We start from the raw sequence: 110,496 nt of genomic DNA, 5'->3' as shown, positions 1-110,496 counted from the left end.
ATCTGGTACTTAGATCCATAGCTATCCCTATCCTCTTTACTAGCCACCATTTCTAGGCAATAAAATAAATAATTTTATATAGATTAATAGAGTAAGACACCCAATGGTTGAGGTAAGTTAATATTTGTTTTGTTGATGATGCAAATTGAATATACTTGTTCTTGTATTTGTTTCAAAGGGTGGAAAGGTCTATGACTTTCTCATAATGTATTTTATTGTCATAGCATCCTTCAAATGATCCTTTACATATATTTTTTTTATATTAACATCTAAATATTATATTTATCATGATTTATTGTAATAAATATTAGCTAGTTTGATTTAAATTTAAGGTCTCTATATTTTGATGTATTGTTGTGGCACCTTCAAATGGGTGGTTGAGATATAAGAAAGGAAGGATGGACGGTTGTGATGGGAGAGTAATCAAAATAAATTAGAGCGCGTCGCCTGTCATCTCTCCCTTCCTTCCGATCTCTTCCGGTCTCCGTTGCTGCTTCTTTGGGCGCGTGATCGTCTCTGCTTCAGCTACAACCAGCGCAACTGGAGACGCATCTCGCTCTTCTAGTTGGGTAAATTCTCCCCCTCTACCCTCCTCTTCTGCCACTTGTTGTGCGCGTTGGATTCCGCTGTTTTGACGCCTGTCGGATCTTAGCCTGGCAGCAGCGCAACTCAGTAGAGCCAGCTTGCCTCGTTTAATCGTTCTTAGCGTGGTACTCTACTCGGAAAGAAGCGACACTGTTTTCGAAATTACGTTCTTTGGCTTGTTATGCTATCGCGAGGGTTTTGCCTCCGCTGGCCGAGCATTGAAACGGTACAACTACGTCCTGATAGCACGCTAATTCTACTGATTGTCTTATAATTGTCGCTATTTGTATTTAGATCAACAAAACAACGAAGGATAGAAGACAGTGCTTGATATGTTGTTCCTCTTCTTTTTCTTTCTTTCTCTCTGATTTTTTTCCCCCCTTTACTTCCATCTTTTTATCATTTTACATCTTTTGACAAAATTTTCCTGATCGGGTTTCTCTCCAGATTTCTCAAAAAAAGAACCTAACCTTCCTCTTCATGCTCTGAGCTTTGTACATTTGTAATCAATTGTTGACAATGAGCAAGCTTCAATTTAAGTACGTGTCTTTGTTAAGAACAAATAAATGAATGTCTCGACTTCCTTCTATTTTTTGCATGATCTAAAGCATAAAATGTCTTAGATGAGATTCCTTGGAGTTAATTGACTGGAAAATAGTTAGTCAGCTTTGAATTTTTGTCTATTTTACTTGATTCACAGTTACATATCAATGCATAAATATGGTGATTCAGTGTTTTTTTCCTTTTGATCCTACAAATATATGTAGCATCTTGACTACTTCAGTTTCTTTCTCAATCTATTTCAAATGATAATTTGAAGAAGAACCTAGATGTCTAGTGTTTATATGCATAAATATGTCAACACAATTTTGAATACTTAATCAGAAGAGTAGTAGGATTAACATGAGCAACTACTGCTTGGATCAATGATAAATGAACTAAATTGAGCTGCATTATCTAGGCTTGAGCTATGCCTATCTTGCTTGATTTCAGCTAGTTCAACTACTTAGTGCAAGCACATCAATTGAAAGACAAATTATTGTGCTAAGAACATTGATCTAGATGCCGTAGCATATTGGTCATAACGATTTGATATTGTACCAATATGTTGTATCAGTCATATAGATAAGGATGGCCTGTGCACAGGCTTCTATCAATACGAGGTTAGCTAGAATTGCTCAAGTTATAAGGCACACAAGCGACACCTGCCCTCGAAGGGTCAGCCTAGTTGCTCCCTTGTGTGATGTTAGATAAAGTGTTTTTGTCGATCCACAAGATGCACGAAACAAGCAATTGAACATGATGGGAACTATTTTAGCTTCAAAAGGCAGCGGCAGTTCCAAACAACATCAGAGTCCCAGTGTTGAAAAGCTTGATGGAGACTCACACTTGCGCCACATGCAGCTCATGGTCTCACAGGTTGTCAAAGCTCCCCAACTACTTATCTCAAAGCCCTATCCAGACCAGTGCCACCTATGGGTTCTGGAGTTCTGAGATGTCTGGCATTTCATACTGCTAGGTCTATGGCCCGGAAACATTGCTGCAACTTACAAGAAAAGGGTTGATCAGAAAAAAGTTGTTTTGGCTTGTTTCAGTTCAAAAATGCTGAAGGTTGGCAAAACAACCTGCGGCCTGCTTGTACAATGGAGAACAAGCAAAATACATGCAAAATGAGTTTGTCGGACTGTCACACGCCTCAATATTTACATTTTATTGGCCATGAAAGGGTGAGGACAAAGAAAAAAAGGGCCCGTGCGAGCTTGTTGCAACTGTCCATGTCAACATGCAACTTTGCTTCCATGAGCAGAGATTGTTTCCACTACTTAACCCTTTGTGAAATACAAGCAACCTTACCATGATACCAAGGCTTATCCTCTATCAATCATACTGATAGATATTAACATTTTAAACATCTGTAAATAATTTTTAGTGGTATACGAAGGTACAGCATACCACTTTGACTACAGTTTAGCACAAGTGCCAACACCGTATTCGAGTCCATGATTAAGAAGTAGTTAAAAGCCATAACTTGCCAAGTTCTTAGGGTCTAAAGATCATTACTTTAGCAGCAGGAATTCTTTTACATCATCTTAAGTTAGTGTCATGAAAATAAGACATTCTAATTGTAGGATTTTACACTGCTGATGCACAGTTTGAATTAATTTGAAGTCTCACTAAACTATTAGGCAAGGATTTGTATAAAAAAGAGAACACCATCAAATGTGGATGAATCAAACTAGCTTCGGTGGCTTTGGCAAGACTGGATATCTGTCATCAGAAAGAAAATGTCTTTGGCCCATATGTATACTGTTCCATGAGCTATGCAGGCAGTTCAAATGAACTATTCGATGTTATTGACTGGACAAGTTAGTACTGTATTTTTTGTGCCAGGCTGCTAATTAGTCTGAACATTTTCGATGCTTTACTCAAGGAGTTTGATTGAGTGTTTCAATAATTGCATACATTAACCTTCATGTTTCTTTTCTCAGCATGTTCAAGAAAGAAAATTGAGCAACTAGATTCATGCTTATTATTTCATTAACTTGCAGTAATTGAGAGCATGGGGTATGCATAAGAAGAACCATTACGTCTGTGAATCATTGACCACTGAAAGGTCAGTATATGAATTAGATACTTAATGATGACATTGAACATCTTGTTCATACATGATCTTATCTATCTGAAGAAACATGGAACTGTTAATTATTTCAACCTCATTTTATATGTTTAATGTGTATATAATTACCTTTTGTGTGTGAATTCTGATTATTTTTTGATCCATCTCTGCTGGTTTATATAATCAAGTTGTCTTCTGGTTTCATGCAAAGCCTAGTTTACTGCTTACTGGCATATCTCTGCAGTGTGGAGTCCTGGAACCGAATTGCTTGTCTACACCTTACATTAAGAACAGCCCAAAATGGAGGTTGACTTTCTACCCCTGTTAACTTAAACGTTGTCATTGGAGCCAGCAAATTTATTTCTTTAGCTCAAGGTACAAACCAAACTAACGTAATGAGGAAGTAAACATTATGTTTGTGCTTGCATCTAGTTTACCTTAACTAATCCGTGACAGTCTTGAAACTATTCAATTCAAAAATGCATCTTATCTCATGAACAATTATTCACAAATCTACTTCTTTAACCCAAATATATAAAAAATGAATAGTTGATGTTGTCCATACTACATCAATATATTATTGTCTGAACATGGTTGCATGGTGAAAGAATGTCTTCCAATGCTGTGGAAAGTCCAAGCAGAAAACATTGTCAACTGTAGACAATTCAGCCTGTTCACATTACACCTCGATCATTTTCTGGTTTAAAGTAAAATATCTCCGCCTTTCTTTCTCTACAAAATCTGCATCTAGGAACTTAGCAATAAAAGTCCAAAGTCTGTAAGCATCCTCAAAGTTAGTAAGGAAACTGAAGGATGCATTTAGAACATCTATTCCCATATCACTCCTTCCTTTCCTTTTGTTACTTGCAACTGTTACTTCACAGGCTCTTCTCTCCAAGACTTTGTCCTTCTCAGCTTCATATTTGTCTGGGAACCAGATATTATTTAGAAACCCACGACTAAGAGAAATGTTGCTTCTATCTGCAAGCTTTTGTACCAGTTCAGGCTCGATCTTCTCTCCCCTCCAGTCAAAGACATTGAATGCTAGCGCAGGTCCCCTGTCAAATTTTATTCGTGGACCATAGATCCTGACGAGGTAATGGCCACTCTCTGAGTGAGGATGCTGCAGCTTCATCAAAGCAATCACCAACCAATTTACGATGCATCGTAATCTGCTGTTTATGTGTAGCAAACCTAGAGAGTCTGCATGGTCCAATCCTCTGCACACGATCTCCATGCTCTTGTCTGCTTCTGTAAGAGTCGTGCTCTTCTCTTCTTGAATGGAATGGCCACATTTTGATAATACAATATCTGATGATATTTCTTTGTTTTCATCATTTTCTTTGGAACTCTCACCCTGCTCAGATCTCTTGACTTGCTTTTGTTTTTGTGTAGAGGCAGATTCTCCAAGCATATTATCCATACCAGCAGAGTCATTACAGATATGTGTCGATATTGGACCAGAGAACGATTTGGTGGTCTCAGTATCATCTTCGTCAAATTGGTTTCTAGAGGAATGAACATCCAAACCTGTTCCTGAATAATCATCAGTCAGTTGTGACAGCCTTCTTGCTGGGATGATGCTCACAATTCCGATGCTCCTAGCAATTGTCGATGACTCCAATGCTGCAATGCTGGACTTTTTGATGAAAAGGCCTGCAAAACCCGATGGATTCTCTCCAAACACTTTGAAGAAGGAGCAGATGATGAAGTCTGGTTGGATCAGTGAGAGGCCAAGGGTGTCCAGGTCCTTCGGCCCTAGAGCACATGCGTCGAGTACCACGTGCCATCCATGTTCTTTGGCCACAGTCATCCATAGATAAGGGTACCTGGCCCCTGAGATCCTGGACTGGAGTGGAAACACAAACAGTCCTCTGCTTTTCTTCTTTCTCTTGCTCAGCTTCTCCATCAATTTTCCAGAATGAATCCTGAGGCTTGGCCACGAGAAGCTAGCAGACATGACTTTGGCTCCTCTCCTTTGGGCGCTCTCAATTATCGCATTCACGGCCTCGCTCTCATAATCATATACACTTAGCAAACCCTTGTTGGCATGGAATGGATAGGATTCTGCCAACAGCCTGAAAGCAGTAGTCCTATTGGCAGTACAGACCATGCTGTATTCACCATCCAGTATGTTGAGGAATTGCATGATCCTTTTTCTGATTGCTGCTTCTAGAAGAGTATCTTGGTTGCCATACTGCACTTGAGATTTCAAGCTTGCCGACTTGTAAGTGATGCTGAAGAATGGAGGCTGCAGGAGGCCCCAAGGCAGCTGATCAGTAGATGAGGACGCTATGGAGGAATGCATTTGTGCATGGGAAAAGAGGCTAAATCCACAGTAATCAAGGCAGACATGATCTGCCAGGTGATAATATTCGTTGTTCCTGATGCGATCTGCTTCTTGCGTCTCACCATACTGTGGATAAATTGTGATGAAGCTGGAGAAGGCATCAGGGAGATCAGGCAGGGACTCATGGTTGGTGAAGTGGGTGTTCGGGAAGACAAAATCCTTCGTCAGCTTAGCAAAATTCGATCGTGAGATCCTCGTAGTGGTGGTTCTCGTGTGGTGCTTAGTGTTGCTGGGCTCGACGAGGTTGAATAAAGACACCGGACAGCAGCCACGGGTGCTTCCCTCTGAACCATCCATGGTGCGAGGAGATTGCCTACCTATCTGGTCTTTCCCTCCCTGTTCTTCCTTGTGACTTTCTTTGTCTCCTCCGGTAGCCTTTGGTGGCCTTCTGAGGTACCTGCGGATGAAGAAGAGCATGGCATTTCACAGGTAGGAGGGAAGGGGCTGTCAGGGAACTCATGAGATTACTCAAGAAGAAGCATCTTTTTTGCTTCTGATATCTTCTAAGCAGGAGTTGTTGATCCTGGGACATCTGATGATGCTCCTATGCCCTTATAGCACACCAAAAATGTCAGAGTTAGACCAACTGCTGATTTAGTCAACAACTTCTGATACCTTGACCGGAAGATGGTAATCATACATAATTATGACTGGTTCTTTGATGGATGATTTCCTCACTTGGTAGCCATTCGATCTTTTGGTTATGGTCCACCTCCATCCTTCAAATTATTGGTGCCTACAGGAACCATTTCAGTCTTCAGAGAGATTGGGCCTGCTTTCTGCCGTATGCAATAAGATTTTTGCACTCCTACAGGGGAAATTTTTTTGCAAGTTGTTCTTGTCAAGATTTTGGATTATAAATGCCAACCGATGTAAGATTACAAATACAAGTGGACAAGGTGGTCATTGTAATGGACAGCTACAAGCAAGCCTTGATGGCGGCCGCTAGCCTACCACGGCAAATGACTTGTAGCTGATTTGTTCGACATCTACTCAACCGTAATTGTTGACCCGATCTATCAGCTCAAACATCCTTGCTAATTAATAGGATGCTTTTTTAGGTAACCATGTCCTGCTTCATATTTTGATTCCAGATTGTAGTAGTATCTCAGAAATGTTGTGCTTCTGCTTCTTCTGGCTAATGGTCAACTTGAAAACAGGTAGTCCCTGTTGTGAAGAGCAAAACCAATCTCTTTTGAATATGTTTTTGTTATCTGTTTATTCCTGATGACATAACCAGGGTTCCTTTCCTATCTTCATGCAGGTCACATGAACCAGGCACCTTTCACCTTATGTTCAGCCTCACTCTTCCCTGTGACTACTTTTTGAGAGAGAGCCAAAGGATCATTTGCTAGACGGTGGAAAGATAGAGTTGAGAGAATCTTTCAGAGCAGGTGTCCCATCCCATGTCTCACAGTCTGCTCTTTTCCTGTGGCTACAGGCTGCTGTGGACTCCGGTGAGCAGCCATGGAAGCAAGCCTGTTCACCGTGCAGTGGAGCAGATCAGCTATGGGTCAATGGGCTGACTCAAGGAGGATCAAGGGACCCACCACGCATAATTTGTTTCCACCTCTCACAGCCTATGCGTTGATCGGAGAAACAACACGGGGTCCACACGGGTAACAGTGTCTTCACAAAGTGTTTGTCCCGATACCTATGAATCATTGAGGTGTTGGACGTGTTGACTTTTCCAGGACCGCTGACCACGCCCGCCCTTGTTCTTATCCGAGTCTCCGATGGCCCCCACACACAAAGGAAGAGTGTCCGGTGAGTACTCTTAAAATCATATTCTTTCAAGGATTTATTCTTCTTTTAAGATTAAATAGTTTAAGATAAAATCATGTCTCTATTTATGATCTTACCATCTTGCATTCGAGGTTCTTACTAAACATCAATCAAAATCTGTACCATCATCAATCACCTAAACTAAGGGTTTTTAGATTAATCGATTTAGATGATGCGGCATCCATTGTTGTGATCACAGCATAATGGGCTGGACTCAGATCGGGCCGGGTCGTTTCATCTTGGACCCGATTGTAACTGGATCGGGTTGGATCTCTTATTTGGATTGAAAGCAATTAGTAGCTCAACATGACTTTCGACACAATTTATTAAAGCAAAACCACGCCTATTAATTCCAGTATTATTGTATGAATCTAATTAATAACCTAACATGATGAAAGGCTGTAAAGTTGTGATGATAGATTCGTGTACTCTCTCCAACTTCTTATATCGAAGCAATCATGACCTAGAAATCATACGCCTTGCCTTGTCACAAGCTACGCCACTCAAAGGTGTGCGTTCATGAAGCCTCCAGCGTGTCCCCGCGTCATGATCCCCACCGCCCACATCGAACGCACGTACGTGTTCCATGATTGGTCTCCGAGTGGGCCATGACGATGGGTTCCGAGGCCGACGCTCCGTGCGCGCGTGCAGGTCAACCGTCGTTCAACTTTGACCACTAAGAAGAATCTACCGATTTGAAAGAATTCCCCCGTGGGGGCAGGCGACAAGAAGACATTGGTATCGATCGACTCATCTGGTGACACGTGAGCGACTCATTTCGACAGAGGTTACGTGGCGGCTGGACAGTGGGTCGATGGGCCAACCATGCTCGTCTTCGAACATGCGATCTGTGCTGAGGATATTTTGGTGGGTGTAGGGTAGCTTGGAATTTTGCAGTTCAAATATCCATTATCCACCTTTTAATGTCCCCTAAAAAAGGAAAACACACAGACACATTGTCAAGTTCATGTTATTTAGGTCAGAAAGGGGACACCTCAATTACTGAGTGGACAAAAAAGAAAAAAGATATATCTTATCAATTTTTATATTTATTTTTTTTTAATTCACATATATATGTATATATAAAGAATCTTAATATTTGGAAGAATATATCTGTTATATTAAAATTCAAAATGATAAATATATTATTTTCATATTTAACAACTATATATATGCAAGATTTCCTGAGAAAAGAAACAACAAAATCTTTTTTTTTATGATAGGATTATTTACTACAAGTAGATTATTATGAATACTAATATTCTTTAGCACTACTACTACTATTCATCCTTGATTTCATTTATGGCTATAATCATTTGAGGTTTCTATACGATTGATTCCATGATCAAACAATGCAATCTATGGCTTGGATGCAAACACCAGTAGCCATCAGCACAACCATTGCAAATTTGGATCACTTGTTCATGTTCCCATTGATAGAATGAGATAATGAAGAATGAAATTATAAGGATAAAGCAAAAGGCACCCTTCAAGTAGTATAATGTGAAGTCTATTTATACATAGTGAAAGAGGATATTTCTTTAACTGAGCAGAGAGATTTCCTCATGCAGTTGAGGAAATCTCATCTGCTATGCAGTTGAGGATATCTCTCTTTTATCAGAGAAAATCTCTCTGTTATCATGCCCCCGCAAGATCGAGCTCCTGTCAAGGATACCGATCTTGGATCGATGAAACAAAAATAGTTTGCGGGCTAGAGGCTTCGTGAGTGAGTCTGCAAGTTGATCAGCCGCATGGACATGAGAGACACGAAGTTGATGTCTGACAACTTGATCTCGCACGAAGTGAAAGTCGATGGCGATGTGTTTCATGCGCGAGTGGAACACTGGATTGGCACATAAGTAGGTAGCTCCAACATTGTCACAATATATTGTGGGAGTATGAGTAAAGCTAACTTTGAGTTCCTTGAGAAGATTTGTGATCCAGTTGAGTTCAGCAGCAGTGGTAGCAATAGCACGATATTCAGCTTCAGTTGTAGACCGAGCTACTGTCTTTTGCTTCTTAGAACTCCAGCTGATTGGATTAGACCCAAGAAAGATGACATACCCTGACGTGGAGGTTCTATCATCAAAGTTTCCCGCCCAATCAGCATCAGCAAAGGCATGGAGATGAAGTTGAGTGGTTTTGCGGAGAAAGAGACCATGATTAAGGGTCCCTTTAAGATATCGCAAAATTCGTTTAACCGCAGACCAATGTATAGCAGAAGGTTGGTGCATGTATTGAGACAATTTATTGACTGCAAATGAGATATCTGGACGGGTGAGAGCCAAGTATTGTAAGGAGCCTAGTACTTGCCGGTATTGAGTTGAGTCCGTGGTAGGGCTGCCATCACATAATTTGAGTGATTCACCAGTAGAGAGAGGAGTAGCAACTACTTTCGCATCCTGCATATTTGTCTTTGATAATAAGTCTTGAATATACTTTCTTTGAGAGAGGAAGAGACCGGAAGATGTAAATGTTGCTTCCATTCCCAGAAAGTAGCTCAATGGTCCTAAGTCTTTGAGGGAGAATCGATCAGCCAATTGATTTAAAAATGTCTGAACCTCCAAGGGATCATTGCCGGTAACAATAATATCATCTACATAAACTAGAAGATATATTGTATTGCCATGATGTTGTCGGAGGAATAGAGAGGTGTCAGACTTGGAGTTGATGAAGCCAATTGATAGCAGAAACGATCCAAGTTCAGTATACCAAGCTCTGGGAGCTTGACGGAGACCATAAATGGCTTTTTGTAATTTACAAACATGTCTCGGATACTGGTGATGAACAAAGCCAGGGGGTTGCTGCATAAAGACATCTTCAGTTAGAGTCCCCTGTAAAAAAGCATTGTTAACGTCCAGTTGTCGTAAGTTCCAACCTCTGGAGATGGCCAAACTTAGAATAAGCCGAATTGTTGTGGGTTTAACTACAGGACTAAAAGTCTCTGTAAAATCAACTCCAGGTCGTTGATGAAACCCTTTGGCTACTAATCGTGCTTTATATCGAGCAACGGACCCGTCGGGGTTTCGCTTAATTCGGAATACCCATTTACACCCGATGATATTTTGTGCAGGATGAGAAGGTACAAGAGTCCATGTGGAGTTATGTAGAAGAGCATCATATTCTTCACACATAGCTTGACGCCAATGTGAAGATTTTTATGCTTGAGTAATTGTGGTGGGTTCACTAGTCTCAAGAGAAGAATTGGTGATAGTATGGAGGTCGAGAACCTGACGTGGTTTAAAGATACCACTTTTTGAGCGTGTTGTCATTGGATGGCTAGGAACTGCAGGTTGTGTTATTGGTAAGAATGGTGGAGAGACATCGACAGGATGCAAGAGAGGTTGAGATACATCGATGGCACTAGGTAAAGAAAGTTGTTGTGTTTCTGAGGAGACGACTTCAGTGGTAGGGGAGACTTGTGAAGAAGGAAGGGGAGAAGGAATGGGGGGAGTGGAGAGTTGTTGAACTGGGATAACAAAAGAGTGTGGATCTTCAACAATAGGACTGGATGGTGTGGGAGGAGGTTCGTTTGAGGGGATCGAATGTATACTCCAAGAATGAATATTTGTCGGAGTGGTGTGAAATGGAAAGGCAGATTCAACAAAAACAACATGTCGTGAAATAAAGACTTTTTGAGATTGTGGTTCGTAGCACCGAAAGGCATTATGCTCAAGAGAATATCCTATGAAGATGCAAGCTTTAGATCTTGGCGCTAACTTGTGTGGGGCATAGGGACGTAGCCACGGATAACATAAACAACCAAATATTCTGAGTTTTTGAATGTTTGGGGATTTGGAAAATAGTTTTTCAAATGGAGACTGGTATTGAAGAACTGGAGTGAGCAAACGATTAATAAGGTAGACAGCAGTTTGAAAGGCGGCAGACCAAAAAGTTGGTGGCATGGAGGCTTGATGTAGAAGTGTGAGACCAGTTTCTACAATATGTTGATGTTTACGTTCAGCAGAGCCAACTAGTTGAGGAGTGTGTGGGGGTGACTTAAGGTGTTGGATGCCACAGGTTGAGAGGTAGGATGTGAGGGCTTGAAATTCACCTCCACCATCAGAGTAGACTGTTTTAATTGTAGACTGAAAGAAGTTTTCAACCAGCTTTTTAAAGTTGGTAAAGACTTTTGAAACTTCTGATTTATGACGAAGAGGATAGAGCCATGTGTATTTAGTAAAATAGTCGACAAAAATAACATAAAAGCTAAATTTGTCAAAAGAAGTGACAGGAGCAGGGAGAAAGAAGTGTTGGTATAGATCAATGTCACCTGAGGTGGTGGCAAATAAGATCTGTGTTGAAAGAATAAGGTCTTCGTTGAAGGAAAAGACCTAAGCAAGATGGTGTAAAGCTGTAGATTTCTATGCAGCAGCAGTTCTATAGGAAGGACTCTGGGCAGTGATGCAGCTAGTGGCGTGATCAGCTTTGTGCAAGACAGCTGCAGATCTGTGTGCAATAGATCAGCAGTGAGGAATCTTGGCAACGAGGCAGCAACGTGGAAAGTTACCGAAGGCTGTTTGTCTCTGCGAAGGCAGAGCAGGATGCTGGCTGCTGGGAGGCCTACACCCAGAAGGTCCTCTCGGAAGCAGTGAGGATAATGTTGCCGGAGTCGAGGACAGCGGTGGCAGAGGCGTTGGAGGAAGAAGGCCAGGAGCTGGTCGATGGACCAGCGCGCGGAAGCAGAGCAGATCTGGAGTAGAGGGTTAGTGACGGGGCGCTGGCGGCGATGAAAGGTGGGAAGTGAGAGGTGGATGACTGCGGTGGTTTGATGATGATGCAGCAACAGCTTCCATGGCTTGCCGTGAAGCTGATGGGTGAGGTTGAAAGACTCAAGGAGGAGAACGCCGCTCTGATACCATGATAGAATGAGATAATGAAGAATGAAATTATAAGGATAAAGCAAAAGGCACCCTTCAAGTAGTATAATGTGAAGTCTATTTATACATAGTGAAAGAGGATATTTCTTTAACTGAGCAGAGAGATTTCCTCATGCAGTTGAGGAAATCTCATCTGCTATGCAGTTGAGGATATCTCTCTTTTATCAGAGAAAATCTCTCTGTTATCACCCATCACTGTCCATGGAGCAAATGGATTCAGCAAGAAGCTCTTAATGGAGCATTGCACTCAAAGTAGTTAGGGAATCTCAATCAACGCAAGCTTTTAATTCGTTATAATTAATGCTCTCAATGAGAGATCATGATCATCTCTTCATACTACAAATCTTACAATAAATCATTATATATATATATATATATATATATATATATATATATATATATATATTCTTTAGAACAATGAGAAAAAAATCTTTTTTATCTCTTCCAAAAATAAACATAAAATGTCAAAATTGAAGTGAAAGAACAAATGAGAAAGGGTGATGATATATAAATCAATAAAGAACTCCCCCCACCTACTTATATATATACAAGCTAATTACCTTAGCTATATTTAACATTTCGATTCTTATATTTTTTTTAAAAAAATTATATTAACATCCCTATAGTTACGAGTATAAAACATCTATATTTATTTATCCTAATATTATTGATTTTATCAATAAAAATAAAAGATAAAAAGATAGTTTTAATGTTTCAATTAGTGGTGAAGGACGGCACCAGTGGTGATAGAGATTAGCGTCGCTTGGGGCTATATGTTGCTTTATTGATGAGAAGAGTAGCAACAAGAGGTGAGGGTTGTTTTGTATTTGTATTAAACCCGATGTAATTGTTGAGCGACGAAAGAATTATCGATGCAAATACGGAGTGGTGTCACTTTACAACTACGTTGACGTCGATGGAGATGTAAATTAATACCACTTAGCATCTATATTGATGGTTTTTTTTATCGTTCGACGACTATATCAACATCAACGTAGATGCATAGTAATCTTTATCTTTATCGTTATTCTTTTTATCCATAACAATTGAAACGTTAATATTATTTTTTTATTTATTATTTTTATATTTTAGTTAATAAAATGGTAGGATAAATAGAGATATTTTATTTTTATAATTATAAGGATATTAATGTAACAATTTAAAGAATAAGGAGTAAGATGCTATATATATATATATATATATCCTATTCCGCTCCCACAGCAGGAGTTCAAATAGACTTCTCGCCACCGGAAAAGCCGTGGAGTCTCGGCTTCCGCTCCTCTCGGTGGCGAAGGCGACGCGTCCCTGATGAGCCCTGGTGGATCGCCCCGGCCCCTCGTCCTTGTCCTCTACACCGTTCGAGGTCATCTTTCTCCGTCGATTTCCCTCTCCGTTATTGCTTTCCTTCGTCTTGCTTGATGTCGTATCGGAGCTTCTTTTGTTGGAACCATGAATCTGAAGTGGTCTCTTGTTTTTCCTCGCTATTCGGTGCGATTTCCTTGTTTAGGCACTTGCCCTGCGGTTGATCTAGGTTTCCCGGGCCGATTTTGGTTGGTCGGGCGGCGTGATCTGCTAGGGTTTCTGGGATCGATGTGATTTCACTTTGGGGTTAGGTTAAGTCGTTTATTTCGGTTCGACTAGCTGGAGGCTTTGGGAAAAATGTGGTTCTGGGACTCTGCTTTTGCAAAAACTTCGTCTTTCTCCCTTCCCCCGCCGGATCTCGAAGCTTCCATCATTTGTATTTGTTGTACTTGGAGTCGAAATTGAGCTATTAAGCCTAGATTGCAACGGTGAAATGTGTGAAAAAGTTGCAATTTTTCCGTTGAACTTTTCCCAAAGTTGGTAGTTTTCGTTTTCTTTCCCGCTTATTTCTCTTGTCTTTTAACCTGTTCCTTTTTCTTCTACTTTTATGAGTAAAATTGAGCTTTGGTCTCGGTTATTCAGGTTAATTACTAAGAAAAAAAATTGTGATACGCAGTATTTTACTTAAGATTTGATTTTTCTTCTTTGCATCTTCAGATCTATCGCAGTGTTGATGGTGGGTGTAGTAGTTTTCAGTGCCACATCGAAGGTGTAACAATTTCTTATCTTGCAAACACTTTCCACGAGGGAGCCTTGAGCTCCTTGTTATGGCTGTTGCCAAGGGCAACAGCAGAGATCCACCTTACAACTGCTACAAGGTCCCTGGCCTCAGTAATCCCATCCTAGAAACCCCCCATATATCATACCTTGAGGACCGATATGTTTTACTGGAAGAATTGGGTTGGGGACAATTCGGAGTTATCAGGGCTTGCTCTGACATGCTTACCGGAGAGTCGGTCGCCTGCAAGTCTATTGCCAAGGATCGTCTTGTCACGCCTGAGGATATCCGGAGCATCAAGCTTGAGATCGAGGTCATGGCACGGCTCTCAGGCCACCCCAACGTTGTCGACCTCAAGGCTGTATATGAGGATAATGACTATGTGCATCTTGTGATGGAGCTCTGTGCTGGTGGCGAGCTTTTTCACCGGCTTGAGAAGCATGGTTGCTTCTCTGAACATGAGGCTGCTGTTCTCTTCCGGCATCTCATGGAAGTCGTGATGTACTGCCATGACAAAGGTGTGGTTCACAGGGACCTGAAGCCGGAGAACATTTTGCTGGCTACAAAGTCTTTATCTTCACCAATCAAACTGGCAGACTTTGGACTAGCTACTTATATCAAGCCAGGTAATTTTCTTGTTCGCTATCTCTTATCACAATTAAGTCTGTTCATTATGTATTTTATTTGCCTCTCAAATTGCATCATAAATTAACAGGGCAGAACTTGTCTGGGACTGTTGGAAGTCCATTTTACATTGCACCAGAGGTATTGTCTGGGGGATACAATGAAGCAGCTGATGTATGGAGTTCTGGAGTGATTCTTTACATTCTTCTTAGTGGAATGCCACCCTTTTGGGGGAAGACCAAATCAAGGATATTTGAATCAGTTAGGTCTGCAGAGCTACGATTTCCATCTGATCCATGGCAAAGCATATCTGACTCTGCAAAGGACTTAATTGGAGGAATGTTATGTAGAGATCCTACTCAGAGACTCACAGCTAAACAGGTTTTAGGTAAACTTTGAGCAAGAATTCACTTGACAGACAAATTTTAAATGATATCATCTGAACAACACTATTGCATTTGCATACAGATTTTATGCTTAAATATCTCTTATCTATTCTTATAAAAAATAAAAGAAAGAGAGCCACATGTATCTGCTTCATGGTTTATGTGCTGTTTGATTGTAGTTACCATTGAGCATCTAATACATGGACGTGGCTAGAACCACTGGAACCTTCTCGTATATTTCCCCTTGGCTTATGAATTCCAATGACAAGCATAGTGCTGACAAGACAGAAATTTTATGATTAACAATTATCTTTTCCTAATTAGGTGTTTCTGTTCTCCATATGGTATTGCAGTCTTAGAATTATCGTACAAGCCCATCTGGAAGTCCCTTAGATCATGACCCGTATTTCTTTTGCATGATTGTGTGTGTCTAACCTGTCTCTTGTTTTAGCAAGTCTTGAGCTGGCTTCTTGTTTTGCAGATCATTCCTGGATAACAGAACACACACAGCAACCAGAAGTCTCATGCGGGCAATGCCATGAAGTCAGTTTTACACCGGGAGACCTGGGAAACTCTTCATTCTCTACCCCTCTTGTGTCTGCAAGCCGTGATGTCAGCTTCAGTACTAGTTCCCTCATTCCCTGCCAGAGAGTTGAAGACCATTCTTTGCCTGCATTCACATGCAGATCATCATGCTCCTCATTTATTGTTGATGTTCCATTCTCTTCTACTATCAGCTTCTCTTTCCAGAATGGCTGTGAATCGGATGGCATGAGATTCTGCTCACAAATGCCGGTGGTGCCAAGTTTTGCTTTCTTCATGCCTGAGCAACAAAAACCATTCAGTTTTACGAGTGAAGAATTAAAGATCAAGGCATCTCAGACTGGTAACTATTGCTTCAGTTTGCTCTTTATGTCTTCAGTGCTCTTTAAAATGATCAACTTCCATTCATTCTGCTGTGTGATGTGCAGACTCAAGCTTGAGGAAGCTCTCTGTGTTACCCTACTCGGCTGCATGCTCTAGTCGAGACTTAAGAGAATTGGATCATAAAGGGCTTGAAGCTAGAAGAGGACTTGGAACTAATTCCAGAGCCATTGGCATCCACAGCAGAAGGAACCACACCATCGGGCTTGGTGAGCGTGACCAGCTTGATCTTGTGGTTTCGGAGTCGGTCATACGTTGGGCATCATGCACGCACCTCTCAAGTGCACCGTCCCTTAGGTCCTCCCTTGTATGTTGACATCCTGCAGACCTCAAATCGACGAACCCGTTTGAGATCCTACTTCATGTTGTGTTTGTCAGCATAACTCGCATATGGTCACAAGCCGGCACCTTTGATGAACATTCATCTCTTTGTCCAAGTTGTTGTGGGTAGAGTAGAGCCCCGCAATGTATGTGCTGTGTTCTGCTCCATGCATCAGTGGTAAATCACTTGTGTAAGAATCACATTTGGCGATTTGTGTGGGACCATCAACCTCCTTTGTGCAGGCTGTTTGCTTGATGACATGGTAAAAATATGCCAAAATTTGGGTTCTTTGCTGGTCCAGTGTTGGCTGGTCTAAATTTGTTTAGCCAGCTTGATGCTTCTCATGATATGAACGTTGCTTGCCAGGTGCTGGCTTTCATCAACAAAAATGGTGGTTTGACGAGGTTTTTCTTGCTCAGCCAAGGAAGAAGATAGCTATGTCATTGTTATCAAGCAGCTAAACATTTTTTGTGAGGATCCCTTGTGGCAATATTGAGTTGCTTTCTTGTCAATATGTTGAGAAGTGTTATGTTATTGTTGCTCTAAGGTGTAGTCTCGACATTGTTGGTGCTACTCTACATAGTGAATGTAAACCTGTGTGAAGATGGAAGAGCATTTATTACCAAAGAAACAAAAGGTGTTATTTGGAGAGGTCACCAACATTTTGTGACACATTATGTGTATAACCCATCTTAAACTTTTGTTTGATGTAATATGACTCTTTTATTTTATAAAAATTATAAAATGAGATTTAGAACTCTCAAGTAAATGATGGTTGAAGAGAAATCATATGGTATGACCATAAGATAATCTTATATCAGTATGTTGCTGTTACAGAAATAACGTAACCACATTTAGAGGTTAGAAGACTAAGACTATGTACATTGATATGTAGACATCAAACCAATAACACTTATTAAATCCAAAGTAATAATGAGTAAGGTTCAAACCATGAAAACAATCTCTCAATATAATTCTTCATGAACAGAATTATTTCCTTTCCATGAGTCATGGAGAAGATTATGCCATCTATGTTGGCAATATACTCTCTCCAGCTTAGTCAACCTAGAGAACAGTACCTACAAGGTTATGCAGACAACCAGCAGTGTAGTTTACGTTGAGTTGAACCGAGCCATTGATTTCAAAGAGAGCAGCAGTAAAGGAAGGCAGGCACTCCACCACCATAGTGTACATATTCTCACTAGAAACAAATTGGGAACATTAGTAGAATCTACTGTTCTTCAGACTAATGAATTCCTCTCTTCATCTTGCCCAATGTGATCCTCATGGTGTTGCTGTTTCCGCTTTTGTTTCTGTGGATTTGAATCTTTGTAGTCTGGAAGCAGCTTCAGAACAATTCCCATCGCGATCAACAGAAGCCCGCTGCAATGCTGCTCGGTTAAAGGTTTTGTAAATATCAGATATGATAGTAGAAGTGTGACTGCCTTCCTCGCTGTAGTTACCTACAAAGAACAGGAACAAGCAATTCTTATTTATGGCATCATGAATCTGTACCAGCTAAATCATAATAGGAGATCCGATATCGTACCAAGGCGGTGGTTGCTGCACCAAATATCGCAACGAGCGACAGCACCGATACTTGTCCAACATAGGTAGCCATTGCTTCAAACACTAGAACAGCATACACATACAGATGCTACATTTGAAGATGGAAAAATGTCTGTTAATTGAAATCCAACTTTTCACCTCTGTTTTGTTGGAAGTAATTTGATGGAAACATGTTTACAAAAAAATAGTATCAAGTAATATATTTTAGAAGAAATTATGATGACAAGCATTACAAGCGAATTCTATTTTGCCACAATTATTTATAAAGAGTGCAGCTTTACAGTTCAAGACTTCAAATTTATTAGCCTAAGCAAAATTCACAAAACGGATCTTCCGAGAAGAAATTCTCATGGTAACATGTTTTACTTTGAATAATGATTCTTGCAATATAATGAGATTTTTCTTGATTTCAACTGTTAACAACTTACATTTGCAATTTTCTTAAACTAAACAAGGGAAGAAGGACAAGAAGGATCAATTGTGTCACCTCTTTGCATGAGTTCCATGCCGTGAAGAGCTCCCCTGTCAAAAGCATAGGCGGGATCAACAAAGGTAGCCCCACGACAGTCGAACAAAAGAGCATCTCCATCTGTGACACCATCAATCATGCCTTACATATGTTCCAGGTGAGAAAGGATAAGAAATGTAGTTCCCACAACAGATGGGAGCCAAGAAGATCTTTAGTGGAACATGGTGGACACAGAACTTGAGTTACCTGAGTGGTCTCCGGATTCATAGTAAATATAGCCTCCTGCAAATTACCAACAAAGGAGTCCATGACGAGGGCACTCGATACCATGACCACACCTATCACGCTAAAATTGGGCGATGTTTGGGCGTCGGCCAAGGTGAAGAGGATGAGACCCACAACGAGAAGCACTGCAGAGATGTATTCATGCAATGGGTACTTGCGTCGAAGACCCGGGATGAAGGCTCCCATTATCATCACTGGCAACACCTGACGTGCACAAGAAGGATCCAAAACCACACAATTCACAGAGAATCCATGGTGAGTGTGTTTCCTGAATGCAAACCTCTTCTTTCCCAAAATAAAAAATGCATCACACAATACATTAGGAAAGAACAGACGTGCAACACTGTCATGTGAAGCAAACTAGCACATGGTTCAAAAGAGCTAATCTAGATTTGAGTGATTGACTTGAGAAGTAAGCACATGGTGAGTATCTTGAGAACCACAAATTGGATTCCATGCATGTTGACACCTGACAACTGAGTTGAGGTATGAATTAAACTATGAAAGCATTAAACACCACAATGCACCATCAATTTGACGTTTGCAACATTCAAGAACAAATGCAGCATGAACCAAGAAAAACCGGAAGATGTTAATGGAGATCAGAAGAACATGTGAAGCCAGACCTTGGTAGATTTAAACATCAACTGTGCCGGGTAGTTCAAGAAGGCCAGAGATCCTTTGGTCAGTCCATGTGATCCCATAAGAACACCAGACAGTTTAACATACGTGTTCCATGGATTCACCATCTGCTTTGTGGTGAAGCCCTGCAGGTGTATGAGCCCCAGATACACAAATCCTTGCACAAAGGTGAAGTACCAGCCGTAGCTGCAAAGAAACATGATCACTACTGAGATCAAAACTAGAGATTGAACAACATATAGAGTAGATTAAGATAGAAAGCACTGAGAATATAACCTGAATTGCAAACGATTGTACACATATTCCTGAAACAAAAAGTGAAAAAAGAGGAAATCGAGCACAATTAGATATGCTGAAAAGATTACAGGGTGAATGCATGCATGCATGCAGCAAAGGAAACCCTCAGAAGAATATGTACTAATACCTAAAGACCAAACTCTTGAAGTCGCAAAAGAAAACTGAGATCGAACGTTTCCACACATTCGTGAATAAACAAGAAAAAGTTTGGCAAGGGAAGCATAGAGGAAGAAAGAATCTCTCCAAGTTCACATGACTGCATCAAAAAGCGAAGCATGGTGCAATTTTTGCGTAGTCACCGCGAGAAACAAGAACAAGATTGGAATTTTCGCACTGTGAATGTAGGAAGAAGACGAAATTTTGATCCTTTGTGCATGATTAACATATGCAACAACAAATTCAGAAAGCAACAGCAGTAAACTACCTCACAAATGCCATTGATGAGGTAGCCAAAGAAGAACCCGGAGGAACACAAGAGAAACTGCTGCCATTTGGGCCTCTCTGTCAATGGTATCCCAAACAGAGACCTCGACTGCCCCTCTCCTTTCATCCCTCTCTCTCTCTCTCTCTCTCTCTCTCTCAAACACACACACAAAACAAATGGATTGGATTTTACCACAGAAGAACTAACTCATGGTCCCAAACACTAAAAGGAGAGAGCAGGAGGCAAGAAAAGAATCACGCTATTGATTCAACCGAAATAAGGATGGAGACAGTGATACAAAACGAACACCAATCCGGAAACCTCTCTCCTCTCCTCCTCGTTATCACGACATGTCTCCCTCTATATCTCGATCGGTTTCCTCTTCCTATTGTCTCGTCCTCGCTTCCTCTTCTTCCCGTCCTTCCCCTGTCGTCTGCTTTTAAGGAAGGCGAGCTTCTTATGGAAGGGAAGGAAAGAATTAATAGCGACGCGGAACGATATTTCGCTGTTATGTTCTCCGCAAAATAAAAGCGCTTTATATATCGTCCGATACGTGTGAACGGCTATGATCAGGGCAGCGAGGAAGATGGACGGCTAGAAACGCCACGCGGGGGGAACACGGAGACAACACACCACGTCTTATCGTGCGATCTTGTCCGTTCATACTGATGATCCAACGGTTGCGGAGGGCTCCCGTTCCATAACGGCGACCGGTTTTGGAAGCGTTGCCGCGTGGGGAGTCGGGTGGGAAGCGCACGGACGCGTGTTGATCTGCGCGGCGTCTCATGAGGGAAATTGTTTCCTTACAGTTCTTTTCTTACTCGACTTATTACCCGTTCTGTGATTGGACAACTCTACGGGATTTTGCCCGTCCGTTTCCGATGATAAGAAAGGTAATTAAGGTGAGTAACTTTAGACGAGTGAAATCTCTGTTGCTCTTTTTTCCATGGCGTCTGCTGGTTTTATTGTCTTTGGAAGTCGTGCAATCGAAAGATTAAATGCTTTGATTAAGAGAGGTTAATACGACACTATTATTATTATTATTATTATTGAATTGAAAGTTAAGAGAGGTTTAACGATTAAAAATTAGTATGAATTTGTTGGACGATGATAATAACTCGATGTATAAAAAAAAATCAAAAATTAATTATAAAAATTATAAAATAATATTTACATATTTTGATTTTTTAATATATGTCCATGGATAAAAATAAAAAAATTTGAACATAAAAAAATAACTCACATTCATTCTTTCGACAATGTATTATACTAGTCGAAATCTTTAGATACATAATAAGGTATTTGTTGAGCAAACCCAACATTGATTAGCAAATATTTCCTTCCATTTTTGAAATTGTTGTCCTCTTAGTAACATTGTTATGCTGTTATGATTTACACTTGTCAATCAATTCATCCAAAAGATAATTTAAGGTTACCAAAATATAGTTTATGTGAGTTTGATTGATATAAATATTCAAAAAAAAAAATCTAATAGTTGTATGAAGTTTAATTTTTTTTCTTATAAATATTATATATTAATTGAGTAAATGATAAGTGATTGATAGGAAATTTATCATTAATTGACATGCGATTGTCAATTTAAGTCATTTTTCATCTAGAATTTGACAAGAAAGATAATTACAAACTTCCTTTGCTTCTTTTATGATAAGGAGGACAATTCTAAACCTCATTCTTAACCTTTATGGCAAACTTCATTCAAAAATATAAAAATATATTTTAAATATGAAAATAAAAATGTAACTCGTTTCTTTTGAATTATTCGAACTCATACTTTGGAACATCAGATTCCTTACTTGATCGTTGGAAGGATCGGTTCAGGAAACTCCTCTCGACCTCAGTCTTCGTGCAAGTAATATCTCAGGAGTATGATACATCAAAATTGAAAGCTTCATATTTTCATATTGGGAATACAATCTTTTTGCCTTTAATTGAGTAAATGATAAGTCTGGACCATATCGAACCGATGAGGATGTCAATAACATTTTTTCCGAACAACAATAAAGATTTATTTTAGTTGGTAAACAAATATATATATATATATATATATATATATAATTAATTAATCATGTGACATGTGATCTCTTGTGTGGTATAAAAAGTTAGAGGTTGACTAATAATATTAAAACAGAAAAGTCAAAAGTTGACTAACAATCAAGATTTATGGCGTCAAGAACGACGTGCACAATAAAAGTCTTGATGGCCACGATTAATGAGATTTAGTAAGAGTTGGTATGATGATATTTATCCGAAGCAATACAAAATTACAACTGCAACCAACCATTGAAGGGGTTTGAAGATATGTGAAGGGAAATAATGGTCATATCATGTTGATGTTGATGAAAGCAAACATGATTAGTACTTTGCACATGGTTAGTAAAAAATAGAAATAATAAGACAATCCAGATGTAGTTCGAAGATCATGATCTCAAGACCAACATTTATAATAGGGACATGAGATATGTATGCATCGATCCCTATGTTTTGGTTTACATATATATGATTAGGGTTAACCTATGAGTAAGTTTGAAGTCTTTTAGGAGGTTGATGTTGTTGCCTTTGGGAAGAAGGGTGTTGACTTTTTTTGTGCCGTTGATAGGACACAAAGTGGCCATGGGAATGAGTGCACATGTTTGTTTCACTTGAGATGATCATGTGCATGTCTTATTCGTCCTATTTGTATTGATAAAATCATTTAGAGTCACGTTAATTAGGAAGTATAAAAACTAAAGATTTATAAATTCGTTGGATCTTCCTTACCCTTAAATATGTCTATTGAAGTTTACATGTTTTGAAAGAATAAAATTGTGCAGATATGTTCGTTGTCCAAAATGAACAATTCCTCGTGAACCTACGAGCCACACTAATGAACCTATGGGTTCATAAGTCCGCCATATCTTCCTTACCCTTAAAGGCTCCTTTTGGAGTTCATATGCTTCAAAAAAATAAAATCGTACTCGTCTATCGCCCAAAATGATGAAGGGGAAGAGCGTACCGAGGGAGGAGGAGATATGAAGGTAAGATAGAAACCTTTAGAGTCACTTAGTGGAGTATTGTTAATCTGTTTTAAGTTTCTATTTTGAGTTTATGGCCAAAATATTATTATTATTTATCTTTTTATTTTTTGAATTGTGCGATACTTTAACTCGAATCATAGAGTAAACCTAATTCAGATCCTAAGTCTATCATAAGATTTTGTATTAAAGAAGTTACGTAGCCACTCAATCAATTTGTTTGACTTAATTTGAGTAAATATGAGCTGCACTAATGATCGATCGATCAAATGATTACTTATCATGTACCACTGAAGAGTTCTTATTGGTAATGAAGGGGAAGAGCATACCAAATGATCTCTTATCATGTATTACTATAGAGTTCGTATCAATGACGAAGGGGAAGAACGTACCAAGGGCTCCGGAGTATTGTCAATTGTTTTAAGTTTCTATTTTAAGTTTATGGCTAAAATATTATTATTAGTTATCTTTTTATTTTTTGAATACTTTAACTCAAATCATAAGTAAACCTGATTCAGATCCAAGTCTATCATAAGATATGATATGACATTCTTGGATATTTTCATGTCAATCATTATTTTGTCTAAACAATGTTGGTTAACATAATTTACAGAACCAAATTTACTTTGTTCATCAGTCCAATATGATAGGAGCGGCTGTAGTCTGCAACCAAAACTATTTCCTTTTGTTATTCATCTGTTAAAGGCTAGACTACATTTCGGTGGTTTCATCAATCATCATTTCCAATACAGAAGAACAGATATCACAGCCTTCTCCAATGATATAGCTGAAAGCTCATGTTTTGTTTGATTCAACTCCTGAATCAAGAAAGCTCATGATAGATTCTTTTAAGAACTTTTTGTTCCCAAGTTGATGATACAAGTCCATCGATCGTTTACAACCCATGACATACTATAACCAAGTGGATTTGAGGCATAACAAGATTAAGATCGGATGATCACACGTCCAAAATACTTAAGCTCAAGTTAACGGTCTTCGAGGAGTGATATTTTAAGCATAAACCTAATTTACTGGGCTAGTGATTTGGTTTCTGTATCACATAAACAACCTCTCGACAGGAAACAAAAACCTTTTGCTACTGTTGATCTCTTCGGCCAACTTCCACAATCCAATCATTTGGAAGATGAAAAAGAGATGGTGGTGGTGGTGGTCGATATAGGGGGAATGTTCAAAAATTCCATGACATATCAACTGGTACGAAATCAGTAGTCTGCATTATATGCCTTCATAACAAGAGAAATGATTCAAGTGCTCGGATAAAAGAAGACGGAAGAAAGAGAAGAAATGGTCAAAAGGTGGGTGGAAGCAGCTCACATCCAAGATATGGTGTGGCTGATGGCTGAACTGGATTCAACCCGGTCGCAGGTGGATACAAAACATGTCCTGCTGTCTTCCAGAAAAAAAGTTGTTTGGATTCATTGAAATCTATCACATCACCAGCTTTCATAGAGTACGGCTGTTTCCATCGATGTTGAGCCTGGAGAACAACAGTAGCACCATGCAAGATTCAATCTAACCAGTAGATCATGTGACCCTGCTTTGACCACTTGTAGATCATGAGATCACTGTGATTGCAGTGTACGTCAGATCGTTCGTGGTCTTTATTGGCAAGAAAGGCATCGAGACAAAGCCAACTCATGTTCTTGAGTCTTACTTTTACCATGCTCGAATAAAGAAATGCAAATGATGAGCATATAATAAGACCATTAACTCGCCACTTCTATTTCTTCAATGCATCTGCAATCATTTTGCTTGCTAGCTTTTGGAGCTTAGAAAACAAAAAAAGGGGAAAAAGGAAAAGATTTGATGCTGCACATACATACCGTGAACAAAAATTCTCTGACATAAAAAGAGTATGTATCTTGAAATGGTTGATACAACATATTGACATGAATCCATTTATTCTTATGTAGTTGGAGGTATGCACACAAAAGAATAGTAGCGACGGAGAGCAAGCGAGCGAGCGAGGACGTACTGCTGTTGATTCTGCTGAGTTGCTCGTGGCGGAGACATCAGAACAGCTCCCAGTCGAACCTTGTGGTGGGGGTGGATGACGCGGTGGAGGTGGCGGTGGTGGCCGGCGTGGAGGTGGATGGCATGAACAAGGAATCAAATGTGTCCCAGTTCGCGGTGGTCACCACCACCGATTGCGGTGGCTGCTGCCTCTGCTGGTGTTGCTGCTGCTGTTGAGGATGATGGACATGCCCATTGGCTCTCGGCGTTGCATTCTTGATCTTGATCAGATCGAGCGTTTCCACATACTTCTGGACCCTCCTAACCTGCACCGGAAGTGCTCGTTTACTTCCACCAGTTGAGATCCAAACCGCAGAAGCTCACCTAAAGAACACGTTTAGTCCACCTGTAATCTCCTCTGTTGCTTCACGTCCCCGTCGGCGACGACGCCGTCCAACTTGAGCAGCTCGTTCATCAACAACTCGATCAGCCGAACCACGTCCTGGTCCACCACTCTCCCGCCTTTGTTCACGATCGCCTCCAACGCCGACACCTGCGAATCCATGCTTGCATCACCAACATAGCCGAGAGATTCTTGCTGCGGGGTTGCGGGTGGAGATGTGTGTAGTACCTTGGACGCCAGCTTGTCGACCTCCATGCTGATGGCGGAGATGGACTTGGCTGCCTTCTCCATCTTGTCGGTCTTGCGCGTCTCCAGCAGCCGCTTCGCCTTCGCCGTCGGGTCCTCCACCAGCACTACCTTCGACCGGTCCTTCACGCCGGCGGTGTCGAGGAATGCGGCGGAGTCCCGCTCCTTGTCCTTGTAGATCAGCTTCTGGTCGAGCGGATGCATCCCGATACGCGCCGACAGCATCTTCTTCAGCTCCCCTGCCAAGCCATCATCATCAGCTTGTAAGGCCGGAGAAGAAGGAAAAGGCAACACGGAACACTGCGATCATCATCGGTATCACGAGTCTCATCGTTACCGAAGGTGGCCTGAGAGCCGATGTAGATCTCGTGGTAGACGGAGCCATGCTTGACCTTGACACGGATGGTCGGGACGACGGCAGCGGGTGGCCCGGACTCGGGATCGCGCTTCTGTACCACCATTCCGCCGGGAGTCACCTCCCATTCGGCACCCTTCTCCTCCACCACCACTTGCTTCGCAGCTCCATATCCTGTCCTCGACGGCATTCTGCTACCCTCCCCGGAAGATGCACAGCAGCGCAAACTACGATGCGATCAAAAGCTACTGCAAACAGAATCCATTGCGGCTGCTCTGCGCTTCTGCCAAAGATTTCCGCAACGTTTTGGACTCGGATAGATCTACTTCAGAAGAGCAGCAGCCACGAAAAAGAAGACGACTACCAGCAATAAAAAAATTGCTAAGCAAGAAGAAGCCAATATATAAAGAATGGAGAGGATAGAGAGATTAACTTGGCTTCAATCTTAACCTCACCACCACCACCACCACCAGCACCACCAAGCAGAGCAACAGGTCACAGAAAGCGAAAGCAATCACCCACCAAACTCTTACCACACCCGAAGCTTCCATCCAACAACACTTCACGATGCGTGACCCGACGCTTCCTGTTCTGCTTTGCCACAACAAGCCATCATTCGCGCTCTGATCTCACCGGTGCATCATGAGCTCGCAAGCATCGGCAGCAAGAACAAAGTGGCCACATCGTAACGTGCGTGTCGGTCGTCGCCCAAGGTAAAAGAAAAATAAAGATCAACCCGGTCCGGTCTTTTCCTTTCCATCGGGGGGCGAACCGGGCCCCGAGGTCAGCCACCGACAGCGGGAGGAGGTTCTTCGCTGGCAGTGCCACGTGGGTCATCCGGAGCCGTCAATCTCCCTCTCGACCACGCCATCCGAAAGAGACGGTCCACCACCATAAAAACCGACGGTGGGGCCCCCCCACACCGTCCGATTTGGCGACCGCGTACCGACCTCGCGATTGATTTTAACGACAAATCACGATATATAATAAACAGAAAACAATTGCAAAATAATCAGCCGCTTAAGAGTTCAGTAAGCTGTCATAGTACATTCGTACTATGAAAACAATGTATCGAACACATCTACTCAAAAAGTAAGATCATCATAATAACCTGGTGATGGAGAAGAGAGGTAGGTAGACTTCACGTTTCGAATGCATGTATGTATTTCTTCATGTGGTGGAAAACAAACAATGCGGTATACATCGTGTCTTCCTTCTTGCGGTGGAAGAAAGTGATTTAATAGTAGAGTTAGGTCATCTTAATTAATGACCATTTAAATTAGTGGGGGCAATGGGTGACCTAAAGTTGTCGTCTTCTTCTTCGTCTTCAACAAACAACTTGGAACAGTATTCATACCAATTCATTATATATTAAGCCAGTTCAATCATACACAAATAATCTGATTGAAGACACAGAGAGAGTACTCTTCACCCACTACTTGTGCAAGGTTTACTTTAACTACAATATTCTTCGATTAATATTTATATTTGCACAAACCCAAATGAATAATACATTAGAGACACCTAGTAGCCTTCAATCATTGATAGCAGTCTTTTGATTATTAGTACCGATGGTCCTTCTAAATTTCACATGAAGATCACCAAGGTTTCATCTAAAACAAAAGTCAGATTTTGTTCCTCCATAACATAATAAACATTTATTTTTAATACTTCAAATTACAAATGGGTTTTTGGATTATCCCCCATATGGTGCATTTACCTTTAGGGTTCAAGGGATTATAATTGTAGCCTAAGGCTTAGGGAGATAAAGCAAAATTGACATTGATGATAAGTTGGAACTCTAGACATCCACAAGACAAGTATAATAAATTGACCAGATGTAGAGAACTTGTAGATAACAATTTATCAAGGTTTGATGAAATTGAACTGCACACTCCTCTAATTAAGCCTCATAAATTTGCAGTATGCTTTCATGTTTCACTAAAATAACTTGTAGCTTTATCAAACATTAGGACATGCATTGTTATATGTTATACAAGCTGTAGGGATATTTTCTCACCTTTATATATTGCTTGGTTTCTCTTTGTAAACCCAAAGCAAGTATGTATTATTCTTTACTGGTGATCTTAAGATGTCTTGTGACCTTTTATTAAAGGGTCTAATATTCCTGAGAGTACTACTACTACTACTACTTCCACCACATGGAGGACAACTAATATGGTTACATAGGACAACAATGCATCTTTTCTTTACTGCTAGTTGGCCCCATTAACTTTTATTCTGATGAAGCCACAGCAAGAAAGGACTATTATATGAGGCGCCCATAAAACATGTGTTATTGGAGGGTCAAATTCATAGACTCTCTTGCTCCTATAATCCACTCCATGAAAATCTAAAAGCTAATGTTACTTGTTACAGGTTCTTTCAACAGAAAACCAAGGAAAATCAACTGCTGTTTCATGTATTTTTGGGTGGAAAAAGAACAGGAAACCCAAATGTGGAACCTCTAATATGAATATCACATTTGGGTGGGTGCTGAGATCTCAAACATTGTCGAGCAGTCTCCATCTCCAATCAAGCCATGGAGCATGATGTTGCTGGGGATGAAGACCACACTCACAATTGTAGGCCAGTGGTCCAGATTATCGAGGCCATCCACTATAGCTTGAACCGACTAACTGATAAAGTTAGTGTATCACATTGGTTCCATCTACATCTGATGCCGACACACATACTAATATCACAGCAAGGAGTTTCAATTGAATCAGTGTAAGCTAGACACTGGAATCTATTGAGTGGAAGGCAGTAGTGGTTGACATGTCTGTCCGAAAGGGAAATTTGATCTTACATTCATTGAATGCCATAGGTATGTGATGAGGAATTCTTGATGAGAATGAAGGAGACAACCTAGCTGTTACAATGATACTTGATTACAAAGCAACATACACAAGAACAAACATTGAAAACAGTTGGTTACTGTTACCTAATTCCAACTAAGATAAAACAATGATGATTAGTTAACACAACAATTATGTCCTTATGCTAGATAGGTAGCACATGCATGAATATTTGTTGGTCCATAGGCTAATTCATTTTCTGATCACAGAGGATACTAGCAAATGAGTCTATTTGATTGTTGAAGTCATCTCATAGTAATTTATTAAGTCAGACAAAAGATATTGATGAACTGTAAGGAAATAAATATTTAAACAGAGAGAAAGGCCTAAGTTTTGAGTTTAAATAATGACATCATTCTAGAGATTAGAACAAGTAAAATATCACCCAAACATGTCAAATTGCTTCAATCAGTGACAATTCTGAACTATACTTTCCTAAGTGTAAATTGTTTGTTTATTACAAATATGCTGAGCATACATAAATGTAATGTCGACATGGTATCAGCACTTTGAACAACAACTAAGGATGTAGTTTCTAATTTGGTTGGTAAGTTACTGGCCATCCGTAGCTTGTTTAAGAAGATTATTTCATTGCACTAAGAATTTTGTTTTAAGCTGATCATCATGTTCAAATTAATATTTTTCCATTATGTAGTGTTACAGTTTTCTTTCCAGGTGATGTTTGAATACTCTAATACACAACTTCTATTGAAACCTTCATGACACTAGTTTAGATTCTTGAGATTAGACTGGCAATCACACTAATGAAAAAAAACGATGTCATAACAAAAAGATCAAGAAACAACCCAGCATTCATGGAAACCCTGAGAATATTTAAAATATAGACCAAATCATTATAAATGCAATTAACCGTTGTCCCCATGTGCACATGCAAGGTCATTCTTTAAGAAAATGAGAAAATGGTTGCCCACAATTGCCAACCAATCAAATTTTGGAAAAAAAAAGTCTCTATAGTCTAAAATTAATGCCTATGACCTACCAAAACTTGTAGTCAACATCATCAAAATGCAATGACAGCTAGATTTTGTTGGCCACCAAGTCAGCCAAAAAATATGCCTCTTGAAGATTAAAACCAGCAATACAAATGACTCTGCATAAAAGAGAGAACATTTTATCCCTTAAAATAACTGCACTACCACTTTCCACCACCACGTAGAACGTCATAAAGATTTAGACCAACCATAACGATTAGACACATTAGGGTTTTGGTTGGATCGGGTTGTAGCCTAGAACATGAATATTCCAGCATGCCACACTGGACTGAACTGCAAAGTAATTTTTGCATTTTTGATGCATGCAACATAGATTGAAGAGTTCTGCAGCTGCCCCGGTGAAATTATTGGTTAAACTTGAAATAGCAGCAAGCTTCATGCATGTTGACTCCGGTAGAAAGCTGTCCTCAAAATTCACTATCAGCAGTCAAGATTAATCATAATCAGCAAGCCACATATATCCCGTCCCCTGAATCTCTCAATCTTATCTTACTTTGCCTCTCAGGAACTCATCAGACCCCTGGGTGTAATAAAACCATGTCGGTCATTGTGATATACCACCATAAACACACTAAAATATTTGGGGACCAGAATGCTATTTCTGAGAATGCAGGGTTCAGATTATAACATTGCAAGCATTTGAAATATATTGCTTTTCAATTTGCCTTAAAAAATTTACTACGTATGCCACCAAAAATTAGCATACAAGCATGATCAAGGATATATGAGCTACATCACTGCATGCAAAACACATTGTCTAGCCCTGGGCTAGCACAGTATGTGTTGCGAGCCAGACATTATTCTTGAAGACAGCAGGTAGGCAAAGCCCAGACATTGAACTCATGTACCATGTTGCGGTGTAACCATCTTTAATCTCATTTTGTTCTATTATGGGAGATAAGAATTTGTTTTCTTCTCTCCAAGACCTCACATATCTGTGCACTCTGACATGCTTACTTCAAGCACTATGGAAGAATAAAGATATCACATTTCTATTTGATATTCATATTGGGGTTGTTAAGTATTTTTGGATTTCTAGTGCCAATGCCGTTAGAGAATAAGAAATCCAAGTATGAAAAGACCACTTCGTGAAGGGAGAAAATCTTGAAAATTAAGATTATATTATTTTATATATATCTATGTTTCTCCAGGTATTGGTAGGTGTGAGAAGACACTTTTGATTCATGTGTATAAGGAGATTTGTGTCTGATATGGGATTAACTCAAATGAACTTGAACTTGGTTTCATGTGATGAATTTTTTGATTTACTCCATGGGTATAGGTAAGGAGCGTTGAATTACATAAATCTTGTGCCAACTTTTCTGATTTGTACTTTGTTGTTGATTTTTGAATTTCTAATTTGGCATCAGAGTGTTCTCCCCCAGTATCATGTAGAATCAGCATCGAGAAATTATTCAGGTTCACTGAAGGCATTCAACCCTATGCTGTAAAATCTAAATGTCATCCATCCTAGAACCTACACTGACGAGGAGTTTTAACATCACTAAGTATACATCGAACACCATATTTTGGACTATGCAAAAAATCTCAAGTATATCAACAAGGTAATCTAATAGTGGCAAGCTTCATTGTGCGAGTGACATGAGGCATACACTTGATTTAGATTAGGCAATGGTTGTCTGCTCTGTTACCATGCCAACTTTAGCATTGCTGCCTTGTGTTACAAATCCAACTTCAAACCCTAAACCAGTGGATCAACAAGAAGCATCAATGGAGCAAAAATCTCACCTCGCGCTGGGGCAGTCGATGCCCGTGGAACGCCCCGGGCAAGCGCCGGAGGACAGTGACCCCGATTCCCGCCGTCGGCGCCATCGCCGGGAGGGAGGGGTCGGGAAGTCGCTTCTTTGCTGCGACGCTAGCCGACCAGTCGATGGGCCGACGAGTGAGAGGACCATTCGATACGTCCTAAGCCGCATCAGTATCGTGTCCGGATCCATATAGGGTCCGAACCCGCATAATATCATGAAGGATCCGTTACATGAGACGCCGACTTGTTGGATCAATCATCGGGGATCGATCCAAACCCGTGTTGTCGAGTCAGGTAAGCCCGATAAGGATGCCATTGCATCGAGTTCCGAAATCTGTATCTATTTGATCCGTTCAAATCGGGTTTGGATCCCCCTTGATCAATTCGAAATTGAATTTAAAGGTAAGTAACGTTCCTATAATATTTATTATATTCGTCATATGTTTCTGTTCCACCGGTCATATCCTAAGGTCCATTGATTAATATCGATTATTAGGTTTATAGTCTTATTATCATTCACAATAAAATTAAAAAATATTTATTCAAAAAAGAATACACCACTGTAATCCAAGAATGGTAAGCTTCTAATGGAAAAGAACAACCTTCTAATGGACCTAAACTTGCTTGCCAAGAAAGAAGCATCCATGAATTAACTATCGAAGTCGGTGCCTAAATAAATAATTAGGCTTTTAAACAACAATAAATTTTAGGATAAAATCAGAGCAGATGTAATGTAATGAAACTAGTTTATCTATCCGTTTCGTAACCCACAAATGTACCTGCCAGATAATTGGTAATAGAACGTGGGGCCCACCATGACATTTTACGGTAAGTAGAAGTGGGTACCACGAGTATTACGTCAGGAGATAACGTTTCGGAGCTCGGGAAATGCTATTTAAGAATAGGTCACGCACGTGCATGACATTTTACTTGAATACGACACCAAATTTTGTACCTCCAATTGCCATGGCTTAGGTGGGACCCACCTAAGTGGTCCAGAGTGGTGACGTTACGGGTGCGTGGCGACAGGAGTGTGAGTCGGCGGTTTGCAGTTGCCACCCTCCAGTTTAGATATCTAGGCCTCGACCAATCATCGTGCGCGGCGTGTCAGGTCCGATCAGAGGCATCACACCGCAGCCTTGAGATTATCAACAAGACAAGAGGACGGTAAGATGGTGACACGTAGGTTTCGAGGTAACCGGTTATAGCCGGTTAACTATGGTTGCCCACTGGTCACCACCCTCTTCTAGTTCCCGCGACGGATAAATAGACCCGCTCGTCGGTCGGCGCCGCCGCGAGAAAGGGGCGAGAGAGGAAGAGAAGCACCGAAGCGTCACTGTTGATCCCTTCGGTCTTTCAGATATTTTCTTGTCAGTGGATGCTGGTTGGGGTTCGAAGGGTAAGCGCTGTAGCCAGCTCGTTGCTTTACTTACTTTGTTTGAAGAATCTCTTCCAAGATTTTCCGTCTTTTCTTCGATTATTCATCAAAAGTGTCGTTTTTTCTTATGCTTTGAGATGATACATATTCCAGTTCGCCAGGGGTGAATTGTTGTGATAAATTTCTGATCGGGGCGTTGTCAAGGCCTGTTGGATTTCTTTATCGCTCACTCGCACGGGAAGAAATTAGGGTTTATGCCTTATTTTCCTCCTCGTGATCTTGTTATGTGATAATTAAGGCGCAATACGTTCAATTGCGTTGCTTTCTTCGTGAAAGTTGCGATTGTGGTTATTAGTATTTGACTATTTGATTTGGTCTCATAGCGGTTTATCTGCATTTGGTGTTGATTACTTTCAAGTTCGATCTACTACGTTTGGATGCAATTGGCAGCAAGAAAGGTGGGTATTTTGTTGAATCTGCGGCGATTACGTTCCGATTTCTTCTACTGAGGGCTGTTCAAGAGAGGGCTGGCGCTGGATAGGTGCTTGGATTCCACCCGCCAGTTGGGTCCCACTCCCCCAGTGGCTCCTTCGCGGGTCACCGCTGGAGGTGGAGGTCCGTCCCAATCTTCCTCCGCCTCTGGCATCTTCTTCCAGGGCGATGGTGGCCAGAACCCTGCTCCTGTGAGCTCCATGTCAGGGAACGACTGCTCTGGTTTTGGACCGGCTTCTGGTGACATGAACCAAATACTCAACAGCAGGGGAAACTCCTCCGGTCCAAGCGTTGGTGCCAGCTCCCTCGTCACTGACGCCAACTCAACACTCTCTGGTGGTGCTCAGTTGCAAAGAAGCACCAGCTTCAACAACGAGTCATATATGCGTATCCCTGCCTCGCCCATGTCCTTCTCCTCCAACATCTCGGGTTCTTCGGTGATGGATGGTTGCTCCATTGTGCAGCAGAGCCCTCTCCAAGAGCACGTGAGAAAACAAGGGCTCTCAACAGCAACATCCCAGTTAACACAACGGGAAACCCCAAATATAATGAATGCTCAGAAAAAAATGCAGCTTGATATAAGGCAAGAGGATATCCTGCAGAAGCAGTTGGTTCAACAGCTTATGCAGAGACATGACCCTATGCAGCTGCAGGGCCAGCAAAACCCACAGCTGCATGCTTATTTGCAACAGCAGAGACTAATGCAACATCAGCAGCAGCAGCAGCAGCAGCAGATAATTCAATCCTTTTCTCAGATGCAACAAGCCCCTATCAACTTGCAGCAGCAACAGCAATTGTGGCACCATGTGCAACCTCAGACTCTTCAGCCAGTTACTCCTGTTAAGCGCCCCTTTGATAATGGAATATGTTCTCGCAGGCTTATGCAATATTTGTATCACCAGCGTCATCGGTCACCTGTGAGCTGATTCTTGCATATGCACTGCGATTCGATATGTTCACATGATTGACACTCATATCATTGTCACATTTTTCGAGGTGTCCTAACAAAGTTCTTCTCTTTGCAGAATAATTCTATATTATACTGGAGGAAGTTTGTGGCTGAGTATTTTGCAGTACGAGCTAAGAAACGGTGGTGTTTGTCCTTGTATGATAATATGGGCAATCATGCCCTTGGTGTATTCCCACAGTTGGCTGTGGTAAGTGTTTCTTGTATTTCATACATCTTCAACTCAATGGTTGTTATTGTGTATTTTGTCGAGAGCTTGACATCCCAGAATCAACATATGCATGTTTATCTACATGGGCAGGAAAAACACTTATCTGACTGCCTGCTTGCAAATGCATAAAAAATGCATAGAAATAGTTAGAGCAAATTAAAACAACATCTAGATTGACATTTAGAATGTGATGTGAAAGTAGGGTTTTGGTTGTATTGTTCCTGGTGGCTCACTACTCAACCAGAAGGAGAAGATTGATGGCATTCATTTTTTTATCATCTTGGTTTTTCATACTCCATAAACACCATGCTTTTCTCCCATTGAAGGACCAGATTATTTTCTCTATAAATGTAAGCTTTGTAATTGCATCAATGGTGTGTCTTAAAGCCACCTGCTCTAGTGTATACAATTCTGTTGTCTATTCTATCTATAATGTTTTCTATCCATTGTTATTCGACATATCAGCTTTCTAAAAGTTTCTTGAATTTGTACAATTCTGATCATTGGATGAACTTCCATCTGAAAAAATATCATTTTGTAACTGAAAAAAAAAGAAAACCATATATTTTTTTCAAAGAAAATATGCTTATATTGTTATGTATATCTTAGCATGACAAGGCTATCTTACCCTTTTTATATATTTCTTGCACATTCTTTGCTTGTTTCAGGATGCATGGCAGTGCGACATTTGTGGTTCGAAATCTGGAAAAGGATTTGGTTAGTAGAATCATCTGTATTTATTCTGTTAGTAGGGTAGCTTCTTTGCCTTTGAAATTTACCTCACCTTAATATACAATTTCACTGCTTTGAATTCATGTGCTTATTATTGCACATGCTTTCTCGTGACTGTTTCTTCCCCTTCTTAGTGAGAGGTGGTTCATCTCATATTTTGCTAGAGGTGGTTACTTTAGTTATGGTGTATAAGGTTGAGCTTATGCATAATGTGTCTGTCTCAGTAGTATAGTAAGAGGAGAGATTTGGATATTGTTTTAAAGAAAGATCATCTGACTTAGTCTCTATATTGGCCAAGCCAAGCGTGGGACTTGGTCGAGGATTCACGTTCCTTGTGCTGACAATATTATGAAAAAAATCATAGTATCAAACTTCACAGCTTGTATACAGATTATTTTTTTCTTATTGTTTGACGTAATACAGTGACATACTAGGGAAATCAAGTTTTCTGATTTATTTTATGTCATAATCTTCTTTGTGTCCAAAATTCATTCAAAGGCAAATTTATATGATAAAACTTCAGGATGTTCATTTACTCTTTATATTATGCAATTGTAAATTTCTGGAAGTCTTAAAGACTTGCTCTTTTGGTTGTTTTGTTAGGGACCTTTAACTGAGTGGTTCCTGTTGAGGAGTAAATGTTTCTTTTATTCTTATAGATAGGAAGTTGTATGGCATTTTTTCAGTGAACTTGTCAACAATGGATTTAATTTGCATCAGCATGTATCATGCTGATAACTGGCTGACAAGTGTGTCAGAGTCTGTACCAGCAGGTGCAAGCCAATGATATTCGAAATGTTGTGTTATCACAACAACTCTTGCATTAATATTAGGATCTTTGTACTATTGGCATTGGAATAAGGCTCAGCAAACTCAACATCATGATTCAATTTGTATAAAATTTGGAAAGTTAAAAAAGATTAAGTTAAACAATATTATGTAGACTTCAATGTGTTGTCCTGCGAGGCTTCTCTCTTGATTCATAGAATATATGAGGAGCAACAGTTTCTGTACTGCAGCAATGCTACTAGATCTATTGTATGATTACTGTAACGCTTACCACAATTTAGATATTAGGCATCAAATTGTACTTTTGTAATTTATTTTCTCAATTAAAACTTCCCAATCAGTAAGACATGTGCATGCAATTTTGGCTTCTCTCTTGGCTCCTATTGGTTGCTCCCAGAATTTGAGTGACTTGAAAATTTGTCCTGCAAAACATGTAATATAGCTCACCTATCTACATTCTCTGTGAACAATATATGTACAACTTTATCTATATGATAATGTATTGTTACAGAAATACTTCTTTCATATGATTTCATCAATCTTTATTTCTTTGCAAGTCTACTACTTGTGATCGATTTTCTAAGTTGTTGTCCTTTATGCCTTTTTGCAGAGGCTACTTTTGAAGCACTTCCTCGGCTTTTTCAAATTAAATTTGACCGTGGTGTAATTGATGAAAACTTGTTTCTTGACATGCCTCATGAGTGCCGATTGTCCTCTGGAGCTATGGTATTGAAGTATGAAAAAGCTGTTCAAGAAAGTGTCTATGAGCATCTACGTATTGTTCGCCATGGACAACTCCGAATAATATTCACACCAGAACTGAAGGTTCCTAGTTGAATGAACTACTACCTTTCTTTCTTATAAACGGAATCTTGCTTATTGTTTCATTGTTACAGATTATTGTTGTAAACTAATTCATACTTTTGGTTTATGGTTCAGATATTATTTTGGGAATTTTGTGCTCGACAGCATGAAGAGTTTCTTCCTCGTAGATTGCTAGCACCTCAGGTATTTGGTTTATTTGTGACTATGTCTGCTCTGGGAAGTTCTTAAATATATTAAGAATGAACTGAAGGAGTAACTATGGTAGACAGCCAAATTTATGCTCTTAACTTTATAGATTACATATAATGACCTGATGAAATTTAAATAATTAATTGATGTTATGTGATACAGTAGCTTCTGCCATTCCTTTTAGGTTCTGATTTCACTAGGATGTCACTGCTTTTCTTCAAGAACATATTCTTTTTTCTTTGTAATGGATGGATTCTTTTTAAGTGCTCGCTGGCCAACTAAAAAAAATTCAGTTAGATAATCAATAGTTTCATTCTCTAAGACCATGCCAATTCTGCTTATTGATAATGCCTATAAAATTTTAGGGTTCAAGAACTATCACCATTTTTTAAATTAATTAGGTCATTATATTGTTGTCACTAACAGCTCAGAGAGCCTCTTAATGTTAGGACAGATGCTTGGCACCAATTCATTACATAATCTATTAGATTCGTGTTCTTCTTTATGCTCTTAATTATGTCTCTGCTTGATGAATCTTTTATAATTTCATCTTTTGCTAACCTAAAAGACTTTTTATGCAATTATATTGCCATATAGTTGGCACTTGGCGCAAGGATTTTCTTTGTAAAAGAATGCTGATATAATCATGACGGCAATGTGAAAAACAAAAATATTGTATCCATCCCACTTGGTTCTTGAATCTAATATTAGCACATATGTGAGTCTAATATTAATATTTTATTTTATACATGTAAATTGTGAGTCTGGATATATGTTACACAAATACATACTACTATATATTAATTTGATCATGTTATGGGATTCATTTTGTTATGAATGCTTCTTAGGTTAACCAACTATTGCAAGTTGCTCAAAAATATCAAGCAGCTGTGTCTGAGAATAATACGGCTGGAGTTTCACATCAAGATTTGCAAACAAGCTGCAATATGTGAGTAAACGTATTTATGCCATCTTGTTTGTAGGACACACTCAAACCTTTTGTATATTTAAATTTTCAAACTAAAATATTCTTTATTCATTGATTGTAAGCCCATATCTTAGATTACTTAGAACACTTGGTTTGTATAATGGTTGCATGAAAAGCACTTTAAAGATGGCTGCTATGTCATGAAGGTTGGTTACAGTGGAGCAAATTTTAGCACACATTTCTGGACAGAAACTGATTTCTGTCCGTCGGAATTTTTTTATTGAAACTTTGAGCAGTTTAGGTGGTGATACGGACATATTTGTTCCTATTTCTCAGAGTATATTTGCATTGTCTGATGAATCATGAAAAGACTCAATACTCTAGCCTTCTTGTGATAATGTAATGCATTTGAAATATCTGCTTGTGAATATCTTCAGATAATGTAGTTAGTGTCATTGTCATGTGTGAATGACTAAATCCTCTGTCATTTTCTGAACTTAGTATCTAAAACTCAAGATTGTCAAATGTTCATCATATGCATAATCTTTTATCTTTTAGCGTTAGAGGCCTGGTGTGCATATGTTAGTATCTTGCCTTGAATCTTGATCTTATTCAAAAAGATGAATAAATAAGGTTGAAATTTGGGTGGTTAACTGAACTTTACCTTGTCTTGAGTGGACCCACTACTTTTGATTTTGAAACATCTGATTTTTCAAACACATGGATGGGTGGAGCTCTCAAGCAACTAATTCTGACAAGCTTTTTACACCTGTGATTGCCAATTTCGGAACCCTTACTAATTCTGATGCTCTATCTCTTTCAAGTTCAAGTCTCTCATCTTCTCAATCACTAAATGACTAAATAAACTGATTACATTAACAAAAGATCTTAGAAAAAGTTCTTCTGTAAAGGCCATTGTTTAAGGTTGAGGTGGCATCAGTACTAAAATGCACTGGCAGGTCTAAGTTTCTAATATAAAAAAGATTTTCTAATACTGGTCAGATGTACATAATGGCTGAGTTTATAATTCGGAAACTCTTTTCATTTGGAACTCTAGTTATCCAAGTGAAACACTAAGAGTGAATAAGATATGATAGAAAACAAAATAAAATATATGGGTTGATTTATTATGAAAGAATGGATGTTTAGGGCTATGAGCACGGTTTGTTTGATGATTTTCTAGACTTGAAATGACAACCTTACAAATTTGTTGTATTCAATTCAAGTCATTGTATTCTGAAGTTATTATTTAGTTTTCTTTGATTCTCTTGGTTGTTGAACGTGGTGATATGTAGGAATGTCCAAAGTGTACACAATCAAGAAAAGAAAGACTTTTTTAAAAATAGAAATAGTGCTTTGGATCACATTGAAGTTTCTGTGAGATCATTGAGATGGACTTCCAGTATTAATTTGTTTAGTTGTGAAACTTATCCAATTTGTTGAAAGTTTTGGACCAAATTTCTGCTACTAAATGTGCTAGTTCTCTAGGGAAATCATACGAAATGAGACAATATGGTGATCATTCCCATTGGATTTCCTATCAACTTTATCCTAATTGTGTAATCCTTTGACCTGGAACATCGAAAAGTTGAAATTCTGTTATTGGAAAATGTAGGTTGGCTTCTGAGCAGACAAAGGAAGGTCTAGTGGCTCGATTAGGTTCTTTCTAGGGATAGTCCGGGAAGTGGTAGGTGTCTGGTGGTTAAATTTACATTGCAAGAGCAGATTGACACAGATGCAGATGATACTTCCTTGTTTAGTATAATAGTTAATGGCAAAACTATATATATATATATATATATATATATATATATATATATATATATATATATATATATATATATACAATTATAGACATATATATATATATATATATATATATACATATATATATACATACATACATATATATATAATCTCTTGTATTTCTTATTTGATGCTTCAATGCTATCTGCAAGCTAAATCCTAATGGAAAGTGGAAAAGAATATGTTATAAAACTTGGACTGTTGAGGTCTACCCACTTAGTTTCTGATTTCAATGAGATACATACTAGTTCCAAACTGATATGACATCTGAAAGTGGCATTTGTGAATCTGTTTTGCATGAACTAGTTAAAACTAGAACAGTCACAATTTCTCATATAGTTTTGAAACAATAAACAGAAAACAGGCTCCCTTTGTTTAGTTGGTAAAAGATAGACATTCACAGTGTTGACGCATGCTCATGACCCTTGGCTTTGTGATGTGCTTTCTGCAGTTACTGTTACACAATGATCTGATTATTTTATTCTTTGTTTTAGCTTATTTTGATACAAAAAACTATTGGTACTTTTTTGTGCTTGATTAGTTTGTCCTCAGTTCTTCCTTTTGGCATTGGGTACTATATTTTAGTTGGTTTGTCGATGTGTTTGATTATCTAAATACTTTATATCTAGGTTCTGTTTCATGATAAATCATTGTATTGAGCCATCACATGCCACACATAAAAGAAAATTATCTAAACATCATTTATATAACGTGACTTACTAGTCTAAGCTAGTGTGTCGACCAGCCAGCGGCACGGCACGTGCCACCCCATATTGGTGTGCTGAGTGTTGGTACGGCGAGGCATGCTGATGGCATAGAGAAAAGCCCAAAGAAACCTCATAAAATATCTAAAAAATAGGAAAAAATCTTATATTAGAGTTCTTAATTTGGAGTTAAATGTAAATTTATTATAATTTCATCAAAAATATTCTAAAGGCCCGAGCGCCTCGCTAATCTCCCAGGCGGCGCGCTTCAAACAGGCGCTCGCCCGAGCCCAGACGCTGGGCGCTTCGGGCGAGCGCCTGGGTTAACAAAGGCGACCGAACCAGGATTTTAGGTCTGGTTCGATCCTGGTTCGGTCTCTGATGGTTAGTTGGTTCAATCGAACCAACTAAAATCGATTTAAGTGAGAACCCAACCCTAACCCTCGTCGCTGCCGCTGCCGCTCCCGATCCCGATCTCGCTGCTCGCAAACGCTTCCGTTGTCGCCGCTCACCGCTGTCGCTGCTCGCCGCTCCTGCTCCCGCTGCCGCTGCTCGCTGCTGTCGTTGCTCTCAGATGCTGCCTCTGTCGTCGCTCGCGCCTCCCGCTGCTCGCCGCTCCTGCTCCCGCTCCCGCTGCTCGCCGCTGTCGCTGCTCGCAAACGCTGCCTCTGTCGTCACTCGCGCCTCCCGTTGCTCGCCGCTCCTGCTCCCGCTGTCGCTATCGCTATCGCCGCTCGCGCCTCCCACTGCTCGCCGCTCCTGCTCCTGCACTGCTCCCGCTCCTGCTTCCGCTGCTCGCCGCTGTCGCTGCTGCTGTCGCCGCTCGCGCCTCCCACTGCTCGCCACTCCCGCTGCCGCTGTCGCCGCTCGCCACTGCCGCTTCCTCTTTTCTCAGTTAACAGGCTCAGCACCCCTTTACACTTCCTTTTAACAGTATACGTATACTGTTAATATTATTAAGTTTATTTAAAATAATTAATTTTCAATACTATTAATAGATTAATAATATATTATTTTGATTTTAATACTGTTAATTTTTATTTATTTGAAATTATTGCTAGGTTTCTTAATATTGTTAATTTTATATCTTAGATTTTCTTAATTTAATAGCATATTTTTATTTAAAATTTTAAATAATTATATTTATTAATTATATTATATATTTTTATATTTTAGCGCCTCGCTTCGCTCGGGCGAGTGCCTAACGCCTCGGGCGTTTTTGGACCTTGGCGCCATTTGGCGCCTAGCACTTTTTAAATCACTGATATGAGTCTTGGTTGGCATGCATAAAATACTACTTGGTCCATATGCCACCCTGAAGCTGATTAGACGGAACCATCGACTCCCAAGTGTCGTCACCATCGTCAGTTAAGTCACTGCCATCTACGTCACTGCTATGTTTATGGATCGAGCGGGTTGCTGGTATGATTGAGAAGTTATCTCGTCGCCTAACTCAATTATTTCCAATGGTGTGGCAGATACTTAGCCTTTCCCTATGCCTTTACACACTAGGTGGATGATTGTTTTGGTTGGGTGTCATGACCTCGAGTAGTCTGACTCGTGGTTGTCCGGCTCCTTTCGTCATGTTTTGACTGAGGGGAACTTCTTTCTACTAGAGATATTCCTCCTTCTATTGCCTCAGTGATAAAACGCAAAGGACGTGGAGGATCTCTCATCATATTAAGTAAATGATCATCTTAGTTCACTTCGACCCATTCCAACATTGGCTGCGAATCTTCATTGTAGTATTCGAGGTCGATGGGATTAATTTTTAGTTTCTCTGGCTCCTTGTCCAGGTCCACACACCACAACCTTAGCCGTATTTTGTAGTAGACATATACTAGTTTCTCTAACTATCTATATGATAGTTTGTTGTAGATCTTTATGCGAATCAATGCGACCGTTGACCAATTACATTCGTAGCCACTTAATGTTGTCATCTGTGGAGGTACACAAATCGTAACCTTAAATTGGGTGCGGACCCTCCTAATTGTAGCCACCACTCGATTGTAAAAAGATATAAATGACTTTATTCGCATAACAAATCATTAGTGATAATTTTAATTTATAATCAATATGTGTGTAACTTTCCCTTACCAGACGTTAAAGAATGAATCGATAGTTTCTTGGAATAGTTGGCCGTTCGTAATAGCATTTACTACATCGACACTTTTTGGCAATAGTCGGTATATAACATTCCTTCATGCCGACATTAAATCTGATCGTGTACTAAGATTATACCGAAATTGGATGGTCAGATTTAGATAATATGTTGTAAGACAAATGATTTTGTTTGTAAAAAAATTTTGAATATTGAAATTTATTTTATAAGTAACTCTTAATATGAATTTACATTCATTATGGATGTCTTGGTCCATATAAACTTCGATCCTATGGTCGATGATATGTAAGTATTGATCAGCCTTAAAATCATCAACAAATGCTTTCTTGACCCCTCTTTTGTTGTATGCAATGTATGTCTAAGATGAGGCATTGCAGATGCTTCTCCATATCGACCTTACGGAGGATAACATAAAGTAGCTCCACTCCTTTTATAATTTCATTCACGACCTTCCAAAATCTAGAAGAAAGAATTATCTTTTTTACTTTTTTTCCATCACTCGATTTTGAATATACTAAATCTGACCATTCCTATGATGTGACCATTGCCTTGTGACCCTATCTCTTATGCTGGATTGATTTAAGACGATAAAATTTATAGTAAACTAAGTGATGTGAGTTGGAGTATCTTATCATTTGTATATTTCTATATCGAGTGGACCCAATGATGGTTGTATATAAATCTTGTCATCGATTATGCTGTTGCCACACATTTTCTTACTAATGGTAACTCACCAATATCCTTCAACATAAGATCCATGCAATGAGTTGCACATTGAGTCCAAAACAATGTTTTCCTTATTTCAATCAATTGTCAATCGGTCTTCTTAAAATTAGTTCCATTGTCTGTGACAATCTGGATAAGGTACTATAGCTCGATCTCCTCTACCACACTGTCCATTAGGTTCTCAATCTAGCTTGCATCTTGAATTTTATCGGGAGCATTAACCGACTTATGAAATATGACCTTTCTGTTGCAATACACAAGAAAGTTGATGATGCTTATTCTTGTAGGCCCTGTCTAACTATCACATATCAGTGTCACCTCATAATCATCCCATCGCTTCTTGAAGGATTTGATTCAATCCTTCTGTTCTATCACATTCTCATCTAAATAAACGTCATGTATCTTCTTCGGCGTTGGAGGTTCAATCCCTGTGCCAGCCTCTTGGATTGAAGATACCATACTCTGATACCATACCCAAGCATCATCATGTGCTTGTTACTTTGGAATCATATTGCTACAAAAATTTATCAAATTTACAAGTTGCGATTAGCCTTAATTTTTGTTGAATCAGAAATAATAAGTTGTGATTATATGTAATGAACCATAGTTTGCTACAATAAACATATCAATCATCCTAATAGGCATTAAATACATATAATTGATCAAATATAGGTTAAAATATGCTAAATTTATTATTAAATCCGCTAGTCACAGTATTAAAAAAACATAATTACTCCCTAATTAGCCCTGTTTTACCACTATAAACAGGATAAACACCCCAATAGGCATTAAATACATAGAATTGACCTAATATTGGTCAAATTAGGATGAAATCATCATTAAATACACTAATCACAACATTAAAAATTCTAATATCTCTCTAATTATCCTTCTTTTACCATTATAAACATGACAAATATCCTAATAGGCATTAAATACATAGAATTAACCTAATATTGATCAACTTATGATGAAATCATCATTAAATCTACTAATCACAACATTAAAAAAATCTATTACTTCCTAATTAGTCCACTTTTACCACTATAAGCATGTCAAACATCCTAATAGGCATTAAATACATAGAATTAACCTAATATTGGTCAAATTATAAAAAAAAATTTATTAAATCTACTAATCACATCATCAACATAATTACTCCCTAATTGGCCCTCTTTTACCACTATAAATATGTCAAACATCCTAATACGAATTAATTACATTGAATTGACCCAACGTGGATCAAATTTTGATGAAATCATCATTAAAACCATTAATCATAATATTAAAAACCTTAATGAGAATCTATTTAAATCTCATAAACCATCTTAAACATGTAACTTACCCTAATATGCAGTAAATACAAATATTTCACCAAGTATATGTCTAATTTTGATTAAGTCAGTACTAAACAGACTAATCACATCATTAAAAGCTTTAATTACTCTCTGATTAACCTAACTCTATGATCATAAATATGTCAAACAACATAATAGACACTAACCTCATATAATAGGGTTAATCATCTCATAAATCAACAAAAATCTAGAAAGAGAATACATACCTCTTGATTAGAGTGGTCATCCATTAACTTAAATGTTAATCCTCCAAATGAGTCTAAATTTGATCCAATTCACAAATCGCAGCATCGCTTGAGTTTAAGAGTGTGAAAATGTGAGAATGAGTGGGAGACATGAGTGAGCATGAGTTTAAGAGAGAGAAAAAGGTTGAAAGAGGAGAGAGGAAAGGGTTTAAAAACCCTTTGAACTGATTCCAGCGGTTAAATTGACTATTGGAAATAGGTAAATCTCAGCCCTTAATCAGTATCGATCGAAATCCAACATTATTGATTGGTGCAGGTTGGTAACAATCGAGTTTTGATCGAATCGCCAGATATAGAACCTGTATTACTCGATGTAGGGTACCTAACACTTAACCGTCCGGTACAAGGTTGTCCGTTTGTCGGTCACCCATCAAACCGGTACATACCACCCATACCATATCATATTGGGCAGTACAACGAACCTTGATACAACCATTAAGTAATCAACATCTATGGATTCTAGATAGATTGTTACTTGATAATTTTCACTTGGTTAAATGTGTGGATGACTTATAATATTTTTGTTGATACTTAATACGAGATGAATTATAGGCTCAGACATCTTTAGTTTTCATGATCAATATAACATGTCATAATATTGGTGGTTTCATGATTCGTGATGTTAAAATCCATGACTCTTGAATGATAAGATGTGTTGGATGAACACAATGATGGGACATGATACCAAATTTTGGCCTAAAATTTAAATAGAGATTATCCTTGAAATATTCAGTTTGCTATTTATTACTCTTCCACAAGTCACTTATGTACATTGCGAAAAATCAATTTCTTGGAGCATCTAGTACTAGTGGAGGTGCCTTTTTTTGTCTCTATGTCGTAAGATGGTTCCTGTTGTGACGTCAGGATATGTCTGCTAACTTTTTTGTTTGATAAAATGATGCCATGTGATGCTTTATTTCTATCTCTGAGCATGCTCATTTAATTGTGATATATAGTTTTCTTAAAATAAAATGTGTAAGCTTACCATGTGATGCATCTTCTTTTATAGGTTTTCAACAGCAGGTCGTCAGCTAGCAAGAAATTTGGACTTGCAATCATTGAATGACTTAGGATTCTCCAAAAGATATGTTCGGTGCTTGCAGGTAATTGAGAAGTAATTTTGGTGCTCTATGTTTTGTTCAGAAATCGACTTGTGATAGTGTTCCTTTTAATTTTTCCATAAAGTTGTTGATTGTTCATTTGCTTTCTCAGATATCTGAGGTTGTCAGTAGCATGAAGGACTTGATTGATTTTAGCCAGGAGCAGAAGATTGGACCAATAGGTATAAAGATAGGATCTAATAGATTATCTTTTTATTTTTCTTAGCTAGTTTGCCTTGAGTTGTCACTTGTTCTGCTTCACAGATGTATCTTTCTGGCTGAAACATTCTCAATCCAGGGTAATGTTCATACTGCATTTCATGCTAAAGCATCAGCATTCGAACATCAAAATTATATATTTTGAAAGGCCATTAGCGTTATGTATGTTACCAAGTAAACAGTCTTAATCAAGGTTTAAAGTCTTGGTCCAATACCGTTTCTAAGACCTTGAACTATTGTAACACCCTCGATTAGTCCCATATCGAAAGTGGACAAGATTAAGATTGACTTATAAGGGATCTGATGAGTGTACTACTATCAACTTCAACTTAAGCATTTTGGCCAGTGGTTTGGGTCAAACGAAATTGATAGGCTAGTTAGCTCATCAGGCTCGGGTCGTGACATTTGGTATCAAAGCTGACCTAATATTTGGGCATGGTGAGGGAGCTCGAGTATGAAGGGACTACCCATGGATGGAGTCAGAGGACTCGTCACGGCATGAAACCACCACTAGGCTATTCCTCACATGCACCATGCTAGCTAGTGGTTTCGGCCAAATAAAGTTGATAGGTCAGTTAGCCCATTTTAGCTGGTATTGCTGAAAGAAATAACCCAAAAAAATGAATACTGACCATATTTAAAATCTTCATCTTAACAAATATTCTATCAAACATAATCATATTTAGCAATTTTGTTAGCTTCACCCAAGATATCTAGCAATAAATGACCTTGAAGTTGCAAGTTTTATCTTTGTTTTATGACATATGTCACACGTGTGCACGTGCCCCATTGTCATGTGTTATTATTAGGTTTAATTGTTTAAGAGTGATCTGTCCTTTCCTTTATTATGCTTTATTTCGATTTTTGAGTTATTATGATTTAAATTTTATGTAAGCCTGAATAATTGCTTTAAATGTTTGAGCTTGATATAATGAGTCTTTGTATTTGCTTGTATTTCCTGAATTGAGTCTCAGCTAAGGAAATTACTGTAAAATAGCTAGTATTAGTTGGTTCTAAAATGTAAGTAAACATTTTCTACAGAGAGTTTGAAGAACTATACAAGGCAGGCTTCAGCAAAGCTCCAAAAACAAAAGCTGGAGACGGAGCAGCTGATGAGTTATAATAGTCTGCCAGGTGATCAGAGTGCCGTAAGCAAAGTAATTGGCATCCATCCAGGGTTAAACAGTTACATGAACAACAATATAGCAGCTAACCAAGTTGTTAACGGCAGCCAGCAAAGTGTCCATGCACTAAACAGCTACCAGAATATGCTGAGAAATTCTCTGAACTTGAAGCACAATTTGCTTCAACAGGATGCTTCGAGTTCTTTGTGTGCCTCCAAACATGCACAGCAATTTCAGGGTTCATCATCAATTATAACAAATGCATCTGCCAATAATTTATCTGGGCAACAGCAGCAGCAACCTACATTGGATGGTTGCTTGCCCCAGCAGAACAGTGTGCAAACCTCCCAGGTGAACCAACACATGCAGCAACATATAATTCAGCAGCTGCTGCAAGAGATGATGAATAACAACAAGGCAGCACCACAACAATCTCTTATTGCTTCCAATGCAAATGCTAATTTGGCAGCTCGAGATGCAATTGGAGGTGGTATCAGTGGATCAATCAGAAGTGGGATTGAGATGCAAAATATGCCCTCAAACTTTCCTAATAATGGCACAGGGGCTGTTTCAAGCAGAAGTAACTGTTTCAAATCTGCTGCCACTGCTGGCAACCCCATCCATAACAGTGGCAACAGTCTTAGTTCAAGGCCTGACTTGCCTCAGAACATGGATTTGCCAGAAATGGATCACATTGCTCAAGAATTTTCGGAAAGTGGAATGTTCAATGGGGATTCATGGTGATGTTAAATACGTTTAATGGTGTGAAATTATCTATAAGTTTGTTGAGAATTTCTTAACTCCACTTAGTATCTGCAAAATACTTCAACATATATAAGGATTCTTATGTTGCCATTATGAGGTTTCCCACTTTGAAGTGCTTGGTTGCACAATGGTGATTCTTGGAATTATATTTCTTGCTTCCTGTGTTGGTCTTTACTAATGCATGGAACCCCTTGGAGGATTGTAAATGCAATGATGAGTTTGGAAGATTTGCTGCCCTTTTGGTGAAGTAGTTGCCAGCAGACACATTACCAGAGTCATTTTTGGCTTAATATGTTCATCCATTAAGTATCTGTCATATAGCTATCTAGTTTTCTGTTTAGCATCATCCCTTTAATGTAAATATCACAAATGCTAGCCTGGGCAACAACTATATGCATGAAACATTGATATTTGGGCAAACTTTGGTATGCTCACAGAGATGTAAAACATAATAAGTATTTTTATGTTTATCATAGGCCATCACATTATCTATGTTTTCGATACTATAGATGGATTAGTCTTCACTTCACTTTAAGGTGCATTTTGTTGCCTACAATTTTTCTCTTTTTCTTGCATTTTGGTGGGTACTTAATTCCTTTAAACATGCCATCAACCCATTACTAGACAATCACAATTCCACAACCTTTCAAGAATTAGCTTATACTGTTTTGGATTGGCTTCATTAATTTAAAAATCTCTATTACAAGGCAATGCTTGCCCTTTCAGCGTTTAGCATACTCGATATGAAGGGAATTGACAAGGTAAAAATGTCTTTGCAATATAAGATTGAGGATATGGTAAAAATATCTTCGATCATATATATATCTATATCAATTTGATATATTTGTTAGAATCAATTTTGAAAATGATTTTCTGATATAGTATACTGATACATCGTATGTCATTAGTATATCAATGTGATAATGATCGTAGTCTAATCATTGTGAATCACATATGTCCAAGCTAGCTACTAAGGTAAAGACGATTGTGGCATGTATTAGTGTAGAGCATGAAGAATATTAGAACTTCTATTTTCATCACTGATTTACTGTTTCATATCATAAGATCAATTATTATACCATTGTTCGAAAAAGTATAACCAATTGTTATCATATTATTTTTTACCATAATATTCTATATGATACGACAGCTATGAATACGATGAGCTTCACTATATATCTACATTGTATAGGCTTTGTCGCATTTGCTTAAGATCATCCATTGTCTTCTCTTTCTCTTTCTCTTTTCGTGTATAAACTTGGCTATTACCTCATTGAGCTCTATGGGAAATACTGCTTATCGATCCATGCATTACCCTCAAATTGTGTAGATAGGGCCATAAATTCCAAAGCGTCGTTGTCGTTATCGATCGAGGTATTAATATCCATGTCATTGTCATGTCTCTGGATCAAATGAGTTGTTGAATACGATTAATAATGTGTCTCATCACTTTTATTGATTCTTTTCAACGGTGCAATTGATGCTTTTATCTTTCTCTTTACCTTTGCTTTTACATGGTATGCGAACGACTCTTACGAAAGAAATGGTTTAAAAAATTATTTTCTATGGTTCAAATGGTCAAATTAATCTTCTAAAACAGGATAATTTAAGCCTTTGATCGATAATGATCGAAATTCGATTGTTACCGTTCAATACAGGTCGATAACGATTAGATTTAGACTATTATCGATTGGTACAAACCTCGTATGAGGTTATGCAACGAGTATTGCCTAATAGATTGTGGTCCACATATCGATTCCTTGTGTAGATAAGATTAAGACCAATATGTATCATCCGTATCGAGTAGTATAACTCAATACGACGAACTCTAGTGTAGATAAGATTAAGACATCTTCAAAATTTTATGGTACCAAAGTAAGTGAATGTATAAAATTATCAAACAGTTTTTTGAATTGTAGTAAGTCTAATTTATTATCATCACATCAATATTTTAAATATAATATTTATTGGATGAAATTTTAATCCTCAAATCATATTTGTTTAATAATATTGAATGATACAAATCAATATATAACCTAAAATACTATTCTGATGGTTCCCCAATATCCCAACATCAGTCCGGTACCAGACTTCACCAACTAAGAAGCGAAATGATCGTCGTCATCATCATCATCATCATCAAAATTGCAAGCATCCAAAATAATATCATGGCAATACCAGTCAAACACATCAAGAATTATAGCCTAAGGAAAATAAAGTGAAAAAGATCCAACCCAAAAAGAAGCTGTGTGCGATGAGACCAACCAGCAGAATAATAAGAATGATATAAGAAAAGAATCGTGAGAGCTGCCGAACACCAAATGGACAACAGGATGGCAGCTATTCATGGGATCTTAATAGCCTTAATCCCACCTACACATGAACAATCTTGCCACTACCATCACCATACCGAGCTTTATCGTGACATCTGAAAAGATGAATCGAAGGATAGACACTTGAAATGTTGGTAACACATCACTCCGGACGATCGAATAACAGATACGACAAATGAGGTTCTTAGCTATGTACACCTGTATTCGAAGTACGATAAAACAAAAGGCATCACATAGTTTCGCCGCCTCCACAAGCTTGTCTTCTTTTTTTTTCTTCTTTTCAACTGCAAAAGCTCATTGTTTCTTAGGCGTCGCAGCTCCACCTCGATGATGGCACACAGTTCAGGTAGTGGCACCAGTGGCAGTGGTCGTTCCCATTCACTCCCCTAAAGAGCATGACTAAGCCGACTACGAATCTGCACAAGAAACAGCCGGATGTGAGCAGAGAACCAAAGAATGTGGTAGGCAATAGCAACACCAACATTGTATTTTGACCAATCATTGCTGATCGATTGGTAATAAAAGCAAGAAGTTGTCAAACAATACTGCTGGTTAATGCATACTGAAATGACTTTTATAGAATGTGGTAAAACCAATAATGTTTGATGCTAATCTCAAATGCTTATGCATAGTGTGAAATTTTCGGGAAGACTTACCCAGCTATCAGCAAAAGCAATGCAATCACCCATAAGACATATTGGTAAGCTTTGTACTTGGATGTAACCTGGGCTGAAGGGGGGAGATCATCCCGTTCCAGCCAGCCGAACTGGGGCCGGATTAATAGAACAAAACCCAGGAGGAAACCTGATAAGAACCCTCCAATGTGGGCAAAGTTATCGACATGAGGAAATAAGCCTATACCCAAGTTGATCGCGATGATGACCACAAGAGTCAATAGAGCTGCAACCTAAAAATTGGAATCGTATCTGTTAGACTGAGGTGCTAAACTAATCTAAACTCCTATAAATTCAAACTCCACAAAAAGCTTATAAATATTCACCCTATTGGAATAGATAGTCCAATTTATAATAAGTTCTGAAAGCATCGCTCCGAGAAGTCCAAACAATGCCCCTGAAGCACCGACCGAGATGCTCTTCTTTAGGAGAAGAGCTGAGAGCACAGCCCCACCAAAGCCTGATAGGAGGTATAGTATCCCGATGCGCACTGCAACACAGAAAAATTAGAGACAAGAAATGATTGACATGTCGACACCATATTCAAATAAATTAACAATCCAACATGGTAATTTATTTGACGTAGGTGGTTCAGAAACAATATAAAGAAAGGTGGTCCAGAGCACATGGCTCCTGTCAATGTAGGATCTAAAGGAGGGCTATCGTGCATAATTTTATCCTGCAAATAGAGAGATTGTTTTCACAAGTTAAATCCTCGTCACCTAGTCCACAAAAGAACAACCTTACTGCGACACCAAGTCGCGTTCTCGGTTTAGAAACAATACATTGTATAACATTAAGATACAATACATAGTAGCATCTGACATTTTCAACCTCATGTTTTCTGTTGAATAAATGGAGAAATTGAAATGGACAATCACCAACTCCGAATGATCAGAAATCATTCCATGAGAAGGCAAACAATGGCTGCAACATTTCTTAACCATATTCACCAAAACAAGAAGCAAGAGTAGTAGATACAAAGCATCAAACAAGAACAAAGCTCACCAAATCCAAACTGCTGTTCGAGGCGAATTCCAACAAAGAGCAAGCTCAGCATGTTGGCCAGCAAATGGATGAGCCCGGCGTGCAACCAGATACAGGTGACAAGCCTCCAGCCTTGGCCTTGATGGACTACTTTGTTCCACTCAAGAGCCCCCAGCTTCTCCAATCTGCAAAGAAGAGGGCGAGCAAGTCAGAGAGAACAAGCTCACTCCACGAAGTACCAGATAAAGAACTCGAAAAGCAAGGTAGCGACGCGTACTAATCCACTTCACTCTATGTTTAGAGGAAGAGAAATAAAACAGTAAATGCTGGGAAACGAAGTCTACAAAGATTCGAGAAGAGAAAGGGAAAAACAGCAGCAACAACAACATCGAAATCTAAAGCTAATCGGTGAAGTTGAAGGTGGAGAGGGAAAAAGAACAAGAGGGTTTGGTCAAACAACATGAAATCGTTCTTTTCCTGCATCGCAGACGAATAAAAATCCGAGCTTTATCAGAATACCGAGAAGAAGGCGAGATGGGGAGAGGGGCTTACGTGGAGGAGGAGGGCCCGAGGAGGGGGTTCTCGCGGACGGGCTGGAAGGAGACGCGGTGGAGAAAGCGGGCGGCGCAGGAGCCGAAGGGCCCGGGGTGGGCGGGGCAGTTATTGACGTACATCTCCGCCACGAACACGGCCACGCACGCCACCACGATGAGCGGCACCAACCACGCCGTCCACGCCCTCTCCTCCGCCTCCGCCTCCTCGTAGTAATACGCTCCTCCGCCCGACCTCTTCCCAGCTCCGCCCGTGCCGGCCTCGACGTTGGCCATCTCGGTCAGCGGCTTTCCTCCTTCTCCTCGCTCTCCGGCGCCCGAAGGCGGGGGCTTTAAGGCCGCGGCGGGGGTGGCGGAGGGGCCTTGCGTCGCTTCCAAGGAGGGATTGGGTGGCCAATGATGATGAGCTGGGGGAGGTTAACAGCTCATGAAAGGGGAGTGAGAATGTGAGCAAAGCTGTGATTTTAGTTCTACACATGGAGGATTTGGTGGGGAGGAGGTGGTGGTGGAGAGTGGGGCAGCAGGGGATGATGGCGGCGGTTGGGGAGTGACGAGTAGTGGTGGGCCCGTGAAAGACACCGCCAACCGCCACCTCATCGCTCGCCAGCCACCACTGGCGTGAAAATCTTGCCGATAGATACGTAACAATCGACCGGAAAATGCCGAAGATCGTAAGATCTATCAAATTGGTCAAAATTGCCACTAAGCTCTTATTATCTTAATCCTTCGTAGTCACGATTTGGTAATTATATATTATATCTTATAATTAAATTTTTTTAATTTTTTTATATTTAAAAAAATTATTAAAATATCTGTAATTATCAAAATGAAACATCTAATTCTATTTACCTTAACGTCAATGATTTTATCGATCGAAGCATAAAAATGACAAAAGATAAAACAAAGGGAGAAGAAAAAGAAAACAACATAGATACAGAGTGACGAAAGGATCGCTCGATATCTACATCAGTATCGATATAGATGAAAATATCGAATGGCTCTTTCGTCGCTCTACATCTACGTCAACACCGATGAATCACCGAGTAACATCGACGCAAATACATAACATCGACATCTGCGTTGTCCTCTTCCGTCTTATCCTTTACGATGTCATTGTTTGCTATCACCAAAAACGTAATTAAAATATTAAAATTATTTTTTTATCTATTATTTTTGTGCTTTCATCAGTAAATCAATGACGTTATGTTAAATAGAGCAAGATGTTTTACTTTCATAACTATAAAAAATTTAAATATAATTTTTTAAAATCTAAAGACCGAAATATAAATCTAACTAATCTATAACTAGACCAAATCTATAATTTTTAAAAGGCTGACTCCATGACTTACACCATGGACTTCTCCATGGTCTGTGACATGAAGAGTAAAGTATAAAGCATGATGTGGTATTTGAGGCAAAAATTTTCTAACAGAAAAAAATAACATGAGGAACAGTTGACTTATACATACCATGGAAAACAATTTCAAATATTACAAACAAGTCATTGTAAATCTTATGGTGAAAAAATCAAGAATACAAGCCAATACAATGACTTTTGCTGGAGGCACTAAGCAGAAGGCAGCAGTGTTCAGCTAGGAGTGAATATAGAGTTTTTTATTTGCTCTGTGTAGCATATTTGAATTCATCTTTTTAATATTTGATCCATCTTGTTTGGATTTGATCATCCATTTCATTCTAAAGTATCTGATGGAATTGAAGGATCAACTTGAACCAAATGCAATGATGTGCCAATGTTGAAGTTGGGGGGATAAATGAGAGAAGATGGTTGATCAAGAAACAATTTGTTTATCCTGTGTTCATAAACTTATCATTTTGATATTAACTTTATCTATGGAAAAAAAAATTTATGGACTTTTCTTGCCATGAATTAAATAACATGGTCACAAGAGATCAGCCAACAGGTTATATCAACCATACAGTTGGATTATCAAAAAAAGCACTTACCATGACCATGGTGGCTCATGATGGCAAACTGAAAATAAGCAACATGTTCAGAGTCTGAACAGGCATCGAAAAGATGTCAACTTAAGAATAAAAACAAAAAAGTTCAAAAATCTCAATCAGTGTTAGCTCCTGCAGTATGAAGCAATTTTAAATATATAATTGAACACCATGAAAAAGTGAATCCAAAAACAAAACAATGTTACAAGTTGGGTGCTACAACCCTTGGGAGTCGATTAATATCATAACGTTTCTTGTGACAACCGAAGAAAATGCTGCTGGTGAACCAGCATGGCTACCTAACGTTCTATTGCCTTTTGTTTGAGAGATGTAAGATGCTAATAGCAGTTTAAGCAATGTAATCGACAACACTTTACTCTGTCTCAAAGCTTAGGTCCATCAGGTGCCACACCGGTCCCCCTTTTTGTCTGCGATCATCATGTCTTCGGAATCATTTCATCGTTCTCTGCCTTGTCATCCTTTGTTTTCTTGATTCTATTTGATTTCACTGCATAATTTAGGCAACCAAAAGTCCAGATGATTTATTCAAACAAAAAGCCCTAAAAGAAGTAAATAACTAACCAAGAAAACCTCTTCAAATATTAACAATAGGTTAAAAGGTACAACCATATAAATGACATGCATGAAACTCGGCCTCAAGTTACTTCCAAACCAGTGCAGTGCATAAAAAAATTATATATATATATATATATAGAAGATTTTTCTGAAAGCTACCTAAATTTGAAAAACCTACCATTCTATGGGATTCCAATTTACTAAACTACATCCAAATTATGATTCCACCAGATAGAGCGAACTTCAAATGTTCAGACATGTTCTCTGCACATGTTGATTAGTTATAATTAGCTTGCCTTCTACTTGAGTATAAGATGTTTGAAGGAATTATATACAGTATATAGCACGCGGAAGCCAATATGTTTTAATACAAGCATTAATGTGCAACCCAGATAGTAGATTTTACTGGAAAGTTTGTGGCCAAACTTCAATGCTTCCACCATTTGAGTTTCTAGTTGCTGATATCAATTTAATCACCGTCTTGTTAGCTACTTCAAACTAATCATTGGTGTCGAACTGAGCCAAATTCTCAACTTTCAACTTGTTTAAGAATAGTTCCATTAGAATGATGACAACTTTTCAGCTTTGCAAGAATCGTTCCAACCATTCCTCAACAAAAGATTTAATGCATGTGGTGCCCATCAGCACATCTTTGTATCAACACAAGATATTTTGTAGCTGCCTTCAAGCCATGATTTCGAAAGACAAGTTTAAAGCCCCTCATGGCAGACATACATCAAGAAGCTAACTTATCAGCAATCTCATGACCAAAATGGACAATGATATGCTCGTAGTTTCACAAAGGAAGGTTCCCCTAAGGTCATGTGTTCTCTACAATAAGTGTTAGGATCTCTCCATTTTTCCTTTTCTTGAGCTACAGACTTCTGCAATTGATTAATACGCTTAGTCTATTTCCCAGCCTTCACATGAGCCTTTCCCTCTACATGTAAGTATGATGAACATGTCAATACAATATCATGTATCTGTGCCAATTTTGAGCCCACATTTCGACTCAGATAAACAGGAAGCATTCTTGTGAGTAAATACACCGATCCAAAACAAAATTCCTAACAAAATCAAAGGAGAATGACATCAAAATTTATTCAAACATCGTCGTCTTCCAAATAAATTCGTCAAATTATCCCCAAAAGCAATCATATTCAACTGATGCCATTCTACACATCAAAAATCGACTTCCAATGTAACCCTACAAATTTGTAGTATCAAGAAACTAAAACCCCACTAAGAATCAAGATATCATAAGCCAAAGCAGGTCAAGGAAACAACCAATCAACGCGATTTTCGATGGTAACTCCCCCCATCCCAATCAACCCGATCGCCAATACCCCCAAAAAGAAAGGATAGAGACTTCAGGACCTCGAGACCTGACGCAGATTCTTGGAAGAAACAACCAAAGAAAAGGGAAAGCTTTTTGACGTACCGCCAAAAGAAATGAAATCGGAGAAGAAATTTACCGGTAAACAAGGAAGAATGGAGGAGAAGAAGAAATCCTCCTGTCTCCGGCATTCTCGCTCCGCGTCCGGAAACGGAGGCCCTAATACGAGGTCGATCAACCCCAACGTTTAAAAATTTACGATAACGCCATTGCCACCGACGCCCATTATATATAACGGTTTGATATAAAGCTTGCAAAGCTATATCGCCGTTACAATCGATAATTGTCTAACTAGCTTCCGTATATACCGGTTTATAATTATATAACTATCCCATTTATAATGGAAGGCGGAAGGGAACACCAAATCCAATCCCTTTGAATTGTTTTGCTTTATTTTATGCATCTCAAGTAGATTAATTTTTCACTTCTTGTAAACTGAAGCTGATGATGCTTAAGTTGACAGTATGAGACGAGTTGGTGAAGAACATGACCTTTGCAACATACATGAAGAAGAAGAAGAAGAGCTAAATCAAAAGGGGTGGCATTAATCCAAGAAGAAGCATTTGGTCCCTGTGAGACCACTCAAGAAAAGACACAACATCATGTAGACATCACTGCTCCTTCAATGACACCATCTTCAGTGATCCCTTTTGCACCTCCATCCATTTTAGCTTCTCTGCCAGTACTGTGAAGAAGGTAAGATGATGAGCTCTGAATCCATTCCAATGAAATAGAGAGAGGACTTTGTGTAGTCAAACCATGCATGTTTTGTTCATGTCTAAATATTCTACCTTGTGAGGCAGAGATGCTGACCCTACAAAACTTCTTACTGGTTTAGAGCCTGTGTTGAAAACATTTGCAATTCAATTCAGATATCAAGTATTTAGAGGCACTTCTCAGTTGTCTTCATACTGACAGATAAATATTCAACATCAGATTATTTCCACCTACCTTAATACCAATGACAGTGACAACCACAGCAAGCCTTTATTTCCCAACTGCATGATTGTCCTTTGCATCTTTCTCACCATCCAATCTTAATCTCATTGCCTTCTGTTTAATCTGTAGACTTGCAGCTCTGCAAATTGTTCTTGGTGATCTTGTGTCTCCAACTAAGAGTCAGAACAACAGCCTGAGAGAGTGTGAATTATGAGAATAAACTGTGAAGAGTGTTCTTCATAAGTAATTACATGTTCTTAAGTTGACATGACATGTGGACGATGAAATATCATGTCATCATCAATGCTAGGCGGAGTTGAATGCTTTCTCAACTCGACATGTTACTTATTGACTTAAGTATCGGAGGGTCAACAAGCCTCCGATGCATCTTTGTTGATGCTTCGAACAATCAAAATATATATTACAATTCTATTCAATGATGATTTCTGCAATCTTCTCTACTCGAACACGTTTCTGTTTGAAGTTTCCTTCACTCCACCATGCTCAAAACCCTCAAGATTAGTGATTGATTCCTCTAAGCAATAACAATGACTGACTTGGGAGGATGGATTAGACCAAGTCGCACAAGTTAAGCCATTAAAGAGGACCAAACCATGTCCGAGGTTTTCCAAAGGTGACGTAGCCTGCTGTTGACAAGGTGTTCCAAGGTTGTCCCTTGCCTTGGCAGAAGTGTTCTTCCACGTTAAGATGTCAGGATTCATTTCATTCCACCAAACCATCATTTACCTGCGTGAGATGGATGCGTCAAAGAAGAATGGTGCATCGGTCTAAGAATTGACAGCTTCTGATGTGAATTCTGCGTGGGTGGAATCGGTCCTTGAGCGTGTTGCTTGACTGGGTGTGCGAGGTCCAAAATATGGAGCTTGCAGCTGACGGTTCACGCGCATGGACAAAGATAAGAACCTTGGCGTGTCTCTTTCCCCTTCCTTTGTTACTATGTCTTCCTTTGACATTGTTGCATTGTTGCGTCTCCCATTGATTGATGCTATATATTGCTGAAGAGATTCTCTCACACTATCTATCTCCGTCTGAGCCGATGGGGAACTGTTTGTGGTGCTCCGCCTCGGGGAAGCGACTGATGACGGCAGCCAGGGATGGCGACGTAGAGGAAGCTCGGATGCTGCTGGAGATGAGACCAGGCCTGGCCAAATACAGCACCTTCGGCGGCCTCAGCTCGCCGTTGCACGTAGCTGCCTCCGGAGGCCATTCTGAGGTCCTCTTCCTGATTCAAGCAACAAAATTTGCATGAAATATTGCATGTTTACAACATTATTTTCGTCAAAAATCGGAATCTCAAACTAAGTATTCGTTCAATTTAAAGACAAGAAAAATATATATCAGGAGTGAGAACTTGCTCCTTTTTCAGCAGGAAGTAGCTGTCTGTTGATTTTGTGCACAGATTAAATCACTTTAAGTTCAATCAATCTAACATATTTCTGATTCACTGATCACTTTAGCTAACTAAATTTCTTACACATAGTATTAGGAGCAGTTCATGACTTCTCTATGCAACGTAAAGATTCTTTCTTCTCTGCTCAATGAACAGTGTGGTAAAGATTCTGTCTTCTTGCCAGATTGCTATGATGTTGCTGGAGTATGGAGCAGATGTGAACTCCAGGAACATCTATGGACGGGTGATCACTATAAGCCTTAGCCTTCAAATCTCTATTCGTCTCTTAACGACTCAAGAAGTCTTAATCTTTCTGCCCTGCACTTCAAGACTCCTTTGATGGAAGCATGCAACAATGGCTACTGGGAGGTGGTGCAGACATTGCTGCTGTATAAATGCAATGTATGTGTATATGTGTAAGCATTCATTATCTGTTCTAATTTGGCTAAATAATTAGACTACTGAGCTTTGAAGTCTGTCAAAGGTTTCAAGAGCAGAGTACCTGAATGGCTGGACAGCACTGCACTTTGCAGCTCAAGGTGGACACATACCATGCATCAGGCTACTGGCTGCAGACTTTGCACCTGCTGTTCCTGATGCAGCGACCAATTCTTCAGAGGATGAAACACAGAGAAACCTCCCTAATTCTTCCTATGATCAACAGTAAGTTGGTTTGAAGAGATTAAAAAATGCATCTCCAAGTGCCTCTCTTAATGTTTTGGCAATCTGACTTTTGTTTGTTTGTCACAGCTCACTCTCTAGATTTATCAAGAAGACTGCCAAATGTGGCATAACAGCCCTGCATTTGGCAGCATTAAATGGAAATGTTGATTGCGTTCATCTACTGCTTGATCTACACGCTGATGTCTCAGCCACGGCCCTCTCACAAAACACTTCATCGGCAGCCTCTATAGGTTTTCATTCATTTAAAATTTTCTTTCTAGGTGGTTGTTACTACATTAAAATGAGATTAAAAGAAAATTTTCTCTCAAACTGTATGACAGGAGCTGGAAGCACTCCTTTGCATTATGCAGCATATAGTGGAAACCTAAAGTGTTGCCAGGCAATACATCTGTTTCTGACATTAACTTAATTTTTTTGAGAATTCCTCATTTATTTGCATAATTGGCATTGTTGGAATTGTTAAGCCCAAAAACATCTCTTTGTTCAGGTTCTTCTTGCTAGAGGAGCCAGCAGATCAGCAGTGAATGGCCATGGGTAACATCTGTTCTATGTTATCGCAAAAACCGATCTCTTTTCTGTCTGCATCTCTGGTTCTAGTCCTTATTCCTTTTTGTTTTTGTCTTTCAATTTTTAGGTGGCTCCCAGTTGATGTTGCTAGGATATATGGATGTAATGAGCTTGTGCCAGTACTAAAACCTAATTCTAATCAGACGATACCTGTCTTTCCTACAAGTTGTCTTTCCCTCCCTCTTATAAGTATTCTGAAAATTGCAAGGTACTACTAGACTTATTGTTGCACTTCACAGGTCCTGAATTATCATAAATCTCATGGTCATTCTTAAATTTACTCACAGCAGCATTATCTTTTTTTGTAGTTGATACTTTTATCTTGTTTATTTTATGATATGTGGACATAAAATTTAGTATTCATCAGAACTGGCAAAGCATATGTTGTTCACTACTTTTTCTCTCTCGTAATTATAAAGCTCTGATACTGCTCATGTCTAAATAAAAATGCATTGTAGCAAAATACTTGCTGAACTTCATCATGGTGGAACATATTTAGCAGTACAATTGGATCATCGCTGAATCAAAGAATTAACTAATATAAATCTTGAAAATTATAGTTATTCTGATGCATTTGCAACTGAATCAATTATAAGACATAAACTTGTTCTCAAATTTCTACAGCATAAGGTAGGCCCATGGGATTTTGTCGAGTTTGTTTTCCTGGCCCTTCACTTATCATGCAATTGACCCATATTTGAGTAGACCTCCACTTCCACATGTAGATTTTAATTGGAAATAAGATTATAAAGATAAAAGATACTAAAATGTTTCTGAATCTTGCATGGTATAGTTTGAATGTATCAGTGCAATTACTGGTCATGCTCAGATATGTGAATCTTGAGCTAAATGTGTTACAAAGGCATGCTTATAAGGAAAAAAAAGTAACTTGTTTCCCCTAAGAATCAACAAGCATGCCACCTAATATCCTCTTCTTGTTTATGTTGAAGTACCAGATGCATCATTGTACATGTTTACCAGACAAAAATCTATCTAATATTAACTTAGCAAGCATCCAAATAATCAGAGACTGGATCACATGAATAAAAGTTCAGCAAGTTTGGTAATTGTAAAACTAGATCTTATGTGTATCCTGAAATAATTTTTAAGACTTATCTCTGCAGAGAGTATGGATTGCATTCTTCAACTGTTCCTTCTGATGATAGTGATCTCTGTGCTGTTTGTCTAGAGAACACATGCGCTGTAGCCGCTGAAGGTAAGCATCATTTCCGATATCACCTCAGTTTGCTTTCTTCTACTTCATGCATTTACTCGTTTCATTTACTCTCCTTCCTGTGATTACACAATTTTATGTCTCCCCAACAATGTCCTGACACTGCTAATACCACATTGGCTTGATGGTTGATGCTGAGGATAAACTCTTCTTTCTTGGGTCATCCAAATTTGCTTCCTCTTGTTCTTCAGGTTGTGGTCATGAATTCTGCACGAGATGCACGCTCTGTCTTTCCTCAACATGCAATATGGCACCCGAGATGTCTGCACCACCTGGTTCAATTCCATGCCCCCTCTGTCGAGAAGGAATCGTGGCTTTCGTAAGGTTGCCTACTCTTCTGGTGAAGGATCCCAGTCTCAAAGGCAATAGCGACTCTCACAGCCAGAATCCATCTGCAATTGCCATTAGATCCGAGTTCTGTAAGAAACAGTCTGCAGTGGTTCCCTCAGAAACCATTGGTCCGATCTCTTGTCCCCCACACATTCCTCCCGCTATTTCATCCTGTTCGAGGCATCAACATCCTGGCAGAGAAGAGAAAACAAGCTGCTCGACGTCAGTTCACAACGGTAGCTTGTAGTTTCTCGATCGTTTTGTAGCGCGTTGCATCTGCTATTGCCGATCGCATGGGTTCGTAACAGCGACACAAACAACAAGCATTTCATCGAGCAAGTTGTGCTCATGTACTAGTGATAAAAATCTCATTGCCCATTCAACTATTACACATGCGCGCGCACATGGAATGTACAGTCTCTCATCCTACTTAGAATCCAAGGCAATGGGAGGCTAAGGAGCCCTGGATATGCTCAATCCCGGCCGCTGGCAAGCTCTTCGATGGCCTCGACGATGGCGTGGGCCGAGACGGCCTGTGGCGGCGGAGGGCGCGGGTGCTGGAGGCAGTCGATGAGTCGTTCGACGAAAGTATAGGCTGGCCGGAAACGAAGGACGACGAGGGCGATTTGACCGATGACTCCGCCGGTGAATGTGAGTATGGTGAGTGGTTCCATTTTGGTGCAGAGACTAAGATGGGAGGAGATGTGTGAGATGGAAGAAGCCTTGGCTTCATGCATTTATAGTGTGCTCGATGGCTGAGAGCTATTTTAGGCGAATTATAAAATAAAAAAGAACCATTGTTTTTTCAACACAAAACCTTCAGTTTACTTAACAGCATAAGCTATTTTTGGGAGGTGAGTTATATTAGGTTTTGTTGGTGTGGTTAAGGGAAAAAAAAAGTTAATGATGCTCGAATAAGCTCGATGTGGTTAAGACTCGTGTGCAAGAGTAAGTGACTCGAAACATCGAGATGACTCGAGAGCTCTTTCGAGATTTAGCTAATTTGCATGAAGATCGAGATTTTTTGATTCGATTTGTTTAATGTTCAAGTGAGACGAACAAAATAAATTTAATAAAAATTATTTACCTTTGATTATTGTGTTTAAAATTTTCTTTTGTAGTTGATAAATCAAGGAAATATTTTCTCCACTGCCAATTCTAGTATATGGGAAAATGTTTATTGGACTATCGTCTTAGATTGATGTATGGTCATACACTCTTATCATTGGCTATGCCACCACAAATATCGCTACGTATCGCATCGGTATTGAAGGAGAATATTTCCTCTATCAAGTGTCTTATGAGAATTTTAAGACATCATTGGCTATTCCACCACGAAAAGCTACCTGAGCTGTTATTGGCGAGATTGATGGAGTTTCCGGGCCCCGGTTCGGTAATCTCCAATCAAAACGTAGGTTGCGCGTCGAGTACAGACGCGCGAGTGACAATAGTATACCAAAATAAATAAAAGACAATGGAAAACTGTTACTAATAATTTAATCCAATTTGTTTAGGATTCTTCTTCTTATGCTTCGTCTCTGAGATCCCAATTCCGTTTCGGTTCCCGTCGATCGATCGGCCGATCGATTAAGGCTCGGGTCTCGAGCTCGCTTGTCGATTCTATTTGGGGATCTTCTTCGCCGCAATGTGGTGGAGAAGTTCCTTGAATCCCGTCCTCGTCGGTGGTGGAGGGGCGTCCATCGACCCATCCCCCCTCGTGGCCGGCGGGGACGACCGCGTCCGCCTCCGGGGCGGTGGACCCCGGCGGCCCAGCCTCCGCGGGGCGGCCCGGTTCCTCCGCCGGGCGGGCAGCCGGCGCGGCATGCGGGAGCCGTCGCTGCTGGTGCGGGAGGCCGCGGCGGAGCAGCTGCAGGAGCGGCAGAGCGGGTGGGCTCAGTCGCGGCCCGTCGTGTTCCTCGACGCCCTCTGGAATTTGGCGTTCGTCGCCGCGGCGGGCGGTGTCCTAGTCCTGAGCCGGGAGGAGACGCCGTCGATGCCGCTGAGGCTGTGGATCGGGGGGTATGCCCTTCAGTGCGTGCTCCACATTATCTGCGTCAGCGTTCAGTTCCAGCAGAGGCTTCTGCAGCGGGGCGTGGAGGAGAGGGCAAGGTGGGGTCGGGCGAGTTCGGGACGGCCTTCTCCAATGGAGATGGTGGAAGCTAGGGGTTATGATGCTGAGCAGGGTCATCATGAGGAGACGACCGGGTAAGAAAAAGCTCATTCCCAATTCAATCTTTTCCTCATCAGTTTTGTTCTATCTCGAACTACTATTACGTTGGATCTGAAGACTTTGATCTATTACTGACAGTTGAGAATGCCAATGGTGCATGAGCGGCTCTTTAAGTTGATTGCAAGAAAACATTTGCAAGAATCAAGCAAGACCTACATTAAAAGACAAAAAAAGAAAGTTGGATTAGTTTTGGATTCCGGTCATGCAATCTTGTTAGTGGTATTTGTGGCGATTAAGATTGTTTAAGAATAAAGCTTCAGAAAATTATTAGTTTTATTTATGCATGTAGGATCATATGCTTTACCATTTCCATTATATTAGTCAGAAATTTGGTCTGCCTATAAATACATATAAGAGGATTCAGTCATTTGTTGCTTAAACAACTGGATATTTTTCTTCATAAGAATTCCTTGATATATTGATTCTTGGAAAGGATGAGTTAGGTCAATTTTTAAGGGTTCATACTTGTTCAAGTTGCAAACTACTATATGAAGAATATGTACACAGAGCAGGAAATACATTTTCTCTATGAGGCATATAAAAGAACAGCCAGCAAAACAAAAATGCTTCCAACTATATATGGTCAGGAGAGAGTCAATCTAGACAACCTTACCCTATAAGCAAACAGGTTGTTTTCCTGAAGAATACAAGACATCCTCAACATAAATGAAAATGAGCAGTTGAAGACACTGGTAAACTAGTAAATAAAAATGGGTAGCCTGGTGCACGGATCTCCCTCAAATATACAGTTTGAAGAGGTTAATGTAGGTAACACAGGTGAACTAGTGATTCCAGCATTAATTTCATTACATTTCTTGATATGTGGGCAACTCGTTTTTCATGATAACAAATATCCATACTTTTTATTGATCATACATGCTAGAGTTGCAAGGATGGTTCTTTGAAGACTTATCTCATTTTGAAAGTATCTTTTGGTAAAGCAATTTTTCATTTCTTCTGGCAAGTACTCTAAGAGAAAGCATCATACTTTGTCTGTGGCCATATACATGGGTATTTGTTTTATATCCATATTCAGTTTAAAAGGACAAAATCAACTCCATTGCATACATGTGCATGTGGGAAGTGGTGGCTTCAGAGCTGATCCATGATAAATTTTACGCCTAAATGTAGCTTGGCTTTATTCGTGAGACATGAGAGACCTTTCTTCAGATGCTTTCTTCTATTTATCCTTATCTTATTGCAAGCATGCGATGAAATAACATTTAAATATCTAACAAGCACTATCCAAAAATTATAATGTTCAAATCGGTTAGTAGTGCTATGATGAAAATACATGTACGTGTGTGTTATTTCAGGTAAGAAGACAAAAGATCAAGGAAGATACAGACAGACATAATAATTCTTTCATATTTACATACAACATGGCCATTAGTTAGGCCAAATGATGGGAACAAATTTATGCAGCTCTGTCGTTGCACCCTATCCTACTGACCAGATCTGTCTGAGTGGACAAACCTATAAATCCAAAAAGCAGCTTCTTTCAATATCTTTTGCTGGATAAATAACATTATTTGATAATTATCCATTATTTCAATTTCATGGCATTTTGCATAGAGATGCTTGATGCTATGTGTTCTTTTATCCATGGTTTTTCTATTTAAGTTTGCTCCTTTATCTTTGTTATCTTTATTACTTTGATTTCTTTTTTCTTGTCACTTTTCATTTTATATTAGGATTCATAATTTTTTTTTTTCTTTCTTAATATGAATTCCAACTCATTTATGAGTGTAATAACAAGTTACATATGTTGTTAGGTATCCATTGTCTTTTGTGAATCACCTGGTGCTGAAAACAAAGCACTATGCTATTACCTTTTGTGTGTGTGTGTGTGTGTGTGTGCGCGCGCGTGTGATGTTTCTCTCTCTCTCTCTCTCTTGCATCTTTTTAGATTTTGATATATTGAACATTATCTGATTTGGTTGATCTTACTGATTGTGGTCCCACATCTTACTGATTGTGGTCCCACATAAATGATCAATTCCATATATGATACTGTTCATCTTGTTCCAGAAACTGAATCTCTAGAATCCACTTAACAATTTCTTGAATTGATAAACAGGCTCAGAAGACTGCTGCATTTGCCTTTAAAACATCTGCATAACATTATTTAACTTGAAATGCCAAGTTAAATAAAATGACTATTGTTACTTTTAATGGCAGTGATTGCTGGTCCCATCTACTGTCTTTTGAACTTGAAATCCTCGCCCACATACTGGTGTCTGGAAATTTCTTTTCTTTTGGTGTACCCTAATATCCTAGTTTTAATTTTATGGTGTTGGGAGTTTTATATCCTATAAATTATTTCCCTGGACTGATTTCTGTGTTTATCACCTCTTAATATGTAGTGTTGCTAAATATCTGGAGTCAGCAAACACTATGTTCTCATTCTTATGGTGGATAATTGGATTTTACTGGGTTTCGGCTGGAGGTCAAGCATTGACACGTGATGCACCACAGCTATATTGGTTATTCCCTGAATATGTATCTTTGGATAATTGGTTTACCATGTAAATCTTTCTTATTACTTATTTTTTCCTGCTTGATCTGTTTCTTTTGTTTTTTCAGGCTTTGCATAGTTTTCCTGGCATTTGATGTGTTCTTTATCATTTTTTGTGTTGCTCTGGCATGTGTCATTGGCATTGCTGTTTGCTGTTGCCTACCATGTATCATCGCAATTCTTTATGCTGTCGCAGATCAGGTATCTGATACTATTGCCAACTCCTTATTGTAGGATAACATGTTCCCACTATAGCTTAGCATCAGATATAGTTTTGTCTTTTAAAGGTAAAACTCTGTTGTGCTTGATCAAGACATCACAATCTTTTTGAAACTATATGAGAGATTTTTTGATTGCTAAAATAAGGTCAATAAGTTAATATCAGAGATACAAAACAAAAAGTGATTGATTTTCAATGATTGGAAATATGTTGTTTCCATATGATAATATATTTCCTTTTCAATTTTATGTTTGGGTTAATCTATTGCAAAATTTGTCTTGCAGATATGAGATTGATCTGTACATCAGAATGTATAAGGAATAGTGATAATTTTTCCCAAGTTGATGTACTATCCGGGTATTCATTTGGTTATTGAACTCAAACTTCAGGAGGCATGGTTGGGCAAGGCATATTACAGTTTTATTTGTACCATATAGGGTAGAATTGGCCTAAATGTTTAAACTGGTTGAAATGTGGGTCTATTACCCATTAAAATAAGAACAGAAGATAAGAATTTGTCTTCTTCCAATGGGTATTATGCTGAGCTTTTCATATTTTTGAGATCATATACATGTATATGGACCGGAAGGGCTAGTTGGGCTATGGCATTTTTCTTCTTTTGCCCTATAAACTGAAATTTCTGGGTTTCCCTGACAAAGTACTAAACTAAACTTCTAATATTCCTAATGTCTTTTATGTTCTAAAAGATATATGCTATTTTTATAAATATCTCAAATGAAAAAGTCATTCTTCAGAGCAGATACCCCTTTTTGAAAAACTAGCACTCTCCTTTCGATGTATTGACTGTGATATATGCAGAGCATATTAGGTGCTATATCTGATATTGTGATACATGGTATGGTTCATCTGTGATATTAGATCTTTCTAGTCAAAGATCTGTGATATATCTAGAGCATATTAGTTGCTTACCTGATATTGTGATACATGGTATGGTTCATCTAGTCAAAGATCTGCTCATGAAAGCTAAGTGCCCAGAGAAATAGTAAGGTACATTTTGCTGGCATGAAGGAAATCAAATTACCCTATGACCTACATAATTATTATGTTTATGACCTCGTGAATGTTGTTTTATTTTCTGGCTAACTGTCCTAAAAGATATTCAATTGTTTGTTATCTTCCTGTTTCCTCTTAAAGCAAGAAGGTGCATCTGATGAAGATATCCACCAACTTCCCAAGTACAAATTCCGAAGGATTAGCAATTCTGAAAAACTTGGTGCTGGAGCACAAAGACCCGTAGGTGGAAGTATGATCGAGTGTGACACTGATTCACCTATTGAGCATGTTCTATCAGCAGAAAATGTGGTAAGCTTTCTTCTTTGATTGCTCATTGAAGTTCATGTTTGTGAGCATTCGTGCCTTGATTATTTTTCTTTATCTTTCACACTCCACTCCCCTCTCTCACGGTTTGAGATTTTAGCTGACGTTATGGTTCTCTTCTGCAAGATCAATTTAAAGCTAAAATCTACATAAAACTGATGATGGTGGACAATTATAGTTGTTGGACGGTGTTATTCTTTGTGACAGCCAACCATAGGCCGGACGAGGCAATTGCATTTATCATGAATTTTACCTGGGAGCAATAAAACCTTTTTGATTTGTTACCTCGGTTCTATACTTAACTGAAGTTGTAAGTTAGCATGCATTATCTGCACATATTATTTTGTAGAAAATAGAATTCTATAGAGCCCATTGCAATAGATTATATATATGCAGAAAAAGGATCTTTGATTCTTTGTGAGATGTTTTACCCAATTCTAAGGAGTAATAAACTACAAAGTCTTACTCTACAAGTTATATTGGGCACATGCAGGAGTGCTGCATCTGCCTCTCGGCCTATGATGATGGGGTGGAGCTGCGGGAACTCCCCTGCAAACACCATTTCCACCGTGCCTGCGTGGACAAATGGCTCTTCATCAATGCTACTTGCCCCCTCTGCAAGTACAACATCGCCAAGATCAACAACCAAGGAGGGGAGGAGGTTTAGAACAAGGTAAAAGGACTTCATTCCCATTCCTTCCTTTTCCAGTATTATAGCCAGTGTTCATAAGAGCCCCGTGAGTGTGTGCCGACCTGTCCTTTCTTTCTTTATATACATGCATATCCTATTATTCCTTGTATTGATGCGATCATACGGTGTCCTGAGTGTGTGATTTTGGATAATTAAGAATATATTTCAATCCAAATTTGTCATACGTTCACTTGCAGCATTTAATATCAGACACCAGTTTTTTAGGCACCAACGAGGCCTTTACATCGTCGTTGTGGCGTCGGTTAGGTGAGTCCCATTTGGTTCCCCGCCGCTTCCTCCAATTATAAGGCAGGTATGTCGGGCAGGTGGGAAATTGTTGGTAACGATTGGCTTTATCCTCTAAGCCTTTCCTGACGAAGTCAAAGCGGACACCAGAACCCACGCGTCCTTCGGAGAAGCGGCTACCCGGGACACGGTCAACGCCGTCGGCACGGGCCCACCCCTGCGGCGTTCGCTTTCGGCGAAACGGTCACCTTGGACGCAGTCAGGGCCGCCAGAATAGGTCCACCTCGGCGGCGGGAACGCCGCCGCGGGCACCGCCACTGGGATCCCGATCGCCACCCGACACCAGCCGGGCTCCTCCATTGGCTTCCCTGGCCGGGGCGGCGACGGGAGGCGGTCCACGCCGCGGCCCAGGAGCCGGACGGTCACGTGGATGACCCCGTGGCCGCGACCGCCGTGGCGAGGGGAGCGGAGGGCGTAGCTGAGGCGGCGCAGATCTGAAGGCGGCCGGAAACCGTCGAGGATGTCGGCGGGAGGGATCCGGCACCACCCGAGTCGCGCGGGGCCGCCGAGGGTCTGCTTCGAGAGGACGACGATGTAGACCGCGGCTCCGTCCTCTCCGCCGCAACCGGCGGCGGCGGACGTTTCCACGCTTGAGAATGAAGAGTCCAGCGGCAGGCGGACCGTGTCGCCCCAGTCGGGGTTATGGGCACCGTGTTCGTCGACGCGCGTGCGGTGGAGGGAGGAGGGGAGGCGGTCGCAGTCGGGGGAATAGAAGAGGGCGGCGTAAGGGCGGAGGCGGCGGCCGGGGAGGAGAGGGGAGGAGGGGTTTTTGAGGCCCTGGGCGGAGATGACGGTGATCTCCATGGCCAGCTCAGCGTCGTTGCCCTTCATCGAGGGCGAGGCGGCGGCGACGTGGTGACAACGGGCGGTGGTGATGAATGGAAGAGGGGAGGTGCAGGGAATGGAGTTCATGAGGGAGGAGCGGGAGGGGTGCGTATGCCTACTCTCACACACATAGAGAACGAGAGAAAGGAGTTCGGAAGACGGATATATATAGAGAAAGAGAGAGAGAGAAGAGGCGAAGGGAAGAGAGAAATTTCTGCGCTGTGGAAATTGAGGAGAAAGGTGGCGCGTTGAAGCAGGTTTTGGCGGTTTTGGCGCGTCGAAGGTGGCCGAAACTAAAACTCGGAAAGAAATTTGTTTTAAAAAATGAAAATTAAGGACTAATTATTTTACCACATATATATATATATATATTAGGTAAAAGAAATATAGGAAATACTTTGAATGGCTTGGTATATGGATGATGAGAAATTATTATTATTATTATTATTGTGGTGAGCTGATAAAGTAAACATATGCCAGATGAGATTTCTGAATCACAATCCTTAGTAAATGGGTTTTGTATATTATCATCTAAATAATATTTTAACAAAAATCTTAAAGGTATGTGTGAGAGGATGAATACAATTTTTTTTTTTTTTTGCTTGACTCAAGAGAATATTAATTCTTAAGAGTATGTGTGAGAGGACGAATAGGATTTTTAGATATACTCAATCAATAGAGAATATTTTATTATAGAATTTATATTTCACTTTATGCACATAGGTAGGTAAATAGTTTCGAAACACATAAAATCTTATATGTACTTTTTATTTATATTTATGTTTTATTATTTGATATCTTTGTTGTTGTTTTCTTACGAGAGCATTCTTCATCGACCCCACCTTCGTAATGGAGCGTAGACAGCATGATGGACGTGGTGGCGTAGACAGCATGCTGGACATGGTGGAATGATCACAAGCTTGTCTCGGCGACGGGGCGGAGGCTGGTGAGCGCGGTCGTGGTTGGTTCCGGCGAGCTTCCTCGGATAGAGCGCAAAGCTCGTCGATCACTGCGAGAAACTACGTAGAAATGCGGATCCCGGCGACCATGTTTCCGACAAGGGCTTTGACTAGTTCTTGAATCCAAAAGCACGCGGCTTTCATCTTATTCCACGCCGTTTCCAGTGCACACGAAGTCAGATGGCCGTCACGATCCAAGAGGAGATTGCGGATTCCACCGGACTCCGTCGCGCGCGTGTGTGTATGAGCCGCAAAGTCCTTGTCAGTTCACACGCCCGATGAATAACTCCTCGTGAGGAATGATGGTAGCGCTGGTTAATTAGATTCTAGAGGACTATATTTATTTATGACTTGAAATTTAGTTAGATAGAGAAGTGATTAATGAATTATGATTATTTATATAAATATATCATGTATTTTGATAAGAAATATATATTGTCATTAATTGTCACATAGTGTAAAGGAGAAGACGAAGGTCATCCTTTCACGTGAGCAATGGTCTAAGCCACACAATTATGGGTTGCCCCTCATTTTCGTTAACGTGAACAAGAGACCAAAATAAGGTTATTGGAGACGGTTAGAGATTATATTCCTGTAGAATATTTTATGAAATATTATATTCTTTTATGATCAAGTATAAAAGTGCATTTTCAACACAATAAAAAGGGGCTTACATTTTTAAACTACTCACGTAAGTATTTATATATCTCGAGTTACTAACTTGTGCATCTAAGGGACTGGGTCAAAAAACCTTTTTCGACCTTGATCTTCATGTATGTGGCACCTCAGACAACCCTATGCATACATATTTAAACCACGTCAATGACTTCTTCCCTCATTATTTTTGATACTAGAAGGAGGGCTCGATGTTGTAAGCACACTCGCTTACTAACCCTCTTAATGAATGTGGTACTAACATCCTAAGAGCACCCGAGACCTGTTGAACAATCCACCGAGGGAGCACTTCGCACCCTAATTGAAGAATTCAACGAACCGCACAACCGCTCTACCCTACTTAAATTTGAGACCTAGTAGACGAATTTGACGAAGGATTCCTTACAAATCTAACTTGACGTTTGGAGAAGATGCGACTAGAGTTCCAACTTAGTAAGTGCAAAAATGATCGATGTGCGAAGACCATCTTGAAAAGCGTAAAAGTGATCGATGCACAATGACCATATCAAAACATATCAAAAATAATCAATGTGCAAAAAATCTGACTTGCATAAGAAGAAACTCGCTATGACGGGAGATACAAGACAAAATGTGTCCGAGGCGCACGAGTTAAAAAAACTTAACCTGTATCAAAAGAAACTCGCCACGATGAAAGGGACAAAATGAAATGTTCTTGAGGCACGTGAGTCAGCAAGCTTGACCCCAATCTTCGCCCGAGGAATGAAGGTCGAGAAGAGTGACCATCACCTCTGCTCGAGTAGTCCATTGGCATGACGCTTATAAAATGTACAGGTATAAAATTATTAATGTTAATCGCCAAATTTCATGCCCATCCCCACACATCATGAATAGATTTAGTATAGCAAACCATTAATTGGGTCAATGAGTCGATAACCCTAACCATGCAAAGTTTCTAAAGTTAGAAAGATCAATTGAATGTGGATGCAGCACCACAGGAGAATCATCATATGGGCCACAGGATTTCTACCAACCCTTACTTGATTGCTACTAAGCAACTACACTCTTCATTCTATGTTCGACAAAAAGAAAAATGATATGAATTCGATGACAATGAGGTTACAAAAAGGAAAAAGAATTGATGATAAGGTCAAGAATATTCTTTGGTCATCACTCGAGAGGGATTTATGATAGGAAGAAACCTAATATAACACTGGAATCTGACGCATATCTAAAGAGGGTTAAATTGGTATAATATTGAATTATAATGATTCAAAACATTATTCTTACTCTTCACTACTTGTAAATATAAAGATTTCTTATAGTAGCGTTTCTAGGTAAAGAATAATTCTCCGGTAGACTCGATCAATAAGGATTAACCTAAAGATTAAGAAGGGAAAGGAGGGCAAGTTAATTAAGTTTGAATTAGTACCAATTGGGATGTCAAATCCAGCTTGTCAGCACCCAAGATGACGCGGATCGTCCTCTGGTACGAACCCTAAACCGCGTCTGTCATAAGCAACACGGATTAATTATTGGATGCACCTGAAACAAGAAGGTATCAAAGTGAGAGAAACTTACGATAGATGAAGGGATGAGACCTCTCCCACGCGTTCGCTGACCGCGTCCCTGAGTTCAAACAAGATATATATATATATATATATATATTACAAGACTCCAAAATATCCTACTAAATTAGATAAAAAATTTTATCTCATTATTACTAAGTACTATTTTATGTGCAGTTAGAAACACGTGATGTCGCCCCGCAGTCACGTGCGCGCCCCGTCGTCGATCGGCCGGTCCGGCGTGATGCATGCTTTCCGGGACGGCCGGGGGCAGTGGATGACCCACGGCTGCCGGCCGACGCGTTCTGGCGACACATCCTTCGGGTTTGGCCACGCGGATTCGACCGACTCCGTTTTTACCTCCTGCGATACGGGTGGGCCGTCGCCGTCCTCCAACCGAGGTCGTTTCACCCCGATCGACACACCGAAGAGTTTCGGGCTTGCTCCCGGCGGCGACGGAGGCACCTCACTCTTCGTGGCTTCTTCCTCCTCTTCCACTTCCTCCGCCGCGGGACCAGGTGGCATCAGCTCTAGCAACGGCGCGGCCGCCTCCTGGCCTTCCACCCCTTCGCCGCGCTCCTGCCGGCCCGACGCGTGCCTTGATATTAGCGTTGCGATCTCCCTGCATAGCTTCTTCATCTGCGCCACCTCGCGGGAGAGCCGTTCGTTCTCCTTCCTCAACCACGCGTTCTCCTCCCCCAGCTCCGCCTCGCCGCGGGGACGCGTCGTGGCCGTGTGCGGCGGCGGCGGCCCGGAGGAGGAATTCGATGACAGCACCTGCTCCTCGCCCGAGTACGTCGACGATCTGGCCCGTCGCACGTGCGCTGTCCCCGGGATCGTGGCGGGCGCTAGCGGTGGCGCCGCCGTCGAGGTCTTCCTGCGGTGGATGTCTTGAAGCAGGCGCTTCTCGCCTCTCCTGAAGCAATCGTTGGCGAACTCCCATCGATCCGGCACGATCTTCCGAAATCCCTAACAGATCCCCCCCAAGAAACCTCAAAAACACATCAAAAAATCGCAAAACAATCGAACATACCCGGGAATTAGACATACATAGGTGTTGAGTTGGCGGACGAAGCTGGAGAAGTTGTTGTGCTTGAAGTACTTAGGGAGGAGGTCGCTCGCGAACTCCGCCGGCCGCCAGACGACGAACGTCGACCCGTCCTCGTTCCACGAGACCACGTCGTCCACCGCGGGGTCGTCCACTAGCTGGTACGTCTTTGTCAGGAATGGCGTCGGCAGCGACCGCTGCTGCCCCTCCGCCGGCTCCGCCGCAAGGGTCATCTTCGCACGCCGCTCGCGAGTCTTCACAGTTCGAAAGGCGACGGGGGAAAGATCTTGAAGCTTTCTAATAGTTTCGGTGGGCAGAGGAGGAATTGTAATGGAGTAAGTGGAATATGATCCAACGGCGAAGGATGATTCGGTGGATGGATCAGACCGAGAAGCTTCGATTCGGTTCCTCTTCTCGAAGGTTCGATGACAGTGCGTGCCCGTGGCTGCATATGATGGGTTGAGTCGTGGAAGGGGCGGATCTTTTGCAAATATGATTGCATATAAATAATGAAAGGCGGGCGAGGCACGAACACGTCCGGATGTGGAGGGAAAGAGAGACGGGGGAAGGAAGAAGACCGAAAACATAAAACATGTGTAGAATGGATTACATTTATGGCTACTACAAGTCAAATTTGAACATGTGGAAAATTGAATTAGTGGACTTTCTGAAGAACTTGTAAGCAGATGTCATCTTCTTTCATAGGATAAGAATTTGTAAGCAGGAGATAGATAAAGTGGGAAGCTTTTAAAAGTAAGAACCAATGGCCACTGGTCAAAGTTAGGAGCAAAAGCAAAGGCATGGGAAACAGCTTGGTGCAGTCTATAATTAATTTAAGTGAAGCATGAGGAAAGATAAAAGACATCCTGAAGGACATGAATAATCTCACTAGGCTAGTTTATAAGCTTTTCTACATCCTTGAAGAAAAATGAGCAGTTTGAAACCAAGAACATACAACTGAAGCCAAGTTCCAGAAAGCCAACTTTAACCCTCTAAGATGGGGTATTGGATCTTCCCAATCATGGAGGCAGTAACATCAAAAGATGCTCATAAAAGAGAGGCATTCACCACCAAAGAATGATAGTAGTAGGGGCTGGAAGACATTTAATGTAAAGCAACTCATACAGTTGGGGAGCAGAATCAACAGTCAATGATTGGGAGAACAAGTTCTAGATGCTTGAACTAGGAAGTAAATGACCAAAATACATGTAGCAAACAACAAATCTGCAACTTGTAGCAGTTCATCCAGTTCAGAGACTTGTAATCATCAAAAGGTAGAATGAAAGGAAAAGGATAGATTAATTGAATGGAAAATTTTGTTTCTAAGAGTTATGTACTGCAAGAAAGAAGAGAAGGAAGGAAGAATCTTGAACTTCATTTGTAGGGAAAAACATATTGCAGATAGTATTGGCATGATACAACAATCACATGACTGGTTAATTATGACATTTTGGTGCATCCATCTCTTAAGTTAAACGAGAAAAGTACAGGAGAAAACTTCCTGAGAAGCAGATTGTTTAAACATTTATCTTCTTGATGGATTTCAAGTAATGAATGAACTTTGAATATTCATTTGACGATAACCAAGGAAATAACCAACACACAGAGCCGATCGCAAATGGGAGCTATCAGATGAGAATAGGAAAATCATTAACCAACATTAGAACTATGAAACACAAACTTTTACTCATAGAAAGGAAACATCCAGAGGATGATACTAGAGATTTATCCACGAGTCGAAGAAAGCCGAAACACCAATTAGCAAAAGAGACTTATACATGAAAATTAATCTGTTTGGACAAGCAGAGTCACTTAGATTAGCAATCAAGCCACTGATGATGAAAGATAACAATAAAAGTTGAAAACAGGTACAAACAACATGCCACCAATAAAAATAAATAAAAGTTGGTAAGTCGATCTCTGTTCAATGCCATAAAAAGAAGCCCCATTCATCCTATCAGCATATCAGAAAGTAGAACTCGATTTCTGCAGAGTCTTAAGAGACCAAGCTGCCAGAGAACTGAGTAGCCAATGAATGGTGATGCTTGACACAGACGTATATCATTAGTCTCCAACTCAATTGCATTTTCTAGAAGCAGAAGAACATTTTTCTTGATCTAATTTGACTCTTAAAGTGGATCTCATCAAAAAATAGATAATTGTAATTATCAGAACAATGACTTAATTCTCCAAATGAAATGATAAAATCAATATGACTTCGATTTTATGACATTTACCCACTTTTCATTGGTTACCTCATAAGTTGCAACAACAACATGACTTACCTAACAAATGCTGTAAAGCCTTTCATTTTAATTAAAAAGAAAAAAATGTTCCAGGAATCATATAGAAAGCTACCTATTGAAAAAGAATGAATGGTAAAGTTCACCAAAATTTTCTACAAAATTAAATCCTCTAACAGAATATCTTTCCTAACTGCAAGTGTTCTAGATTACAGATATAAAATGGAAAGGGGCACCTGCTCTAGTAGGTTGGCACAATAGCTGCTTGAAAAAGGACAATCAATCTTTCACATGTAAAACATACTAGAAAGATCATCCAGATATAAGTTTCCTTTCTTTAGAGATGCTTTACTTTTGAGCAATGAAAGAATAGAAAAAGCAAATAGAGAGAAAACACATTAGCATTCCTTAGGATTGCCTCATAAACTATGAAGGGTTTACTCATGTAGAAGCAAGGCTCTAAACTATTGTATTAGGTGTATTGCTAGGTTTCACACAGATCACAAAAAGAGGAACAGGTGAAGACAAGATCATTTGCTTTCTGCAAGTGCAATTTCCTAGGATGCGACTCAAGATGTGATACCTTAGGTAATGAAGCAATAATCAATGAGGTGGATTCCTTTTACCTAGATGGCGTTTGGTGTGGCCCAAACATCAAACTTGTAACCATCAAGAATTCTCTGCAGTTGGGATGTTGTAAGTAAACTTTATTAGATCTCTCACCCAAATTAAACTACAATATCCCCATCCCTTTCCCTGTTACACTCACCCCTTCTTCAGATCTATATACTAATGACATATCAACACTTACTGGGTACAAACTGATACTTTCTTTTTTATTATGAAGAAGTTGCATGCTTATTTTGATGATGCCTCTAACGTTTCAAAGAAAGGTAATTGGCTTTGTAACTTTAAGTTTTAGTTCTTTTCATTTTTTTTTTAAATCCTAGATCATCCTTGTCCAAGCTTAATTGTCAAAATTTCAAGCAGCTCCAATCAAAGACAGGAAAAGAAAGATATCTTGGTAAAAAATTGTAAGATATTGTGTGCCCATGTTGAATTGGAGACAATACATATGACAAGAACTCATAAAGCAAACTATTTTGATGATGCCTCTCACATTCAAAGAAAGTAATTAGCTTTGTAACTTGAAAGTTTTTAGTTCTTTTCTTTTTTTTAAATCCTAGACCATCTTTGTCCAGGCTTAATTCTAAGCGGCTCCAATCACACACAGGAAACAAAAGATATCTTAGTAAAAAAATTGTAAGCAATCGTGTGCCCATGTTGAATTGAAGACAATACATAACCAAAGAACTCATAAAGCAAACTAACCATACAAGGGATGATTGCATTGATGATAAATAAGATAGAAGTGTCAAGCTCCTCAATCGAAATTAAATATCCAATTACTTTAACATTGGTGAGTAACAAACAATCCAACTCCCATCTTTCTGAAGGCAATGTTAAACAAAATAAAAACTCAAATCAAGACACAAACAAGAAACCAAATCGATATAAAGTGAGGATTGACATGGTCAATATGGACCAAGCAAACATAATCCACCAAGCTAAGAACAAAGCTATCTCTTTTACAAGGTCAGAGAAATGCAGAAGATCACCCATGAAAAATAGACCACCAAACAAGTCAGATCTAACCTGAGATAACCCAATCAACAGCAGAACCATAACCGGTGGTGCAAAGAACTGGAGCACCACCAAGCAGAGGTAGTGATTGTGTAGAAAAACTTTTGCTCTCCCGTAATCCATGTCAGGCACCCGGCTAGCGTGCAGCCGCTGATACCAGCTGACCACGGCCTCGTTAAGGTACATTTGAACATTAGGGCGGAGCACCAGAAGCTGCAAGACGGCAGAAGCAATGAGAGCCCAAACTCTGAACTCCCTGAACCAGACTGACCCGACCTCACCACCAGCCGGCACCACTGCCACCGGGATCACCCAGAGAAGCGGTGCAGCGGCCGCTGCAAGGACGGCCACGTAGAGGAGAACCTGGTTGAGGGCGCCACACGAGACCACTGCAAGGTCCCACCGGAGCTGATCCGTCCCGAGCCAGAAAGCCCGTGCCGCTCGAGATGCCGGCACGAAGAGCAGCCCCACGAGGACGCCGGCGAGTACCGAAACCGTCGCCTTGGTGGATCCGGCGTCGACCCCGCCCAGCTCGAAATCGAAGAGATAGGGGGAGAGGACGAAGACTATAAGTAGAGCAGAGAGGAAGCCCAAGAAGCCGGCGACGAAGCTCAGTTCCTTCTCCGACCGCTTGGAGGCGGATCGCTCGAGGGAGAGCTTGGAGAGTAGAAGAAGGAGGTGAGCGACAGCGAGAAGTGCGACGGCACCGACAGTCGTGGCAGCGGGGGAGGGATCGGGAGGAAGAAGGAGACGGAGGATGGCAAGATCTGTGAGAGCGACGGCGGAGGCGACGAAAGCGGCGCGGAAGGAGGGGAAGAGGAGGCGGGTGCGTAGATGGGAATCGGAGAGACGAAGGCGGAGGAGCTGGGCGTTGCCATCGTCAAAGCCAGGAACACGGTGGTGGGAGGCGGAGGAGGATCTGGGCCGGCGCTTGGGATCAGGGGGGGCGTCTGGACCAGAGGGACGGCGAAGGACGGCGCGGAGTCCGTCGCCGCCGGGGTTATCGGGGTGAATGTAGGTGTGGAGGCCGTAAAGGAGGAGGGAGGGGAGACAGAGGGTGATTGAGAGGAGGGCCGCGGCAGCGGAGGCTGCGGCGAGGAGGAAGAGGTGGTCGAAGGGGGAGGCGAGCATGGCGGGCGAGGAGCGGGTTAGAGCTCAGAGCGGTAGATTGGGTTAAATAGCAAAAAGGTAATCGGGTTGGAAAGGGGCTCTTATGGTCCGTGATCGACCGGCCGGTAGTAGAATCTGCTCAAACCAGACCGGCATCATTGTTTCGGACCCGCCGGGGGCCCCACTACGTCCTAGTTTACAGGTAGATATACTACTCGTTTGTGCGAGTACAGGTTTTTGTTTGCGGTGAACGAAGAAGTCAATATAATCTCCATCACTACATCAAGATTGATTTAAAAAGCATACACAATATATACTGAAATCTCAACTTGGAATGGTACAAAGTGCAATGCAGGTAAATACAAGCTACCAAATTGATTGAAATTTTATACGTAACTCTGGAATGGTACAATTGCTTGCAACCATAGTATTAAGCTGCACACAGTGCATGGAATGGTACCAGACAACACAAATATGGATTACCAAGAAGTTACAGAAAAGGCATAATTGAAACTTCTTGGAGATTTGTTTCTTGAAGTAATGATTTAGTAGGTTCGAGTGTGAGAAGATGAACATATCACCTCTGACACCTTCGACTGTTATAGCTCTAAGGACTCCACAACCCTTCGAGCTTGGATTTGTAGAGCAGTTTGTCTCTGCTCTGGATCCAGAGTTGATCCGAACTGGCTTGCTGCCCAAATCAGAGATGCACACTTCTCTCCTAAGCTTCGTCGCATTTCATCGGGTATGTTTGCCAAGGGAGAGTTCTCGGTCTGGTTGACATACCCAACTAGTAGCAGCAGAAACTCCCCACATTTCAACCTGCATCAAGATGTGGAGATGAGTCGTGTAAGCCTACCTAGAAGCTAAATCTCTTAATGTTATAAAGAGCTCCTTACAATTATGATAAACTGATCGAAGGTTCTTTTTCTTCATAGATGAAATAAGTTTCATGAACCAACCTAAATGCTAAACCTCATTTCTCTTTATTTACTGTTCTCTTGCTAGTCTTTTAGAACATTTGAAAGACTATGGTTCTTCTACTCCCTCGAACCACCTTCAAATTTGCTCCAAATCTTCTTTACCATCTCTGACTTACCCTTGATCCTCTGTCATAGTTTCTCGACCATTCCAGCATTTCAACCAGACCTTAGTCAGCAACAACAAATGATTTATCAGATCCTAGCTACAGTCCCAAGACTCCAACATCACTCTTTTGATCCCTCGTCTTTCTATCCTCTCAAATATGTCAAAAACACCAACATAAACCCTTGAAGATCCAACCTAACCACACACTGAAAATTAAAGGGCTACTAATTTTATGTTCTAACATATTTGTGAAACATGCATAAAAAGAATAAACACATAAAACCCAATAACTGAATCATTTACATTGAAAACATCTTGAAATTGTAGTCACCTGCTACGGTCATGATGACAATGTTCAAGAATGATGGATATAAAAACCTGATTTTAAATGCTTGCATACTTTACCAAGAATCACAGGCGTTCTAACCTTGGAGATAAAATTAGAGAAATTGAACACATGTAACAAATGAGAAATTCAGTGAGAACAAGACAATAAACCATAAACTGAGGTGAAAACAAACTAACCTTATGTTTTCATCTGCTTGCTCGTCCTTAATAAGATCTGTGACGTTCTCAATTGCATGACATTCCCGAAAATCCTGGGATAAAAAAGTTCAACAAAATGGGATAACTTTATCCATAAACGGGATTGAAGATATGAGAAAAGAATATCATTCATAAGAAACTTTAAACATGATGGTTGTCCTACAGGTGACGCTTGACCTTTCTCTCAAAAAGACCCACTATAACTAAATCACAGTTGTCCTTTGGGAATATGTTACTATGATACACCAAAGGACAATGAATGCCACCAGCCTACAAAGGACCATGGGGAAGCAAAATATGCCCTGCATGTAGTATCGTACTGTGCCATGCTTTGTATTTGAGAATTGTACTTGCATTTGAGCCAGAAACTTAGCAGCGAGATAAACATCATACATCATACCACATAGATTGCCACATTATAACATATAAATTATTATTAATTAGCTTCCTTCTCAAGAGTGGCAAAATTTACATGCTTACCAATAGCCATAACATAGCTCACATGGTACAATCAGACAGAAATTCAAGACTTTAAAGAAAAAAAAACTTTTTAGCTTCCTAGTGTGATAAAATTCTAGAATACAAAGGATGCACAAAGCAATATAGCAGGGAAATACAAACTAATTTGGCAATCACTTCATAAAGTGGATTTTCGAATCAAGGTTGTGGAACTGTTACTTTCTTCTAAAGTTGCTGTAAATTGAATTGTTCCAAGTTTTTCATTCATTTCAATCTAAAGAAAGATGGCAACCCAGGGACAGGGAAGCACTTAGAAGTAAACAATTCAAGAAGATACAGTGACATCAATATCAACAGGATATTCGGTCCATTTCATTGAGGTTCAAACATATTGAGTTGACATATGAATGATAAATATCACAAAAGACGAGAGCACAAAATAAAAAAAAAAGGATGCTTTTTGGTGGGACTAACTGAAATGAGAAAATTGATTCAGTATTGTTGGCCTCCAAAAGCCTATAGAGAAGTAAACTAAATGCATAGGAATGACAAGGCATCTAAAATAATCAAGGAAACAAAGAGTGACAAAAAATCATAAAATCAATTGTAGCTTAGTCATCACAATTACACTGACAACATAAAAACAAATGGAGCAATTTTACTTATTAGGCAAGATTACCGAAAGATTTCCTTCAATGCAAGTATATGAAACACAAGAAATTCAAAAGGCAAGATCCAAAGATCATGTGCCACATCATGTTAGCCAAGCTTAGCATTGCATGTAGTCTGGTTTTACCATGATAATTTAACATGGATTGGACTATAGGGTATTAGGGATTATTCTTCCTAACCAGGACCAACAGTAGGGGAAAATTGAACCTGAACCCTTCCAAGGGAGAGGGAGAGAGAGAGGAATAGCTTACCATCTGATTGGATGAAGAATCCAACACTAATGATATTAAAGCATCCAAGCATGCACCTTGCTCAGTGGTTCCTCGAGTAGATAGTATGTTAGTTAACACCTGCAATCACATTGTTCTTAGCCTTTTACAAGCATTAATATTGTCTTTGTTAAGAAGAACATTTTCATGAACAAATAACATCAATAAGTAGATAAGCAAAAAAATTCAATACTCCTACACAAAGTAGGTTTTTAGATGTCTATTAAATAGAGCATAGAAACAATATGATAATTTTCTCCTTAATAACTTGGACAAATCCTCTAATAATTGTCAAAAAAGATAGCATAGTCAAGATGTTGAGTACACCGAAAACAATAGAATACGTAGTGACTTGCATATCCAATAGAATGCAGGATGTCATCCTGATACAGCTAAATTACTAAAAAAAAACCTTGTATCAATACCAAATATTTGAAATTTCTTCATTTTGTTGTAAGTAAATAACTATAAACCTAGAAAGACAACACCACAAAAGAAAAAAGACCTAGGTCAAAGATTTAATTTTTGGAATAATGTTTTATGACTAGGAAGCTGTTGAGCAATGTTTCCTCCAATTATGTAAGAGGATGGTATGATTGATCATATTCTGTCAGTAAAAATTTGCTCCTCTGGAAGCTTGATAGAATGAACAAACAAAAGCAGAAAAAAAATTAGATTATATTTCAAACACAAGATAAAAAGCAAAATGTAGCAACTCCAGATGCAGAGACTGCAATCTTACTTGGACAAAGACAAAACAAATACCAGTAGCATATGTATCTGGGAGCAAAAAGAGCAACCAAAAGATGGAAAATAGCAGTTCTTGATGGTTACTGTTCATAGCAAATTCCAAGCACCAGACAAACTTCATTGGAACTTCCTATAACTTGGATTAGTAGTCACCACTTAGCAGCAGCACAAAGGTCATGAGTGCTTCCACAATTAGGTTAGGATAAGTAAGGTTCACATTTTATTTGTCATAACTTTACATGGAAAAGTAGAAAAAACTTCATATAGCTATGGGCACATAGCTATATCTAACTACACATACATGCATGAACCAAAATTATTGTAAGTCAACATCACAAGTTAGCAACCACTGTCTAGCATGCACTGCACAGTGATCATGATGATATAGATGCATGAGGTAATCAATTCTTGTATATCTATGAAAGAAACTCTCTCTCTCTCTCTCTCTATTTAGAAGTGGATATAAAATGTCTTACATGAGACTCTATGTACCTCGATTGCCTTATGCTTGTGAGCTAAAGCTGCACTGCCACTATGAAGCAAACAGCATCCTTCCAAAACTCTAAGAGCAATAGCAACTTCAGAATCTGTTGCAGGACTAACTATCTTCATAGGTTCCACTCCAAATATATGACTCAAACTCACAACAGGGTTGTCCTTTGATTGCTGCAACGAATTCTGAAAGAGAACAGGAACCACTGCCACAGAAAAAATAATGTGAATCAGCTAAATCCATTTTTTCTAGATATGTTTTCTGCAAAGAATTAACAATATTTGACATTAAAATTCTGCAGCCAGTAATCTTCTCCAGTAAGGCTAACACATGCCCAGAGATATCCTAGTTATCACAATAAGAATGCACAAACAGATTCAAAATCAGAACAATAACAACAGAGTAATACTGTAATAGTATATTACTATATTGTTTATATTATTTTTATTATAAACTGCATGGTTGTCAAACAACTGCTGCCACAAGAAGATTTTCTCATTTGATGCTGCATAGAACAAGATCTTCTGAATTTGCAAAAACTTCTCCGGACTCTCATGTTCGTGTACTAAAAAATTCTAGCCCAATCTGCTACCAGCACTTTCTGATTTGGAAGGCCCAAGGTTTATTGAGCACTCACATAGTGAAATCTATCTCCTGCATATAAGTAATTCTTTTTCTCAAGAGAGATATGTTCTTTTAGCTTATTTACTATATGATAGGGATAAATTAGATTCATCCTGATTGGGTATTGGAAAATTCAGATCCATATTTGCTTTTAATATATCAGAAAGACATTAATGGATCTTGTATATCATAACCATGTTTATTTAAAATGGATACATGTATGAATCAAATGGACAAGGGATATACGGATTGAAAAGGATTTAGAGTGCATATAGATGTAAATTGCACAGGTATGGTATGTTAATCAACAAACACAATTCAGGCACGAACTCAAATCTATCAATCATACTTCTTGCACAGGAAGTCTTCAAAGAGAATATCATGACAAAATAACAATGAGAAGAAGAGAGTAGACCATATCATGAAACAGCAGGAAACCCATTTTTGTATAACTATATGGCAGCTGATGAGAAAATTTACTAGTATATATTTCTATTTTAATCCCACATACCCATCTCACATCCACATTTATCGTCGTTAATCTTTCTCATATGATCTTTCTTAATTTTGTATATTTGTGAGATTGCCCAATTTTAATATGATCCTGCCAACCTAGGTCAGGAACAACCTGTCAAACCTTGAAACTCAACTTTTTAGAGGGTCATGTGAACTTGGTTTGAGTTTAACCAATTTCGATCAGGTCCTTTTAATTACAGTTGATATGGCAAATCTCAATGCTTCAGGACGTTTGAAATCTCTATTCGGTTTCAGTCATTCTTTGGCCAAAGGCTAATTTTATCAGTTCCAAACTAGTATTACCAGTTTGTACTAGATTTCAACTAGTTCCTGCTATCCTTAATCAATTTTTTTAAACCCATTTGATTCATAAGCATTTAAAGAAATGTGAACTGACTATCCAATTTAGCCAGTGATCTAGGCCATACCAAATCTAAATTCTGCACATCATCATGAACCTAATATAATCCTTCGAACTCAATCAACTGTCAAATATTACATACCATAATGCATACCCAGCCACACATGGGCCTCTTTTTTAGGTTCAAATGACAAAAGTATGAAGAATTGCATATGAACATGCAAAGTTCTGATGCAAATTTAGTCTTCATGAGGACCTATCACGCAGAAATAAATGGAAACTTCTGTACTTCCCATAGGCATATTTCATTCCTAATCTTTCATTGTCTCCACACTACATCATTAGTAGAATATTCAAATTCTATGATATATCATAAACTTCAATGATATTTCAATAACTTTTGCTTAACATATCCAAATCCTTCAACTATTACTTTCTATGTTCATGCTTGTATTCCAGAAGAAGGTCACACCTGCTTTTATTTATTGAGTGATTTCATGTGTTTAATTAGGAGCTTCGTAGACAATATTAATCTATGCTCAAGATCTAGATCAAAGATCACTTGTAGATTGGCATGGCTTAGAATGTCTTGTTGTGATAGAAAGGTATCAACACGTGTTGAGTAGAGCCTTGGTGGTGTCGACACATAAATGACGACAACAAACACAAAACACAGTAATGTCCTGACTATTTGACCTATTAAAGATTTGCCCTATTCAAAAAAATGCATGAAATATAAAGATTTGACCTATTAAGTGTCTAACTTAAAAAAAAACCAATATTAAACACACTAATCACAACATTAAAGAACTTAATTACTCCCTAATTAATACTATTTTCACATCAAAAACATATCAAATAACATATTAAGCATTAAGTCATACACAATATAGAATAGGCTTAATAATCACATAAATTAATAAAAATCTAGAAAGAGAATACATATATCTTGACTAGAGTGTTCTTCCTTTTAATCCTCCTAAATTAACCTGTTAAATTTGATCCAATCTACAAATCGTAGTTTTGTTAAGTTTAGGAGAGTAAAAATATGAGAACAAGAAAGATATAGTGAAAAAGAGTTTGAGAGAGCTTAAGAGATTGAGAGAGTGGAAGTAAGTTGAAAGAGAGGAGAGAAAAGGGTTTAAAAACTCTTTTCTAAGCCTCAAATGGTCAAATTGACCATTTAAAATAGGGCAATCTCAGCCCTTGATCAGTGACAATCGAAATCCAACCGTTACCGACAGATACAAGTCAGTAATGATCGAATTTTGATCGTTACCGCCCAATACAGACCCTGTATCACCCGATATGAGGTCAAATGACCAGTACCGCCTGGTAGAGGATGATCCACATACCAATATCCTATCGAACCGATATACATGCCCGTACCAAAACCTTGGATAGTACATGGATTTTTCCCACAATTAAGCTTTTTTAGAACGATATGACCAGTAAACTAAGGGCAGACAAATATCTTTATAATTTTGATAAGGCTTTCTTATGTCTTCTTCTACCTCTCTTCACAAGACTAATCCCAATCAACTCATCTCATGTAACTAAAGAACATATACGTGTACCTTGAACATGTCAATACCATCTTCATGAATGTCAATGTTCCATATTTTATCTATGCATCGGTATAGTGTCATATGACAATTTACGATGGCAACTATGTTTAATATGATGTGCTTAATCTTGATCACTAACACTACAAAACCTCAGTCAAAAGTCACATGGTTCAATTCTTGCAATCTAAGGTGAGGCTACGATCCCTTATCCTTCTACCCATTGAAGCTCATGCTGATATATTAACATCCTTCCATTTGTAAATCTTCAAAACCAGTTAAGTTTTATATCTTATTTTGCAAGAACCTTTTTTCTTAAACGATGTCTTTTCTTCTTAGTAACTTGATCATAAATATCATGATGCCTGATTTCTACTATTTAATGACAGGTTCCTGATCATAGTCTTCTCAATGACAGTCATCTCCTCCTACCTTCTTTGAAATAGAATAGACTCTAATATCTTTCCTGATCATTTCTGCTATTTGATGCCAGGTTCCTGATCATAGTATTCTCAATGACAGCCATTTCCTCCTACAGTCTTTGAAATAGAGTAGGCTCTAATATCTTTGTTTACAAGCTCAAACATTTCAACAATTTTCCGTCATTCATTCACAATTTTCTATCACTCTAGCAGCTCCTAATTTTTTCTTGATATATCTCTGATTTGACCACAAGTGTCTAAACGCATTCACAAAGCTAAAATAATCTGTTTGTTTAAATTTTGGACCTCCTTGTATTTCATGGGTCTAATTCTATTTGAAATTTGTTATCAATGGTATTGAAAACTGACATAAACAACTCTTAATTTCTTTCCTTATGTGGTTATTATGATGAACAGTTATTACACAGTAGAACAGAAGGATAAAAGCCTCTCATGCCTTACACTGGATTTATGGGTTGTACTTTTCTGGATGGCCCATTAGGATCAAACATACAGGATAATTGACCTGTTGCAATTGTTCTATAAGGATCTCACATCCCAATTCCATGACCATATATACCTGTTTCATGAAATGCACCAAAGCCAAAGTAACCCATTGGAGAAGATAAATAAGCTCCAAAAGATCCAGGTACAATTTTCTCCATTTATAGCAGAGAAATTCAAGATCTATATACAACTGATGCCGCAGGCCGTCCCACGTTTTATACATTAATCCTTTTGCACAACAGGATAGAAACCAATCATTATGCTTTACTTTTAACATGATAGCACTAGCGTCGCCATTTCATCTGGTCATTCCTCAAATAGATCTCATTCGGAATGCACTTAATGCCTACACAATGTAACCCTACGAATATCATCACCTTCATCTATGACTAGTGTAGAAGCATTTGTCTCCAGTGTAAATTCATAATTACTTGTCGCTTCTTGTCAAGTTTCGAGTAAGACATTATACCTTCGATCGGTAGACTTTTTCCTCTTCCTTCGTATGCTTAATAAAACTTTGATTTCCATAATAAGTCCAGAAATCAAATAACATAACATCGTCGATTATAGCTCATAAGGTGTATGCATCAGGATCGGAACCCTAGATAGCTGCGATTCACAAAGAGAGACATCAAAAGGGCGGACCTCGGAGTTCGGGAATGGTTTGGGAGTGACGGAAAAGACGGATGGACTCGTCGGAGCCGGCGATGGATCTGAAGAACTTGAGGAGGTTCCGAAGGCCTCTGGTCCGGAGGAAGGAGAAGTCGGCCATGGCGTCGCGGAGGCCGGAGCGGAGGGCCAGCGTCACGTCCCGGTAAAGCCTCCGACGGTTCATGGCGGAGACCAGCTCCTCCACCGCCGCCTCGTCCGCCGGCGCGATCGGCGGATGCGGAGGCGGGGGGCCGGACCCCGACTCCGCCTCCTCCCGGTGGGCGCTGCTGCCCTCCGCCTCCTTCATCCGACTCATAGTTGCGGTTCTGTTCCGCCAATTCCCAGAATCCCATTTCGGCTCCTCTTAAGAGTTCGACCTTCCTTCCGATTCGACCCGGCCGGTTCCGTGAACCGGCCGATTCAAATAAACCGATCAACCGGAACCTCTTACGTGAATCTTTTATCTCAACAAAGTTAAGAAAATTAATTTTTTATTTATATTTTTTTATTAAAATCTTTTTTATTTTTAAAATTAATTATTATTTCAACGGCTTTACTTTCAAAAATTATATTATGACTTATAGAAATAAAATATTTAATCTCATTTCTTCTTATCTTATTAACGAAAATATCGTATGATTTATCACTGAATACGTATTGATTTTATCTCGTATTTTCATCGACATAATCGATAAGTTAAAAGAGAAATAAAATTAAATATTTTACTTTCATAAATATAAATATTTTAATATAATTTAAAAAATATAAAGATCAAAATACTAAAAATAATTAATTATATAAGATGATATATAATTATTTTTTTTATATTTATAGATCAATTCAAGTTTATAATGGATTTAAATAGGAATAAACATCTCATTTAACCACATAATTGATGAGATAAAAGAAAAGCGAGTCAATGAGCACAGCAGTGTGATGAGCTGCAAAGCAGCAGTCATCACCGTCCTCTTTCTTCCTCCTCAATGGATGTTACATTCCCCGAACCACCAGAAACGTTGCCGACTAATCAATCTCTCATTGGAGCTCCTGCAACCCATGGTTGCAGCCAAGTCGTCCACCGCCACCTTCATCACATCCTTCCTCACTCCTATATCAGTGATGTATCGGCCTGCACAATACGCCCCGGCAGTGACGGCGGCCATGCCCACAGGCCCCGCCGCCAGCAGCTTGAACGGCGTCGAGAACAGAGCAGCCAGAGGAACACCAAGGAACGACGCCGCCTGCCCGCTCCTCCAGCAACAGCAGACCGGTCTTGCAGTAGAGAACGAAGTCCTCGCAGTTGTTCTCGAACACATCATAGCTACCGAACCCGTTATGGAGCAGATGCATCGCTCGGTCGATCACCGAGTCGGGAGGGTCAGACTCGGCGGTGGTGCAAGTGCCGCCGCGGAGGTTGGCGAGGAAGACCGAGGGGGGGACTCCGTACTCGAAGCGGTAGAGGGCGCCGTTGCCGAGGAAGCAATCCAAGCAGCAGAGGATGACTCCACTGTCGGGTTGGCGGAATCCGCAGTCAGGGAAGGTTGGGCAGGTTGCAGAAGCTGCCGAGCTCGAACCGAAAGAAGCATCCTTCTTGCGGGTGAAGTGAACCACTTTGCTTCCTCCGACATAAATGCCGGCATGATTGAGTTGCTTGTGATGATTAGAAGAGAGGATTAGGTAGTTAGGTAGTCCGTTGACAAGAATCAAATGGGGTTCTGATGTGATATCACACCAAACACTGCAGTGCAGTCCAACTAACCTCCACCTTTAGGTCACAAATAATAAAATGAAAACAAATTATAAAAATCATTTTTCCACCATTATGTAAAAAACAAGAAAATACAACAAATTAAAAATCATTTTAGCAAAAAAAAGAAAAACTAAAATAGGAATAAGAAAATAAAAAAATGAAATGTCACATATAAATTAAAGATAAAAATAAAATCAAACAAATTTGAAAATTTGTTTTTGCACCATTAGCTTAAAAATAAGGAAGTAAAAGTAAATTAAAATTAATGATGCAAAATAATTATAACAAATTAGATATAAGAAAATAAAAATAAGATTTTAAAAACTATTTTCCACGTTTAGATTAAAATTAAGAAATACAAAGTTAGTTGGCGTCGCCCGGACTCGAACCGGAGACCTTCAGTGTGTTAGACTGACGTGATAACCAACTACACCACGACACCTTGTTATATGTGTTCCCCAGGGTTTATAAATATACTAATAATATTTCGTACTGGAATCTTTATTTCAGATCTTATCGGATTATATATATATATATATATATATGGGTGTGTGTGAGAGATGAGAGAGATAAAAGTTTTAAAATCTATATGAATTATTCAAACATATTGTTTGAAAGATATCGTTAATGTCTCAATCAGTTCAATATGATTTTAACCCGTGTACGTAGGAATAACTAAGGTATGATCAAGATCTTTTGAAATATAAATGTCAAACTCTTTCGATACTACATGCGCACGAAGATTAAGATCATATGAGTTTTTTTTTTATCTAGTCTCTCTAACATCTAAGTTAATAACCCAAGAAGGTGAATGTTATCACAAATGGTAAAACTGATCCTCCCTTCGAAACTGTGTTAAAAGTGAGTTTTTATACATAATTATATAATGATAAAATATTACGTCGAGAGATAACCGTTAATCGCCTCTAACAAATTGTCTGTGTCCTTTTGTTACCAATGCGGCAGGTCTTATCTCCCCTATGATAACTTAATCATCACATGAAGGTCACGTGTTTAATGATAATTGATAGATAATAATCCTCTGTCACCCATCAACCATCATTTCTAGACCTAATGATATAGGATAATGTCAACGAAAATTAAAATTTTAGAAATAATTTAGTCACTTTATATAATAATTTTATTTTATTTATAAAAGATAAGTAATGAAAAGGAGTTTTGATCTCCGAATTTACTATCAACAATCAAGTCTTTTACTATATAAACTATTTAATATATTAAAAAAATATGAGATAAGATTTTAAATCCTCATATTTTCATAAGTGGATTTAGATAATCAAACAAATTTGTTAATAAATGTGGTCCAAATAATTTTTGAACATAAAGATGTTTTGCTTTGACATCACCTTAATCAAGAATATTCTTTATTAGTATAATATTTTTCCTATGATATAATCTTAAATTTTTTAAATTAATATCATTGCATCTATAAGTTAAAACTAGTAGATGAGATATATTATAATTTATATTCTTAAAAGTATGACTTATGAAAAATTGAGTTCTACTAAGACATAAAGCTAACTTTAGTCGGTTGTGAATATTAAAATTATTAAAAATATTTATATACATGAGATAAAAAAATATTCTAAGATGATAGTCTCATATCAAAAGAGTCATATTACATATATTACATTAGCTTATAATATTTTGTGTTGAATTGATGATAGTCTAACCTCATATATATTTACAATGGTTAGAATAACTCGAACTAGAAATTACAAAATTTATGACAAAAGTGAGATTATATTTCTAATTGGATTGATTTTTTTTCTTCTAATTACAAGATGTCTGTGAATCAAATATCAAAATATCAAAGGTGAGACCAAAGTGAAGACATCCTATGGTCATAGCCCTCACCAGATTCATCCTCTCCACTAAAGTAAATGCTATTAAGGTGTAGTGAGCTATTACAAAGATTTGGATTTGAGAGTCACTTACAAGGAATGGTTTGAAGCTTATCAGAAGTTTCCATGGCCACTGATAATGCTTCAATTTGGCATTAAATTGTGAAGGATGGTGACTTTGAAGCTGATATACAAGGAATCAGTTCTAATGTGCCATCACATTTATGTGTTACTTACATAAGCGAATGAAATCAGTTCCCCAAAAAATTAGAGTTTGACAAATAAAAAGACTTCAATGGTCAAATTTATTTTCCATAAACTTCAGTTTTTTTTGTGACAAAATTGGTGAATCAATATGTTACTATAAAGGATTGGTTAGTCTGACTAATAATAGTTAAGAATAAGTCAAGGAGGAGAGGAGGAGAGTGACTCTAAATCATTTTAATTTTTTTTTTGCTATTTTTGCCGTGTGCAAATCTTGTCAAGATTGAGAAGTTGGATTCAAAAGATGGGATGTTCCTTCTTAAGATATGAAAATATATGCTTTAATTATGATGAATATTTGCAAATAGTTATTTAGGATGCATTTGGTTCAAGAATATTGATCTATATAAAATAATGTATTATATTTAAGAAAAAATCTAAAAATTATCCCTATAGTTAGATGACCTAAGTGAAGAGAATAATCAGTTTGTCAATCATAATAATTCTTCATTTATCCTAATGATATTAGTTTTACTAATAAAAATATTAAAACAAATAAATTTAACATTGCGATGGTGATGAACGATAGCATTGCTGGCGCTGATGTGACGTAGTTGTTGAGTGACCCTTTCATCGCTCTGTATTTGTGTCGGTGCTTCCTCGTCACGTAATTAAAGTCTACTATCGAAGCCATCATGGAGATTCGTCGTCTATCAAAGCAAGACTCGAAGATGCGCCACCCCCCCCCCCACATCGATGTCGACATTGTGCCTCTCCTTGTCGCCCGCCTTGTCAACCACCACCACTTATCCATGGCCCAAGAGAATGCCGCCACTACTCTCCTCAACCTCTCCATCTCCGCCCGTGCGGTGCTCATGTGCACCTTGAGCATCCTTGATACCCTCATTATCGCTCTTCACCTCCTCTCCCTTGTTGCTTCTCAACACGTCGCCACAACATTTTACAGCAATGTCTTTGCCTTGCTCTTCTCAATCGCGCTCACCCCGCTGTCACCACTGGCCAGAGGAAAGTTTGCCACCTTCGCTCCCTCTACATCCATGACGTCCCCCACCACTCTTTGTTAGGTTCAGCAACGTAGTCGTAGCATTTTCTCTTACCATCTTACTCCCCTCAACCACCATATCTATTAGGACATTGATGTCATCCACTGTGAGGGCTCTGGCCAACGACAATAGTAGGGTGAGCGTGAGGGGGAAGAGTAAAATGGAGGTGTTACTATAAAGGGTTGTAGTAATGTACTAGGCAACGACAAGGAAGAGGAGGCAGAGGGCGATAGTGAGAGCATTGAGGATGTTCAAGGTGCACATGAATGCCTTGCAGGTGGAGATGAGGAGGTTGAGGAGGGCATCAGCGACATTCTCTTAGGTCGCGAATGAATGGTGGTGTAGTGGTTGAGGAGGCGAGAGACATGGAGGGACATGCCATTAGCACTGGTGAGGGAGGCACACATCTCTAAGTCTTGCTTCAATAGATCATGAATCTCCATGATGGCTTCGACAGTGGACTTTGATTCTGTAGTGATGGAGTGCTGACGCAGATGCAGAACGATGAAATGATTGCTTTACACTTTCATTAACGTCGGTGTGAGCGACACCACCATCCACCACCACTAGAATATTAAATTTATCTTTTTATCTTTTATTTTTATAAATAAACCTATAAATTGACTTAAATGTTTCACTTTGTAATTATAGAAATACCATTGTAACTTCTTAAAGTATAGGGACTAAGATTCTGAAGATGACTAACTATAAGGGTGTAATACGTAATTAGCCATCCATCACTTATTCTTTATATTTATATATTTTTTAACTCTTCCAATAAAATATAAATAAAAGAATAATATTTAAAATTATTATTAATATTTTCATTAGTTGATATGATTTCCTTCTCCTTGTGGTCACTTGTCCACGTCTCTCATCCTCGTCCATATATTTACTCCCCAACCCCAGCCATCACCACCAACCTCGAACGGGAGATGGAGAACCAAAGCCAAATCTAATTCCACTCCCAAATCCCCCAATTCCAATGGAGACGCTCTCCACTCCCGTCTCCTCCATCAAAGCCATCCCTTTGTTCCCCACCGCCGCCACCCCCAATCACCTACTCAGGCCCTCAACCAACCCCTCCTCCCTCCCGATCCCTGCCTTCACCAACCTATCCGCCAGAGCCCGACCTCAATCCCACCACCACCACGCCAAATCCGTCCTCCGCCTCTCCCCCTCACCGCCCCGGCACCGCCCTACCCCGCTCGGCACCCCGCGCCGCGTCCACCGTGCGGCCTCCACCGGCTACGCCGCGGCCCTCCTCGACGTCGCCCGGTGCGAGGGCGCGCTCGCGGCCGCGGAGCGGGACCTCCGGCGGCTCGTGCGGGGGGTCCGGCCGGTGCTGGCGGACCCAGGGCTGGACGAGGCGGCCAAGGGGGAGGTGGTGAGGGGGGTGGCGGAGGGCGGCGGGTTTTACCGTCACGTGGTGGCGCTGGTGCGGATGCTGGTGGGGAAGGGGAGGGCGGCGCTGGTGGAGGAGGTGATGGAGCAGTTCGTGCGGCTGTGCGACGAGCTGAGCGGGACGCGCGTGGTGGTGGTGATGTCGGAGGAGGGGAAGAAGATGGAGGAGCAGCGGCTGAGGGGGATCGCCCAAGAGGTCCACAAGGCGACCGGCGCGCCCAAGGTGAGGGTGAGACACCTGCACAGGTTTGCTGATTGACCTATATACTTTATATGTTGAAAGGAATGGGAGGAGGCAGATCTCTCCGTACCTTTTTATTTTTATTTTTTGTTACAATAAATACCAAATGGCACTCTTTCTATCTCTCTTCTTCTGTGCAGTGGCAATTCTTTTTTGCATGAACATTATGCAATTTATTTATAGAAAATATAAATTGACGGCACAACAACAAGCAGACTTACTTCATTGATCATTTGAAAAAAGTAATTTATTCTTAATAAATTAAAATCATTAAATAAATATTTGTTTATAATTTTTAGTAAGATCTTCTGACATCTCCATTACTAACTGCTCTCTTACCATATATTCAAAGCATCTCCTGAGCATATGTATTCATAGTATCTTATGCTATGCTTTATTGACTAACTACGCATATCTATATTCATAGTGTATCTACCATCCCTCCTTCCTTATTTTATGCATTAAGATGATTGCTGAAAAGAAGATACTACTCCTTGCCAGAATGGTTTTGTGCACTCCACAACATGCATCATTTTCCACGTTTTAATGTACCGAGAGATGACATGAAAAAAACATGATAAACTAGTTTCACAAGAAACACGAGACGGTAGTGATCTGTCAAAAACAACAACAGCAGGTTGCTTGCTGTAACAAAAAGAGATAGAGAAGCGTTTTATAAATAGAAATCACGAGTTCCGAAGGCTTATAATATTAATTATTCTCTGAATACATGACGAGACTCAGACGTGGATATAATATCAAAGAACATGAAAGCAAAAAAAAGATAAAAAAGAAAGGAGCAGCAGAAAGGGATTGTAGAACAGAAAACCAATTGGGCTACTGACTGATCACCACTACGTTGAGATACTCGTATAACTTAGGATTGCACTTGTGCAGGACCACCTTTTAGATGAGAATAGAGAGGGAACCTCATATGGAGTCATTGCACTCGTGATGTTCTATGCCTCATGACTGCATGTCCCCAATTTTATCCACCTAAACATGGCAGCAAACTTATTTTTGTATTAGTAACGACAGGAACCAAGAAATGATTTCAGTAGCAATATGGTGAAAGGCCACTTTTTATTATGTTACTCCCATCTTTTCTTGTTCACCCAATGTTCAGTGGCTCTGCTTCCGTATCTCTCTCCTTCATATCAGTCCAATCTTGAGATTCTGCTTAAAATAACAACAATGAAAATATCATAATATGAGAAAAGAAAACAACTCATATGCTGACATTTGAATAGAACTTGATGGATTTCTGTATCTGCATATGTTGCACTGATCCAAAAAAAAAAAGGAACAATCCTAAATCAAAATGTGTCGAGAAAATTTGAGTTTGACAGTGATTCCACAACAAACCACTAGCTAGGGAGCATGCTCAAACTTAATCGAGAAGACTATTTCCAAGCTACTTCAAAAAACAATAACCCTCACCCCATCAACTTGGCTTATTAAGTTGATGATCCAAAAATGATGAACTTAATCGTGGAGACTATTATTTCCAAGCTACTTTTAAAACAGCAACCCTCACCCCATCAATTTGTCCTATTAACTTAATGATCCGAAAATGATGAACTTAATTGAGAAGACTAGTTCCAAGCTACTTTTAAAACAGCAACCCTCACCCCATCAACTTGGCCTATTAACTTAATGATCTGAAAATGACAACAGGTTTGAGAATCACCAAATTAATAAATGGGAAATCCCTGGCTTGTCCCTCACCCCATCAACTTGGCCTATTAACTTAATGATCTGAAAATGACAACAGGTTTGAGAATCACCAAATTAATAAATGGGAAATCCCTGGCTTGTGGCTTGGAGAGGATATTGACAGGCCTTGAAATACCATAGGGTGCACAGACATTTTTGTCACCCAACATATGATCATAAGCAGAAGAGTTCGAACAAATAAGTGAAAAATGCTTAAGGCACAAACCATAAACAACATAATTGGTCGAATCTATCAAATGCTATTCCTCGCTGCTGGAGGTGGGTTTGATGAAAGTTGGTCGTATCAAAGGTGATGAACACAAAACAAGTGAATTGGTTTCTTGCCTTGGTGTTGAGATGTAAAACATGCAGATGACGTTTTTGGCAGTTTGCATGTATCATCTACCAGCACTATGTTTTGACATTCATTTTGTCCACAAAAAATTAGGAAAAAAATTCTGAAATCCTACCTTTATGTCTCTTTTTGTAGTTGGATTATGCTACACACTTCCCAATACTAATTACTAACACATAAACAGTAAAAGAAAGCTGATATTTGCAAAATTTATAGATTGTATTATATTCTCTTTTTTAACTATCAGCTAAAGAAAATTGTTATGCCTAAAAAACATGCAGTATGTTTAAAAATTTTAAGATAATGTACATTCTTTCAGTATTTTGTAGTACCAAGTAAGATTAATCTGTATTCAAGTTTTGACAGAAATATTTAGAACATTAAAGACTAAAAGAGAAAATCTCATCCACTCAGAAGGGAGAGATCAGAGATTCTGTGTTACTTGATCTGTGGATCTCAGAAACCATCATCAGCCTCCTTTGAAGAAGTGAAGCGAGGAACAGGAAGCAAGAGCACATGCCAAACATGACAGTCATAGGGAATGCGCTCACCTGCAAATTGACAATTCACCGATCATTTTATAACTACAATAATGTTGTGCTTCCTCAATCTTTTATTTGTTAAACAATAAAGAAACCTTTATCAATAGTTCAACTAAATGCATCCTAAATATCAACCAACAGTCTTCAGAATTCAACATGGCAAATGACAAAAAACATAAATGCTTTTTCTGTCAAAAAAGGAACCCTATTAACTATTAAACTGTAACAAATGTACAAAGCCAGTCAAAAAGTGCGGGGGTTTTTCTTTTAGTGCTGGTTGAATTCAGGTCCCTAAGTAGAACCTGATTCAGATTGACTTCCAACAAAAGTCAACCTATGGGCAAGGTTGTTTCTATCCCTATGTATGTGAGAACCTACAGCTTCGGAGGAACTTGCTGTAGACAACAAGAAACATTGATGTTACCAGCTTATGGAGCATCCAATGGAACTGCTACAGAATACATAAACCCTGAATTTTCACTTGTAGAGCATTGCCAAATTTTGCATGGAAGACCACTTCTCTAATAATGAGATAACAGAACGATGTGATTGGATGCTTACATTGTAAAGCACGACGCACACAAATATGTTAAGGGGAATGCGGAAGAAGTTCATGATCGTGCTCCTAGCTTCTTCAGGAATGTATTGGGACCTCATCTTCATAATGGATGGCCAAAATATTCCAACACATGCTTCAAATGTACAGAAGCCAACAAGCTGAATACAACCCCCGAAAGAAATGCTCCCACCTCTGACTGTGGATGGTGCTACTAAGAACTGCAACATATCATATATAAAATCAGAACAATTGAATGAAAGGAACACAAATGCATGAAAGAAACACAGATGGAGCCAGTAAGCAGGGCATACACTGGTAATAACAGGTAGGAGGAGAGTGACTGCAGCGACTGCGAATACAAGCTGCATGTAAGATTCAACTCTAGGAGTTGGACGGGCCAATAGTCGAGATGCAAATGAGCTACCCAACATTGAGGACAGCATAAATGTAGCAAAAATGAAACCATGAGGAATGTCTTCATCATTTGGGCTTAGAGCAGGGGTCCAAAGGAATACAAATGTATACATGGAACCTTCAAACAGTGACTGTATCGCACCCAGCAACGCAATTTTCTCATCTGAGATAACACATTATTTTATCATACTACTGATTGCCATAATGAGATTTCCTTTAAATACAATCGAAACATAGTAATACCAACCAGAAGAAATAGCCGCTGCAGCAACCTGAAACTGGGTAAGTAAACCCTTGCTGTCAGACGGATCCCCATAGTTCTCAGTCCATGTTGATAATATAATTGCCATGCCAATTGCAAGGAAGCATGCAGCAGCATCAAAGGGGGCAACAGGTCCAAATCCCAAGTTATCCGTCAGTAGGTTAGCAAATAACCCAGCGATGATGGCAACTAGGCCATTGCCAAGAAAGATAGCCTTGGAGAAAGTTATGGACAGCCATTGTGGTTCAAAACCCCTCTGTATTATAGCACCGAAAGACACATGAGAAATGGAACATGTTATAACAAGGATATAAGATCCTAACATAACAGATGTCTAGATTATATGGATAGTATCTGAGTTCTGCTCAGCATTTGTTCCATTAGTGTTTCTCATCTCCAAGCATCAACAGGACATGATCTTGGATGGTTACAGGAGACGCTTAGACTTCTGATTCAGGTTCACATGTTTTGTGTACAAATAAAATAGAAACCAAAGATCTCGAATATACAAGTACAAATTCATTCCAATAAGAAAAAGGAAAATATGCCTAATTTCCATATAAAGTTAAATGTCATGCCTGAAACCAAGAATTTATGTGACACTACAAGTAATAATAAATGTTTTGTAAAAATTGAGTATTTTTTGAACATTTCAATGCAAGTTTTTCAAACTTCATCTTTCAAGAAATTGTGTAAGTTAACTGACTCAATTATTTACTGTTTAACTCACCCCCCACAGGGTTCTTATTATCTATTGCAATCCTGTATAGTATTGTTTCTCATGTTTTCTTCTTCCCGACTTTTGTCATTTACCTTCCTCTCTCTTTATAATCTATAACGAGTTACAGTGTAAAATTGAAGTCACAAGGCCAGTTTGAGTAATTCTGTTGATGAGGAATTAACAAGAAAAGTAAAGATGAAATGTATGATAAATAATACTCTAAAGCTGCAAAGTTAAACAGATGCGTGGAAAATGTTCAGCAATTTGACCAGAAGCAGAGTCTGACAATAACAATGTCAATAGGAGTGTCTGCGACAGCAGATACAGTATACAACGAAATGAGAGAATCTGACTGAGTTCTACTCGAAAAGACAAAAGTGGCACAGATCATCGAACTTTCCCTACCAGTCTCCAATAAGAAAGGAATTCTCTGAACAAAACCAAGCATATTTCTTGAATCTAAAAAGTGAGATCCAGATTCACCTTGTTGTGTTCTGCGACGAGCCATGACTCGAATGCCGAGAACAAGAGCGACGTCGCGATCCCTCCTAATACGCGCCCCAACATCAAGACCTTAAACTGCGGAGAATGCTTGGTCATGCAACTGAGGATGTAGGTGATGCAGTAGGTGACAGAAGCTCTCTTCCGACCCCTGTCATTTCGAGAAAAGAAGCTCAACGATCACTAGATCGAGGACGAGCCCCAAGCGCTCCAGATCGATTTCTGGTCGAGGGAGTGCTTACTGTTTGTCCGCCAGAGATCCGACGATGGTTCCGAACAGCATGGAAGATCCGAAGCCCGCGATGAAGAGCCGACCGATGTCTCCCTTGCCGTATCCGTACTGGCTGTAGAGGTAGTACACATATGGACCCTGCAACCAATCTCCAGCTGCATCCACGAGGAGAAGGGGAAACGTGAAGAATCATGCGATCTGATCGAACGATCTAATGATAAGACGCTCGGAACAGATCAGATCTGGCCGATGCGAGGGAGGGCGGTGAGACGCCAGATCCAGAGGGAGGGGGAGGGGAACGCACCCATCATGAGGGAGTAGACGAGGATGTAGTTGTTCTTGAAGGAATTGAAGGCGGAGGAGGTGGAGGCACGATCCCGGTTGGTCTTGCTCAGCTCCATGGCCGCCACCACCACGGCGAGCCAGCAGAAGAGCAGCCAGTAGAAGGCCTCCATTGTGCGGTGCCCTTCGAGTCGCAGGGGAAAGGAGGAATGGCGGAGGAGAAGAAGAGGGAGGGCGAGCGGAAGTGTTGAGCGATCGACCGCTTCGTTGGGGGATGTGGGGGGGATAAATATAGACGTCACCACTCGGTTGCTTCAGGCGCCGAGAACGTGTGCTTAATTAAATCAGACATTAATCAAATATAAAAATAAAAAATAAAAGCTGTGTGTCACTCACTTAGTCTTAATATAGGGTTTCTCTTTTTCTTTTCAGATACACCCCTGTGGAAATTGTTATTAACAAAATAAGCCTTAAATTGGATGATTAGGGGATTGTTGATGAGAGATTATCACAAAAAAAAAATGTAATGACTTCGAAATTAGTGTAATGCTAATGATAATTTATAAAAATGATAAGAAATGACCGTAATGAGATATGACGATAAAAGATTAATATACGTGATATCATAATGAAGTATCCTAGAATAATAAATAGATCTGAACTTTGAGTGATTGTTAGACGATAAATTTATGTTAACGGAACACATCATCATTAAAAGTCCAGGGATCGGGGATCGACGAATGTTGCTCTTAGGACTCCGCCGGCACCTTATGAAAAATCAAAGTCTTTGGGTTTTCCTAGTTGAATTGTAATTTATTCCTCTGCAAAAATATTGGATATAATATTCTTATATCATTAATTCCTTGGTAGTATGCATGTTGGCTGGGGATATGAGATTTATGTACAACCATCTTACTGGTTCATAAAGATTGAAGCAACCTAAAACCAAGTATTTCATTTGCCAAATTAGCAATTGTTTGGGTGTAAATCCTTGAAACAAATATCCTAATCTGTTTAGATTATACTATACTAAGTTCATAAATTTTGTATAGCAAAACATAAGTATGATAAAGAGATGTCCTTAATAACTTAAATCAATAAAATCAAATACATATTTCTTTTGTACTTCAACAAATTAGTTGATAATAGAGTTAACAATACACCATTTTTTACATTGACATTATGCACTGTTGGGAAAAACAATGAGAGAAAAAAAGGTTGTTTTGTTAACACACACACACACAAATAGCAAACCCAGCTTAATCACACAAAAACATAGGGAATGACACACTGTGAAGGATTTGTTTAAGATGTGAAAAGAATGATGGCAGCAAGGAAAGGACATTGATGTGCACCAAGTTGGTGATTCCACTGGTGCCATTTCATGAGTGCTACTGCTATAAGAAATTTGGTAGGTTTCCTACTCCTGTCATGGCCTTCAATTTGCTGAGAGTGGAGGTAGGCAAAACTCCATGGATGCCATACTTGGCTTTGACTTTTATTGACCAATACTTCAGTCAAATGGGAACAAGAAATGGGGATGCATTGACTTCATTGCTTACACCAGACAATGAAACAGCTAATCAATTGACTTGTTGGTCAACAATCATTGACAGTGTTCTCTCAGATCACATGTGCCTGAAAGCTTACTGCAAACACTGGAAGATTCCTGTGGAAAGAGTTGGTGTACAGAGCATTTTATTTTGTTGTGTCATTTTAGAACATGTGAATAGAGCTTCAGATGTATTTAGCAGAAGCCATGCACAGCTTTGGGCATGTAATTGGGGTTAGGTGAGGGATTGAGTGGAAGCTCAGCAAATTCCCACTTTAGGTTGGACATTGGCCTAACCCATGATTTGTTGCTGCAGGGATTGAGTTGGACTTGAATGATGGATCTCTCTACATAAAGAGTAAGATTTAGGCTAACATTGGCCACCACTTAAATGCCTAAATTCTTCTTGTGTTGAACATAAATTAGAAATAGATCTGCTAGAACCTACTGTCACAGAAGTCAAACAATGAAGATAAAGTAGCTATTAGATGCCATGCTTTCAACATACTTATTTGCCCATGCCACCAAGAAGTCATAATGTCACAACTAGTTGAGAGCAATGACAACCTATCATCCTACTACTAATAATAATTATAGCATCTAAAAATATCATCACGATGCCCTATATACAAATTACCTTATACTTTTGATCACAAAACTTTGGTATGTCAAAATGATGCTCCGAATAGCTCTAAATGATTCATAAACAACAAGTTGCTTGCAAAACAAAAGAAGTAAGAGCCAATGGTTGCAAAGATTATTATGTTGCAGAGTGCAAGGATTAGACATTCAGTTCTATGCATTTTGTGAAACATACAAGAAACCAAAACTCTTTTTTTGGTACTAGATTTCTTTGCTCAATTCAGAAGGCATAAAAACTAGATAAACACTATTGAATGACCAGATGCATTCTCAATTTTAGTCAATATTGTATAAGCCAAAACATGCATTTCAATACATCCAACCTAGTCAACAATTCCATTGGATTTTTCCTAAATTCCACTCAATTTTAATCAATATTACTCAAAATATAGTCTGAATAAGCCCAAACTTGCATTTCATATACATCCACAAAAATCCCACCGAATTACTCATAAATCCTACCTGATTCCCTGATGCTGTCACTCTGATGAAAGCCCAAGTAACTCTGGAACAACTTTTAACTCCTCCCCAACTTTTAGTGAATATTACTCGAAACATAGTTTTTATAAGCCAAAACATGCATTTGGTATAGAAGTGACAGTGCTGGAAGATGAAAAAAAAGCCGAGATTAACTGTGTTTGGAGTGCAGTAGAAAATATAGGAGCATGCACAATAGAAAGAGCTGCATGAGTCAAAGGAAGATATTATGACCCACTCTGTGATGTAAATTATAGGAAGAAACTATGTTCCTTAAATGGTTGCTATATGAAGGTGTTCAACATCTGATCATGCTGCCAGATGGGTCAAGGAACTTGGAGCAACCACAAACAAACCCACAGCCACTGACTCCTCATCTCAGACGCATCTGCCATTGTTGTTGCGAATGTGGAGAGTGTTTTCTTAAGGCTCACGGAGGATATCTATCTCAATGTAGGCCTTGGAGAGTGAAGCAGAAACTAAAAAACTCAGCATGCTTGATTCTTAACTGCTGTTTGCGCTTTGCACTTTGCAAAGCAATGATAAAGCCCATGGAGGTTTGAGAAGAAAGCAATGATTGTGTGATTTCTGACTTAAAGTAATTATCAAGAGGAAAGCTCCCTGCATATTGATGATTTAATCCTACAATTTGAAGCTCTGGTTGATTACCGTAACTAAAGATTTAACAACATTTTCATCTTGCATTATGGACTAAAAATATTGACAAATTGCAAACAGTAATGCTGCACAAACTTAATATCAGAGCTTAATGTGCTGAGAAATATGTTAAATGGACAAACTGTCATAGCTAGTCTTTGTTTAATCATTATTAGTCACCTTGCTACATGTCACAAACTTAATAATCAGCAGAATGAAAAATGAACATAGAAAATGTAAAATGATATTGATGAGGTCTACTGTTATCTTTTGAATTCTACTATGATTGTTTTCATGCATGTTAGATAATATATGATAGATACAGTACCATAACAAGCAAATCTTGAGAAACAGTCCAAGAGAAAACAGAAATACTTTTACTTGGTAAATGGGATTAAAAAAACCAAAAATAATATCAACTGCCTAACAAATAACTACTTATAAAGTTCAAAAATTAACTTGTTTTTTGTTGCAAGTGAAGAAAGAATATATTCTATCTCGCGAGTTTTCTATCGAAAATTTCTCGAATGGTTTAGGCACATTGGCATCCTATGTGACAATCTATTAAAATGTAAAAGTTCATGACAAAAAAAATTTCCACAAACAATCCTTTGGCATCTTTCTGTATGATAATTATTGCAGGAAGTTGCTAAGTTATCAATTAGAAAGAGTTCATTGAAATATGCTGCAACAACTAAATGAAAAATGCACATTAGAACGATAAATAAACATATCAAGAGCAGATGTTTTCCTAAGTAAACTCAGTCTATGCTATGGGGCAACATTGTCCATTTGCGACTCACCAGAGAGATCTTACTGGGTCAACTCACTACACCGGTTTGGGTTGAACCGTTGAATTCTGTGACTCGTCTCACTCGCTCCAGTACGACTCTTCCCGGGGCTTCTCGAACTCGTCCTCCTCCTCGCCGATCTCCGTTTGCACCAGCCGGAACCGCTGCACGTCCTCCACTGCAGCCCGTCGGAACAGCCCCACGTCCACTGCCCCCGCCACCAGGTGGTACCCCCTCGCCTTCAGCTCCTCCGGCGGATCGTGCGGCATCGCAAACCCCCCTAGGTATGGACCGCCGGCGCCGCCACCCTCCGCCGCGGCGTCGGCTTCCGTCCGCGTCTTCCTCACTCCCAGCACCTTCCTCTCCACATCCCTCAGCACTTTCCTCACCTTCCTGTTCCCAGGATCCCACAGGTACCCCATGCTCGCGCTGAGATCCATAGGGCCCATCTGCACCACGTCGACTCCCTCGACAGCGGCGATCGCCTCGATCTCCGCCACGGCGTCGAACGACTCCACCTGGCACATCACCAGGATCTCTTCCTCGCAGCGGGTGAGGTAGCCGTCATCGAGGCCGTAGGCGGAGGCGCGGACGACGGTGTGCGCGGAGCCGCGGATGCCACGCGGCGGGAAGCGGCAGCAAGCGACAGCGTGTGCGGCTGCGGCGGGAGTATCCACCATGGGGAACATAATGCCCTGGGGACCAAGATCGAGGGCCTTCTTGGCCCAGGTGGCGGAGGGCTCAGGAAGGCGGAGCACGGCGGGGGTGCGCGTGGCGGCTAGGGCGCGGAGGCAGGGGAGGGCATCGGAGATGCCCCCGGAGCCGTGCTCCATGTCGACGACCACGTAGTCGTAGCCGGCGAGTCCGGCGATCTCGGCGAGGGTAGGAGAGGCGCTGAGGAGAAAGAGGCCGTAGAGGGTCTCGCCAGCAGCGAGGCGGGACTTAAGGCTCCCGGAGGTAGCTTCATATTCCAGCGGCGGCGGCAAAGATTTAATGGGAGGAAGCAAGGGGTTTTTGGAGGGGATGGAAATGGTGGTGAGGGTTTGGTAGGATCGGAAGGAAATGGTCGACGGAGCGTTTTGGAGGGTTAGGGTTTTGGGGGCCAGAAGATGAGGCTTTGCTTTGAGTTTCGCTGCGGTGCCGACCGCCATCGACGACAAGGAGGCCACCATCGCCATCGCAATCGTGTATCCTTCCAATCTCCAGTATGCGAGTCTACGAGAGAGTGAGCGGGCGAGAGAGACGGTGACGGCGGAGTTTCATAAAAGAAGGCTTCCATATGCGGACGGTGACGCATATGGGTCAACGTGGAATACGAACATTGGAAATACCCTTCGGGACCCACTTATGCGTTATGGTTGTCGAACTAAAAATTAGGTAATTTAACGGGTGAGAAAAGACGGGTTGGAGGAATTACGTTATAGTTTATCCACTCTCACGGTGTTCTCCTCCCCCATCCCACGGCGTGATAACGGACCGACGACGATGGAATCTAATCTCACCGCTTCATTCGCCGGCCTCCTCGTCGCTCCTCGGCCCAAGGAATATAATCTCCAACTTCCCTCACGATTTCCGCCTCCTGAAACCAAATCCAAAATCAAATAATCTATCCACCTCCCCTCTGCGGGGTCGATCCGGCGCCAACTCCAAGGGGACAGAGGAGAAGCTGCTGAGGAGGGCGAGAGAGGCGCTGTCCGGAAGCCGACGCCTCGAGGGTTTAGAGTCGGAAGCCGGAGGTGAGCCGTCTTTGCCCCCTTGTTCTTCGCTATGGCAGTGATCTCCTGCATGATTCTTCTTTTCGTGGTCTCTTTACACCATTAGTCGAAGAGAAGATTCTCAAGATGATGGATTGCGATATTAATAGCTGCAATTGATTCCATCTTCATGTGTCTACTGGCTTGCGAGATTACATTTGCTGCAATTTTAGTCTCTAAGTGTAATAGTCCACTAAAATGTGCTCTCAATGATGAATTTGGTAGTGTTATGGTGTGTGAGATTTCAATGCTGTTGCTGTCTCACAATCCTACTGCCTGCGTCTTTTGCTCTAGTTTTCTTTTCTTTTGTGTTCTAAATTGTTCACTTCATATGATGCTATGCAAATCAACAGATGAGAATGGGTGTGTAGTGAATGTATTGATCAATCTGAACCTCATTGCTCAAACCATATGATTTACATTGTTTTCCTACTTGTGCTTAAAAAATTGGAACTCTTTAACTTGTGATATATAAGTCACCAGGACAAAAGGGCAGCCAATTTGCTAAGCCTTGTCTGGGCACTTCCAATAGCTCACTCTTTTGGAACCAAAGATGTCAGACCATTTCATGTTTTTCGCATCCTCGAGAACCAGGAAAATATTTTCCAGGACTATGATCTTCTTGGTAATTGGCCGTAAATTTACAATTATACTTAACAAAGGAAAACTCTTAGTTCTTTTGAATCCCTCATGCACTGGACATTTATGAATAGTACATTTATGTAATTGGTAGCAGGTAGCACTGCTCGGTTATATTGAAGACTATACTTACCAATTACTATAATACTTCTTTATAAAGATAATATGGTGATGAAACCTGACAAATCATTTGAGTAACCTGATGAAATACAGTCAGGAATTTTGGCATCAAGCCTTAGCATAGTATAGTTTAGGAAAATAAAGTTTTGTTACTATTCTCTTTCATAATTTGAAGATTTACTTACAGGATGTTGTTCTGAGTCTGTATATACAAATTTAAACAAGATGAGCAAGACCATCTAAGGATGGACTATGAAAGCAAGGTTGATGCACAAAGGAAGAAAACCATGGTATGGTAGCTGAGATTGTTTGTAATCTGTGGCTAGGTGGCCCTTAGCTTTCTCCCATATTGAACATTGAAGACTACGGACTTGTGCCAAATACCACAAAATAATGACTTCATGCAAGGACTCAGCTACTAGCCCAAGTCCTTAATTGCCCCAAGATTAGGACCTAGGGATGGTTGCTTATGTTTTTTAAGACCTATACTGCTCATGACCTGCTTGTGCTCTTACCTGTCACCGCCACTGGCACTTTGCATAGAGTGACAGGATCATAGAGAAACAGAGCACTTCCAAAAGGTGTGCAAACCTCAGTCTAGTACTTGCCTTCAACCTCTAACCTATGCATCTTTCGTCAGCCACTAATGGCATAATCGCCTTGGTTATGAATAGGATAGACCTGTCGGTAGCCTAGGTACATAGCCACTAATACTTAAGCATGAAATTGATAATGTTGTTATGGTTAGCTCCCTTATATTTTTCACTGCGCTCCATTCAGGCATCAAAGGGTCTTTGCTGAAGTGGAATATTATGAAATCTTAGGTGTTCTACCTTGTCTTGCAGGGGCACTTGCCCTAACTCCACCCTGCAACCAGCATTCCAACCAGCTGAATCCCGGAAAGGAAGACCAACTGCCACATGGTTGGCTTCGCAATTACATTATATTCTAGTACCATTCAGTAGAGAGATTGGAGTCTGCCAAGTCTGTTCTAGTTTCATCTGTTGCTGGCTCGCATTCTGGTGTCCCTATTTCTATATATCAAGCTACTACCTTTCTCAACTGATTCTTCCATTGGTGATCAGTTCTATTGATTGTGCTTTTTTGGGGGCAATCTTCCATTATACAGTAAGATGAGACCTGGATAATCTTCAACTTAAAAAAGAGACGTGTACAGCCTTTGGGTTTATTTAGGGAGTGAATGAATCTCTCGGTGTATTCCGCAACTTACAGATTTTCAAATTGCTCATATTGTTTTTGTTACCTTAAAATCAATAGTGCATACTAAAAATCAAAGTGAAATTGCAGGTCTTGCAGCAGCAGTGACTGCGAAGCCCTTGGAATTAGGCACTGAAAGCTCTATCTCATCTTCAATTGATGGAGCAGTTTGTGCATCAGAGAATTTCTTCATGTTCCTTGCTGCTGCTATTGCCTTTGACCTCTGCTTTAAGATGATGGTTTATAAGTCCTTTTCCTACAAGTGAATAGACCAAGTAAGCTAATTGTTATTGATAATAGACCTTTCCAAGTGCTTCAGATATTATCAGTGAAACCTCTTTAATATAGAGATATATCAAAGAGGATTTCCCCCTTGCATGTGGTTTGTCCCAGAAGACATGCCAACAAGCCAGTGGTGGAGCTAATACAGTGCCCTAAAGCACTGGTTCTTTCTTATGCTTGCCCACATGTAATGAAGACATTTCATCAGTTGCAAACTGTTTGGCAACTAGAAATGTTCCTTCTGCCATGATCTCTAACTCCATGTGTTGTCAATGACTTTGACGTGTATCTCAAGCCACACTGTAAAATTTGAACCATTGTAATTTGTTCTTAAGATCAGTTGTACTTGCTCTCTCTCTCTCTCTCTGTTTCTGTGTCTGTTTCTGTGCTAACTTGTTTGATGCTATCTGGTTGGCTTTGTTGATGTCAGTGCAAGATCAATCTTTTAATCCACTCAATATCTCTTTTTCTCCATGGCTAACCTAATGCTGTGCTACATTCACTGATCAAGCATTTTCTCTTTCTTGTTTCATCATTTGGTATGGGTTGAACTAAACAAACCCAAATTAGGAGAAGAAAAGAGCTATTTTTCTCAAACTGGACGCATTGATTGGACAAATCAACTCTTGCACCAAACTCATACTGAAGTGATCCCACCTCCATCACCAGTGAGGAGGGGGCTTTTCTTCCAGGTGTTTTATCTGAGAGATATTAGCTCAATTATGTGAGAACACAGTACTGTGGGGCTTCAACTAAGACACATGATAGCCTATAAAGTGAGCAGTGGGCGCCATGGCACTGCACCTTTGCCTGTGGATCCCATTACCCATACCTTCAATAGATAGAGCTTGCTTAGTGAGCAGGAAGGCACCTCTTATGGGCTTCGACAGGTGTGCCGCACCTAAACTACCATACTCGCGACTCGAATCGACATACACTGCTTTACTCACGTTCAAAGAGATGACTCAAATCTTGATCGCTCTTATTATTGGAGAACAGAGAGGCCCAGAATTAGCCTTCAGGCATTGCTACTTGTTCATCCTCTTCTTCTTGAGCAGGACCACCTCCGCTTTGGCTTCCACTGGTGACACAGTCCCCCTCACTTATTTAATTCCAACCCAAATCCAATCTTGCAGTAGTCTTCAGCTCCGCAAAGCAATGGAGGTGAGTGCTGTTTGTTGTTTCATGGCCATCGACGCCAGTGTGCATGTTCTTCATAGACCTCGTTAACCGGACACATTTGCAGATCTTGAACTGGATGCACCGCAAGCTGCAACCCAGCAGCAACTACTCTCAGGTTTCCCAAAAGAAAGGTCCATCTTTGTGCTTCTGATCACAGTACATTCCACTGGTTATGTTCCCCTGCACACTTGACGAGCTTTGGCATGATGCACTAGTAGCTCTCTTGTTCTTGATCTCCAGATGCCTTGTGGGAAGACGCCGAAGAGACGAGAGAGACGATGGTGGAGAGCGACACCGACGCGCTGCTTCTCCATGACATGCACAATGGCATTCTCGCCATTGGCACCTTCAGCCACCACCACCCTCTCGTATCTCGGTCCCACTCCGATCCAGAAGAGTTCCGTCGGGAGGATAGAAAAGAAGCCCAAGGAGCGGAGGGAGCTAAGCTGTTTGCGGTGGCGAGGGAACCGTCGTTCAAGATCAAGTTGCCGGTGGAAGATGAGAAGACGAGAACAATGGAGGTGGTGCAGGTGCATGAGGTGTTGCAGGTATCCGAGAAGAAGATCCTTGAGCTGCCATTGCTGAAGGAGGACCAGGTCAA

General features: G+C 39.8%; 16 protein-coding genes, 1 long non-coding RNA gene, 1 other non-coding gene and 1 pseudogene across 24 annotated transcripts in view; 6 read left to right on the top strand and 13 right to left on the bottom strand.

Annotated features, from left to right (window-relative positions):
• Nucleotides 1–3,735: 3,735 nt before the first annotated feature.
• Nucleotides 3,736–5,969, bottom strand: LOC135610644 (uncharacterized). The gene has a single exon (XM_065105417.1). The coding sequence runs from the start codon at nt 5,967–5,969 to the stop codon at nt 3,882–3,884; it is 2,088 nt and encodes a 695-aa protein (XP_064961489.1). The 3' UTR covers nt 3,736–3,881.
• A 7,469-nt stretch (nt 5,970–13,438) lies between these two features.
• Nucleotides 13,439–16,841, top strand: LOC135610642 (calcium-dependent protein kinase 26-like). The gene is made up of 5 exons (XM_065105416.1): nt 13,439–13,580; nt 14,237–14,923; nt 15,013–15,309; nt 15,789–16,193; nt 16,279–16,841. Exons 2-5 carry the CDS (start codon nt 14,347–14,349, stop codon nt 16,545–16,547), a joined length of 1,548 nt encoding a protein of 515 aa, XP_064961488.1. The 5' UTR covers nt 13,439–13,580; nt 14,237–14,346; the 3' UTR covers nt 16,548–16,841.
• Nucleotides 16,842–17,445: 604 nt separating this feature from the next.
• LOC135610641 (UDP-galactose/UDP-glucose transporter 4-like) lies at nt 17,446–20,516 on the bottom strand. Its single transcript, XM_065105415.1, has 7 exons — nt 20,240–20,516; nt 19,795–19,823; nt 19,503–19,704; nt 18,838–19,080; nt 18,610–18,711; nt 18,103–18,210; nt 17,446–18,016 (listed from the first exon to the last, which is right to left on the bottom strand). Exons 1-7 carry the CDS (start codon nt 20,363–20,365, stop codon nt 17,795–17,797), a joined length of 1,032 nt encoding a protein of 343 aa, XP_064961487.1. The 5' UTR covers nt 20,366–20,516; the 3' UTR covers nt 17,446–17,794.
• A 4,601-nt stretch (nt 20,517–25,117) lies between these two features.
• Nucleotides 25,118–26,947, bottom strand: LOC135610639 (BAG family molecular chaperone regulator 1-like). Its single transcript, XM_065105414.1, has 4 exons — nt 26,232–26,947; nt 25,877–26,133; nt 25,652–25,798; nt 25,118–25,571 (listed from the first exon to the last, which is right to left on the bottom strand). The coding sequence occupies exons 1-4, from the start codon at nt 26,437–26,439 to the stop codon at nt 25,305–25,307; spliced, it is 879 nt and encodes a 292-aa protein (XP_064961486.1). The 5' UTR covers nt 26,440–26,947; the 3' UTR covers nt 25,118–25,304.
• A 3,223-nt stretch (nt 26,948–30,170) lies between these two features.
• LOC135610640 (uncharacterized) lies at nt 30,171–32,111 on the bottom strand. Its single transcript, XR_010486266.1, has 2 exons — nt 31,870–32,111; nt 30,171–30,640 (listed from the first exon to the last, which is right to left on the bottom strand). It is a non-coding gene; the product is annotated as an uncharacterized LOC135610640 (long non-coding RNA).
• Nucleotides 32,112–33,129: 1,018 nt separating this feature from the next.
• LOC135610638 (probable transcriptional regulator SLK2) lies at nt 33,130–48,728 on the top strand. 4 transcript variants are annotated; one of them, XM_065105410.1, is made up of 10 exons: nt 33,130–33,287; nt 33,650–34,675; nt 34,784–34,915; nt 35,605–35,653; nt 37,068–37,282; nt 37,397–37,465; nt 38,320–38,420; nt 46,370–46,463; nt 46,573–46,642; nt 47,721–48,728. In XM_065105410.1, exons 2-10 carry the CDS (start codon nt 33,959–33,961, stop codon nt 48,545–48,547), a joined length of 2,274 nt encoding a protein of 757 aa, XP_064961482.1. In that variant the 5' UTR covers nt 33,130–33,287; nt 33,650–33,958; the 3' UTR covers nt 48,548–48,728. The 4 variants fall into 4 exon arrangements, with proteins under 4 accessions (XP_064961482.1, XP_064961485.1, XP_064961484.1 ...); XM_065105413.1 differs by having other exon boundaries at nt 33,135–33,287; nt 33,717–34,675; XM_065105412.1 differs by having other exon boundaries at nt 33,138–33,287; nt 33,685–34,675.
• Nucleotides 48,729–50,823: 2,095 nt separating this feature from the next.
• LOC103979131 (RHOMBOID-like protein 3) lies at nt 50,824–53,608 on the bottom strand. The gene is made up of 5 exons (XM_009395184.3): nt 53,115–53,608; nt 52,584–52,747; nt 51,902–52,065; nt 51,558–51,808; nt 50,824–51,317 (listed from the first exon to the last, which is right to left on the bottom strand). Exons 1-5 carry the CDS (start codon nt 53,387–53,389, stop codon nt 51,206–51,208), a joined length of 966 nt encoding a protein of 321 aa, XP_009393459.2. The 5' UTR covers nt 53,390–53,608; the 3' UTR covers nt 50,824–51,205.
• A 4,869-nt stretch (nt 53,609–58,477) lies between these two features.
• Nucleotides 58,478–62,603, top strand: LOC103979148 (probable E3 ubiquitin-protein ligase XBOS33). Its single transcript, XM_009395202.3, has 10 exons — nt 58,478–59,220; nt 59,582–59,641; nt 59,728–59,799; nt 59,882–60,060; nt 60,148–60,311; nt 60,402–60,460; nt 60,569–60,615; nt 60,716–60,856; nt 61,773–61,864; nt 62,074–62,603. The coding sequence occupies exons 1-10, from the start codon at nt 58,990–58,992 to the stop codon at nt 62,457–62,459; spliced, it is 1,431 nt and encodes a 476-aa protein (XP_009393477.2). The 5' UTR covers nt 58,478–58,989; the 3' UTR covers nt 62,460–62,603.
• Nucleotides 62,604–63,730: 1,127 nt separating this feature from the next.
• On the top strand, nt 63,731–69,393 carry LOC103979158 (E3 ubiquitin-protein ligase At1g12760). The gene is made up of 5 exons (XM_009395214.3): nt 63,731–64,417; nt 66,809–66,928; nt 67,029–67,161; nt 68,336–68,503; nt 69,012–69,393. Exons 1-5 carry the CDS (start codon nt 63,858–63,860, stop codon nt 69,183–69,185), a joined length of 1,155 nt encoding a protein of 384 aa, XP_009393489.2. The 5' UTR covers nt 63,731–63,857; the 3' UTR covers nt 69,186–69,393.
• Nucleotides 69,373–70,684, bottom strand: LOC103979167 (uncharacterized). The gene has a single exon (XM_009395226.3). The coding sequence runs from the start codon at nt 70,425–70,427 to the stop codon at nt 69,570–69,572; it is 858 nt and encodes a 285-aa protein (XP_009393501.2). The 5' UTR covers nt 70,428–70,684; the 3' UTR covers nt 69,373–69,569.
• Nucleotides 70,685–72,505: 1,821 nt separating this feature from the next.
• Nucleotides 72,506–76,112, bottom strand: LOC103979182 (heat stress transcription factor B-2b). 3 transcript variants are annotated; one of them, XM_065105406.1, is made up of 4 exons: nt 74,551–76,112; nt 73,657–74,469; nt 73,514–73,561; nt 72,506–73,441 (listed from the first exon to the last, which is right to left on the bottom strand). In XM_065105406.1, the coding sequence occupies exons 1-2, from the start codon at nt 75,133–75,135 to the stop codon at nt 73,705–73,707; spliced, it is 1,350 nt and encodes a 449-aa protein (XP_064961478.1). In that variant the 5' UTR covers nt 75,136–76,112; the 3' UTR covers nt 72,506–73,441; nt 73,514–73,561; nt 73,657–73,704. The 3 variants fall into 3 exon arrangements, with proteins under 3 accessions (XP_064961478.1, XP_064961479.1, XP_009393520.2); XM_065105407.1 differs by having other exon boundaries at nt 72,506–72,750; nt 73,365–73,441; nt 73,514–74,469; nt 74,551–76,111; XM_009395245.3 differs by having other exon boundaries at nt 73,514–74,469; nt 74,551–76,111.
• A 2,063-nt stretch (nt 76,113–78,175) lies between these two features.
• LOC135582437 (uncharacterized) lies at nt 78,176–79,594 on the bottom strand. 2 transcript variants are annotated; one of them, XM_009395272.3, is made up of 2 exons: nt 78,799–79,594; nt 78,176–78,648 (listed from the first exon to the last, which is right to left on the bottom strand). In XM_009395272.3, exons 1-2 carry the CDS (start codon nt 79,564–79,566, stop codon nt 78,277–78,279), a joined length of 1,140 nt encoding a protein of 379 aa, XP_009393547.2. In that variant the 5' UTR covers nt 79,567–79,594; the 3' UTR covers nt 78,176–78,276. The 2 variants fall into 2 exon arrangements, with proteins under 2 accessions (XP_009393547.2, XP_064961480.1); XM_065105408.1 differs by having other exon boundaries at nt 78,176–79,594.
• A 307-nt stretch (nt 79,595–79,901) lies between these two features.
• Nucleotides 79,902–88,801, bottom strand: LOC103979214 (uncharacterized). The gene is made up of 5 exons (XM_009395282.3): nt 88,464–88,801; nt 83,823–84,028; nt 82,563–82,661; nt 81,160–81,233; nt 79,902–80,367 (listed from the first exon to the last, which is right to left on the bottom strand). The coding sequence occupies exons 1-5, from the start codon at nt 88,783–88,785 to the stop codon at nt 80,145–80,147; spliced, it is 924 nt and encodes a 307-aa protein (XP_009393557.1). The 5' UTR covers nt 88,786–88,801; the 3' UTR covers nt 79,902–80,144.
• A 478-nt stretch (nt 88,802–89,279) lies between these two features.
• Nucleotides 89,280–93,348, bottom strand: LOC135608778 (protein LEAD-SENSITIVE 1-like; annotated as a pseudogene).
• On the bottom strand, nt 90,588–90,661 carry TRNAV-AAC (transfer RNA valine (anticodon AAC)). Its single transcript has one exon. It is a non-coding gene; the product is annotated as a tRNA-Val (tRNA).
• A 900-nt stretch (nt 93,349–94,248) lies between the features above and the next one.
• LOC135610636 (uncharacterized) lies at nt 94,249–95,118 on the top strand. The gene has a single exon (XM_065105405.1). It carries the CDS (start codon nt 94,338–94,340, stop codon nt 95,013–95,015), a length of 678 nt encoding a protein of 225 aa, XP_064961477.1. The 5' UTR covers nt 94,249–94,337; the 3' UTR covers nt 95,016–95,118.
• A 527-nt stretch (nt 95,119–95,645) lies between these two features.
• On the bottom strand, nt 95,646–100,857 carry LOC103979232 (uncharacterized). Its single transcript, XM_009395301.3, has 8 exons — nt 100,604–100,857; nt 100,310–100,454; nt 100,050–100,218; nt 98,831–99,101; nt 98,481–98,746; nt 98,172–98,387; nt 97,511–97,619; nt 95,646–96,173 (listed from the first exon to the last, which is right to left on the bottom strand). The coding sequence occupies exons 1-8, from the start codon at nt 100,752–100,754 to the stop codon at nt 96,109–96,111; spliced, it is 1,392 nt and encodes a 463-aa protein (XP_009393576.1). The 5' UTR covers nt 100,755–100,857; the 3' UTR covers nt 95,646–96,108.
• A 3,706-nt stretch (nt 100,858–104,563) lies between these two features.
• On the bottom strand, nt 104,564–105,974 carry LOC103979241 (uncharacterized). Its single transcript, XM_009395312.3, has one exon. It carries the CDS (start codon nt 105,876–105,878, stop codon nt 104,781–104,783), a length of 1,098 nt encoding a protein of 365 aa, XP_009393587.2. The 5' UTR covers nt 105,879–105,974; the 3' UTR covers nt 104,564–104,780.
• Nucleotides 105,975–109,605: 3,631 nt separating this feature from the next.
• LOC135609175 (protein TILLER ANGLE CONTROL 1-like) overlaps nt 109,606–110,496 on the top strand; it is a 1,219-nt gene continuing 328 nt past the window's right edge. The window contains exons 1-3 of the mRNA XM_065102269.1: nt 109,606–109,877; nt 109,960–110,026; nt 110,136–110,496. The exon at nt 110,136–110,496 is cut by the window's right edge and continues 328 nt beyond it. Coding sequence (XP_064958341.1) covers nt 109,674–109,877; nt 109,960–110,026; nt 110,136–110,496 — 632 coding nt within the window. The 5' untranslated portion in view covers nt 109,606–109,673. The remainder of the gene's footprint in view (nt 109,878–109,959; nt 110,027–110,135) is intronic.

This window comes from Musa acuminata, chromosome BXJ2-4 (genome assembly GCF_036884655.1).
Source record: "Musa acuminata AAA Group cultivar baxijiao chromosome BXJ2-4, Cavendish_Baxijiao_AAA, whole genome shotgun sequence".
Lineage (NCBI taxonomy): Eukaryota > Viridiplantae > Streptophyta > Magnoliopsida > Zingiberales > Musaceae > Musa > Musa acuminata.
Note: the sequence above shows the minus strand (reverse complement) of the source record. Positions and strands in the feature narration are given on the sequence as shown.

Bases quoted from the DNA above. Each gene is read 5' to 3' on its own strand.
- LOC135610638 (XM_065105410.1), top strand. From the start codon at position 33,959: ATGTCAGGGAACGACTGCTCTGGTTTTGGACCGGCTTCTGGTGACATG. The intron at 34,916-35,604 runs GTAAGTGTTTCT...TGCTTGTTTCAG, and splicing joins TATTCCCACAGTTGGCTGTG to GATGCATGGCAGTGCGACAT. The intron at 46,643-47,720 runs GTATAAAGATAG...CATTTTCTACAG, and splicing joins GCAGAAGATTGGACCAATAG to AGAGTTTGAAGAACTATACA.
- LOC135610639 (XM_065105414.1), bottom strand. From the start codon at position 26,439: ATGCCGTCGAGGACAGGATATGGAGCTGCGAAGCAAGTGGTGGTGGAG. The intron at 25,799-25,876 runs GTACTACACACA...ATGGATTCGCAG, and splicing joins TCGACAAGCTGGCGTCCAAG to GTGTCGGCGTTGGAGGCGAT. The intron at 25,572-25,651 runs GTGGACTAAACG...CTTCCGGTGCAG, and splicing joins AGCAACAGAGGAGATTACAG to GTTAGGAGGGTCCAGAAGTA.
- LOC103979241 (XM_009395312.3), bottom strand. From the start codon at position 105,878: ATGGCGATGGTGGCCTCCTTGTCGTCGATGGCGGTCGGCACCGCAGCG.
- LOC103979131 (XM_009395184.3), bottom strand. From the start codon at position 53,389: ATGGCCAACGTCGAGGCCGGCACGGGCGGAGCTGGGAAGAGGTCGGGC. The intron at 52,066-52,583 runs GTGAGCTTTGTT...TCTGTGTTGCAG, and splicing joins CGAACAGCAGTTTGGATTTG to TGCGCATCGGGATACTATAC. The intron at 51,809-51,901 runs GTGAATATTTAT...TCCAATTTTTAG, and splicing joins GGACTATCTATTCCAATAGG to GTTGCAGCTCTATTGACTCT.
- LOC103979167 (XM_009395226.3), bottom strand. From the start codon at position 70,427: ATGAACTCCATTCCCTGCACCTCCCCTCTTCCATTCATCACCACCGCC.
- LOC103979182 (XM_065105406.1), bottom strand. From the start codon at position 75,135: ATGTTTTCGGTCTTCTTCCTTCCCCCGTCTCTCTTTCCCTCCACATCC. The intron at 74,470-74,550 runs GTATGTCTAATT...GGGATCTGTTAG, and splicing joins TCCGCCAACTCAACACCTAT to GGATTTCGGAAGATCGTGCC.
- LOC135610644 (XM_065105417.1), bottom strand. From the start codon at position 5,969: ATGCTCTTCTTCATCCGCAGGTACCTCAGAAGGCCACCAAAGGCTACC.
- LOC103979232 (XM_009395301.3), bottom strand. From the start codon at position 100,754: ATGGAGGCCTTCTACTGGCTGCTCTTCTGCTGGCTCGCCGTGGTGGTG. The intron at 99,102-100,049 runs GTGAATCTGGAT...GCTATAATACAG, and splicing joins TCGTCGCAGAACACAACAAG to AGGGGTTTTGAACCACAATG. The intron at 98,747-98,830 runs GTTGGTATTACT...GTGTTATCTCAG, and splicing joins TGCAGCGGCTATTTCTTCTG to ATGAGAAAATTGCGTTGCTG.
- LOC103979214 (XM_009395282.3), bottom strand. From the start codon at position 88,785: ATGAGTCGGATGAAGGAGGCGGAGGGCAGCAGCGCCCACCGGGAGGAG. The intron at 82,662-83,822 runs GTACATAGAGTC...ATGTGATTGCAG, and splicing joins ACAAGCATAAGGCAATCGAG to GTGTTAACTAACATACTATC. The intron at 81,234-82,562 runs GTAAGCTATTCC...TTTTTATCCCAG, and splicing joins ATTCTTCATCCAATCAGATG to GATTTTCGGGAATGTCATGC.
- LOC135582437 (XM_065105408.1), bottom strand. From the start codon at position 79,566: ATGCTCGCCTCCCCCTTCGACCACCTCTTCCTCCTCGCCGCAGCCTCC.
- LOC103979158 (XM_009395214.3), top strand. From the start codon at position 63,858: ATGTGGTGGAGAAGTTCCTTGAATCCCGTCCTCGTCGGTGGTGGAGGG. The intron at 64,418-66,808 runs GTAAGAAAAAGC...CTTAATATGTAG, and splicing joins CATCATGAGGAGACGACCGG to TGTTGCTAAATATCTGGAGT. The intron at 66,929-67,028 runs GTTATTCCCTGA...TTGTTTTTTCAG, and splicing joins GATGCACCACAGCTATATTG to GCTTTGCATAGTTTTCCTGG.
- LOC135610641 (XM_065105415.1), bottom strand. From the start codon at position 20,365: ATGAAAGGAGAGGGGCAGTCGAGGTCTCTGTTTGGGATACCATTGACA. The intron at 19,081-19,502 runs GTCTGGCTTCAC...TGTGCACGTCAG, and splicing joins TGATGTTTAAATCTACCAAG to GTGTTGCCAGTGATGATAAT. The intron at 18,017-18,102 runs GTACGATATCGG...TGTTCTTTGTAG, and splicing joins GTGCAGCAACCACCGCCTTG to GTAACTACAGCGAGGAAGGC.
- LOC135610642 (XM_065105416.1), top strand. From the start codon at position 14,347: ATGGCTGTTGCCAAGGGCAACAGCAGAGATCCACCTTACAACTGCTAC. The intron at 14,924-15,012 runs GTAATTTTCTTG...ATAAATTAACAG, and splicing joins AGCTACTTATATCAAGCCAG to GGCAGAACTTGTCTGGGACT. The intron at 15,310-15,788 runs GTAAACTTTGAG...CTTGTTTTGCAG, and splicing joins CACAGCTAAACAGGTTTTAG to ATCATTCCTGGATAACAGAA.
- LOC135610636 (XM_065105405.1), top strand. From the start codon at position 94,338: ATGGAGACGCTCTCCACTCCCGTCTCCTCCATCAAAGCCATCCCTTTG.
- LOC103979148 (XM_009395202.3), top strand. From the start codon at position 58,990: ATGCTATATATTGCTGAAGAGATTCTCTCACACTATCTATCTCCGTCT. The intron at 59,642-59,727 runs GTGATCACTATA...CTGCACTTCAAG, and splicing joins CCAGGAACATCTATGGACGG to ACTCCTTTGATGGAAGCATG. The intron at 60,061-60,147 runs GTAAGTTGGTTT...TGTTTGTCACAG, and splicing joins AATTCTTCCTATGATCAACA to CTCACTCTCTAGATTTATCA.